The 142,197-nt window shown below is 42.8% G+C and overlaps 1 protein-coding gene, 2 long non-coding RNA genes and 1 other non-coding gene across 5 annotated transcripts in view; 1 reads left to right on the top strand and 3 right to left on the bottom strand.

Annotated features, from left to right (window-relative positions):
* LOC143439752 (uncharacterized) overlaps positions 1-5,033 on the bottom strand; it is a 15,736-nt gene extending 10,703 nt beyond the window's left edge. The window contains exon 1 of the long non-coding RNA XR_013107790.1: positions 4,564-5,033. This is a non-coding gene — a long non-coding RNA (uncharacterized LOC143439752). The remainder of the gene's footprint in view (positions 1-4,563) is intronic.
* LOC143439753 (uncharacterized) lies at positions 1,473-18,835 on the top strand. Its single transcript, XR_013107791.1, has 4 exons — positions 1,473-1,574; positions 5,495-5,542; positions 7,760-10,834; positions 14,789-18,835. It is a non-coding gene; the product is annotated as an uncharacterized LOC143439753 (long non-coding RNA).
* Positions 18,836-22,993: 4,158 nt separating this feature from the next.
* Nedd4 (NEDD4 E3 ubiquitin protein ligase) lies at positions 22,994-107,898 on the bottom strand. 2 transcript variants are annotated; one of them, XM_076926276.1, is made up of 29 exons: positions 107,732-107,898; positions 101,258-101,423; positions 100,328-100,401; positions 93,812-93,890; positions 93,679-93,717; positions 82,529-82,582; positions 61,033-61,083; positions 59,612-59,673; positions 57,657-57,756; positions 52,965-53,131; positions 49,762-49,879; positions 49,515-49,679; positions 46,134-46,199; positions 44,313-44,432; positions 40,108-40,188; positions 39,808-39,862; positions 39,645-39,703; positions 39,212-39,277; positions 36,823-37,052; positions 35,274-35,395; positions 35,116-35,186; positions 32,810-32,905; positions 32,417-32,490; positions 32,016-32,076; positions 30,572-30,631; positions 29,727-29,834; positions 28,848-28,944; positions 26,313-26,385; positions 22,994-25,715 (listed from the first exon to the last, which is right to left on the bottom strand). In XM_076926276.1, exons 1-29 carry the CDS (start codon positions 107,785-107,787, stop codon positions 25,613-25,615), a joined length of 2,673 nt encoding a protein of 890 aa, XP_076782391.1. In that variant the 5' UTR covers positions 107,788-107,898; the 3' UTR covers positions 22,994-25,612. The 2 variants fall into 2 exon arrangements, with proteins under 2 accessions (XP_076782391.1, XP_076782390.1); XM_076926275.1 differs by having other exon boundaries at positions 101,258-101,413; positions 107,731-107,894.
* A 19,052-nt stretch (positions 107,899-126,950) lies between these two features.
* On the bottom strand, positions 126,951-127,057 carry LOC143439873 (U6 spliceosomal RNA). The gene has a single exon (XR_013107880.1). It is a non-coding gene; the product is annotated as a U6 spliceosomal RNA (small nuclear RNA).
* Between the last annotated feature and the right edge of the window lie 15,140 nt (positions 127,058-142,197).

Raw genomic sequence — 142,197 nt, 5'->3', positions numbered from 1 at the left:
GAATACTGTAAACATCTGCAGGTATTGGGTAACTCTGCATTGGTCACTGCAACTGCCTCATCTCCCATCTCATCCATAAAACAAGGGATGTGGGCCCGTTTACCTCAGTGGTCCTTTGAGGCTTTGATGCAAGCCCTCTTAGTTCTGAGCGCCCACGCTGGCGTCTCCGAGGAGAGCAGAGGCATTTCCAGTCACATCTGCATCTCGTTTGCATGCTAATCGTTTCCTTTCTGAAATTTTCATAATGGCTACAGATTACTATTTGGCTGAATCTTTCTGGCTGAGTTGAAGAATCCTTTATATGTCTTTTCTTTCTCATCTCCCCCTCACCTTTCCTCAGGCCTCCCAGCACATCCCAGGCCACCTCCTCACCTCAGGACCCCTCTAAGGCTCTGTGTGGTCATCTGTGGTGGTAATGCCTGCCCTGCACTATGACAGCCCTGAGAAGAAACCATGGGGATTTTCTTTTGCTGTTCATGTCTGCTCGGGTGCGTTTGAGTGTGGTGAGGTAGTATTCGGAGCTCAAACGTCAGCCTCGGCTGTTGTTCCTCAGGTGACAGCCATCTTTTGAGATAAGGCTTTTGGGACATAAACTAGACTGTGTGATCTGTGAGCCCCCAGGATCTGGTCATCTCTTCCTCCCCCAACATTGGTTTACAAGTGAGTGTTACCATGATTGTTTTTTTAATGTGGGTTCTGGGGGTTGAAATCTGGGACCTCATACTTGCAAAGCTATGAGCCATCCCCTCAGACCTCACCTAAGGGGGCGTTTTGAACACTGAAGAGGATACTGTACACATGGAGATTAATGTAAAGATTATGATAGCCCCTCTTTCCACATAGTGGTCAGGATTAACATTATTTACTACAATCTAGAGGTAGATTATGTAAGACACTGGTTTTCTCTAATCGCTTTCACATGGCGAGGGTATATATTTATTTATGCAAACCACTTCATTTATCACAAGAGGGAATGCATAAAAATTTTGAGCATATATTTTATTTTCCCAAGAAGTGTTTGTCTTCCTGAAGGGAAGATGCTCCCCAGTGAAGTGACTAACAGCTGCCTACCTGTGTGTTCAGACCAAACTATTCCTGATTCTTCTTCTCAACCTGTAAAGAATAACCAGTTATGGCTCAAACTCTGAGTCTAGGCTAGTGTGCCCTGATGCTTGTCCCCAGAGTCCAAGGTGCCTGGTGCCTGGTAGCTAGTCGGAACAGCAAGTGCTTTGCTGTAGCTACCACAGAGGAATAATCATAAAAGAGAAAAGACAAAAATGTTTTAATTGCCTTGTAACTCTCCTTAGCTGTGAAATGAAGTGGCCTTTACAGCTGCCCCCCAGAGAGACTAAACACCGGCCAGACCTATTTTGAATGGAGAGCCATAAAGTGCCATCGGTTAACAAGAGGCAAATCTGTAATCAGGGCTATTTTTAGCACTGGCCCCACAGGCACAAGGCCCAGAGCTCCTAACTGCCCAGCTGTCAGCAGCTGGCTCTGTCTGCAGCTGATGGCCCAGCAGAAGCTTGGGGTTGAGGAAGCCTCGGTCTGTGGAACTACAGTCAAACACACAGGTGTGTTTAGAGGGGGTGGGGAGTGGGCAGAGCCAGAAGCCAGAGCCTCCCCTGAGCTAGGCTATGAGGAAGGTAGCTGACTGACAGGGGAGCCACCGTTACTTTTATCTCTTACCCACAAATGCTTGGAAGCTAGGATCTGTACCATTGGGAAAATTTAAACATTTAAACATTATTTTTTTTTTGGAAGCTTCTGCCATAATTAAGTATCTGTAGAACTAGTACTGCCCAGGATGGCTGTGACTGACAGACCTACACACCTTGCTCTCCATCCTCCCTGCTTCCTTACCCCTCCCTTCCTTCTTTTCTTCTGCTGTTTTGAGACAGGGTCTCATCATGTAGCCCTGGCTGGTCTGGGACTCACTATGCAGATCACCTGTGGTGATCCTGCTGACTCTGGATGCTGGGATTACACATGTGCACTGCTCTGCTTGGCTCTTCCTCTAAAGGCAGACTGAAACCTAAGCAGCACCCACAGGCCAGCTAGAAAGAACGAGCAAGCGAGTGAGACAGACAGAGAAACTCGTTCCCGGAGGAAGCAAAACAAAGTCAGGGAACAAAAGACTTAGAACCAGAGTCTGTGGACAGTGTCTTCAGAGGGCATCTTGTCCATTAAACAAGACAGGGTGCTGTCACATGGAGTTGGCCAGACGGCTCGGTGGGTGAGGGAGCTTGCTATCAACGCTGACAACCTGGGTTTAATCCTTGGAATCCACAGAGTGGAAAGAGAAAAGTTGTCCTCTGATCTACACACACACACACACACACACACACCTTCTGAGAACATAAAAATAAAAATTAAAAAAGGAGCTGGACATTAAAACAATTGCTGAAAGAAAAATTTAAAGAGAAAGGAAATCTCCCAGATGTTAAAATTAAAAAAAAAAAAAAAAAACAAAAACAAGAATCACATAAGCGGAGCTTGGTGGTGCATGCCTTCAGTCCCAGCATTCAAAGGGGAAGGCAGAGGCAGGAAGATCTCTGCAAGTTTGAGGCCAGCCTGGCCTACATAACAAGTTCCTGGATAGCCAGGACTAGAGACCCTATCTCAAAAAACTAAAGTTAAATAAAGAAATAAATACCACACAAAAATGAAGAGAGATAGAAGACTAACAGAGAGAGTCAGAATGTTCCTGAAAGAACCAGAACCAGGCAGATGAGAAAACTCTGAGAGGAAAAACGTCTACTGTTGAACAGCATACCTCGATGAGCAGCACCACAGGTACCAAAATCTACTTGTGCTGTGAGGGCGGTTGACTTGCCTGGCTCATGAGAGGCTCTGGGTTCGGTCCCTAGCAACTCACACTTATACACAGAATGCTTGCACAATACATCTAGAAAATGGACCGGGTATCGAGGCGTTCACCTTTAATTCCAGAGCTTGGGAGGCAGAGGCAGGCAGATCTCTGGTTTCGAGGTCAGCCTGGTTTATAGAGCGAGTTCCAGGACAGCCAGGGCTACATAGAGAAACCCAGTCTTAAAAAACCAATAAATAAATAATTTTTAAAATGTGTGTGCCTGTGTCTGCACAAATGAGCGCAGGCTCACGGAGGCCAGAAGGGTGCACCCAGTGCTCTGGAGCTGGAGCACTGGGGATTGTGTAATGTGGAATCATGCCCTGCAAGAAAAGCACGTGTGCTCAAACGAGTGAGTATAAATGTCCACGCACTTCTTTCAGGAGTGCTACTGTGTTTTTCAGGAGTGTCAAGTTATACTTTAAAATATACTCATTCTGAACTAATTTCAAGGCTGTGTTGAGTTTTTAGGATGTGATATCTAATGAGTTGGAGACAACATATGTCACACTCTCTGGAAAAAAAAAAAAAAAAGACCCCGATCTGCATCTTAAATGTGATTCTGCCTCCCACACTAAGTGATGTTTTCAAAACCCACAGAGAGCATGGCCGCTTCCTTTGATGAGCTTTTTATCAATGTCAGCTGCAGAGGGGGGTTGTGGGCAACCAGGAAATGCCAGGGGCACAGGGTTGCTTTCTTTTCTGGATCTGCCTCTCGGTGCTCTGCAGGAAGCCAGATCTTACCACATAACCCAGAAAATGTCTTGAGAAACATAAGCAGCTTCTCCCTTCCTGAGGAGAGCAGGGTGATGTAACCCACAGTCGATAATCGGAGACAGACTCACTGAGAACAGCATTCAGGAGAAAAAGAGTGTGTAGGCAGGCCAGTACTTGTAATAATGAGACAGCAGCTATTCTGCAGAGAACTGTGTACACATGTATACACACAGACATGAACACACAGAGCACATGCACACATGTGAAAACACACATGTAGATGCACAAAACATGGACAAATGCATGCCCACAATGCACACACCTATATAATGTAGGCAAACATACACATATATATACAAACAGAACACACATGCATACTGCACAAAGTGCATGGACATATGTATTCACTCATTTGAGTACACGTGCACACACCACACACACACACACACACTAGAAATGGCAGAAAAAAAAATTGATGTGTGCACAGATAATGAAGAACCAAGAGGGTCAGAGCAAAGTTGTCCTCCCCTGGCCCCCAGCAACCTGAATAAGACAACCATCATCAAACTAAGTTACATCTGGGGATCCAAAGCCACACAGCACCCTGGCACACTAGATTTCTGATGGGTTGTATTGGTGTTGAACTATGGCGCCTGTCATAGCTTCACGTTTCATTAAGGCTATATAAAAACTGCAAATCCCATGCGGTCTAGCTGTCCTGAGTTTATTTGTACTCCTGCCATAAGGAGGAGAGAAGGGGACCTGACTGAAACTTCAGATAGAAGGGTAGTCTCCAGCCTCACCTACAGATCAGACATGGGGAGATTTAGGTGCATGCATTAGGCTTCTTCAGAGCTGGGAAACTATAGAAAGCCTGAGTCCAGAGACCACCCAAAGAGACTGACCTCATCCCCAGACCTGCTTCTCATTTACTCAGTGGGTGAGCAACGGTGAGCCCTTGATGGCTCCTGGCTTACCTTTTTAACTCTCAGATGAGAACCAGGATGTGTGCTTTTTACCAGCTTCCCCGGCATTCACCCAAATGAGACAGTAAAAGGAAAAATATGTTAAAGAGAATTAGAAGCTCGTCCGAAGGTCAGAGTGATTCTCAAGCCTGTGTCCTAGCTCTCTGGGCTGCACACACCACCAGGAAGAACAACCTACAGTTAGATGGCTCACAGATGAGCGCCATGGGTTTGAAACTCACTCAGGGGTTGAGTCACCCTTCCATACTTGAGAGTATGTATGAGGTCTCTGTGTGCATGTATTTGGCCAACTTAAAGGGCTAGGGGACCTGGATTCCACCAGCCGAAAACATTACCAAGCCATCTCCGCAGAGCTGGCAGGGCCCGCGGAGGCTGAGTCAAAGGAAAGTAGTTACTGTTACCCTGGCAGAGACTCTGTAGCCTCCAAACAGCAACATCTCTTATATTCAATTAGGGAACAAATATCATTTCAAACCTCACATTTCTAGCTGTTCCTTATGGTGTCAGCCCATTTGCTCTCCTCATCCGTGCCCTCAAAGACTAAGCATCTTTTAGGTAATTCAGTACTCGGGAGTATTTTGTGGTGTCGAGTTGTGAAATACTTCTCCACCTCAGAAGCCCTAGGGGAAGAGATCTCAAGCAGATGACGCAGTCCAGAGGCTTGTGCTGTGTGGAGAACACACTGGAGACCTCAACCTCTGCCTGGCTGTCTCTCCTGGCCCAAGGCTGGCTCCTGGAGCCAAGACACAGCGGGCAGGCTACAGTATGGCTCCCACAGGCCTTGGGGGCTCTCTTCCAACTCAGAGCGAAAGTCTCTTTCCTAAGTAACCCGCTCTGGAACACCAGTTGACTATGGGTATATCTGAGGCCGGGAATCTTTTTTTCTTTGGCTTCCAGTTTCTTTTCTTTCCCTTTCTGACAGTGTCTCATGTAGTCCGAGCTGAAAGGAATTCAACATGTGGCGTGCAAGGTGAGCGCTCTGCCAACTGAGTTACATTTCCATTCCTGCTGCATGATTTCAGCATGAAAATAAAAGGCCTTTTCTATTCAGGTCAGCCATCAGCAAACAGGTGGGAGCATATACCCTAACTCCCATATCTTACCCATCTGAGGCATTTACGTTTACATGGTTACCCTAACTCATTTCTGGGTTCCACGTCAAGGTTTTCAGGGCACCTCATAGTGCTCCCTGCGTGGGCCACTTGGCCTGGTTAATTCCTCTGTCTACGTAGTCACCTCACGGAAGTACCGAGGCTGTGTCCAAGTACCCATCCCCAGGCCAGGCCTGTCACGGCAGCAGCCCTCTAGCCTTATGTGTTAACATGAGGAAGAAAAAGATTGCCTTGACCTGGGAGGCTCAGGCCCAGGGGATGGGGGTGCCAGGGTGGGGTTCAGGCCTCGAATAGAGAGCTCAGACACCCTCAGAGGGAGTGCTGGAGCACAGTTGAGACTGTGAGCCCCAGCCATCCGTAGACACCAGGCTGTCCAAGTGTATACACATGTGTACAGAGGAGGTCTATTGTTACAGATCCTAGAACACCCAACAAAGGGGAGACAACCTAAAATCTGGTCAGCTGCTTTAATTCCGGTCAGGTGTGAATGTACTTCTCACTCCCTGCCCCTTCCACTCTCTGAGGCAAGGTCTCATTATGTAGCCCTAGCTGGTCTGGAACTCACAGAGTTCTGCCAGCCTCTGCCATTCTAAGTGCTGGGATTAAAGGCTTACGCCATTATGCCTGGCCCATTGACCTTTTTTTTTTTTTTTTTTTTTTCTTTTGGTTTTTTTAAAAACAGGGTTTTCCTGTGTCACCTTGGCTGTCCTGGAACTCACTCTGTAGACCAGGCTGGCCTTGATCAGAGATCTGCCTGCTTCTGTCTCTGGAGTGCTGGGATTAAAGCACTCCACTGCCACCACCGGCTTTTTTGTTTGTTTGTTTTCTTAAGAAATGGTCTCATTTAGCTGTTGAGTTAGAGGCCAGTCTTACAGAGCAAGTTCTAGGAGAGAAGAGAAAACATGTCTTTAAAAGGAAAAAAAGAAGAGAAAAGAAAGAATAAGACAAGAAAAGAAAGATGATTTCATTCAGCCCAGGCTAGCCTCAAATTTGTTGTATAGCACAGGATGGCTCAACCTGTGATCCTCCTGTGTCTATATCTTAAGTACTGAGATTTTGGGTGTGAGTCACTATACCTGGTTTATGGGGTGGGGAGATAACTCAGGGTCTCATGAATGCTACCAGTTTAAAGAATTAATTTTTTAAATACAAAACCAGCTACATTTAGAATCTTCCCCAATCAACACTTAGGTTATCCTACTGAATATAAGATATCTGCAGAAGTTGCCCCCATCAGGGTTGGAGACACAGATCATTTGGGTGACTGCGTGCCTATCATGCTCAAAGCCCTGGGCTAGAACCCAGTACTCCATAAATAAAGTGTGGTGATAGACCCTTGTAATCCCAGCACTTGGAAGGTAGAGGCAGGAGGATCAAAATTTAAGGTCATCCTTGGCTATATAAGGAATTTGAGACCAGTCTGGATTATGTGAGCATGAGATGTTCTTATTAAGAAAGAAAACCCGGTGTGTGTGTGTGTGTGTGTGTGTGTGTGTGTGTGTGTGTGTGTGTGTAGAGATGGCTCAGCTGACTGCTCTGCCAGAGGTCCTGAGTTCAGTTCCCAGTAAACACATGGTGGCTCACAACCATCTGTAATGGGACCTGATGTCCTCTTCTGGTGTGTCTGAAGAGAGTGACGGTGTACTCACATATATAAAATAAATAAATAAATCTTGAATGAAAGAAAGAGAGAGAGAAAGAAGGAAAGAAGGAAGGAAGGAAAGAAAAAGGGGTAGTGGTAGCACATGCCTTTAATCCCAGCATTCAGGAGACAGAAGCAGGTGGATCTCTGTGAGTTTGAGGCCACCCTGGTCTACAGAGTGACTTCCAGGATAGCCAGAGCCACACAGAGAAACCTTGTCTCAAAAAAGGAAACAAAACAGAATATAAAATTATTTAGAGCAAGGTTTAAAAAAAAAAAAAGGGAAAAAGAGAGCAGGAGAGAGAGAAGAACACAGACAAGCTAAGGTGCAGCTTGGGCCCCGTCTCCTAGTGGTTCCTTCTGTCTAACTTGGGATATCTGCACATCTCACCTGCCTAACAGGAAGTTCCGACTCTATACCTGCTGCCCTTAGGTACTGAGCATCTCCTACACGCTGAACCGGCGGCTCAGGCACCAGCTCTCACCGCAGCAGTTGCCCTTGGGGCACAAATGATGTTGTTTCCACAATCGTCTGCTTCTATTTTTCCACACCAAGATAATCCCTGATCCTCCCCCCACCGGGAGTAACTCATAATTATCTACGAGGAACCCCTTGTTTTACTTCACAGGCCACACGCATGGCTGAAAATGAGCGAGCTGGTTCCAGTTCAAAGTCTCCAGCTGGACCCACTTCCCAGCCAGTGCTCCATCTGCAGTCCATTAGCTCTCCTGGTCTGGTCGCATCTTGTTATTATCCTCATAGCCAAAAAAACAAATAGATGTCTCTCCCACAGCCTGTGCCTGGCCCCACATGTCAGAGGTTTGCTCCCAGTGACCCCTGCTACCCCAGTCCCCAGGAACTCCTGCTTCAAACAGTGGCGTTCTCCAGTCTTTCCATTTTGTCTCTGCCCTCGATTACTTGCTCTTTCAGATATACAGCTTCACTCCTGTTCATCTCCCAACTGTGCTGAGCGTGCCACCAGCATAGCTACTGGGGACAAGCTCAGTGTCTCCCCCCCCCCCCTCAGAATGCATCACCATACTTAGCTGATATGGTGGCTGGAAGCCAGGATTCCCTGTATGACAAGCTAGCACTTCATCAACTGAGCCCCATCCCCCAGCCCTAGAGGGCTGCTCCTCACCAAGCATGCACTCTGACAGATGCTGGCATAAGTTGAGCATTCAAACTCTTCCCCCACCGTGGTGGCTTCAATAAGAATGGCCACTATAGACTCATATATTTGAATCAGGGAGTGAAAACATTTGAAAAGATTAGATTAGGAGGGTGGTATGGCTTTGTTAGAGGAAGTGTGACATGGGGTGGACTTTGAGGTTCCAAAAGCCCATGTCAGGTCCAGCTCCCCCACCCCCACCCCCAGCTTGCAGATCAGGCTGTAGTTCTCAGCTACTTCTCCAGCACGTCTCCTGCCTGCCATCATGCTCTCTGACTTGATGATAATGGACTAAGCCCCTGAAACTGTAAGCAGCCCCTAATTAAATGCTTTCTTTTTAAGAGGTGCTGTGGTCATGGTGTCTCGCCACAGCCGTATCAGTCAGTCACCCAAGTTTTCAATAGTAAAAGTAATATCAGGGAAGTGAAACTGCTTCTGGGGATACATAACTTCCTCTTTAACCAGATAGTCATTCTGAACCTTCTGAGTGTAAACTCCGAAATTGCAGAACATGGCAGTCGACAAGGTGTAGCTTAGTTCTCAGCATTTGGCTTTCCTGGAGTTCAAGGGAGAAAGTGAATCCAGTATATCAGAGTTTCTGGCTGCCTCTCCCGTATACTGCTCCAGTCTTGCTGAGCGATGCCAAGGCTGTTGATACACACAGGTACCAACTACACACGACTATTTGGAATGTGACCAGTCAGAACTGAGACGTGTAAGACAATACTGGATTTTGATGACTTAATACTCCCAGGTGAAAAGTCAGTTCATTATTAATAGTATGTGGATTATTATGGAAATGGTTTATTGCATACATCGAGTTCTATAAACATTATAAATGGCTTCGCTCGTTCTGGTTTTTGCTTGCTTGGTTGTGGTTATCAGGAGGAAGACATCGCATACATGTCTATTGGTTACGGCTGCGGTTTGGGGGTAAGCCCTCACCCAGGTCTCAGTACAGCTGAGACAACTCTGATTATTTCTCCTTTCTCCCTAAGGCCACCTACTTCAGCAATGCCTAAACAAGTCATTAGACGTCTCTTTCTATTGGTTTTGAGACAGGCTCTTCTGACGTAGCTCAGGCTGCCCCAGAACTCCCTATGTAGTTGAAGGTAAACTTGCGTTCCTGATCTTCCAAGCATCCACATCCAGAGATGTGCACAGTCGCACCAGCTCTCTGACTAGAGGTTTTGACGCTAACCCCCCAAGTTCCTTTCCATACTGTCCCTGGCTTGCAATGGAGCACACAAACAAACCAAGCTCCTGGACAACCACAGATTATTCCCGAGTCCTGGAAGTGACTATCTCCCTAGAACTTTCTTTTTTCTCTTCTCACAATTCTTTTGAAGAGGTAGATTGACCTCTTCAAATATCACTGCATCCTCCAAGCTGAAAAACCAAATACTGCCGACACAGACTCACAAGCATGTCTTCATTACAAGCAACAGGAATACTGAGAAAGCAAACCCAGCTGGTAGTCAGCCACTCATCACAAAGGATGTGGTTACCCCATCAGAGGCTGAACATGAGATAGCTCACTGTCATTGTCCTGGAAGAATAATTATGCTGCTCTTGGACTGGTGCCCAGGGACAGAATACTAACAAAGTTGTTTGTCTGGACTGTGCTTTCAAGTCTAGCATCAGCGAAAACCCTGTTTGTTTAAACAAAGATTAGCTATAGTTTGGGGTGCCCATTGCCTCTTAATAGTTTGAGTGACTATTTCTCCCATGTAAAGTGTACTTGTTTTAGGTCTGGAGACATGGCTTTAGCAGTTAAGAGTATTTACTGCTCTTGTAGAGGACTCAGGTTTGGCTCTCAGAACCCACATAAAACAAGTCATAGCCACCTACAACTTCAATCCCAGGAGATCTGATGCCCCCTCCCCCACCCCAGCCTCTGTGGGCACCGCACATAAATAGACTCATGCACATATATTTTAAAAATAGTCTTGTTAAACTACTTTCAGGAATGCCTATGATTTGCCTTGATAATTGTTTTCCCACAGAAGTTAAATTACGGTCCAAATAAGGGACTGAAGAGCGCTGCTGTACCTACAGTTCTGATTTAGTCTCTGGTTAACTGGGCTAGGAAGAGAATGACTACCCCAGAGCCACTTGACTGCAGAGGATGGTCCAGCCATGCCAGAGCGGGAGCCTGCCACTGCCCTTCTTCTGGGTGATGAGACAGAGATAAACAAATGCAGGGTAAATGGCCAGCAACCCTGGGCTGGGAGTGGCTCTCCACTGTTCTTGACTGACTCAGACTCACCAACTAAACCTTTAAAGAAAACCAGCCTTCATCGAGTAAAAGTGACAACTGCACAACAAGGAAACACGTAAGGATTAGTGAAGTTTCCCTTCTGGCCAATTTTTGGCCAATCCTTCATGCTATTGAGACTAAACATCAGAGGCCTTACCTGAAAGGAACATGTAGTGTTAGCAACCCACTAGTTGCTGTTCCAGAAGGTTTACACAGCCTTGGGTTGACAAAGAATGGAAAACCATACTGTGTGATCCCCCTTAGGGTTTCTTTTGCTATTGTGAAGCACAACAAGCCACACCACCGGGAACCCAAGAAGGAAACTTCTTGAGGTGGACGAAGGGCGTCAGTCCAGTGGAGCAGGTCCACCCACCACCCATTCTCAGGCAGGACTATGTAAGAAGTAGTTAAGGGAGAGGGAATAGGTCTCCTTACAGAGAAACTGATGTGTAGAAGGGACTTGACCAAGGCAGAGTCCCATACCTTTTACTTCTTGTAGGGTTACTCCTACTCCTGAATTTTGGACCCAATGGCAGAACGAGGATTTATTAGATAAACTAACAGTGGGGGAGGTAAAAGCAAGCCCCTCGTAATAGGAGGGAGCTACATCATAGCAGAGCCAGCAGAATAGAGTCTTTTCAGGTCTAGACTCATTGAATGTTGAGGCCCACACTGCCCTGCTTGGGAGCCACTGTGTCCCAGCCTGAGCTGCTGTTCCGGTCTGTGGGTCAGGGTCTAGCAAGAGAGAGGGTAGGGATGCAGGGGAAGAGACATGAAGAATGGAGACAAGACAGAAGGTCTGATCAAGTCTCATTTATTGAAAGGAATTCCGGGGTATTTATATGCTCTGCCAAGTGCCTTGTAGGTATGGATACCACATGTGTCTTGCAGGTGTGGATATCACCTGCCTTGCAGGCATGGATACCATGTGCGCATTGCAGCTGGGGGCACTAAACAGCAAAACAAGATATGTGGGATAAACAAGATATTTATCAGAGTGTGCTCAGATGTTGTAGGCTGTTGAAAACAAGTCTCTTGTCAGGGTATATGGCCCGAGATGACTGCAAAGATGATAGCCGCTTTCTGCTAGGAGTCGGCTCCTAACAGGTCCCCCCTTTTAAATTTTTTTTCAAAAGGGAAGGCTGGGAAAACTTACGGAAACTGTGCCTGTCTTAGGTTAGAACAAAGGACCCCAGCTTCCCTTTTTCATCTTTGGATACTCAACAGCCATTGGTTGAGCTCCTGTCTTAGGATGGTGAGGCCTCCCAGTTAGGGGCAAGGGTCTTTAAGTGTTCTCTTACCCGTCATTGACTATCCAGCTTAGTGCATAAGTTAGGGGTTAATCCTCATCAGTCTTGATGACAGAGGTTTTGGAGTCCCCTACTTCCAGCCTGTAATAACAGACCTGTATGGGTTTCATTTGAATAGCATTTATCTGTTGTCGTACAAAAGCTATCAATCTGTTGAACATCATGAACCCAAGAGACAAGAGACTTAACAATGCCTGAATAGTCAGTATAAAAGCAGCATCCTTTTTTAAGGGTACCCCATGAAATCATAAGTTGGGGGACCAAGAGTCCAATAGAGCTACCCTGGCTGCATTGAGAACTTCCCAAGTCAGATTTGCTGGTTGATCTGTTCCAGTTTGAAAGCCTTCATGTTTTCTGCAAAGAAAAAAAAATATGCTTCTCAAGGGGTTTCTCCTCCCTGGATTTGTTATTGTTGTCTATTTGTTTAATCAGTCTCTCTGGCAGCCAGTGTGAGGCATCTGCCATTTGGGAATATATGCAGACAGAACCTCTTCCCCAGATAAACACTGGATCTGGTCCATTCCAGGTTCCAGTTAATGGGTCTTTCCAGAGGTCTGTTGCAAAATTCTTTTTGGTATCAGGATGCCAAAATCTATCTGGAGCAGATTTTCCTTCATAGTTCATTAGGGCTGCACATAATCAATCCTAACTGGGATAACAAATCTCAGCCCCAGAGATTAATGGGAAGGCCCAGGATGACATAGAGTTGTATATTTCCTGTATTTCCTTCTTTATCTTTCCACATTAGCACCTTAGAGCTTTGTTATGGGTTTTGACTTTAGCCAATACCCCTTAGATTGGTTAAGGTTGGAGTAAGAGGCCAGGTGGCGGGCTAATCACTCTGTTTTATGATTGTCACATCAGCTCCTGTATCAACCAAGCCTTGGAATGTCTTTCCATCCAGCCATAGTGACATCATAGTGTCATCATTTGTTTAACTATAGATTGTACCCAGTATGCATCAGAGGAACCAAAGCCTTGATCCCCTCTCTTAGGACTCTTATATTTGTGATTAATAGGAAACAGTGGAAGTAACAATAGTTGAGCTATCTTCCTTCTTGTACTAATGGTGACTATATTCTGTATTGCCTTGGCCATTATCTTAATCTCACCTTGATAATCATTGTCTATAACTCCAGGAAAAATTTGTAGTCCCTGCATAGTAGCACTGCTTCTTCCCACTACCAGGCCAAACATGTTTGGATAGAGCAGTCCAAACACTCCAGTGGGTAAAGCCTGAGGTCGCATTTCTGGGGTTAATACTGTATGAGTGGCAGAACTGAGGTCCAGTCCTGCACTTCCTGGTGTTGCTCAACTAAGTTCTGAAAGGGGTTGTTGTTTGCTGGTATGAAACTGACTGCCCTATAAGCCTGTTTTGGTTTGTGTTGGTTCAGGGCCTGGGGATAGCCCATGTTCCGTTTCCCTGATTATGAGAAAGGGTGTTTCCTTGTGCATCTGTCTTGGACCTACATTCATTAGCCTAATGCCTTCCATGTTTGCAATGTGGGCATAGCCCAGGCTATTTTCTGGGCTGTCTCTGGGTTAACTCATTATTTGCTTTGCAATATTTTGCAAAGTATCTAGGCTTGCCACACTTAAAAGAAGCCTTTTTGTCTCTACTTGCCAAAAAATCTCTTGATTGTTCTTGCATGGCAGCCACCATAGCTAAACCCTGTTGGTAGGAGGGCCCTATGTCAGAACAGACTCTGATATACACAGTAAGGTCTGTCTTTTTCCTGTAGGGTCTAATGGCCGCTTGGCAGGCAGAATTGGCATTTTCATATGCAAGTTGTTTCACATAATCTACACCTGCCTCTGCATTACCAAAAATCCTCCCTGCTGTTGTCATTAATCGATGAACAAAATCAGAAAATCGTTCATCAGGCCCTTGTCTGACTGCTATCAAAGATGCACCAGGGTCTCCCTTTGCTGGAAGTTTACGCCAAGCCTTCATGGCTGCATTTTGAATTTGAGTGAATAAACCTGGGTCATATTGCATCTGGTTATCACTAGAAGCAAATTGCCCTTCTCCTACTAAGGCATCAAAGGACCAACCATTGCCTGCCTGAATGTTTCTCCTAGCTGTCTCTTTACAATTCTCATGATACTCTGATTTTCAAATAAGATGGTCACCACCGCTAAGAACTGCTCTCACTAAAGTATTACAATCACCAGGGGTCAGCCACTCTGTGGCAGACTCTAAGATCACAAGAGTAAAGGGAGCAGTGGCACCATATTGTGATACTGCATTTTTTAATTCTTTAATGATTTGAAAATTAAACCCTGTATGATGTCTCCAAGCAACCCCTTGGGTGTCTCTGGTCTCTGATACAGGGCAAGCCTCAGCATCTCCCTCCTCTGGCTGATCTGTGGCTGAACTAAAGCTAGAGGGCAGGGACTGTCTTTGGACTCCAGGTTGAGGAACGTGAGAATCCGGGGGATTTTCTCGGGTGGCCTTGCCCTCTCGAGACCTCTTCCCTGTCTTTAATTTTTGTAGCTGATTAATTAAGTCCTGATACTCTTTTTCTAACTCTATTTGTTGTTTAAGGAGAGAAATTTGTTGTTCAAGGAGAGAAATTTTGTCCTGTAACTCCTTTCTGAGATCTACAACCACCATCTCCATAGGAGGAGCATCTGGAGGCGGAGGCACATAGGAAGGGGGTCTTTGGGAAGAGGGCCATTCATTCAGGATCATAATATTTGACTGCCTCTTCTCCTAGGTCGGCACAATCTGGCTCTGACAAATCGTCATCAACCTTTGGTCATATGGATTTCTTTTTCTTTTGAACATGAAACACAGCATTCAAACAATGAAACAAAAGCAGACAATTGATGCATGTAAACAGCAAACAACAAAACAAAAACAGAGCTGAGTTCAGGCTGACATATTTCTTGCCCCATTTTCATTACTATGACTTGCCTTTCTCGATGCAGCAGATTCCCACGGCAATCACCTTTGTTTCACTTCTGACTTTTCGGCAGATCCTTCTTCTAGTAACATCCTTCACTGGGTCTCTTATTCTTGCTGCCCCACGCTGAGTGCCACTATGTTGAGGAACACACTGCCAGGCTTGGGGGCCACTGTGTCCCACCCGAACTGCTGCTCCAGTCTGTGGGTCAGGGTCTAGCAAGAGAGAGAGTAGGGATGGAGGGGAAAAGACATGAAGAATGGAGACAGCACAGAGGGTCTGATCAAGTCTCATTTATTGAAAGGAAATTTGGGGGGTATTTATATGCTTTGCCATGTGCCTTGTAGGCGTGGATACCACATGTGTCTTGCAGGTGTGGATATCACCTGCCTTTCAGGCATGGATACCACATGCCTTGCATCTGGGGGCACTAAACAGCAAAACAAGATATCTGGAAAAAACAAGATGTTTATCAGAGTGTGCTCAGCTGGTGTAGGCTGTTGAAAACAAGTCTCTTGTCAGGGTATATGGCTCGAGATGACTGCAAAGATGATAGCTGCTTTCTGCTAAGAGTCAGCTCCCAACAATTGAGCACTAAAAAGTTTTTGTTAATGAGTCCTGTCAGTGGGGCTAGTTTGGAGGGTAAGCTTGACTGTAAAAAGGAGTCCCTTATCATGTCCAGATATGTATATCCAGAGTCCCCATGTCTTTCCTTTTAACCAGTCTTCTCTGACCTTTTTTTCCTTTTTGTACTGAACCCGTACAGGGTCACAGGCTCCTGAGCTCTCACAGGGGGATGCTTGTGTTTATAACCTGTTTGTAACTAGCACAATTGGGGAAAATAGAAGTTTCTAGTGACAGTAATTAAGTCCTAGGAAGAGGACAGTTTCCAATGGGCCTGTCCAGTGGTCTCACATTCTCAAGCCTTGCAATAGAATTGGTCTGCTCCCCCACATCTAAACTTTTCTGACCTACTGAGGGGGTTCCTGGGGCAGACATAGAAATCATGTCAGTAGGGCACAGCAGAAAAACTTGTTACCACACCCCACCACAGTATCCTGAGCCCATTGTGAGTTATCGTGTAAGGGGAGGTTAGATGCATGGTAAGTAGGGATATCTCCAAGAGTCCAGTCCAGCATCCAGCTGGCAAAGGTCAAACACTAGATCTGGCCACCAAGTATAAGGGGTATGACTTTGAGACACTCTGGCTACTTCATCACCAGTCAGGGTTGACAATACAAGCCAAGTTAGTTTAGTGGGTTGGTGTGGGCTGGGCCTGGCAGCCAGTCTTGACTGGTATAGTAGGATTGGGGCTTCTACAAGGTTTAGGAGGATCTTCATTCTTGCTGGCCTGTTTAGTGATCTTGAGCTTTAAGGGATGGTCTGTTTTCTTTATACTCCAAGATGGGTGATCTGCAAGGGGTGGACAGGTCACTGGTTTCATGTGGGAAGCATGTATCCAGGCAGCTATGCCGCCTATCCTGACGGCCATGGGAGTCATCAGCAGCACCAGGTAGGGGCCCTTCCAGTGAGGTTCCAGGGATTGGGTCTTATGTTGGCAGACATAGACGGTGTCACTGATCTAGAACCAGTGTGGTACTTCAGTTGTTCCTGGGGCATAAAGGGCAGATAGCTGGAACCATATTTCCCTCTGGACTGTCTGGAGTGCCACCAGTCTCTTTAGAAGCTCATGGTCACCTCTGAGGTCAGGACCTGAGGCCACAAGAGTAGTGGGTCCTCCATAGAGATTTCAAAAGGGGTCAAATTCATCTGGTAGCGGGTGTTTCTAGCTTTGAACAAAGCCAGGGGAGGGAGCACGACCCAGTTACTGCCATTCTCTAAGGTTAATTTAGTTAAGGTCTCTTTTAAGGTTCTATTTATTCTTTCTACCTGTCCTGAGCTCTGGGGATGATATGCACAATGAAGTTTCCAATTGGACCCCAATACCTTTGCAAGACCCTGACTTACCTGGAACACAAAGGCAGGCCCATTATCTGAACCTATTACCTTGGGTGCTCCAAATCTGGGGAAGATTTCTTCCAGGATCTTCTTGGCTACAACCGAAGCTGTCTCTTGTTTGGTGGGGAAGGCCTCTAGCCATCCTGAGAAGGTATGTGCAAAAACTAGCAAATACTGATACCCATATTTTCCAGGTTTGATTTCTGTAAAGTCTACTTCCCAAAACACGCCTGGTCTATTTTCCCTAGGTCTCATTCCTGCACCAACCTTGGTGTGATAGGCACTCACCTGTTGACAGACTGCCGTTCTTTACTATCTCCTCTGTTAGGTATCTTAAGTCCTTGATAAACATTTTAGATCTCTTAATGGCTTCAACCAATTTTTTGTTACCCAGGTGAGTCCATTTATGCATTTGTCATAGGAGGTCTCGGGCCTGGTCCCAACGTAGTGTAACTTTTCCCTCTTGGGTTTTCCATTGGCCCTCACTCTCAAGATAGTAATTGGTATGGTAACCAGGTATCTGGGCCTCCTCCTCCCTGGTGTAGTCCAAGTGAGGCCAACCCTTAGTCCAATGCCACTCTTTGGCTTCTTAGACTAACACGGGCACAGGGTCTCCATGGCCACCTCTTTGGAAGTCTTATCTGCCAAGTTATTTCCCTTGGCTATGAAGCTTTATCCTTTTTGGTGGCCTGGGCAGAGAATAATGATTACCTTGGCCGGTCTGAGGAGGGCACTTAAGAGGGCCTGAATTTCAGCTTTACTCTTGATCTCTTTTCCAGGTGATGTCAGAAGTCCTCTTTGTTGGTAAATTGCTCCATGTACATGGGAGGGGCATTCTAGGATGAGCATGAATGAGTGGGATACCTGGCTCACCCCTAGACCAACTGATCTTCAGGTAGCCCATGAATATTGTTTGGATCCTGTGGCCCCTTGGACCCAGGACTTTTTCTTAGACAATGGTCCCTCTGTGTAGAGGAGGACAGAGTGCTGAGCCCCCATGTCTACCAAAAATTGAGTAGTTTTCCCCTCCACTTTTAAGGTTACCCTGGGTTCGGGGAAGGGCTCCAAACCCCATCTCCCTTATTTACTTTCACCTCCCAAGGCCAGGATCTTCTGGGTGGGGGCACCAGTCACCTTTTGTCTGGCCTCCTCCCCTGGTTTCCTTTGATTAGGACCTTCTCCATTCTTTTTTTTTTTTTTTTTTTTTTTTTGGTTTTTCAAGACAGGGTTTCTCTGTATAGCCTTTGGCTGTCCTGAAACTCACTCGGTAGACCAGGCTGGCCTCGAAGGCTGGCCTCGAACTCAGAAATCCGCCTGCCTCTGCCTCCCAAGTGCTGGGATTAAAGGTGCGTGCCCCACCACCGCCCGGCTCTTTACAATATGCACATTGGTCTTTCTCCAGAGGGGGCCGTTGTCTCCTAGTGAGTGGTTGAGGCTCACAACCCCACCCTACTCTCCCTTACTGCTGTAGCTAGGATCGTCTCTAGTTTTCTATCCTGGCGTTTTCATTCTGTAGTTGCCTAGCCTCTGCTTCTTTCTGTTTTCTTCTTTTCCTTCCTGTTTCCCTATTATGGAATACTTTCTCCCCTGCTAGCACTAAGTCCTTCAGGGACTTATCTTGCAATCCCTCTGTTTTCTGTAGTTTTCTTCTGATATCCCTAGCAGCTTGGTCTATGAAGGCCATGGTTACTGTGGCCTTGTGCTCCTCCACAGAAGGGTCATATGGGTGTACTGTCTGAATGCCTCCATGAGTCCTTCTAGAAAGACTGAGGGCAACTCATCAGGGGCCTGCCTGACTTCTCTTGGTCAATTTAGTGGGTTGCTTGGCAGCGCCTTGAGACCTGCTAACAGAGCCTAGCAATAGACCTTAAGGTTTTCTTTACCTCCTGCCGAGTTGTAATCCCAATCAGGTCTCAGGAGGGCTGGGAGCTAAGGCTGGGGGGGGGGGGGAGGGAGGGTGATAGTGGGGAGGAGGTTCTAAGAGAAGGAGATCTGCTATCCCTTCGTCCTGATGAACTTCCATCTTTTTGGCTGAAGCAACTGATGGCTCTGGCTGAGTTTTCAGAGCAAGGACCCTACTAGGAAGGAAAGGACGCACCCAAGGGGGTGGATCAGTAGCTAAGTTTTCCCAAATGACTATGTAAGGCACCTAGTCAGGAATTTAAGAAACTCTCTTCTTGACGGCCACCACAAGGGGGAGATCGAAAGTCCCCTCTGGGGGCCAACTGGCATTAATAGGGGGCCACTCAGAACACAGGGTCCGAAACTTCTTTTTTCGGACATCCATGGATAAATTGTGAGCCTTCCCCTTTACTTCAGCCCAATGTTCTATCATAATTCCTAAAGGAGTGGTGGATAATTTCTGTTCCATGTCTAAGAGTCTCATCAGTGTAAGTCCAAGTTCAAAATCACAGAAGGCAAAAAGGACACTTAGTAGTTTAAAAAAAAAAAAAAAAAAAAAAAGAGCCTGATAACTAAATGCCTCAGTCGACTCACGGCAGACATGAGGTTCCTGTTATTCCCTGGGAAGACCAAAGTGTCCTCTGGCCTCTGGTCTACTAGCATGTCTGCTCGCAGCTGAGACCGGGTTTGCAGTTCCTTTAACTGCAGCTTCCTCTACGAGCAAGTGCTCACACAAAGGTCAGTTGAGATAGAGAAAGACAAACCACAGGCATCAGAAACACAAAGAACAACACAGAAAACACAAAGTGGTACCTGGTAAAATCAGACCTCCGATTTGCCGATCCGCGGAGTCCCACAAGGGGCAAAATTCCCAGTCAGGGAACCAAAATATGTAGCCCAAAGGCTACACTACCAGGACCCCAAGAAGGAAACTCTCGGAGAGCAACCGCTGAGATCACAAGAGGATTTAATTAGTCCAATGCGTTGCTCATTCAGGAGAAGCGGCCAAGAATCCACTCCGGCAGAAGCATATATAGTTTAAACAGGTCAGGTGTTTTTGGTGATAAATTGGTCAGTTGGCATTGACTGGCTGTGGGGGACCCTCTAATGGAGAACTATCTGTTGTCAGATGGCTCCATATGTCTGATAACCCAAGGTTTTTCTTGGAACCACGTGTCTTCACCCTTTTTGGAAAGGGAGGGATCTTGAGGTTTTTCTTGAGACTGTGTGGCCTCACCCTTCTGGGAAGGGAAGGGGTCAGAGGGTAATTTTTCATGGACTTTACACTATGATGAAACACTATGACCAAAAGCAACATAGTGAGTGTTTGCTTGGTTTACTCTTCCATATGACTGTTCATCCCTGAAGGAAGTCAGGTCAGGAACTCAAATGGCAGGAACCTGGAGCCAGGAGCTGATGCAGAGGCCATGGAAGATGGACACTTACTGGCTTGTTCCTCATGGCTCGGTCAGCCTACTTTCTCATAGAACCCAGGAACACCAGTCCAGGGATGGCTCCACCCACAAGGGTTGTGCCCTTGGGCTCTTCCCCCATCAATCAGTAATTAAGAAAATGCCCTTCAGGTTTGTCTACACCTGATCTTTTTTTTGGGGGTGGGGGTGGGGGGAAGTTCGAGATAGGGTTTCTCTGTGTAGCCCTGGCTGTCCTGGAACTCACTCGGTAGACCAGGCTGGCCTTGAACTCAGAAATCTATCTGCCTCTGCCTCCGTCTACACCGGATCTTATGGAGTCATTTTCTCATCTGAGGCTCCCTCCACTAGATTCCAGCTTGTGCCAAGTTGACATAAAACTAAGCAGCACCCAGCATATGACAGAGTTAGACACCTTGGTGTTTTCAAAATAGAATCTTCAGTCTTCCTTTCATATCCTTTAAATTGCGGGGAGGCAGATTTTCCTAGGAGCAATCTAGAAAAGGCACTTCTGTGATTTGTGATGAAGAATTTTGCTCCCGTGACTAAGCTCAGAAGATGGCTCAGCTGATCTGCAGAGGGAGGGTACCCATGTGGACTACATCTTCCCAAGTAAGCCCTGACCGAGGGGAACTTTTTCCACCAGGGGCAAAGAGCAAACCAGAGACTATAAACTTGAGATGCATTCTCTGCCTGAATAGAATTGGACTAGTGAGAAGGGATGCAGTATCCTACCCCAGCTAACTCCAGCAGTAAGAGAAGGAATTCAGACCTGACGCTATTAAGAACTGGGTTCCAGTAGCGCCTGGAGGGACCCTGGAGAAGGTGAAGCCTGACTAGTTGGCACCTGAAGTTTTGACACTAGCAGAATCCATGGAGACTTCTGACCTATAGAGCCTTGAGGTTGGAAATTGGTCTTGTTTTTAGATGCTACGTTTGCAGCAACTTCTGCAGCAAAAGAAGAGCAGCATACCTGGGCAGTATGTTTAGCTTCACTTTTCTTTCATTTCTCTCCTCCTCTTCCTCCTCCTCCTCCTTCCTCTTCTTCCTCCTCCTTCCTCTCCCTCTCTTTTCTAGAACTCATTTTGTAGACCGGGCTGGCCTGGAACTCACAGAAATCCTCCTGCCTCTACCTCCCCAGTGCTGAGATCAGAGATGTGTGCCACCACCTTCCAACTGGTTTTCTTCAAAGAGTATTTGTGAGAAGGGATGTTCATAAGTATGAGTTAATTATTGGTACTGATATTGATGGCTGAGTTATTTAATCAATGCCAATAGCATCAGGTACAACCAGCAGGAAACGTAAGCACTAAGCACTACTTTTTGTGGTCGGGTAGAGGGTGAGGGCTGATAACATTTTAAAATGTTTTACCGATGTGTTGTGAATTTCCATCATGTTCCCATTCCCACTCATCTCCCCTTCCCTTCTTATCCATCCTCAACCCTTGCACCCCACCCCACCCCCAAATCTCATTGTGGAAGCTGTAGTATGTCAGTGTGCCCCACAGTATATCCCTCTGTTCCACACTTCACTTGGAAATATTAATTGCAGTGAGTTACTGGTCTGGTTTAAGGCCTCTGGCTTCTGCTACACTATCAATACTGGACCCTCACTTGGATATCCTGTTGTTGCCTTGTGTCCTGGAGATCCTATAGCTTTGGGTCTTCAGGACAGGCTCCTTCACGTGCTCCAGCAGTTTACAGTTGGGTAGACCAACACAAAGCCCTGGACTGGGGGCGGGGCAGTAGCTGAGATGTTCAGCTTGCCAGCTCAGTTGCACCAGGACCACCAGTGTGAGCTCTTCAGCACTGGCCCAGCTAGGCTAGATCAAGCTCTCCAGTTCTCCCACCCTAAAGGTTGGCTTTTAAGAGATTTTTTTTTATTTTTTATTTTTTTTATGAGCAGAGATAGTATCAACAGGAGTATACATGAGTGAGAACATTCAAGGACCCAGGCTATAGAGATCACTTGTTATCAGGTCTAAACAAAGGAGTAGCTGTAGTTTGTGTAACCCCCTATTTTGATTGACAGGTTAGGTAATATATTCAATTTCCCACCTCATAATGCAGTGGTTCTCAACTTTCCTAAAGCTGTGACCCTTTAATACAGTTTCTCATGTGGTGGCTCCCAACCACAAAATTTTCATTGCTACTTCATAACTGTAATTTTGCTGTTATGAGCCATAACATGTGACCCCTATGAAAGGACTGGGGGTTGTGACTGCCATAATACATCTGATTCTAGTTATATACAGACAATTCTATGCATAGGCATAAAGGTAAATGGGATTTTCCCCAGAGTTTATTAGAAAACAGTTTTGCCTTACTGCAAAAGCACCCTAAAATCGGTTCAAGTCAAACCAGCCCTTCCAATCATACTGTGGTATATGCTTAGATATTGTCTAAATCTGATTGCTACCACGAGTGGAGAAACACACTTTTGTGTAGCCCAGGGGTTTCTGAAGTTCCTGGTGCACTGTTCGGAGAGGGGTGTGCGCATAGCATATGCAGGAACTAGGCTGCATTATTATTCATTATTATAGGGAGACCTGTGTAACCCAAAACCAAACGGGAAGTCCTGAGCGCAAGCACTTTCAGTGCTTGCTAGCCTAGAGGCCAGAGGGCAGCTGTCTGTCGGAGTTAATAGTCATGGAGGGCGGGAATTCACACATGTCAAGTCTGTCTTAAGAATCTGAAAACATTTCTAGGTAAATGGAGTCACAGCTTTGTTTTTAAAATTAGAATAGAACTTTATTTGTGGAATTGAGATTTTGAAAACGATTTTATAGTTTATGCAATAAATTTCGATACATTAATCTGGATATACATTTACCATATAAGAAGAAATTTAAAAACAATGTCAAATAGCTTATCATTAAAACCAATTGTGTTTAACTTGATACTTGTAAGGAATAACTTGCGGTATAAATAAAATCGAAAACAAATACCATTTGGGTTTGCTTTTGTAATGCAATTTTGTGTTTCATTTGTTTGGGGTGGGGATTAGAAAAAAAGAAGGCTAGAATACTTTTCTAGAGAAGTACAAAGCCTTTGTGTTTCATGGAAGTGACTCCACAATGCCCCAGTGGTAGAATGTCAACGAGACGTTCTCATGCACTGGCATGAGGGGCTGTGGTGTTCCGCCCAGGGCTCCTCTGGACCATCGCCACTACACACCTGGGGTTGCGGTGAGGACAAGCTTGGCCTCCTTAACACCAGGTTCTAGTGAAGTCACTGAATCATCCAAAGGGAGATGGGTGTGAGGAAGAGGAAGCTCGTGTTTTCTAAGCTCTGCTGTGGATGAGCTCTCAGAGGCAACACTGAACAACCGTGTACAATTCTGTTTTACGAGGGTTTCATCCTTAGTTCCATACAACGGGGACATTCCAGATAACACATCGGCCCATATTAGTGTTACTTTGCCACTATGGAGAAAGAGAACTTTGACGCTGAGATCCATGCATGAACACACACACAAGCCAGAACATACTAGGGATCATCTGCCTACTGTAAATCACTTTATTTTGGGTGAACATGCTCACTGGGAGGGGAGGCAGCTGACTCAAGACTCTGGTGGCAGAAAAGTACCTCTTTAAGAATTCACCATAGCCTCAAGAGACAGAAAGGGTGGGTACAGCTATTCACACCTGCCAGATGGGGAAACTGGATCCCCCATGCTGCAGGCTCAGCTGGCCATGCCTGGCTGACTCTGATCCAGACATTCTGGAAGCATGCACTGGCCTGGGGGTATCTTTCCCTGACCAACATGATGGTATGGCCTATGGAAATCATTTTTGCTACGGTCACTGAAATCCCTACCATGGGGAATAGTCATGTTAGAGCCAACAAGCTTAAAGCAATGGCCCCAAGTATTTCTTAGAGCTCCCACAGGCCACTTATAAACATTCCAGAAAGTTCAAAAACACAAGCTTACAATAACTCATTACATACCAAATGGCTTTTCTCATACAGAAGAGTGTTTCTGTATAATCACCAGTATAAGATGAAAAGGAGTCTTAGCAGATATCACCTTGCAGCTGGACCAGGACCTCGCTTTCCTGTCCTTCTGCCTTACTCTGCCAACTCCTACTTTCCAATGTTAGTAAAGTCACCTACACATTTCTAAGCTTGAGGGTGAAGATGGAGCTGGACTTCACTGCTGACAATTTTATCTCATGGGCCTGGTACACAGCCAGCCAGCACTGTTTACGTGTGCAGATTCACGCATGGGATCTCTTCCTGTACTTACATGTGGTGATGGTGGGATTCCACCTGTAGCATTTTGCCAAGGGTTTTTGACATTTAATAAAACAAAATTGTCATAGGAAATAGTATTTTTTAGAAAGCATAAGAAACCTGGTAACAAATTCATACAAATTATGCATTGAACTACTCTTTGGTTATTTTAAACAAATTTTTATACTAATGTGATACTAAAAATATAAAAATGCAACTACAGAAATTTGCTTAATCTGTAAACATAATGAACTCCGTAAACACGTATGTACTACGTGACTGCAAGCGTGAAGAGTGGCTGGTAAGGGCAAGTCATACATGTAACTCGGTTCTTCACGGCATGCTTAGAAACACTGCGTTGTGGAGCTTGTTTCATGTTTGAAGGAATTCTAACGTGCTAACACACAATGACTCTAGCCTTGAGGATGCACAGGCAAAAAGGAGGCCTAATACTTACTACACATTGCAAAAAAAAAAAGCTTGCTCCGCGTCTCCAGAGTCGCCTGTAGGCTCAAGCTGCATGCTAACAAACGTGAAATACTTCCCAAGTGAAGAGTAACTTTTTTTTTAAACAAGTGACTTAAGTGACTAAAAACACGTGATACATTTTCCAAAGCGGCTTCAAGGGTCTAGGCGATAAGGTACACTAGGCAGGTCTACAGAATAAGGAGCGACATGTGGTACTAAGTATGTCGCGTGCTAAGTAGGTCGCAGCTTACTAATAATTAAAGATTTTCTTTGTCCAAATTTCATCTTAAAAAAAAAATCCAATTTTTCCCACCAGCTACTCATAACAGATATTTCACAGTTGGAATCTCAGTAGTTTCAGAAGATGTGCCTAACAAGATGAGATACAGTCAGAACTCAGGCATACAGGACTCACACCCTGTCATACACATGAACCCCAACAACTGGACAAAGTAACTGGACAAGTGACTAGGTCAGCATGGTGGTGGCTGAAATCATGGATAAACTGTCCTCTGGTCTTGGTGGGAAAAGCCAGTGACCATCTTTTAGAAATTATCTGGAAAATGTTAAAATGTGATTTTGTTTTTGCCTTTGCTTGGAAACTATGGTGTTTAAGACACCATAGCTTTTTCCTTGTAATCTAATCAACCCCATCAAAGCCCTGCGTGTTCTCAATCGCCATCTGAAGTTTATCCCAGAGTTCTTCAAACGATTCATAGGGCGGCAGGTCCAGGCGATTGAAGCTGAAAAGATTGAGAAGCTCTGGTTAGGGTTGACAGGGATGGGGGAAATGTCACCATGGTAACCACAGTACCACTGACACTAGTCAAGAGCAAGTTCCATCATTGCTATCAGAGGTCATAACAGCCAGGGAGGCTCTCGTGACCCCTGTGCAGTCTTGTCCACACACCCCTCTCCAGATAATTGGGCTCCTTGACCTTGTTAGCCTTCAAGATGCAATGTTCTAGGACTTTGGGGGCAAAAGGCCATTACTCGTGCTTCCCCCCAAGGATTTATTTATTTTATTATGAATACACTGTTGCTGTCTTGAGACACACCAGAAGAAGGTGTCGGATCCCATTACAGATGGTTGTGAGCCACCATGTGGTTGCTGGGAATTGAACTCAGGACCTCTGGAAGAGCAGTCAGTGCTCTTAACTACTGAACAAGTTCTCTAGCCTAGGGCCTGTCTATCTTGAGCTGCCTGGATTTTGAGCCCAAGCAGCATGGGTTTCTGGATCTGTGTTCCTGTCCCTGTCTTCTAAGGCTGCCACACACCTATTACAAGAGGGCACATCAGGGAGGGGCTATGCCCTGTCTAGGGTAAAACAGCTACTCACCAGGTATGTGCTCTTGGCAGCTTATCACGGGTGCCCCACTGTTCAACTGTGAACAACTGTGGTCCATTCGAGCCTGTGGGGAAGATGAGTTTCTGTGGTTTAATTTGCTTTACCCACAAGTCCCTAGACATTTTGAAAAACACTTTTTCATATATAGAACTTGTACACACAGAAAACGAGAAGAGAAAATGAAGCCTCCCTGTGCTAGGATTCACTATTGAGTTGTAAAACACATTGGCTGTCACTTCACCTGAGGGTGCTGTGCCTGTGCCCTCTGCCCCGCTGTGGCGCACCTGGCGACACGTGGCTGTTTGTGGTACCTGACCCAGCTGAATGTTGAATTAGGAATTTCTTCACAGGCACAAGGAGGAGGCAAGAGCCTCCTTTCTTTTACATTCCCATTGGAGCAGTTTTAATTTTTCCCTGATAATGTAATGTCACTGTAAAGACTGAAAATAACAGGATAAAACACAGCGGAAGGATGTAAAAGGCATTACAATCCTAGCTCATGAGGTAGCCACGAGGAGGGTTTTGTGTGGTTTCTTTGTTGGTTTTCTACGTTGAATTTAGAGCCTCCCACATGCCATGAAAGCATTTACTAGTAAGTCTTAGCTTTTAAAACATTTATAATTATTCATTATTATTGTCTCTGTACTTTAGAACAACTTGTGGGAGTTCTCTTCACCTGTGGGTTCTGGGGATTTAACCAAAGTCATTGAGCTTGGAGGCAAGGGCCTTGACCTGCTGAGTTATGAGGCAGGGGGTTGTCTGTCGTTCAAGACTTGGTTGTACTCTTTGAGGCTGTGCTGACCTCAAACTTCTGTCAATCTTTATACTTCAGATTCCCAAGTACTGGGACTCAGGAGTCGTTCTGAGCAGTTTTCACCCTTTCTTCCTAATGCCTCGGCCCTTTAATACAGCCTCCCATGCTGTGCTGACCCCCAACCATACAATTATTTCATTGACACTTCATAACTGTAATTTTGCTAGTGGTTTAGACTGTAATGTAAATATCCAATGTGAGCCCCCAAAGGGGTCGCAGCCTGCAGGTTAAGACCCGCCAGCATTTACTTATGTACACGTGACCCTGTTACACGGTCTACAATTTTTCTCATTATGGATAGATATTTTAGAAACTGCCTTTCTTTTTCTTTCAGAGTTTCCACTTAGCTCTCTGCAATCCTCAACATCCTAAGAGCCAGATAACCAAGCTCACATCCTGATCTGTAACTTTCCATTCTTCTTAAATCCCATAATCACTTCCAAATGTGCATGTACCACTGGCAGGTTTCTCAGAGGCATAACTTTCTATATTTTGTCCTCCATGATCAGATCACAGCTACAACTTTCAGTACCGGGGCTGGAGAGAGCTCAGCTGTTAAAGAGTCCACACTGTTCTTGCAGAGAACCCGAGTTAGGCTCACAGCACCCACACTGGCGGCTCATGACTTCCCGTTAACTGTAGCACTTGGGGATCTGACATGCTTTTCTGGCCTCCACAGGCAAGCACATGGTGTGCAGACATATATGAAGGAAAACACCATTACAGATAAAATAAAACAAAAAACTAAGAGTAGAGGGGGAGTTATATGTGATCTTATCTGGGGTCCCACCATCTTCCACAAGAATGAAGAACCTTCTCAGAGTCTCTACCCCATGGCTCACACCAAACCACAAAAGCATTCTCTGATCAAGAAAGCTTGGAAAAACTTACTTTTAATTTAACTTTATTTTTTACAAGTTCCTAAGAAATCGTTGAGTTGACAACGTTTCAAATCCCCTGTGGACGCCTAAATAGTGACTCGTGTTGAACCCTGTGTGTGTGCACATCCCATATGTATGCACGTGAGCATGCTCTGCTCTGTATGGAACTGCCCTTTAACATTTCTGGACTGAGTGACTGTGGGAGCTGAAGCAGCAAAGGTAAATCCTTGGGTGGGAGTGGCAGTTTAACTTTCCTTATGTAGTCCGCATATCCTCCAAGGTCACTATTTATCCAGAGATAACAGAGTGTCAGCCAACACTATTTCACTGCTGTCTCCACCCAGGATGCAAGAGCAATGGTTCTCAACCTGTGGCTTGTGACCCCTTTGGGGGTTGAACAACCCCATTATAGGGGTCACCTAAGACTACCAGAAAACATAGGTATTTATATTATGATTCATAACAGTAGCAAAATTACAGTTACGAAGTAGCAAGAGAAGGGTCTGCACAACAAAGGAACTGTATTAAAGGGTTACAGCATTAGGAAGAGTGGGAAAGCAGAGGGAACAGGGCCAGAGGTGCTGCTGCTCTGGGACCACAGAGAGAACACAGCTTAATGCTCCAGGACGGAAAGTACCTCAACCATTTGCCAGTTTCTCTGTCACTGTCCGATTAGAAGGTAGTGGCACCATCCACTAACCTGGCACTTTACCAATCAAGTTGTCTCCCAAGCCCTCAACTGAGTTTTAAAAAACTGAACTTGAAATGGTAGAAGCTTGAAGACTCAGCTATGAAAATGACACTTCTGAAAGAGCTGTACATGACCCTTACCATAGAGTTCAGCAAATCCATTCATAGGCACACGGGAGGTGCCAGTAACAAACTGAAGTAAGCGTATTCTTTTTTCTGAATCCATCATCAAAACAGCCTGAAAAACAGAAAGACTTCTGCTAGAGAAGAGCACTGAAAATAACTGACAACCAGTCCTGGAAAAGCCAATAAAGACCCTGGAGGCAGTGGTGGCAGCAGGCAGATCTCTCTGAGTTCAAAGCCAGTCTGGTCTACAGAATATGTTCCAGGATACCCAGGGCTACACAGAGAACCCTTATCTTGAAAAACAAAAACAAACAAACAAAAGTCACTAGAATTTTTGTTCACTGAAGTTTTGTTCTTGTTCTTAAAAAAACTTATTTCTAAGACGTTTCTCTCAGAAATGGATAGATGGCTCAGCAGTTAAGAATGTTCCTGCAGATGGCCTGATTCAGTTCCCAGCATCCACAAGCTGGTTCACAGTTGTCTATAACTGTAACTCCAGGGGAATCTTGCACTCTCTTTTGTTTCTATAATTATTGCACACATGTGATACAAACTCATGCAAGAACACAGACACACACACAATTAAAATTAAAACCTTTAGCGATGACATGTATTGCAATGACAGAAAAGCATCCCTTTAAGAACGTAGAGGAGCAATGTCACAGGTCATTACAAGCTCCTGAGAGCATGCCCCCGCAGTGGGGAGAGCACCCCCCCCGCCCCCCGCCGCCGCCCAGAGTGGGCAAGCTCCGTGCCTACTGAGGTTGTTTCCTACAATCCCGAGCACTTCCTACTTCCCTCTGGACACTGGGGAGGGTGGACTGCCTGCTTTGCTGGTGCACCTTTCAGAGTCACCGAGGAGGTGGTATAGTATGGCTGTGAGTTTCAGATTACCTTCCAGAACCAGTGGATGACCTGATGGTTTAAGCTGTAGCCATTTTTGTATTTTGTATGTTCCCTCCAGTCGTTCACGTCCACATCTCCCAGACCGCACATGAGAAGCTGCAGACAGATAAGCAGACAGACAGAACTGTGAGCAGGAAAAGCCAGTGCAAAGCTCTGTTGGTCCCCCTCCCTCCCCCCCAGCAGGGCTCATTATGTAGCTCTGGACATTCTAGGAACTCATTATATAGATCAGGCTGGCCTCAAATTCACAGAGGTTCACCTGCCTCTGTCCCTCAGTGCTGGGATTAGAGCACCACTACATCCAGCCAACGCTGTTTTAACATAAAGTATTTCTCTTTCGTGATCTATGTTATTGCATGTATATATGTGGCAGCAGGTCTGTGTCATGTTGTGAGTGACAGAGCTAGAGACAACTCGTGGAGTCCACCTCCACTCCAGGGGTCAAACTCAGGCTGGCAGGCTTGGTGGTAAGTGCTTTTCCCACTGAGCCTCCTTGTCGGCCATCCAGTTCTCTTTTTAAAGACAGAGCCCCTGTAGCCCAGGTTAGCTTCAAACAATGTAGCTGTGGATGACATAAACTACTGGTCTTCTTGCTTCCACCTCCCAAGTGCTGGATGACAGGTGTGCAGCACCACAACCGTTCTACAGAGTGCTTAGGATGGCTCCCAGGGCTTCACACACACCAAAGAAGCACCGTCCCTCCTCCCTCCTTCCTCTCCCTTCTGCACTCCTCCATCCCCTCTACTGCACAGCAGCAGTGCTGAGGATCGAACTCGGGCCTGGGGTTCTCACCAATAACTCCATTTCTGAGCACACGGACAAACAGCTCTTACCTCCAGCTCATTTTCATCAAAGATCTTGATGAGATCCTGTGGTATCAGTTCAAAAAATCCCTAGGAGGAAAAGAGTGTGTCAGAAGCTGGCTAGCAGGCATGGCTATGCTCAAGCAGATTTTGTCACTACACATTCACAGACTCTTCACTGTGATCTCAATATGCTGTTCTGTCCTTAACTCTCAAAGTGGCTGTGTTAAAAGCCTCCTTCTTCCCTCCTTATACTTGTTAATAGTACTGAGAAGACTGGGGCAAACAGAAGCCTATCCCTCATCTTGGCCACACTCACTGCAGGAGGGAGGCCCCTCAGGAGGCCTCATCACCCGCAGCTTCCTCAGCTCCCTCCTCCTCTCCTTCATTCACTGAAGCCTGCCCAAGCCTCATCTACCTTAAAGTCACCTCTTACTTCTTCCTTTCCCAGCCAAGTCCTTAGAGTACATAAAGCTAAATCCAGTCCTTTGTACTCTGATTGCCACTCCACCACACTGCCACCCACCCTGCTGCAGTCAGAGCCAAGGTCAGCATTGTAGCGGTCTGGTAAATACTTCCTATCCTATTTGATTTTTGTCTAAAACATTACATTTGTGCCTGTGTGTCTGTGCAAATGTATGGGTATAAATATCCCAGAGGACTTCTGTGGAGGGCAGAGGAGCGCTTGCAGGAGTCAGCTCTCTCCTTCCACTATGTGACTGTGTGTGCCCAGGGTTCAGGTTTGGCAGTACACACCTTAACTCACTGAGCCATCTCGGCCTGCTCGTAACATTACTTACCTTTCTCCCCACCCTTTTCTGATAGGTTCTTACTATGCAGCCTAGGCTGGCCTTGGACTTGCATTAACCTGGCTCAGCCTCCAACCGTTGCACATCTGTGCCTTTGTTAATTCCCTCCAATTTTTCCTTTTCAGTCACCACAGAGGACTGAAGACACTTGTTCTCGCTGGCACAGCAGCTCACTCACGTCTCTCCTTCTGAGTTCCTCCAGTCCCCAGCTTAATCCCCACCTGCCCTCCCTCCATACTTCTCACTAAGAGTCTAAGAATTCTGGAGGACAGCAGAAAGATTTGCTCAGGAAGATATGGTGAGATTGACATATAGCACCTGAGTAGAGGTGATCAGCCATGGGGCAGAATAAAGATTGAAATAAATGGGTTATCTTAAGTTATGATTCTACTCAGAGAAGAACTGAGCGATATGGCCAGGGTACTTGTAAATATATTTAGTCTGAGTCTTATTTCTGGGAGCATGGGGCTGGAAGGAAGAACCAGGACCCAACTTGCGCACTCCAGGGGGTCCTTTACTAGTCTCCATGGGCATGCATACGCATATTATTTTAAAAACATAAAACATACTGAGAAAGGTTTTACAGAGCCTGTCACAAATTATCCCTCTCAGAGGGGTGAATCTCTGAAGTTTGTGTGGTGAGGAAAGGAGTGCTATGTACTTACCTCCTTAAAAGCAGCCATTTGCTTCTGAATTCGGTTCACAAATCGCCATTGTATTACAAGGCTAAAAGGAGGAAAAGAAAAACCAAAACGTTTCTTTCTGCACCCCCCCCCCCCAATAAACCAAGAAACAATTTTAGGGCGTGTTTATTCCACTCAGAAACAGACAGACTAGAGCTGGGCCCAAGGCAAAAGCCAAACAAAAGCAGGAGAACTAGGGTGTGGATGTGCTCTTCCTAGGAAAACTGAGATTCTGGCATGGAGTAAGGAAGAGTGAGTAAAGAAAAAACCTTAAAGAAGGAGAAGGAAGAGGAGGAGAAAAAGGGGAAGAGGAAGAGGAGGAAGAAACAGAAAAAACAGCATGGAATTATGTCTAGGAAAATATTTAGAAGTAAGGTACTCACTAGATATACTCCTTTTTGTTCTTATTGGTGACAACAATCTCTGATCCACCGGTTTTCAGTTCATGTTGATGTGTCTAAATTAAACATAAATGTTGTTTTTGTAAGGAAAATGGGGAGAAAAAGTGAACTTGAGTTACACCAGAAGCCTGGTGTTTTAAATTAAATCCATTCAAAAGATAAAAGCTAAGAAGACTTACAGTACTAGTTCTAAAGTAAATACGAACTCAGTCACGTGTCAGTGTGAGTACAAATGCTGGCTGAGGGGCAGCTTTTGTTTCCAGAGAATGAACGTACATGCTGAGCACAGAAGGGTCCTAAGTACATACTGATGCCTACACTTAGGTGACAACATTGGTCTTGCAAAAGATGTTTAGTATTTCAAAGTCCACAGACCTGTCCAAAAAGTTCTTCATCTATGATAAATCTCAGGTCCAGCTCCGTCGGGTCATTTTCAAGAATCCATCGCAGAGAACTGTAATATTCACTATCCTGGAAGGAAAATTACACTCAAATTAATTAATTAATCAGTTTATTATGCAATGCTAGGAATTAAACTCAGCTTAGAATTGTATATTCTAGGCCCATGCTCTACCACTGAGCTACACCCCTAAGGAAAAACTGCACTTTAAAAAAAAATCTGTGTATAGAAAGACAAGAAAGACACCGGAACAACCATGACAACAACACTGGTGGGCTGGGGAGATGCTCAGTCAATAAAGCGACTGCCTCACAAGTATGACGATCTGAGTTTGGATCCCACCATAACATAGGAAAGAAAGCTGGGGCACAGGGCACACACCTGTCTGAGTTCATTGCTGGGTGGTACTAAAAAGTTTCAAGTTAAATATGACATCTTACCCAACCCACACAATAACCATGTGCTCTTACAGTTTCCAAAGATTCCTGCTGGAGCTGGGAATGTAGCTCACTAAACTGGTGTAGTACTTACTAGCAAGTGTAAAGCCCTGGGTTTGACTCCTAGAAGAGCATAGACCAGCTGTGGTGGCATATACCTGTAATCACAGCACCCAGAAGAGGCAAAAGGCTCAGAAGTCATGGCTGGCTATACAGTGTGTTTGAGGCCAGTCAGTCTGTGCTCCATTAAGACACTGTCTCAAACAACAAGAAAAAGCACAGCACAGAATCCACAGGGCCTGGAAGAGATAGCTCAGTGCTTAAAGCTCAGGCTGCCATTACAGAAGAACGAGATTTATTTTCCAGTAGCCAAGTCACAGTTCCCATCATTTGTCACTCCAGCTTCAGGGGGCACAGCATCCCATTCTGGCCTCTGAAGGATATATATGGTGCAGATACATACATGCTGGCAAAACACTCATACACATAAAATAAAACTTATACTATTTGTAACTGTCCACGGAAGCCATGTGTATCCACACTGCACAGGGACACACACAAGACTTGGTCCTTGGGCTTTTGTTTCCTTACAGGAGCCCCTAATTCCCTGCCTTTGGAGTGCCAGCTTTAAATATTTGCCATCCAATATAAACAATTGTAACTTAAAACGTGATGCAAAAGATATCTATGATGCAGCGTAAAGAAACTATCAGAGGTCTGGTAAGACTCCTCAGTGGGTAAAACAAACTGTCACCGAGCATGATGACCTGAGTTCAATCACTGGGACCCACATGACAGAAGGAGGGAAGCAACTATGGCCAACTGTCCCGTGACACCCCACAGGTATGCCATGTGCAAGCAACACTCCCCTCCCACAAATAAACAATTATAATAATTAAGCATAAACTTAAAACATTAGCAGAAAGTTGTCTACAGAGAGGCTCAGTGGGTAAAGGCAGGTGGCACTATACTAAATGAGCAGAATCAATCCCTGGAATCCACATGGTGGGGAGAGAATTGATTCCCTTTATATGTGGGTGCCTACACGCATACACAAACAAAATATGTTAATGTAAAAGAATTCAGCAGAAGATGTAACTAATAGTTGTAGTGCATGAAAAACAGATGTACTGATGGACAGAGGCATAGGAAAAGTCAGCACAGTGGACACAGGCATGAGATAGGAAAAAGGGCCACCACAAAAAATGTGGGCAGTGGATATGCAAGTATTCACTGAAAAGTTGCTTTTAGTATATTCTATGACAGAAGTGTTCGCCTGCCTATTTTTGTGTGTAGATGACTCCGTATGGGGTGTGTATGTGTGTGTGTGTGTGTGTGTGTGTGTGTGTGTGTGTGTGTGTAGGATGGCATATGCACCCACGGAGCACACGGGCTCTGCTCACTCATTCTCTGCTTTGTCTCATTGAGACGGCTTCTTTGCTGACCCTGGAACTGAGTTCATGGGTTGCAAAGCCCAGAAATCCTCCAGCCTCTGCCCCCAACAGTGCTGAGGTTTCAGATACTCACACAGACACAACCAACTTTTTAATCTGTGCAAGGATGTAAACTCAGGTCCTTGTGCTTTTTTTTTTTTTTTTTTTTTTTTTGGGGGGGGGGGTGCCCAGCAAATGCTCCTACCCACTGGGCCATCTCCTTAGCCCCATCTTATTTTAACACATTAAAATTTATCAATTTCTGTTTTTAATATAAAGCACCTGGGCTGTGTATGCAACCAAGTGGCACAGCACTCACTCAGCATATACAACCACCATTAACCAATAACCAGCCAATTCTGCAACCTGCCTATCAAATCCCCCATATTCTAGTGTGTAACAGAGACCTACCACAGACTCCATGTCGTGCAGTGTTATCAGTTTCTGAAGCATCATCTTGTAAAACGGGCGAATAAAAAACCCTTGTAAGAAACAAAGTATTTTTAAGATGACTATTAATCAAAAAACAACAACAAAAAATACATGAAAGTTTGGTACTTGATGCTAACCATCCAACAGCTTGCCATGATAAACCGCCATCCCAGCCACACGGCCAATGAACTTGAAGTATGAGAGATGCTCTTCATTACACAAGCCCGAGTTAGGATTTATCTGTAGGGTGTAATTATCCCTGTAAAGACAAACCACGCTCATGTGATCCTCTCAGTATTTCATACAACAAAACATTTATATAGACAGAGAAGGAGAATTCCCCCTTTGTTATTGTCCTGTGCTAAAATCACTCCATCTGATAATGGTTTTAAATAACCACCTCTGTCAAAAGGTGGCAATAGTCCCAAAGAACACGTAAACAGACAGAAAAAAACCTTGGTGCTTGGTATAACATGGCTAGGCTTTGAAGACAGGTTATTGGATGACAATTTCCTCTGAACTTCAAATACTACCCCTTGGAAAGACAGAGAGGCTCATAAGACTCAAGAAAAGCACCTGCTGCTTTTCCAGAAGACCTGCAGTTGAATTCCCAACACCTACATGGCAATTAACAACCATCTGGAACATCAGTTCAGGTGCCCTCTTCTGGCTTAGGAGGGCGCTGAATGCATGTGGTGCACAGGAACACATGCGGGTGAAAACCTATTCACATTAAATGAAACTTAAAACAAAGACCCAGTAAGTTATCACAACTTACAATATTGACAAAGTTCCTCCCCTGGGTTAGGCAAAGCAGCAGCAGGGGTGAAGAGACTCTGACCAGCAGAGCTCCTGAAGTCACCCAGGGAGCTCCAGGGACACAGCCTTTGAAGGGCCTCACCCATGCAAGGAAGGGGTTCTCTGTTACCCTTATGAGTCATAAGAATCCTTCACCCAAACTTCTGAAAGTCAAGTAAGCCCACTGGTTTGCCACGTTGGGCTTTGGTAAGAATACGAAGTTGGTCTGTTCTTGGCACCTTATCTGGGGTGAAGAGAGGTTTGTTCATGTTTTCCAAGGAAATGTCACTTGACATATGCTAAGTGAAATAAATAATCCATATACTTCAGCTAAGTGCTGTATGGTCCCATGTATCTAATATAAGTATGTAGTCAGATTCACAGAGAATATAGTAGATTGGTGGCTGCCAGTATATAGAGGGAAAATTGTTTAATGAATGCAGAATTATTTCAGGAGGATGGGAAAGGTACAGAGATCAATAATATAGAATGTACTTGAAATGCCAGCCAAGTGTGTGCTTACAGAGGGCTGGGGTGGGCACTCTGTAGAGGAGGGCCTATCTACCATGTGCAATCCACAGCACAAACAACACACACACATAAGGTTAAAATGGTAATTTTTATGTTCTATACATTATATACAATTCTTATATTCTATAACACAATTTTTAAAAAGCCATTCCTGAAATATCTCCTTGTGGCACCAATCATGTTGCCATGCTTTCTAACATGAAACCTAATTTTGGAGACTGTAATTAGAACACAGCCATTTAAAGAATTTATGAAAGCCGTGAGGACGTGTGGCTGTAGTCTTAGCTAATCAGGAGGCTGAGGCAGCAGGACGGCTGAAGTCCACTCAACTTGGACCTGGTGAGAAGAGGAACTTACGTAGCAGAATACTCGAACAGGCCGTAATAAGGATTAAACATTTCCTTTGAGATGAGGAAGAACCATTCTCTGGCAACTCCTCCATAGTCAAGGCCCTTTTCACCATCAAACTCGATCCAGAGGCGTGCCTTGAGGAAGTCAGCTCTTTTCACACCCATAATTCTCCGGTAAGAATCCTCCAGAATGTTTGCGCGGCGAAGTTTCATTTCAAATTTGTTTGGAATGTCAGTCTGCAGAGTCAGGGAGAGAGACATGTTTTAATCAGCCCAGCGTGTTTCCCACACTGTCCTAGGTAACCACAGCCCTCTTCCCCTGGGTCAGACCTTGTGTGCAGGAGGGATATGAAAAGGGACTAAACTCTAGGTGTGGTCTGTAGGGATAGAGTAGTGTAGGGATAGAGGTGAAGTGTCAGATGTGGCTGTGTCCTTGAGGAATGTGCAGTACAGTATGGGAGTGCACATTAACTTCAGGCCTGTCAAGTCCAAACTGACAGGAGCCATGGGAACCAAGACTGAGATCTTCACAGACCAGAGGAAGGAAGACTGCTGTAAGCTGGAGGCTCACATCATGGACTCCAGGCCAGACTGTTTCAAAACACCAATGATCTCTTTATTTATATTTAAAAACTGAGTACTGTGTGTGTGCACATGCACATGTGTGTAGATAGGCACATGCATGCCACAAGGTCATAAGCAGGTCAGAGGACAAATATGCGTGCCTATGAATGTGCAAACCTGAGGTCAATATTCATTGTCTTCCTCAATTTCTCAATACTGTATCTTCCTTTTTTCCCCCTTTAAGATATGTTCTATGTAGCCCTGGCTGGCCTGGAATTCTCTATGTAGACAAAGCTGGATCAAACCCATAGAAATCTGCCTGCTTCTGCTTCCCAAGTCCTGGGATAAAAGGTGTGCACCACCAGACCAAAGCTCACATCTTTTAATACTTTGTTTTGTTTTGGGGACAAAGTTTCTCTGTGTAATCCTTCTTGTCCTGAACTCTCTATGAAGACCACCAGGATTGCCTCAAACTCAAGAGATCAATCTACCCATATCCCTCATCAAATGCTTTAATATCAGAATGCCTAAAAGTAGAAATTTATACACAAAGCTATTGTTTAAAATCTGACCAAAGTTCCGAAGAATTTAAAAGACATTTCTACATAAAAATTTTATTGGGGGAATATAATATGTACACTAAAAATAAAAAGTACTACTTTATTTTGCTAAATTTATGTATGAAAAACTCTCATATCCAACCCACCATTTTGAATTCCTGGAAAAGTAACTCAAAAAACACACAACCTAGTAATGCCACCTAGTGGCCTTGGCCCTAAACTGCAGGGAAAGGGGAAGAGACCAGTCTATGAAGAAGGCATTTAAAATGTTGGTTATACCAAGGGATGGATGGTCATTTAATTTTAATAATTAAATATAATTATTTATTTATAAATGGAGTTTGGTCATGGGAAAAAGTAACAAACATATCTGCCAAGCATAAGGACATGAGCAACACCACCACCCATCTGCGCTGGTGTTCACTGTTAACTCTTAAATTGTGCAGAGATGTGTTTAAAGCTGAGAATGGATGGCTATTAACACTTAAGGGTAGTAAAGGGTCCAGAAGTCTGGAACACAAACACAAAGAAAAAAAATCTTCTAAGCACCAAGTTAAAAAGACCAAACACCAGGAGGGCAGAGACTAAAGAAACTGTCTTATGATCTTTTTCTAAATTACAAAGACTCCTGAAAAATACACATGAATGTAAGCACGCTATTTATTGAGTTATCAAAAATATGCGCAACCCAGGACTGGAGAGATGGCTCAGCAGTTAAGAGCATATACTGCTCATGCAAAGGAACTGAGCTCAGCTCACAGGATTCACAGTGGGCAGTTCACAACCACCTATAGGTACGGGTTATATGATTGATGCCTTGGCAACTCTATTACCTGCACACACAATTAAAATTGTAATTTAGTTTAGTTTTGGTTTTTGAAAGAAGGTATCACTATATATCCTTGGTTGTCCTTGAACACTGGAAAGGCACCTGCTTCTGCCTCCTGAGTGCTGGGATTAATGGCATGCACCACTACGTCCAGCTTTTGAAAGTAATAATCTTTTAAAAATCATGGAGCTGAAGAGACGGCTCAGTGGCTAAGAGAACTTGCTACTCCTGTAGGGGACCCAGCTTCAGGCCCGTGGGCAGCGTAGCCATCCTTAAGTGCAGCTGCAGAGACCCAGCACTCTTCTGCCTTCCACAGGCACCAGGTCAGGTATGCACAAGGAAAACACTCATACATGCTGAATAAATGAATTTTTGAAAAATGATTTAAAACGCACATACACACAATGACATCTTCTATGTGCGGCTGCTATGACGTCACCCACCTGCTTTTTCAGCTTCCGACGGAAGAACTCATACTTTCTCTTGTAATCTCTGGAGTAGGGCACTGCCTATAGTTGAAAACATTTGAAAACATGAAGAAGTTTAGGTTGTTTTTATTCCAAACAACATTATATGCTCCCCCTGGATATTTTAATGAATATACATAAAAGTAAAGAATTATTTAGACATTAAAGTTTCATATGAAGAAAAGCAAGCAGAAAACTTTTTTTTTTAAAAAATTTCTCTTTAAGATAAAACTGCATTCAGCAGTCTCTGTGGCTGCAATTTTCTTCATGTAATTTCTGAGGAGCAGGATAAAAATGGCTTCACACTATCTTTTCAAAGAGAAGAGTAGGCAGTGTGAGGAGGCCAGAGAAGGCTGTTCCTCTACAGTTCCACCCCTGACCCAGAGCACCAGAATGCAGGAAGACTCACTGGTCCAGTTATTCCCACGTTCTGCATCCGAGGATCTTCCCACTGTGTCTTTTTTATATCTAAGAGGGTGGAAAAAGTAAAAGAAAGGAAAGAGATGATCCTTTTCCTCGTGTCCACAACTGAGTACCACAAATAACTGCAAGAGAAGTCATACGGTACATACTGTGATTTATGAAGAAGACTCTTCCATCCGTGTGGGTCCTCTCTTCCCAGCCTGGCTGTAAGGAAACATTTATTGCAATTATTTTACTACCAGGTCTTAGATGTACATGTTATTTAAAAAATAACAAAAAGACAAGAACAAAAAAAGAGAAAAGACTATCACATTAGGTACATGCTTAAAGGTGTATGCAAAATACATTAATAATTTAATAACAACGTTAGTTGTAGTTGTTAAATAACTCCTACATCCCAAGGTACAAAATTTCTGAGTTACTCAAGTAAGCTCAGTAGCAGAACTTACAGGTAAAGGTCCCAGGTCATTGGACGAGTCAACTGGTGTCTTTCCTCTCAGATGAGCAGGAATTTTTGATCTTGGATCATCCTTTGTTTTAGTCATAAATAAAACAACACAGATTTTAAAATAATGATAGTCATTGTACTATAGGTGGTTTGTAATGCCAATAGATTCTTAAAATATTCTTTTGAGTTGGAGAGACAGCTCAGTAGTTAAAGCATTTGCCATGAAAGAGTGAGGACAGGAGTTTGAATTCTAAAAACCCAAGGAAATGCCAGGCAGGCACCATGGTCCACTCTTAATTCTAGCCTTGGATGGATGGCAGAGAGGGGATGCCCACAGCAAACTGTGTAGGTGGACTAGCTGCAAAGATAAGTGGTGGGCTTGAGTGACAGCTGCCTCACTGAACTATTAGCAGAGCAGTGGACAATGATTTCTGGCATCAACCTCAGGCCTCCACACCTACTTACATGCACACAAATTACACACACACACACACACACACACACACACAAACATACACACAAACGAATGCACAAAGAAAATACATACAAATATACATGAAAATGGAAAACTATTTGAGAAAATAAAATTTTCTTTTATATTTCATTTACAACCTTTTGTCCTTTTGACACAAGGGCTCGAAGCCCAGACTGGCACTGGAGTCCTGGTTTTCCTATCACACAGCCTGTTGAGTGCCAGGGTTACAAGCCTGTGCAACCTCACTGTACTTAATCTTTAATTGCTCCCCTTGTGATTTACTTCTGCTTCTAGAAGATATTACTAGGAGGTCCTACTGATGAAGAGAATGTCACTTCCCACTGGGATCAGGACTGATGTTTTCCATTAGAGCTGTTTCACCCGACTGTGAAGCCACTGAGAACATTTTATAGTTGCTGGAACCAGAACTATATCAAGTTTTTCTCTGCATAGAAACTAGTGTACTAGTGTAAGATGGTGGCATTAGACTGCACCACATCGGGGCTGGTAAGATGGCTCAGGGGGCTAAGGTGCCTGCTGCCAGGCCTGACAACTTGGGATTCACAAGACAGAACAGGAAGAACACAACAGGCTCCTGCAAGTTAACTGCCCTCTGACCTCCAAACAGATGTTGTGGCACACATGAATGTACACACACAGGATAAATAACTGCACGGGGATTAACAAATAAATGAACAAATAGAATAGAATCACATGTTGTGGTCCTATCTGTTTGAGTATTTATTTTCTTTCTTTGAAAGACAGAGGTGTAAACTAAAAAGAAGTTACTGAGATCAATTCAAATCTTAAAAAAAGAGAAAAGTTCAGTTTATTTGGATTACTATATAATTACTTTAATATTATTATATTAAGTCGAATTATTAAACTCTTTTAGATTTGTTTTAACTATGTTGACCTTTTAAAATAGTTCTTAAGTCTTAGGTGTTACAAGTTTGGAGAACTTTTTTATTGTAATGAGCTAAACACCACCTAAATTTAACAATTAAAATATCAAGAACACTGACTGTTCCTTCGGGGGACCAGGGTTTGTCTCCAAGTACCATGTAGTAGTTCACAACCGTCTATAACTAATTCCACAGCATCTGCACCTCTTCTGCCCTCCACTAGTACAAAAAGGCATATATGCAGGCACACATACACATAAAATAATATAAATAAACTTCAACAACAACAATAACAATAGTAACAATAAATATCTGTCCTGCTTAGCTTCAGAGTCTTCCTGGTACTATTAATAAATGAGACAAAGTCTACTTAAGCCTTTATTACTAGTGAACCAAAAACTGGAACCAGGAAATAAGTATGAACACCTTCATAAAATATAATATAAATCAAAAAGAAGCATAAATGTACATTGAATACAAATAATAAAAACTTCCTAGAGCTGGGGATATGGCTCAGTTGGAAAGTACTTGCCTAGGGAGAATAAAAGCCCTGGATCCCAGGCCTAGAGAGATGGCTCAGTAGTTACGAGCAGTGTCTGCTCTTCCAGAGGACCAGAATTCCATCCCCAACACCCAAATATCAGCTCACAACTGCCTATGATCCAGCTCCAGATGATTTCACATCCTCACAGACATACATGCAGGCAAAACACCAATGCATGTAAAATAAAAATAAAAAAATCCTGCCACCACAGAAACGGGGCCTCATGTGTCGAACCTAGGAGGGGGAGGCAGGCAAATCAGGAATCCAGGTTTAGCTTCAGTTATACAGCAAGTTCTAGAACAGCCTGGGCCACATAAGACTTTCTTTACCTCAACTAACAAAAACAAAATACCTAATCTAAACCCCAAGATTTTTACATGTAATTCACTGACTATTATGAAAAGTAGATTATATATGTGACTAGATACAGAAGCAATTGATGCTATAAATTTGAAGTGAGGAGCGTGGAAGTTACCCAGCTGCTAGTCTGAATGCTGTAGTCAACAAATAAAGGCCTCCTGTTTGATGCATGCCATATTTCCCAACCTTTAGGAAGGGATCTTTGCTCAGTGTTGAATGGCGAGCCTGCCTGTTGATAGCAACTGACTGGTCTCCATTGTGGCCCGGCATATTAATTAAGTCATACTTTACAACTATAGAGAACTCACAAATAAGTAATATAATTAAAATAGCTAGCTTAACCTGTAAACAGAAGGTGCACTTGTAAGTCACTCTTGAACACTGGAGGCTAATTCCTAACGATTTATTTATATTATGTGTGTCTGCATATAGGTATGAGCGCAGAGGCTCATGGAGAGAGAGATTAGAGGTGTCGGGTCCCTAGAATTGTAATTACAGATGATTTTGAAGTCCTGATGTGGGCGCTGGAACTAAACTTTAGTCCTCTGGAAGACCACAAAGTGCTCCTAAATCAGTGAGCCTCATCTTTCCAACGTTTTAGTATTTTTTCCTGAATTTTAAATAAAAATTTTTATCAAGCTAATTTATAACAATTTTCTCAGCTAATGAACACACAGTAAGATGACTGTTGACTGATGTGAACACATCTGTCCTAGAAGCCAGAGCTGCCAGCCCATGTAGCCAAGCTGTAAGGGGGTTACAGTGCTTAGAGCAGAATCACAATGGCAACAACCACAGCACAGAGTGGCTTTGGGGCCAGTGAGACAGCTGAGTGGGCAAAGGTGCTAGCTGCTAAGCCTAAGGACCTAGGTCTGATTCCTGAGAACCCACAAGACAGAGGGAGAGGACCAACTCCTGTAAGTTGTCCTCGAATCCCATTCGGGGACCCCCCCACATACACACCCTATGGTGTCCACCCCCATTAAAAAAAAAACAATGTAAAAAGAAAAAAATTCAGTGAAAGAAATGGTGGTAAGATAAAATAAACACGAAGACATCACAACTATAAACGTCTTTTAAAATCTTATTTTTTGCCTCCATGTATGGCTGCACCAAATATATGCAATACCCATAAGGGCTGAAAGAGCATCACATCCTTTAAAACTGCAGTTACACATGAGCCACCATGTGCAAGCTGGGTACTGAACCTGGGTTCTCTGCAAGAGTAGCAAACGCTCTTAAACCACTAAGCCAACTCTTTAGCCCCATATCTATAAACTTCTTTCACAGATACTAATCACCAAGATAACCCTTTAGCAAAATATTTGAACAAGTACCCAGAGAGATAGCTCAGTGGATACAATGCTTGCCATTAGTGTGAAGAGCAGAGTTCAGATCTACAGCACACACACAAGAGCTAGGTGGGCAAAGTCTATGTTCCCACTGTTTGAGAGTCAGAGACCAAATCTCAGACAAAACTCCAAATTTATCAAAAGTCCCTGACTAAGTAAATAATATTAAAAGCAACTGAGGAATAAACATAATATGAAATCGAGGCCTCCATATGAGTATTCTCTCATTCAGGTGCCCCCACACATACATACATACCTATATACATACACATGCACACATAAACACACATATCCATGTACATGTATGTACGTACACAAGCACACACACATAACGATGTACAAACACAAACACACTCACACAGACACACAGAAGTAAACAACATAACCATCGAAGGTGCGGCCATCCAAAGGACCCGATCACTACTCTGTTCTCGTTCTGACCAGACTTGCTTCAGACAATACCGCAGGTAAGCAGCGCGCACTGGAGGCCCACAGGACACAGAACACACAGAAGTGTGAGGTGCAAGCTTACCCAGGGCCGTCAGAAAACAGGCGAAAAGTGCACAGTACCTGCATGGTGGGCTTGGCCCAGGTGGTGGTTTTCGAGTTGTGGTCTACGTAGTATGATCTTCCTTTATCATCTTGTTTTTCTTCCCAGCCTGGTGGCAATCCAGATGAAGTGGGCAAAAGCTAATACCACAACAACAAAAAATAAAACCCTCCATGTTATCTAGGAAGAATTCCAGACAGAAGCCTCTTGCCTTTTTCTCTGCTAGTGCTGTAAAACAACCATTGTTTTTATTCTTAATGAAAACCACTCATCAGAAAACAGGCAGAAGATACATTTTAAATTTAGAACCATGAACCACATTTTAAATCATATTTTAAAATATATTTAAAAAACATAGCAACTTACTTGGGAAGAAAGAAAAACAATTAGCATGCTAAAACATGTCAATACTAGGAGCTATATAATTAGGGGAGGACACACACATGCTTGCATACAAACTGATGGGATTATTAACAACACTGGCCCACTTTGCTGATGACAAGTTGAGCCTTTGGACAACAACTCCTACGCCAATGCATCACGGAGCTAAGGTCCAAACAGAAGCATGTTTCAGAAACCACATTTAGGTGCTGGCAGCAGAGGCAGGTGGAGCTCTTTGAGTCTGGGGCCAGCCTGATCTACCATGTTACAGGACTGCCTGGGGTTACATAGTAAGTGAGATTTTGCTTCTGCTTACACATGCTGTGGTTTAAAAGAGGAGACAAGTTGTGGACCCCAAGACAGGATAACAGGGTAGTCCCTCATGGCCTCTACAATTTGCTATCACTTTGACTAGGCCGGGGGTCTTCAAGGTCAGGTGGACCCTCATCCTCAACACAGGACTGGAAAGAATCCTTCTCTAAGACAGATAAGCCACTCTCCTGAGGTGATAGTTCTCGAGCCTCGGCACTGCATGCTATAATCCCGTAGAAGGATAAATCTCATTTCTCAAAACTGATATATATATATAGAATATCAGTCAAAGGCTCACTGACTGGTAGGAAAGTGAGGGACTTCCAAGAGGAAAAATGGGATGTGCACACATCAGATGAATGAGTACAGAAATTAGGATTTGAGGATATTCAGGTGCTGAGAATACAGCAGGCAAGAAAGAGCAAGGGTAGGCTGAACAGGCAGGATCCTCAGATTTTAATTTTATTTGAAAAAACATGTGGGACTGGGGATAGAGCTCAATGGGTGGAATGCTTGTCTACGTTTCCTAAAGCCACAGGTTTGAGCCCCAGCTCTGTGTAAATCAAGCACAGTGGAATATGCCTGTAATTCTAGCAGGAGGAGCAAACAGGCATCCAAGGCTTGGGATATACGGGGTCCAATCACAAAAAAAATAAAGTGATACATAAGGCAGTGAGAACTTGGTGTAATGAGAGGTGAGAACCGCCATGGAGCTGGCAGGTCTTGCTGACTAAGACTGGGAAGGGAGGCAGCAGGAGACTAGGAGGCCTATCTGGCTGCCACATACAATAGACCGAGCAGTGAGGTCCCTAGCTAGACAGCCCAGACAAAGGGCAGATACGGCTGTTGGGTGCATGTCAGTACACAGCTGCATGTTGTGCATCACACATGAGGTAGTAGTGGCTCATCACCTCTAAGCAGCAGGGATCACCTGAGAAGCCACATCCCACCTGCCACCATTATCAGCATGGGACTTGCTTTGTAAGACAAACAGTTCTCTGAGATTCGTCTACCAGGTTGTGCCTCATATCTCCTTGGTGCCCTGCTCAGCAGGCACTCACACACAGTGTTGTAATGTGGAAGAATTTAAAAATTAGCTTAATTTCTTTATCTTTCATTCTTGGCCGAGGGGGCTGGAGAAAACTCACCACAGGAAGTGTAGGCTGTTCCTCAAAGATACAGGTTTGTGAGCTGCCTCCTCTGCTGGAATGATTCTTGAGGGGAGGAAACAAGTAATACTTTTAACGTTTGCCCTCAGAGAACAGGCAATGTACTGAGGTACAGGTGATACAGGAGGAGACAGCATGCCGGGAGGGTGTGGTTACTAAGACCCACAGGGGATGCCTTCTCTCCCGCCCTTCCACTTTCTGGTCCTCCAATGTCCACAACTGGACTTGGATTTTCCCTGTGCACACCCACTCTCACCTATTCATTCATCCTGTCATTCCTAGTGACTTAAATATGACCTTTTTTTTGCTAGACCCAAATAAAAAACTTCACCATCTGTCACCTTAATTACTCTAAAAGTGACAAGGGCTTCCTGCCTCAAGACTTGTTTCTGCACGTCCAGACTGCCTGCTGTAGCCACTGGGCTGGTTCTAGGTCCTTGTTTTCTAGCTACAGCCCTCAACTGAATTTCAGCTAATACTTGGATGTCCAACACCAAACACCATGCTTCCGCCCGGAACTGGGCACTTCCTCTTCTCCAGCCACTTCCTGACTCACAGACCACCACTGGGCATTCCACTCTGATGGCTTCTTTCCTGGAAATCTATAGTCTATCTTCTCCTTCACCTTGATATACAAGCTCTAACCACTAACTGAAATATCTTTATTATTTAAAGGTATTATTATTTAAAGAAATATTATTTTGTTATTAAATGACAGTAAAACTTATAAACACACATAAAATCAGAATATCTCAATTTATACAGTTTATGATAACACAAATGGTTACACAATCTAAGTTACTCACAACAGAAAATGGGGGATTCTTTCAGGACAATTTGTTTTTAGTGATTTTAAAAGAAGTACATTGATATCCACGGAAACAGAAGAATAAGTGAAAAAATTAACCAAAAGGCATGTGTAAGATAATCTCAAGGAAATGAGAAGGTGGCTTGAAGACGAGACACATGCTTTGTACACATAAGGCTATTCCTTATGTGTACAAAGCATGTGTCGAACACATAAGGTTCATACTCCAAACAAACCAACCCAAAAAAACACAGCACACCAACACACACATGCACACTCTTAAAATTACATACAGGGGTTGGAGAGATGGCTCAGCAGTTAAGAGTGCTTGCTGCTCTTCTAGAGGAACAGATTTTGGAATCAGCACCTATCAGGTGGCCCACAACTACCTGTAACTCCAGCTTCAAGGGATCTGATGTTCTCTCTTCTGGCTCCCATGGGTACTACACTCGTGTGCCCATATGCACAAAACCATATACAGATACATACAGATATACGTACAAACACATTAAAAGTAAATCTTCGTAAAAAACTTTAAAGGTAGGTAAGTATATGCATATACATGTATATTTATGAATATGTATATGTTTAAGATACTATATCAAGCCATGTCATTGAGGCAACATAATTTGGAGCTAAGAAGGAAGAACCATTTTTTTATTTTGTAGATCTCAATACTGCCTCAGGTTTCAACACATTCATGAAACAGTTGAAGAATATTCTTAACAGGTGATGATAACTCATACAAGGCCTAAGTACGACAAGGGCACATCGATGCATCTGGTTTTTATTTTACACGGGTTGTGGGCATCATACTCAGGGACTCCTATTTGTTGCATGGCAAACACTTTTCTGAGTCATCTCCCCATACTTATTCTGTAAACCCGATGAATCCTTCCCCCAGCCCCCTGACAAATTAATTAATTAATTAAGCAAATGGGAAACAGAATAGGCTGTGGAAGAAAGAATGGGAAAGAGGCAGGTGTGGAGAGGACACGTGGAGGTGATCTGATAGATACTCATATTAGTAGAGGCATATAATTGTGTAGGTGAAGCTTCTTGAGGAAGGGGCTAGAAGTTAGCAAATGATTGCCCACTGAGGTCCAACACTGAATGCTAGTTCTTTTAACTGCTAAAGTATGAGATGTGGTTTGAACGTGGCTATGAACAAGTAGGAATGGCTGGATTCCATTGACACCTTATTTATGGCAACAGGCAGCTGCAGATTTGGCCCTGCACTGGAATGAAGTCCTGAGAGATAGATCAAGGTGTTCTGTCCTCTTTAGGACAGATGAACTCTCAGTGAGTGAGTGGTTATGGCACCTTGTACCTGGCCAGCCAGAGGAAGCATTCACCAAATGAATAATGCAGTGAAAGATCAGAGTCAGACAGTCTTCTACTGACTTCTAATGAATCTGCCTTGATGATACAGATTATAAAAAGCCAGCCAGAGTCTCCCATAGGGGTGGTATATGCTGGGAGGCTTAATTCTGGACCCTGCAAACAGTGAATGAAACCATTACCTCTCTCCTCATTTAATCAACATGCCTCTAATCTACACATGTGTACTGGTGATATCTGTAATTTTGTTAAAATCTCATAGAGGGAATAGAGATATGGTTAAAGTAGTTAAAAGCATGTCCTGCTCTTCTACAGGACCAGGGTTCAATTCCCAGCACCCACATGTTAGTTCACAACTGTCTATAGCTCCAGTTTCTGGGGATCTATCATTGACATTGGGTCTTTGAGGACATCAAGCATACACATGGTACACATGTATACAGTCAAAACACACAAACACACACAGACACACAATATTTAAAAACAAAACATCTCTCCCTTCCCCCAAAAAACAATCTCAACTCATACAATCAAGATAGGCAAGTAGCCTCCACCACTAGAAACTGACCTGGCACACAAAGGCAGGGTCATGGCAAATCCAAGTTGCCTTCTAAATTGTGTCTGAACAGAGGAAAAACAACAACAGCAGCAGCAACAACAACAAAAAAACACCAAACAAAAAACAAAACTCATAAAACAAAATGAAACAAGCCTAAGCTGCATAACATCAAACAGCTGTCATGTCCGCTCTTCTCTTGTCTCTGTTACTCATCGAGTTGTGTGCTCGCAAGAGATCTGAGGTACACAGGTACACAATTCCCTCTACTTATTGACAACATCCAGAGTACTCTCTTATCTCCCCAACCTCCTTTAAAATTACCCAAAGAATCAAAGTCCACTGTTCTCCCTGACACCCTCTCACGGACCATGTGTCCCTTCCTGCTGAAATGACCAAGAACCTCAGCGTCTGTTTTCAGTTCTTTCTGGTGAGTTTGCCTGGAGGGTAGTGAGTAAAGGACCCAAGACCACAGTGCACACTCGGACTACCCACATTCTGCTTCCCAGTGTTAGTGAAGGGTAAGTCAAAGAACCATACTGTAAAGTTCCAACATATCATCATCACATGCCATTGAAGTGTACATAAAACATAGCTGTTAAATCTATTTATGACAAGAAATCACACAGCCATGACAAAATCTAAAACATCTTACTGAGCTGGTGACTGGCTGGCTGGTGGCCGGATTTCCATACACGGAGAGTCTGGCATCGAACTCTTCTGCAAGGCGAGCCTGCACATCTACTTGACTCGATGGAGGTGACTGGGCAGCCTGATCACTATACTCGGTATTTTCATCTTCGCGTACAATTTCCCAATTCTAAAGAGAGCAGAATCCACACTCTAACATCCACTGCCTAACATGTGCTGGAATTGGGGACAAGAGGAGGAAGGGTTCATACCTCGGGGGACTCCCGGTTGTCAGCGCTGTCCACATCCTCCGATATCTGCCGCCTGGTGGTAAATGCTCGCTGTGCCTGCAGCTGAATATCATCGTTGTCATCATCTGTGAGGTCATCCCTAGGGCAGAAGTATAAGAAGGTATCATCCTGCTTTGTTACAGTTAGAATCATAAACAAAGAGTCTGTGGTTAGTAAATACTTAGGCTGAATTCACGGTTTTGGTCAAAAGCTGTTTCACTATGCTGATCATACTGTTAGCACGTTAGTAGCTGGTCTGGGGGACTAGAACAGAAAAGAATGTACATGGGAAGTAGAAATCTCATGCAAATGAGTAATAGCTGATATTTAGTTCATCACTGTGCCTAGTTTGATTCATATGCTATGATAAAACACTGACCAAAACCAACTCAGGGAAGAAAAGGCTTATGTTATTTTACAGGTTACAGTCATCAGAAAGGGAAAGAATCTGGAGGCAGAAGCAGAGACCATAAAGAGGTGCTAATGGCTGGCTTCCCAATGGCCTACTTAGCCTGCTTCCTCATACAACCCAGGACCACCTGCCAGGGGTGCCACTGCCCACAGTGAGTTGTTTATAAAGATCAATCCAGAAAATGGCCCTCAGACATGCCCACAGACTCATCTGAAGACAATTCCTCAGCCGGGGTTTCTCTTCACAGCTGAGAAAACTAACCTGCACAAATAATGCTTGATATTGTACCACGCCGGCTTGAGATGGAAACCCAAGGCAGTTCTACAGTCAGACTATACCTCGTGAGTGGATTAACTGGTTGGCTTGGTCTTAGCAGGGAGCCATGGTCCCCATACAGACATGCAGAAGGGGGAATGGCAGGCAGCACACACACCCTACCACTCAAAGTTTAATACATTAGGGAATCTGAGTTCAGGAAAAGTACAAACCTCAGCCATGTCTGAGTTACATTATCCCAGTTATTTGTTTAATATAAAGAGGATATTGAATCGGAAATCTTATTCACATGTTTGGTAACAAAAATGTTAACTAAGAATTTTATTAATATTTACGTATTATGTGTGTATACATGTATGTGGATGTCAGAAATCTTCTTGCAAGGATTAGGTCTCCCTTTTTATCTTGTTGGTTTGGGGAACTTGAGCTCAAGTTATCATGTTTGGCAGCAACTACAGGTACTCAGTGAGCCATCTTACAGGCCCCAAAAACATTAATTTGATGACATACCAGACCAAGATAGTTTAGAAAAATAGTTCTTTTAAAATATAGTTTTTGCCATAGTGGTGACATACAACCTTAATTACACCAATTAGAAGGCAGAGACAGGTGGGTCTCTTCGAGTCTGAGGCCAGGCTGGTCTACAGAGCTAGTTCCAGAACAACCAGGGCTACACAGAGAATCCCTGTGTTCAAAAAACAAAAACCAAAACAAACACACACATAAAAATTATTTTTAAGGTAACACATGAAAAACTGCAATATTCTGAGCTGAAGAGATGTTTCAGCAGTTAAGAGTACAGGCTCCTCTCCAGGACAGACTTCAGGTTCCTAGTGCCCAAAGGGTGGCTCACAACCATATACAATATCAGTTCCAGGAGTTACACTTACTTCTGAACAGACATACATGTAGGCAACAGCCATACACACAAATAAAGTAAAAATTAAGAACAAAAAAAAAGGGTACTTGACAGTTTCCATGGGTGGACACACTATTGATGACTATGTATAAGCAGACTGAAGTACTTGACGTATGTATCACTCATCCATGTCACTTCTGGGTGATAGCAACACTCAGCATCCTCATTTGCTTTTACAAATATTCAATACAGCATTACTAACCACGGACACCTTACTGGTCCAGAGCATGAGAACTGTATCTAACTGTCTGTCTGTCCACAGGCATCACCTCCCTAACCCCCAGCTATTAGAAGATCATTCTCTATTGTGGCATGTAAAATATAAATTGTGAATAATGGTTATAAGGAATGTTTAAATTTTTTTCTTCCACCTGCATACTGCCACCTGAAATCGACACCAGCCAGTAAAACACGATTCTGTGTGGCAGGACTGCCTGTCTGTCAAAGACAACAGGGTGGCTTTACATAATGTCCTCCCCACCCCCACTTTGTACTTGGTGTGTGATTGTGCAGATCCTAATGCACATGTGCTGGAGTGTGACTACTGGTCTATTTTGGAGAACGTGAAAACAGAACAAAAGTTTTCAGAAGTATCAGATGTATCAGGGATGAATGGACTGGTAAGACAAACGACAAGGATGTGTCAAGCACATCCTTGTGACAAGCCACACGAGGCCACAAGAGGAGAACAGGAGGGTATCTGAAACTGAAAATTGGAAGATCCTGGAAATAACATACACAATTGTCTGTTTTCGTCCTGGTCATTGAACCCAGGGCCTTAATCTTGAGATCATAGTGCAGTTTTAGACTAAAAAAGGCACCAAGGAGATATGAACGTGAATCTATCAAAGATCACTTCATGCTTGTCCTCTGTAGGTGGGAAGGTCCTTGTCTTCCATCTGAATTAGAGAAGGGCATTAGGAAAGAACCCTTATCAGTGGCTCATCTATGAGTTAAAAATAATTGATACTTTAAAGATGAAGTAGCAGGGTTGTGGTTCGGTGACAGAGTTTGCTTAGCAGGAATGAAACACTGGCTCCAAACTCTAGCAGCACAAAAACACTGCACAAAGTTAAGAATGAACTTGAACTTCTGATCCTCCTGCATCCACCTACCAAGTGCAGGGAGTACAGGAGTGCACCATCATATGCCACTGTATGTGGTGCTGGGGATGGAACTCAGGGTCTCCTGTAGGCAAGTTCTCTACCAAGTGAGCCACAGCTCTAACCTCAAAGAATTTTCCAAAATGATTTGTTTATTATATTTTCTTTATTTACTTGTTTAGTGTGTGTGTAGGTGTAAGGATGGCACGGCACACGTGGTGGTTAGAAGATTGTTTTTTGGTAATCGGTTCTCTTCTTCCATGATGTGGGATTTGGGGATCAGGCTGGGTGGCAAGGGTCCTTCAGACACTGGCATCCAAATATTTTTAATTTAAAAAATCTCAACTAAGATAGAAGTTTTTCAGTGGTGGTTAGTTAGCCTATAATTTAGGAATCCCTATACCACTATAAGCCTACTAGAGACACAGAATCAACATGCCAAGTAGCAGCAAAATCTATCCATATTGGGACATACTCAGGGCTTGGTCTTTTCCACTGTGTTCTTCTAGACTCATGGTTTACGTAGTAGGTCCTTCCAAGGACATCCTGCCTCTCTTCCCATCCCGGAGGTAGAGGAGAAGGTTCTGGTGGATGCTGCAAATGGGTGGCAGCATCTGGTTGGTCCAAAACAACCCAGCCAGGCTGAAAAACAGAATGAAAACAATTAATTTGATGCTTGACTTAAAAAAAAATCTTTATAAATTACAAATTATGTTCGATTCCAGAAACTGTGCATAAACAGATTTAGTCCATGATCAATTCTCACGGCCAGAATATGAAGGCTAACCAAGGCTTTCCTGCAAATGAGGAAACATTTAAGAGCTGTCTGAGAATGCCTCAAAATTTTTCAAAAAGCTTAAAATACAAAACAAAACATACAAAACAAAAAAGAAAACAACGACCCCCTGCAAAAAACGACGGACAACAAAAAGCAAATCTTTAAATCACTCCACCAAGATGTGACAATGGAAGGTGCTCAGGAGATGAGAAACACAACGGAAGCCAGTCTGAGCCTGGCCACTCAGGCACAAGCAGCTGAAGACAGCAGTGGAGCAGCCTTGCTGGCCATCACTCCTCTCACTGAGAAAGCACATCGCTTATGGTAGAAATCAACAAACAGTCGAGGCATGAAGAGTTTTCCAGTGAGGTCAAGCCCTGAGAAGCCCAACAGAGACAGCAGAGTGACTGAGAAAAAGTCACTACTTGGGGATGTGTGGTGATAGACATACTTCTAATATTAGCGTCTGTCTGCATTTTCTATTTCTCCCCTAGACCCAGGACAAGCATTATGGCCAGGCTGTAAGAATCAAACAAGGAATATTTAAAAAAGAAACGCACAGAAATTTGTGTCTTTAAAGAGATAAAATACATAAAGCCCTACGGTAGTTAAAGTAAGAAATTAAGTGGAAAGGTATTAAGTATGAACATGCTTTCATATTAAAAACCCTGTAATGGGGGTTTGAGAGTCTGCGCACTGATTAAGTACATACTGTTCTTGCTGAGGGCCTGAGTTTGGGTCCCAGATCACTATCAGGTGGCTAACAACTGCCTGTAATTCGGCTCCAGGGGATCTGATATCTTTGGGCTTTGCAGGCACATGCACTCAAGTACGTACGTATGTACACGTACACGCACACACGCACGCAAACACGAAAATAAAAATTAAAAAGTCTTCTAACGGGGTTGGGAGTATAGCTTATTTGGTAAAATCTGGGCCTAGCATGCATAAAGTCCTGCATTCCATCCTGGACACCATGTACACCAGGCATGACGGAACATCTTCCCACACCAAAACTCTCAAAATTCTGATAAAATTATTATGCTATAGATTTTTTTTAAATAATGAGAGCCAATTCTCAAGTTCAAGTAGAAACACAAATCATAACCAACATCATTTTAAGAGAGAAGAGATGTGTGAAGAAGAATATGTCAGAGAAAACAGTCTAGGTCTAAGCTCTACACACACAGCTCAGAAGAACAGACTGGGAAACAGAAAAAGAAGAAAACTCAGAGGAACTTCGCATTCAACAAACACATTTTAAATCTGTGGGGAAATGGGAAGATAATTTAGGCAGGGGAAAAATATTAGAGAATAGGTTGGGAAAAAAATTAATACACATCCCTACCTAGTAACTTATACCAAGATATACAACAAATTGAGTAACAGAAATAATAGAAAGCAAACCAAAAGAACGTTAGATCAAAATTGGAGAAATTGGAAGCAGTATGTTCCAAGAGCAGGAAGCTGTTAAACATGACAGGAAAATGCAGAAAGCACAAGAGAATTGTGCACTTGAATTGGAAACTCATAAACAATATATATGCCCTACCCCTGATAAATCAAAGTAAAAGCAGACAAACTGGAAAGGTCCTCGGTACTGTGACAGTTAAACACCTGTATACAGGACTTCTATTACCTGTGCTGGCAATGAGTGTGCAGGGGCATGCAGGCTGGAAAAGCAGCTCAATCCTTGGAGGCTGCACCTGACATCAGGGGGTCAAGAAGAGTGGCAACAGGTAGAGAGGAGGAGCTGCTGGGGGAATGGAGGGAGACTGGAGAGTTCCCTGGGAGGGGTTCCACATGGGAAGCTACAGTCACTCCCTCCCGTAGTCTTTTTTTCTCTTTTCATTTCTATAGGAGCTGATATTCAAATTCCGTTCTCTACTTTTCCTCTTTTACTTCATCTCCATTTTCTGTTTTCCTTTCCTATACACCAACACAATGTGCCACATTATAAAAGAAACTCTAATCCTGAATCAGAGTCAAACTGTATCTCCCAGGACTTGGTCTCAGAAGGTGTGATCTGAGTTTGTTACAGTCCTCAGATAGACTGTTCAGCTCAAGATTTCCATTCTCAATTATTCATTTATATATTTTTATGTGTTTAGGTGTTATGCATGTATGTATGTATACCACCTGTGCATAACATGCAATGCAGTGCCAACAGATGGCAGAAGGCATTGTGTCCCAGGAAACTGAAGTTGGTTGAAGATGGTTGTAAGCCACCATGAGTGTTGGGAATTGAATCTGAGATCTCTCGAAAAGCATCCAGTGCTCTTAACCAATGAGCCATCTCTCCAGCCCCAAGATTTCGTTATTGAATGTGGCCAATGGATATTTTGCTCTCAGATTATTAAAGTCTATCAGTAAAAAAGAATTTACTAAGCAGAATAAAAGAAAAAAGACACAAAGGGGGACTACAGAGAAAAAGGTGATGGGGAGGAGGAGGGAGCTAAAGAAGACGGGGCAGTGACTATGATAAAGGTACATTATATGCATGCAGGGACATGTCAGAAAGAAACCAGACTTCTAGGATTCTGCGACATGAACAAGCAAGGGTGTTTAAAAAGGGATCCCACTGCTGAACATGAAAACAAGACACTGGAGTGACAGTTCAGCAGTTAGGAGAGCCTGTTCTGCCATTTCCAGCACTCACACCTCCAAGGCCAGTGCTAGGAGGGCTGATGCCCTCTGGCTCCACAGGTACCTGCACACTCATAGTGTGTGTAAGGCTGATGCCCTCTGGCCTCCAGAGGCACCTGTGCACTCAGTGTGTGTAAGGCTGATGCCCTCTGACCTCCACAGGCACCTGCACACTCATAGTGTGTGTAAGGCTGATGCCCTCTGGCCTCCAGAGATACCTGCCCACTCATAGTGTGTGTAAGGCTGATGCCCTCTAGCCTCCACAGGCACCTGCCCACTCATAGTGTGTGTAAGGCTGATGCCCTCTGGCCTCCACAGGCACCTGTGCACTCAGTGTGTATAAGGCTGATGCCCTCTGGCCTCCAGAGGTACCTGCTCACTCATAGTGTGTGTAAGGGTGCAAGCATGCATGCCATGTATGTGGAGGTCAGAGGACATATTTTTGGAGTTAGTCCTTTCTGTCCCCTTCCCTATGCAGGGTTCCTTCTCACTACCTCTGGCACAGAGGTGTACACACTGGGCTGGATGGCCCTTAGACTTCCAGCGGATTCATCTTGCTGAGGAATACGAACAAGTGGGTTGAGGACAGAGCTCAAACTTGGGGCCTCAGGTTTTGCCCACTAAGCCATCTCCCTGGCCCAAGAATATTTCTTTCAAAGTGTATATTTCTTTTTTAAACATCTGCTTTAGTGTTGTCCATGTAAATTCAGTAAGAAAAATGAAAAAATAAATAAAAAGTAACTTAATTTAGGGCTTTAGAAAATGAAATGGTTTCAAGTTTGAGAAAGTACAACTATACCCCAAACACTACTGGGAAAGATAACATTTTCAGTCTTCCCCAAGAAATATGGATTATCTATTTTCCTCATGAAGTAATTTTCTACAAGACAAGGAATCTTAATTACTAGTCTCAAAGCCAAGATACAAATACCTACAATTTAATGGAGTCAGAGGGGCCAGAAAGCAAGTACAAAGTGCTTAGACAAGCATTTTACCCTCATCTTGCAGAATTTATACAGCTCATCTGAGGATGGCAAACAACATAAAATGAAACATTACACGAAGCTACTCAGAGCCACACCATACTCAGAAATGCAAGCAGCCCAGAACGCCTCCCAACTGTTTTTTTTTCCAAATAGCAGAATTTTAAATATTTAGTCACAAACTAGATGTTAAAGGACCAGGCAAGACTTCTCTGGTCTCTGGCTGCCCAGAAGATAAATAAGCACATTCATGTGTCTAAATTCCTCGGCCTTTTCATAAATAAACGACACACTTACATCTCTTGAAATTATAAGGTGGCCTCTGAAGGAATTCAAACATTGGGATGGGAGGCCACAGCATAAAGCAAGGCCAGTCTACACCACAGAGGCTAACCATGAATGAGGTGCCTGTGATCCATGTGCAAGCAAAGCCTGGAGCAGGTTTCCATGGCATGAAATGCTGCTACACTAGAAGAGGCTTCTTTCCTCATTGCAAAGAGACTTCATTTCACACAGAAGTTCAAATGTAAGATACCCTCCACGGCACAATGCCATGTACGGACATTTGTACATTTCTCTTTCTACCTTTAAGTCTACCAATAACCACTCTACAGAAATATTGTCAGAGGAAAGAGCCACTTAAGGAACATTCTGTCAAACCAACATCCTGCTAATTCTCATTGCATGCATTAGTTTCCCTGAACACCAGAGTTTTCTACCAAGTATGTAGAAAGATATCAGACAGTCCCGTTTCTCTCACCTCTAATTCCTCAACCTGGTCTCCGTTATCATCTTCTGAGCCGTTTTTAGGTAAATAAGTCATTTTTAATCTCAGATAACCTTTAACTCTCGATTTGTGACTGTGGAAAAAAAAAAACAACAACAACAATTATTCATGAAACTTAAACACCAAAAAGAAAACATTTATTTGCTGAGTTTACAGAATGCCTGCTGACTCTGAGGGGATCTACTTGGAGCGGGGTATCAAAGTAAAATTTCTGTAAAAATAGAAATATTTATCAAAGAGAACAGAGGTGAGAAAGGAGACGAATGGAGGAAAAGGAGAGAAAGGGGAGGGGAAGAAGACAGGAGGGAGAAAGGGAGGCAATAACCCGACAGGACAAGCGAGAAGGGAACAACTGAGTGAAGAATCAGGGGAAGGCAGCTAGCTGTTCAACTGGGCTCCAAGCTCCTTTAGAGTCTGCAGCACAGACAATGCAGAGATGTCTTTACAGAGTTTCTAGCAATTGGAGGGACGGCTAGCAGGGCAAGCAAAAAAAGAGGAAAAATATTTGCTTAGCTATTCTTGGTATGCACACATTGAAATCAGTCCAAAACTAGAGGAAGAAAAGAGATTCTAGAGGAATTAAATACAGGACTTCTCTCACAGATAGAATAAATAGCAACAAACAACCACAAAGCCATGGCTTCTTTATGTTGTTTTAATATGTATATTATTACAAAGACTAGATTAAAACTACCATTTTAAATGGAAAAGACTTAAGTGTCCATAATACACTGTTCAAATGCATTTCTTTGTTTGAAAAAATAAAGTAAATGTTATGTGGTTCTCCCAGAAGCGTTACTTTGACTTGTGTGGCACAAAAGACCAATAGGACTTTCATTTAGAACCTAAAATTTTAAATTTGGACTGGAGAAATGTCTCAGTGGTTAAGAGCACTTTCTGTTCTTGCATAAGATCCGAGTTCAGTTCCCAGCACCCACAGGGCAGCTCACATATGGCTGTAACTCCAGTTGCAGTGTATCTGATGCACTCTTCTGGCTTCCTCTAGAACCGAATGGATGCATTACATAGACAGTAAAACACTCATATACATTAAATGAAGTGAGTAGGTCCTTTTAAAAAATTAAATATTTTATTAGAAAAAAGGAACCAATAATTCAGATCAAGAAAGTGGAATCGCAAGTGGGTTTAAGTTTTATTCTCTTTTCATGCTATTTTTTCTATGTGAATCTTCTAAAAGTATATCTGAAATTAAATTTGGCAAAACATAGTTCAATATTTTCTGAATTTGTTTTTGTGCATATCAAGCTGGACATTTGTTTTATGTGAAATATAGCTAGCTATTGGATAAATCTAAGGGGGACAAATCATTCCTAATTTTTGTGTCTATTTCTGAATTTTATTTGCAATGTGAACAAAGTACACTGTTTAAAGTATGTTAAAGTATGTGTATCTGTGTGTGTGTTTTATGTATGTGTGCATGTGTGTCCACAGACACCGGAGAGCAAAAGAACCCCAAGACTGCAGTTGTGAGCCACACAACATGGGTATTGGGTCCACTGAAAGAGTACCAAGCACATTTAACCACTGAGTCATGTCTTCCAGCTACACAAGTGTATTTAAAAACCTGAAATAACTAAAGCTTTTAAAAGAAAAACTACAATATATTTAAATAGCTTATTTATAGGGTGTTCAAATCTTGGATTTTTAAAAAGTAATGGTTTAATGAAGACACAATGTATAGTATATGAACTGTATGTGTACTGTATGGTTTAGGAGCACTGGCTGCTCTTGCAGAGGACCGACATACAATTCCAGCAGCCACATGGCAGTCCCAAGGAATCTGGCATCCTCTTTTGGCCTCCTTGGAAACTGCATATACGTGGTACATATTCAGGCAGATACTAATATACATAAAAATAAAATCACAAAAAATTAAGTTTAAAACATAATCTTACGTATTTACTGACCTTCTTGGATGAAGAACAAAATCCTTAAATGTATATGGTCTCTCCATTCTTGGGTTTTCAGTCTAAAAAGAGAAAGGGGGTTAAGTACTTTGGAGAGTATTTATGAACTATAATGGAAGGCATAATGAAGAATGAGCAAAGGAGAGTTTAACTTGTTAAAAGGATCAGCTGGTAACAACATGGCTGCTACTTCCTCCACAGGAGGAACTCCAGCAAGCACCAGAACTAAGGGAAACCAGCAGAGCAGATGGGTTATGAGGGAGTAGGCTGAAGTGTGGGAGCAGTCAGGAGCTAGTCAGTAGAGGACAGTACATTATGGGCAGAACGCTGCCCCAAAAGAACATGGGATATGTACAATATCAGCAGCTCGACTCAGACTATAGGGAGAATTCTAGAACAAAAACATCGACAGCCTGGAAAGTAAGAGTAGGTCAAATATTCACAAAAGTCAAAGCTCACTAAACACTGCCCAGAGCCAGAAGCCTTGAATGGTGAGAGCATTGGGGGAGGCTATCTTCCCTCATCAACCCTCTGCTTTGTGTTACTTCTCTACTTCTTTGCATTAGCTACCTTCTGTGACTTGAAACTTTATTTATATGTAAGTTCTCACTATAAAGCCAGGCTGGCCTCAATATAATCTTCCTGCCTTAGCCTCTCAAGTATCAGGATTACATGAAAGAATATACACAAGAAGCTATTTCCTTAAAACTTATTGAAATTATTTCCTTTGGTTCTTTTCCCCTCTGTCTTCTGACTTTCTTTTGACCCACCCACATTGACTAAGGTTTTCCGCCTTATTTGGACATAAAGAAACCTCAAACCCTTCTATTTATTATCCCTACACAATTTACTTAAACGGTGCTACTAACTGCCCACTTTCAAATTTCTCCAATTTTATATCAGAATTGAATATGGCCTAACTGTGCACTGCATGTGTATAGGACCCATGAGAAGACAGAGAGAAGAGGGCACTGGATCCCATTAATGGTTTCTGGTGGCCTGAGCTGTCCGGTGAGTGCTAAGAACTGAGTCCTCTGAAGAGTACTCTGAAGCACTGCAAGACCCCAGTGACATTTGATTCTGAAGGCTACTGAAGCCCTTCCCTCTGCTGTATTCCCAACTCCATTCTCATGAGTTTACTCCCTAACAGTCTCTTAGGTCCCATCCAGTATGTGAGCCAGGCTCTTGCTCTCCTTATGGGGATAATTTCAAACCCTTAAAATCCAGTTTCCATCTTGCCTACCAATCCCTGTAGTTCAGTTTCTTGTTGTAGCTCATGTAAGGAAATCTTAAGAGACAAATGAAAGGGAAAATTAAGATGAATTTCAAGAAACAGTTGATATACTAAAGATTAATGTTAGCAGTTATTAAAAAAATAAATCACAAATACAAAATCCAAAATTATGGACACCTGTACTAACCGGTAAAGGATAGAGAGGAACATCCACCTGACCCAGGAAATCATCTCTCGTCTGTAAAGGAAAGGAGAAACAGAATTACAAATATATTCAGCGTCATTATTATGCTCGGATGAGACTCATCACTCATACACACAAAGTCATTGTTTAACCCACTGCAGCATCGATGGAAACTCAATGAAAAAACAAAAGCGATGTAGTCCACTCTGAGTCATCTGCTCAGCCTGAAATGAGGTTTTAAAATTTTTAAATTATAATTTCATGTGCATGTATGCATATGTGTATATGCACACAAGTACATGTGCATATGACTGGAGAGGAGTGGGCACTTGCAGGTACATGCATGCCACAGCACACATGATTCCAGGGGTTGAACTGGCTGTGCTGCAAGTGCCATTACCCTGAGCCATCTCACTCGCCTCTGAATTGAGTTTCTGAACTTCTATATGAAGTGAAACAATCCCAAAGAACTGTATTTCCACTATCAGAACAATGAACAATTTTCTCAGGCTAATAACCTGTTTGGTGGTCTCAGAGTATGAGCCAGGGGCTTCCTCTGGAAAGTCCAGGCACAGGGCTGCTGTAAGTACAAGGCAATCAAGGAGCTTTTACCATTTACAATGGAAAAAATAATCACTCTAAACTCATTCCTATTAGGGCAAGCACGTCTGTGATCTTCATGACTATGTCCCTGGCCAACCAATTGTTCTACACTCTGAGTACCAAGTATTTCTCTGTGGCAGTTATTTCCAACATTTGAAGGGCAAGCAGCTTGCTTCAGAAGCAAACCCACACTTGAGAAAATGTAAGTTATTTAAGAAGGCCTGCAAATATGAAAAAGAATTGGGGATGGCAGGTGACTCTGAATAGCACTGTTAGTAGTGGACAATTTGATCACCAAACAATTCTAAGATGTTAATGATACAAATTTTAGGTTTCTAAAAATAAATTTTAGAACATAAAGAGTAAAAAACAAAATTCATTCTTTAAAAACAAATTTCTAATAAAATTATAAATGTGTTTTTCTTTGTGTGTGTATGTGTGCAGTATATGTGTACATGATTTGTGCATGTGTGTCTGTGTGCAGACGCAAGGACGATGCTGGCATCCTGTTACATGTATCACTGGTGCCATTCTCTCCAAGTCTTACTTGCCTAGTTAAAATGTCCAATGGAGGTGGATCAATTACCATGATTCACCTTACACAAACTGCTAGCGTCCCTGTGACTTGCAAGGTCTCCTCCATCCTGAACTCAGTGAGGACCCATGAGGCTCAGAGTAACTACCAAGCTTCATCTTCCTTCATCTTCGGGGTTCTGACAAGGGGTCATGCTTTGGGATCATTTCCTGATCTTCCCACCTCAGGGTCTAAACGGAGTTTCATCTTAACAAAAAGTGGCCCATGGTTTTCATGGACATGCCTGTTTGTCCCCTGATCTCTAGTGCCATGAGCCACACTCCCATCCTAACAGATGGAATCCACCACAGCGAAGCTGCATATTGTTGGTAAAGTTGAACAGATTAGAAGGCTATACATGAAACTATACATGAAGCTCACTTACAGCAAGCATCAAGTTCACTGAAATTATGACCCTGACCTCCAAATAAAAAATGCATCACTGACAGGTAAAATTTAGAACTCAAGATAAAACATTTAACACTTTCTTCAACTAAGAAAATTTAAATAATATTTAAAAGGAAGGCTAAAAATAACAACTTGGGACAGAGACACTGAGTTGTAGTTGCTGTCACTCAACAACTACAGTAAGAATGGACTTGACCTGTGTGCCACATGCAACCCACCTGGGACATTATTCATCAGGTTGGAGTCATCTCAATGAAATTTTTTCTCCAGACACTTGTTTTTTTCCTTCTGGTGTTATTTTTACCAAAATAACCTTTTCTAAGCAGCTTTTCTCAGTTGGGTTTTCCTACTGCAAGGTTAAAGCGCTGTAAGCCTGTGTCTGTGACATTATTAGACGATGACAGTGCTGAGTGTCAGTCCAAGGGGCCCAAGTCAGGCAAGTGAACATCTACCGCTTCATTTCTTATGCAGAAGTAGTAACTATTTGGCAGTTTTTGGAACACAGAATATGAAATACAAGCACTCTTTTTGGAACAATATGTCAAGCTCCTTTGAGATAAAAATCCTAGCTAAAGCTTTTTGACATAATGATAGGAAACATCCCAAACCAAACTCCACCAGCAGGCCACTATGGTTATCTTCTGCCACCTAGTCCTACTCAAGGGAATGTATATGTGTGCATAAATATGTGAAGACCACAGGACAATCTCAGATGTCATTCATTCCCAAGGCATCACCCATCTTTTTCTGTTTTTGTTTTTTCCAGACAAGGTCTCCCACTGGAATCTGGTGTAATCGTTTGAGTAGGATAGCTGACCTGCAGGCCCTATCTCTGTTTCCCATCATAGGCCACCATGGGCAGTCTAATCTATGTGAGGTGGAACCTGAACTCAGGTAGGCCCTCATGTTTGCTCAACAAACACTTTACTGACTGAGCCATTTTGTCCTATTACATTCATCTGTTTGGTTGGTTGATTGGTTCGTTTTAAATTTTTTCCAAACAAGGTTTCTTTGTGTAGAATGGTTCTATGGCTGAGAGTGGCAGGAATGTATACTTATACTGAGTATATTGTCAAGAATGCAAAAGGTCACAGTGTATGTTAAGAAAACACATTTTAAAATTATGAGGCATGTTTGAATTAGTCACTCCAGGACTAGATATGCTCCCAGAATATACACAGGTATATTAGAAAATAAACGTAAAGGTCACACTTTATGTATTGCAAATTAATTCCCATAAGCACCTAGAGAATCAAGTTAAGTAAATATTACTTTTAAGATATGTCTTACCCTGAGTTAATCCAGTTATATCCCACAGAAAGAAAACATTTTCCTGTGTCCATCACTGTGTCTAAAAATGGGCAATAATATGAGGTGTCTTCTCTGAAAAGAGGAACTGACCAGAGACAGAGCTGCAGAGATTACTTCCTGTAAAGAAACACCCTAGTCCAATTTGAAAAGCCCTACATTACAGAACCTACAAACACTGCACACTGATTCTCTTTAAACAACAAGAAACAGCCTGGCCTGGTGGCATGGGCTTTTAATCCAGCACTGAGGAGCTAGAGGCAGGCAGATTTCAGTTCTAGGCCAGCCTGGTCTACACATAGTTCCAGTATGGCCAGGAGTGCATAAAGAAACCCTGTATCAAACAATAACAACAAAGAAACAAAGAGAAACAATCACATGGTGATCAAGCTCAACAAAGAATTAACTGCAAGGAGAGTAAAAAAAACAATGTAACAACCCAAACAAACCAAAACAAAGATGTTTGAAGTGAATACCTCTCAGCAATAGCAGAGACGGTATCTTACTAATAAAACAAGTAGTACCTTAAGTATCAGAAAATGAGTATGGTACCTCATACCTGTAACCCTGGTACTTGAGATGCAGAGGCAGGGGGATTACTCTAAGCTTGCAGCTAACCCTGGGTACATAGTGAAGTCTCTAAGCCAGCCTGAGCTACAGTGAGATCCTGTCTCTAGAATAAGGACTGAGGACCTAGTTCAGTTGGTACAGTGTTAGACTAGTGAGCAGGGAGCCTAACTAAGTGTGAATGCCCAGTACAGCACAAACCTGGTGTGGTTTAAACCATCACTCAAGAGGTAGAGGCAGGAGAATCCCAAGTTCAAGGGCATTCTTTGTTGCACAGTGACTTCCAGGCCATCTTGGAATATGAGACCCTATTTCAAAACAAACAAAAGGACACACACACACACACACACACACACACACACACACACGGAAAAACTTTAGAAATCATTTTAAAACTTTAAAAAATTAAAAATTAAAAATTTTAAATTAAAGGGAAACCTGGGGAGTAATTTTCTGGAAACTAGAATAAGAAAGAAATAAAATGAAATTTAAAAATGAGAGGAAAGCCAATTATATGATAAATCTAAAAAGTCCAACCCTGGTCAGTAGGAATTCTAGAAAGAAAATCCTTAATGAAGTGACATTTCACTCTTCAATTAGGTATGTTGTTCCTGTGATAAAAAATTAGAGTATCTGGGTTATCACACACCTTGAAATTTGGATGGTCAGCTGTTTGAATGAAACATCTGGAGACTATTCTATATTATAGCAATTTTTCTCTATAAACTGTGTTGTCCTCCCATCTCAGTTAAAAGCTCTTCAAATTCCGTAATAATTTTTGCTACTGACTTCAGGCTCATATTCTGTTTCTGGTACATACTTTAGTTAAATTCACTTGCTTTGAAGATGACTTGAGTGCCCATGAGGAAAGGTCATTCTTAGCTAAAATAATCATTTGAAACCAGCAACTACTCAGGATCCCAACCTCAGGCTTGGAGGAACTCAAGCAATGGTAACTTTAAGCTAGCCTGACCGCCTTTGTTGGATCATCCTTTAAAGTCTTTCTCCATTCAATTTTCCTTGCAGAACACTAGATCTGGGTCTCTTACTCAGACATGGAGTTCTAGGGTACAAGTTAGCGGAATGTGCAGGCTATGAATCAGAGTCTACTGTGGAAACTAATCCTTGAGACAGGATCACAATATTCCATTGGCATTCACCCCAGGGACACGATATTCATTTAGGAGAACTGTTCAGCCATCACTTAAATAGCCTAGATTGGTTTTCTGTCCCTGCCAGGCTGTCAGCTTACCCTTACCCAGCAAGATCCTCTCTACCTCATCCAAAGGGGCCATGACTTTATTCATTCATCGACACTTTCAATGTGAACTACTGGATGTGAGCTGCCTGATGTGGGTGTTGGGAACCCAGCTCAGGACCTCTGCAAGGGCAGCAAGCACTCTCTCCCCACAATCCATTTCTCCAAGCCCTGAATAAAGGCATATAAGCTGCTCTAAAGAAAGGGCAATTGCTAAGATTTTTTTAATGTTGATTTATAACTGAAAAGTAATATATGACTTTTATTAGTGTTATGAAAGTATAAAAATGATTTTCCAACTTTCTCCTTTAAAGTAGCAAAAGGAAAAGTCACAACTATACAGGTGATGTATACAATGTCTCAATTATTACATAGTGCATTTTAAGAGTAAACAATCTCAGTATTGTCTTGACTGGCAAGCCTGAAGAAAGTATGCTTAGAGGATTCAAACATTGCTTAAATAAGCCAGAAGAGTTAAGAAAAACAGAACATGTCAACAGTCCTCATGTTAAAAAGGGAAAATTTAACATAAGAACCATTTTTAAAGGAACACGCAAAGGGGCTAGAGAGATGGTTCAGCAGACACCAAGCATGTACATGGTGCACTTACATACATGCCAGGAAATCACTCATACATATAAAATAAAAACAAATGAATTAAAAAATAAAATAGCACAGTTTTTTCCAAATGGCAGATTTTGGTTAGTGCCCAACTATTTCCACGAGCAAAAGATGTGTATATAAATACTCTAATATCGAATGAAATGCCACCACATAAAGCTGTAAAGTCTGGATAGCATTATTTTCATTAAGATTGACAGCATAGCAAACACAAAGGCGGCCACTCTGCTGTGTGTCCACTTTCAATGGCTGAACTCTGGGTCTAAACATCTTAATATAAACTGAGTGTTGATTATTTTACACACAATATCAGGAAACTAATCTAAATCATTCCTGGTGTCTTATTCCATACCAAAAAAAATAAAATAAATCAAATCCAGCCAGTTACAAAGGTTCCATTTTTTTTTCCAATTCTACCCCTCAAGTCACCATTGACTTATGTCTAACAGATCTGAAGATTAATATACACATTCTTTAAATATCATATTTTCTCTATTCTGTGAAACTGTTTTGTATTCAATAATGAATTCCAGCCATCCACTTTGTAAATTCTTGAGCGTGGATGTAGGCAGTACTAAGGGTTGACAGAAACGGCAGATTCACTCCATCCTGGTGCACTGGAGAAGCTAAACACTGAGGAACAATGTTTTGTTTTGCTGTTTTTGAGACAGGGTGTCTACACAGCCCTGGCATCTAGAACTCAGTTATTCCCACACTCAGGCAAAGGCAGACAGATCCTTTCTTGGTCTGCTTCCATCCCCTTTCTCTTCCTCTCCCCAATGTTTTTATGACTCAGTTCATTCTGGACCCTCTAGATGCCTTTGGCTATACTTTCCCTCATACCTACAATACAACCCTATCCTCAACCATACCTGGGAATGGTCATGTCCTCATTTTCATTCACTATTAATGTTCTTAGTGCAAATTCTTTGCTTGGCAACATACTTTTTTTCTAGAAAGCACCATGGCTCATGGCTCTGAAATATCTCTAAGTCCCAAAAAGGTCTGATCCTTTCTTCCTCCCATAGGTGTCCAAGACCCTATCTAGAAATTTGTGGGCTGACTACTAAGTGTTTTCTAAGTTGGTTGAGTACTACATGTTAACGACAAGGTGTTTCCTATAGCTAGTGAGCTGAGCTAAAGGATGCAAAACCATGCCAGATGCTTCTCTTTCCACATTCAGACATGCTGCTGGGTGGGATTATATCCCAGTAGCCATTTAAATCTTAGCAAAGCTGAGACTGCTTTCAGCAACCACCTTCACGTTGATAGCCCCCAGATCAGTTCACAGACGAGGACAAATCTACTCTACTGTTTTCAACATTTTTCTTTGATCTTGTCATCATCTGACTACAACCTTCCAGCCTCCCAGGCAAGCACTGGAGCCTGAAGCAGACACCAGCAAGGATTTGGATGCTCCGGGGATACGTTGACAGATAACTGCTTCACCTTCTCCCAGTCCTCCCTTCTACTAATCTCCTCAACTTTAGCACAAGGCCTGGCCACACCCAGCAACACAAGGCTGCCAAGCCTCCTGCTTGGCCATGCTCCCAGGCCCAGGTCTAATCTTGTCTTGTTGGCCATCACAGTCCAGAAAACTTTACAACAGCTAGCACAAGCAGGCAGCATATCTTACAAGAAACTGACACAGCTGTCAATTTCCCAAAGTTTCTAGGAAGTAGCCTTAAAAACCTTGGCTCATTTCTACACAGAGGCTCTACTTCGTTTTATTTTCTCTAAATGTTTTATTAATCAATCTGCGTATGGGCACACAGAGTGCTCAAGTGGAGGTCAGAGCACACTTGTGGTAGTTGATTCTCTCCTTCTACCACGTGGATGCCAGAGATTAAACTCAGGTCAGCAGCAAGTGCCTCTACCTGCTGAGCCATCTTGTCAGCTCTATTTTATTTTTGGTGTCAGATGAGAGGCTGAGAGAAGCAAAGCAATGTTGTTCACATGCTCCAGTGGACGGCCCCCACCCATGTAATCAGTGGACTATAAAAAGGGAGTGGGGTACAGAGTTGGGAAGGGGAGGGTAAAAGTGGATTTGCACAGAGTTAGAGGGGGGAGTAACGGGTGATTATGATCAAAGCATATTATATGTGTGCATGAAATTCTCAAAATAGTAATAAAATATGATATTCTTAAAGAGGACTTAGGGCTATGCATGGCAGTCCTACATAGCAGGACATGTAGTTTCCACCTACAGTTTTCGGTTCCCTCACCCAACACTGACAGAACCCAGTCTGGGTTTTAACCACCCACAGTTTCCTGTCTAAGGTGCCAAGGTAAAGAGCATAGAGCCCCAGACTCCTGTTCCTGTGGAAAACAGCATTTTCTTTGTAGAGATAGAGTTTGTCTTATTCACAAAATATCACGTCTTCTCTGTAACACTTAGTAACAATAACTGTCTATATTGAACTCACTGTAGGAGGGCATCTATATTTGTTGTTTTTATCTATTTTCTTATTTCAACTTAGGCTCTAACCCTGGGGTTTTCCTAGTTGACTTTTGTTGGAGTCACCAACGAGCTCCTAACTACTGCATGCAATGGAAAATTGAGTTCTCTGTAGAAGCGCATGCTTTCTTCTGGCCCTTCCCTGACTGCATGTCACCAAGCTCTCCTGGCCAATCTACTAGCTCACTGGGTCTCCCTTTTATCTTCTTCTACCCTGTCTTCATAATCAGTAGTCCCCGTTGTGTTTCGTGTAATGCATGGCCCAGCTGAGTAGATCCTTACCTGAGGCTTTGCGCACACTCCTCCTCTCTGGGCTCAGCTCCCATCCCTCCAGCAGCACTAACAAGGCCTCTTTGTACCTGCACCACTCATATTCAGGCTGGTCCCACCTCCTGTACTCCCTACCTAACTTCATGACATCAGTGTTTAACCAATCACAAAAAGTTAAGAAAAGTTAGAGCCACTTAAAACCCATAGTGCCACAAATAATTATCTTAAAAAACACAAAAGTGATGGGGCTGGAAAGATGGCTCAGTAGTTAAGAGTATATACTGCTCCTATAGAAGGTCTAACTAAGATGGTTCCCAGCTTGCAACAACCTGGAAGTCCAGCTCCTTGGGATTCAAGATTATCTGGTATCCGAACACTTAAACTCGAATACACATACCTACCACAGGCAGTCAGGCAGGCACGCACACACATATACAAACACACTCTTATTTAAATAACATAAAGATGTCTATTTCCTAAGTGCTGTGTGTTAACGAGACATAAATGACTTTCTTTGCCAACCTATGGCAACTCCAACCCAAGTATCATGTCTTCCCTTCCATGCCTTCTGTACCTCTCACTTGATTCACACTGAGTGACTTAAAGCATAAGGCTCTTGCACATTTCTGGCCTTCATATACCAAGACTTCTGGCTAAAGCAGTAATTCTTACCAGGAGGCAACTTGCCCAAGAGGATATGTGGCAATGCCTGGAGCCATTTTTGAATGGCACTCTGGTGGCGAGGAAACTAGCATCTAGTGTGTGATGGACAGGCTCCCTGCTTACCATCCTAGAGTGCACAAGACAGCCCCACCCCACAAAAAATTACCTGGCCCCAAATATAAACAGTGTTGAGGAGAATTCCTGCCCTGAAATATCCATCTGGACTTTTCTGGGAAACTTCAATTCACTTATCAAGACGCAACTTTAGTGTCACCTGCCACCTCTGTGAAGGCTTCGAACAGGTCCCTCAATGCCACGCTTCTTTCTCACACAACTGTCCACCTCAGCCTATCACACACTCATGGTTGACATATAATATTCTTTTACTGTCTCTGTTACTAGAATGACGCTGTTCCTTTAAACAAAGATTGTATGTTATCCATCTTTTAGTCTCAGTGCCCAATATTGAAATGTATACTAAATGAATTAGAAATGACATACTGACAGAGAATATATAATATCTACAAGCAAATAAGCCAGGCCACAAATACCTCTGAAGTCATTACAATTATTCACTTCTTCGTCTTCCTTTTTTTTTTTTTTTGTTTCCGAGACAGGGTTTCTCTGTGTAGTCCTGACTGTCCTGGAACTCACTCTGTAGACCAGGCTAACCTCAAACTCAGAAATTCGCCTGCCTCTGCCTCCCAAGTGCTGGGATTAAAGGCATGCGCCACCCCTGCCTGGCAATTATTCAATTCTTTAAAAAAAAAAAAAAATACACACACACATTTTGGGGGCAGGGCAAATTTCTAAAACAGGTCACTTATATCACTGGATCATAGTTCCAGTGTTGACATTTATTTGTGCATTTTTTTTAAATAGGAAAGATTAAATGTCATTCAAGATAGAATTAATGTCTTAGATAATGTCCATTAAATTACATAAAATAAAAAATAGAGAATGCTAAAAAATGCAAATATTAAAATCACTGATCTTAGGAAGAATTATTTAAAAAGCTGCTGAATTATGTCATTTTGAGATTAATGGTGATTTTAATAATTAAGACAAAAATATTTTGGGATCTACTCCTTTAGGCTTCAGCAATATGCTTCTTTATGGTTAATATGCTTCTCTAGGGTTAGTATGCTTCTCTAGGGTTAGTATGCTTCTCTAGGGTTAATATGCTTCTCTAGGGTTAGCATGTTTCTCTAGGGTTAGTATGCTTCTCTAGGGTTAATACGCTTCTCTAGGGTTAGTATGTTTCTCTAGGGTTAGTATGCTTCTCTAGGGTTAATACGCTTCTCTAGACAGGGAAAAGGAACCCTTTCTTAACAAAAAGCAGAACATGACTGGATGATGGAAGGAAGGCACAGCACAGCCAAGCCAAGGTGGAGCTCGAAGGTTACTAAAGAAGGCAATGGAACCTCTCAGCACCACAACAAGCTAACAGATGAGACTCAGAACATACCACACAGGGAAAAGTGAACTACACACTTAAGAAAGTTCAGTACTTCTAAAATTTTCAGAACTGTGTATGTCCCCTTTGCTCCTTAAACTGACAATCTACCATACTTATCAACGAAACACTAAACTTCTCCAGCAGACCAAAGGCCACCATATTACCTTTACTTACAAAGACAGTATTGCATTTGAAATGCAAAAGAACAAAAACCAAACAAACAAACAAAAAAAAAGATAGCCACAAAAAATCCCCAAAAGATTCTTTTTTGCTACACCTGAAATAGACACCAAGAGGCAGGTTTTAGGAGTTCATTTTCAGTCTCAGCTGTAAGCACAGAGGACAACCTGTGTCTTAGATACAGGTTAAAAAGTCTTCACTAGACATTAGTCATTTACAAGCAGGGATTGTAAGAGAGCTGTAACCTGGACACTGCTACTGGGAGCTTGTAGCCAAACACACAAGAGACTTGAGACTCCTCTGCCTCAACAGGGTCTCTGACCAAAGCTGTTATCTGATTTCACTGCTACTCAGTACAGAGAGCTGACATTACCAAGAACGACTCCAGTATCAACTTGTTAAATATGAAAGCAGACTCAGCATATCTGAACATGAACCCAGACTAACTGGAGACATGGGAAATATCTGGGAAGCTGTTTATTTATAAGCTAGTTACAATAAAGCACTATAATTAGATTAATATATTATTGATAAACACGGCACTACTTCTGAAACGTCATTACTGTGGTCACTCCGTGTTTAGAAAAGGAACTCCCACAAGCACTCAGTTTGCCATTTATAAGTGAATTTAGACACAGTGGACAGTAAATATAACTTCTATCACTTATACTCCTTTTATAAGGTAATTGTTTAATACATGTTGAAGAACAATTTAAAGTTCTCAGACAAATAGCACCTTCTGTATTCTTTCACAACCAAGAAAGTTTAGGCGTAAAACTAGGCATTAGGTTGTTACGAAGCAGTATTTATAAGTTTGCAAAAAGTTTAAAGGCCTGTGAAAACATACATTCTTAGCAATGTAAACAACATTTAGTTTATATTTCACTGAATACATTTAAAGCACCCCTTTGGAACATATCAATGACAAATGATAATGTTACCACAATAACAACTGTCTCAGGGCCATTTCTATAATTCTTTTCAGGTTAATACCTTCTTAGGTTTTTCTGAATATAGAGTCAGTGAGTAACACTGACTGAATTACCAATTACTAATGTTGCTTCAAGACCCTAGCACTCTCCACTTTTTGGTTTGGAGGTTTTGGGGGAAAAGAATTAAGCCGATTATAAAACTGTTTCAGAAAAATTTTGCAAGTAGAATGAATTAACTCTAAAACACAGATCAGAATTTGAAATCTGATATCGACTTTTCTCCAGTGAAGTAGCTGCACAGATTAACCTCGAACACAATGATTATATTTTGCCAGATTTCAAAAGAGAGGAAAAAAGCCCAATTACCTAATTTTCTAACTCCATCTGTCTAGACATTATCTGGATTTTCCCCTACAATATTTAATACAGACATTGGGTGTCATGAAGAAAGGTAAGGTCCCTCCACTAGAAGAAAAGAGAGAAAGAAAGAAAGGATGAAAGAAAGAAAAAAAGAAGCAAGCAAGCTAGTCAGTCTATGTGGTGTCAATCTAGAGTTAATGCCATCAGAAAAACAATTAAATTACCTGGAATTTAGCAAATTCCTTCCAAATACAGACATTTTAAAGGCTACTTTAGTTTTAAAGATTTTTAAATGCTTTGAAAAGGCCAAATTACATAAAAAGCAAATCTGGCTAAGATCTGTTAGAGCTAAATGACTAATAAAATAAAACAACCTTGTCAAAACAAACTAATGTAGTAAATAGAAAATTGTAGGAACTATCTAGTAAGTTAAAGCCAATTCAAACAAATAAAACTTAGAAATCAATACTGCTGAAAACGTAAGTTACATTTTGGGAGGCAGCATTCACTGGTAACTCAAGAAAACTAGGGTGGAAACAGCATTCCTGTGGCTAGGGTGTATATAAATGCAAAACCCAATAATTTTTCCTCTGCTTAAAACATTCAATATAATAGTCTTTTTGATCAGCGATCTTACAAATGCATGCGTTTTAAGGATAAGAAAATACCATTTCTGAAGCTAAGAAGAACAAATGGAGCTGTTCGAGAAAACAAATACCCCAGGATCGAGTGTTATAAAACCCAGCCAGTTCTGGAAGAATTTTAGGATTTAAATCACTAAGGAAAAGTGGGGTTTTTTGTTGTTGTTGTTGGTTTTTTTTTTGGTAGTGTTGTTTTTTTAAAAGTATTATATCCACTGGTAAAATAAGGAGTTTTACAAATAAAAAAAGGATGCTTTCTAAATACTTCCTCACTAAGAGCCACAGAAAGGAGCAGATAATAATTATAATCAATTATAATCCGTATAACTAAGAGTTCCAGGAAGTATTTGTCAAGACCAGAGGACTCTTACCTTACAGACACCGGACAGTTCATTTGTTAAGTTTCTCTCTCTCCAGAAACTATCAACTTTATCGTCATTCCCAGATGCAAACTTTATGAGCAACTGAGATGGTCCCCCCTTTGAACAACTGTGCTTCAGGCTGGATAAACAGGAAATATTTGGGTACACCCCACCCAGCGAAACACTTCTTTGCAAAGCAGCATGGCCTTTGCTTATCTGTGAATTTGGTCTTTCCAACTCTCCACGGATGTTTAAAGGGTAATCCACGTTTGGTGTGGTTGGTGAGCAAGGGGATGCCCTCTGTTTGAGCACGCCATGGTCCGAATCAGACTGCAGCTGAAGTTCTAACCTCTCTGATGTGCAGCCATCATGTGTGTTTGCACAATCTGATGTTGTTGGTTTTTGTTGAGTCAAGTGTACCGAAACACAGGAAAATCCTTCTGTCAACCTCTCACACACAGTTTGTTTGGGCCTATTATTTGAAATGACAATTTTCTTTTGCAATGAGCCCTTGGTGTGGAGCGGCCGTACATCTCTGACTTCTACAGGAGTACAAACCATTTTAGATAATCGAAGCCCATTGACAGCTGTCGACAGAAAGCCTTTGGTGCCAGTGCCAGTTCCATCTTCATGATGTGCAATTTCAGTAGGAGATACAACCAACTGGTGTGAGGTCTGGTAGGCACCTCTACTTGTCGGGGATGCTGGTGGAGTGTTTGAAGGACTCCTGGGGAAAATGACCAAAGATGTGCAGCGCTTCAGTGGAACCTTCGCATTCCTGCTCACTGGCAGTTTCTTAATCTCCACTCCATGATCCAGGTCCTCCTGAGCAAAGTGAAGCCTACTGGGACTTCTGCACATAACTTCAGGGGAAGCAGTGTTGACTGGCACGCTTCTGTTGGAGGCGTTGTCAGAAGGTAAATTTCCACTGAAAAAGGTCTCATAACCACTACTGTCGCTGACAACACTGCTGGTGTAGGAGCCTCCACTTGCAAGGCTTGCACAAGACCCACAGTCACTGCCATTGCTGCTGTAAGACCCATTGTCACTGGCTGAGAAGTTACTGAGGTTGCCATTGTACATGGCAGAAATACCTAAGAGGCTGCCATCGCTGGCATTAGGCAGCTCACTGTCAACTCCACTGCTACTGCAAACACCGTCCTTTAAGGCAAGGGTAAAGGAAGTATCATCCCTGTCAGCCACGACAGAGCTGGCTGGAAGGCACCCTTCGTACCTGGGCTGCAGTGAGATCTGCAGGCAGCTGCTCTTTTTGTCAGTACTCTCAGAGGATCTATGCTCTACCCACGGAGGCAGTGGCGTCTGTCTGGGGAGCAGCCTCATTTGAACCACACTTGCCACTGAGATCCGGGGTGGCCTCTTGCCGTGTGTGTGTACGTGGCTATCCAAGTCATCTCCAGAGGGTTCCGACAGAGGGTAAGTCTTGCTTCTTCTGGCTGCGAAGTGCAATCGTAAACTCTGTGCCATTTGTTCTCATTTCCAAGCATGTTCAGGGCTGAGAGTCAAAACAAAGAGCTCTGTCTGTAGACAGGCTAGGAGCAGCTGTGCTGCATCCAGAGGGAAAAAACCATCGGCGGTATTAAAAAAAGTTAGTCAGGAGGCGTCTTTAACCTCAGGACAACGTGAGATACCAGGTTTCATAAAAAAGGACGACCCATCCCCGAGACTGACATTTCCCAAGTGTCTAGAATCGCTGGTAGTCAGAACGCCTTCACTGACAAAGCACTTGATTTCCAGCGACCTTTAAGCTGAGCTCAGCTGCAGCCCTGACTCAAAACACAGCCAACCTTGTTTCAATTATACCTTCGCCAATTTGCATGAATGAGTAACACAAGAACAACAAGCTTCTTGCCTTTCAACGGAAACCAGTTTTTCACCCCAGCCTTACAAAATGAACATTTAACTCCCAAAATCTCAGTGCCTACAACTTTCCACAGTGATCCTCACCACTAATATTTTCACCGAATGCTATAGGATTACAGGAAGTGGGTACAAATAAAACCCATGAGATTGAGTATCAAATTGAAGATTGAATTTCCAAACAGTGGCCATACTGAGGGATTTGTCAGGTTAGTTAATGCAGGGAACATGGACTGTAATATTTTTTTAAGGAATGAGTGAATGGGAACAGCTGAATACACTTGGAAATACGAAAAAGTGGGGTGAGGAGCCTTACCGTTAAATTAAACGGCCTTACCATTGAATTAAACAGATAAATATTTTAACATAACACAATTATGAAAGTGAAAGTTGACAGACTAAACTACAAAATGAGGCCAGTAACACTGTTGTAAACACCGAATAACCTCCTCAAGGGGAAATTTTTAAAAAAGGCTGAGGAGAAGCTGTCACCAACCATTTTGTCCTGTAATTTTAAGGTTTTTTTGCAGCCAACTACTACAGTCTTTAAATGATGCCATTTATATTTTGACTATTAAAATCCTGCCAAGAAATAGCCTAGGCAAACATTCCATTAAAAATATATGCAGATTAGACAGAAAAGCTACACCCCAATATAGTTTGAACACATTGGATATTTTATTCCACTGTGTGTAATTCATTCACTTAAAGAGAGTGTTGTGGTAAGTAAAATTTGATTTAACACATCAAATAAACGTATCTCAATGGCAATTCTGTTCTCAAAGAGTCCTCTGCTGGCCCCTACTGGTGCTTTAAAACAACCCATGCAGCTGTTAGATACGTATAAAGAAATACAAACCACACCACATATTTCATAATATAAACAAAGCAGGCCCTTGTTTACATTTTTGCCCACTAGTACGGCCTTTGAGGTAGAATTACAAGTGCTGATAAAACACTCACAGCAGAGAACAGTAAACGGCCTGTCCTACAGTGGTGGTGATTCTGTGTGTGTGTGTGTGTGTGTGTGTGTGTGTGTGTGTGTGTATTTCTGATTTGTGTTTACAAAACCTTTACTGTATTTTCAGCTTATGCGGCAATAAAAGCTTAATATTTTTCTCCCAAATGTCACAGACCAAGGTTGGTATTCTATTTGAAAGAAACAAATTTATTTTTAAATAATACTCTAGGGTATATTTAAACCCCTTACCTGAATTTTATAGCAAGAACTCCAGCAATAAGTATATACTGGCCCATTCATAGGAAAAGTAAAAAGCAAAATAGTTCAGTTATTTACACTACATGGCACTACACCCAAGTTGTATTTTTTCTAAGTTAAGGTTTTTTCTAAGTAAAAGTAAATATGTAGAAGATATACTCATACTTTGTTTAAAAAAGAAAGCTACCTAAGTCAGATCTGTTTTTAATTCCAATTTTCTAACAGTATTTTTAACCAGTTAATCATAACAAACTAGAATCTGTTAGATTTTGTTTGACTGAAAGTAGACATTACACTTCAGAAGCATAACCCATTATGCCTTTGCAGACTTCAGTCAACACTCCCACAGTGTTACTCTTTTTCTATAAGGAAGAAAAGTCCTCACCTTGTACTTTCTTCTACCTTTCTTTTTGAATTAAGTTAGGAGTTTGCCATATTAACTAGGTCACTTGTAATCAGATAATCAGCACCGTCTAAGTACACAGGCCTTGGGATAAAACTTAGTGAGAAAATTTCTGATTATCAATATAAAACAATGATGAGTATCTGACATGTTTTCTCCTCGACAAACAGCTTTGCAGTAAGATTTTTTAAACTTTCCGAGTGTGAGGACCACAACTAGGCTTTTCTGTTTTTTTCCTTTTCCCTTCTCTCCTGATCCTAGTGAACAGCTGGGAGGGGGGTGGGAAGGATGGATAGATACTATCATTGCTTCCACCTTGAGTACCTAATTTGTTTCTTTTAGTACAGTGGGACTTTTTGTTTTACTTTTAAAAGTTGATCCATGGCTGAAGATGTAGCTCAGCTGGTAAAGTGCTTACCTAAAATTCACAAAACCCTGTGTAAGACTCCCAGCACACTATAAACCTGGTATGGTGGTAACACATACCTATAATCCCAGCATTTGGGAGGTGGAAACAGGAGAATCAGAAATTCAACATATGATAAGTTTGAGGACAGCCTAGGCTACATAAGACATTGTCTCAATACAACCAAAAATATAATCCAGTTGCTACTTCTGAAAGAATATTAAGTTTTACAGATACATGAGAAGCAATGATAACTGAAGATGCGGAGGAATCAGGCTAGACAATCATGTTCAATTCCCCAAATACTGAACAGCCTGAATTGTAGGCTCAGATCTCAGGCAATGCAGAAGCACACACCACAGTTACCAGGGGCCAGTGTCAACTCCAACCTCAAGCCAGAGGCATACGATATGCTGGCAGCCCTCATCTGGGAGGACTCTACTGTCCTGTTGAAATCCAGAGTCTGGAGAGAAATGAACAAGGCCCCAGGATGGAAGCTTGGGTCCTCTGAACTGTCAGGTCACTGGTTATGTCCCACATAAGATAAAGTGGTCATCTATGCTATGTGGGCAGCTCTAGGTGCCACTGATTGCAGATGAACCTTGAACACTGACATCCACTGTGATAAGTAACTGTATTTATCAACTTCGACTACTACATTAGGGCACGAGGCTATCTGAACAAATTCCAATCTACACATTGCTGAAGGTATTTCTAAAGAGGTGAAGAAGGCGAAAGCCTGTCAGTAAAAGCAGATGGCCTTCCACAGTGTGAGTACTCCTCATCCATTCAGCTGAAGGTCTCAAGAGAGAAGGTGTGACTCTCAAAGAGGCAATTTTATTTGTTTTTAAGACTTATTTTTAATATTTTTAATTAGGCAGGTGTGTTTGTGCATATGCAAATAGGTGCTGTGTCATTAGATGCCAGAGGCCTAAGAACCCTCTGGCACTAAAGTTAAGGGCAGTTGTTGGCTGCTTGACATGGGTGCCGAGGGCCAAACTCATATCCTCTGTACCCAAGCTTAGCCACAGAGCCATCTCTCCACCTCTAAAAAAACCTGCCTCTGCCTCCAGTAGAGAAATCTTGCTTGCATTCATTCAGCTTCCTCGTAGATTCCAGACCCTCTTTCAGACCTCCTGAGAACAATCACTAAGAGATGACTAACACACGGACCACCACTAGAACCATAACCTCAAGCCTTAAAACCAGCTAAGAAAAAAAAAGCGCAAACAATACATGATTCGGGAAAAATTTTCCAGACACTCAGAGATTATTTCTACTTAAAATTATACTTGTGCTTTTCGCCTCACTTTTCCCAAAGAGGTCTGCTAGGACACAGTTTCAAGGACAGTTGTTTATAGTGTAGAGAGTCTGCTGTGGGCTGACCAGCCCAGTGGCTATAAACGTGACTTCTGAACTTCAGTTATGTGCTGAAGTGTGGGTGACGTGGGCTAGTGTTTTCTGGCCCCTGCTAGCTGCTAACATTCACTTCCTGAGAAAGCTCTACTCCAGGACACATGAAAATTGTCACCCAACACACCCAACACAAGAGAAGAGATACACCCAACACAAAGAAAGTTACCATGCTACATGTTAAAACAACAGATTAAATCTGATGGTGGTAATGAGGCTAAGTTGCCAGACTGCTGTGTAATATGCAGGAAGCCCAAAGTCTGACCTCTAACTGCACATGTGTCACCAGATGTCGAGGTGTACATGTGTAAGCACAGCACTGGAGACATGGAGGCAGGAAGATCCATGTTTAATGTCATCATCAGCTATCCTAGAGAGTTTGAAGTCAAGTTGGGACAGATACATGAAACCCTGCCTCAATAAATAAATAAAATAAATAGAAACAGCCAGGTGTAGTATTACAAGCCTTTAATCCCAACATTTGTTTGGGAGGCAAAGACAGACATCTGTGAGTTCAAGGCCAATCTGGTCTACACAATTAGTTTCCAGCCAAAGCTATATACATAGTGAGATCTTGGGGAAGAAAAATATTTTTCCTAGAGTTGTTTTCCCAGCCCTTGTCTCCTATGAGACTGACATGTTCATTTTTATTTTAAATAATTAATTTTGTAATTTTAGTTTTTGGAGGCAGGATCTCCTATAGGCCTAAGCTGGTACCATGGCTCCTTGCATGGCTGATAATGACCTTAAAATGGATCTTCTTGCCTGTTTCCCAAGCACTGAATGATAGGCACAAAGTTCCATGTCCTGTTTTCTGATTTCTAATACACAGCTTTGGATTTACCTTAAATCGTTAAGTTTTGGCACTGGAGAGATGGAGTGGCAGCTAGGACTGCACATGTTCTAGCAGAGAACCAGAGTTCAATTCAGAGCACCCATGCTGGGCAGCTCACAGCTGCCCTAGGAAGATCTGATACCTTCTTCTTTTTTTTTTTTTTAAATATTTGTTTATTTTATGAATGTGAGTACGCTGTCACTCTCTTCAGACACACCAGAAGAGGGCACTGGATCCCATTACAGATGGTTGTGAGCCACTGTATGGTTGCTAGGAATTGAACTCAGACCTCTAGAAGAGCAGTCAGTGAGTACTCTTAACCACTGAGCCGTCTCTCCTGTCCCCTGATACCTTCTTCTAACTTCTTTGGGCACTGCACACAGCTACACTTGAGTGCTACACAACCATACACACACACACACACACACACAGAGTAAATTAAAAAGAAAACACCTTTTTTATGAGTTTTAAAGTTTGAAGTGCCACATTATCATCTAGCAGTGTTTAGCCACTAATGCCAAAGGCATTTTCCCCTCCCAGTTCATGACACACAGTACAGCACCCCCCACACACCCATCAATTTTCAAGAAATGTCAATGAAACAAAGTGTTTGACAAACACTGATGTTGGCAGTGAAGAAACAGTAACATCCCATGGCAGTCACTGGAAGGAAGGACTAAACAGCCTTCAGGATTACATTTAAATAACTTGAATAACGTAGTTCATACCCAAGGATCAAGAAGAAAGTCACTTCAGCATGAACATTGGCAGGGAACGTTGCACAAGGAGTGAAGTCAAAGCAACCATAAATCTAGCCCGCCCTGTCCCCGGTCTAGAAATGCCCTTAGACATAGTGCAGCAAGACACAGCAAAGATATCTATAAATAGAGAAAAGCAATTAGAAATCCACTACGGTTAATGCATGAATTACGTATATGGTATTATGACCTACAAGTGATAGAAAACTCCACCTCAGTAAAAATGTGTCAATGTGGCTCAATCTCACAAATATAACACTTAGGAAATAGCCTGCCAGAAACACATTTAGAGGTGCTGCATGTTTAAGTTTAAACATATACAAATGGGAACTAGAGAGATGGCTCAGCTAGTAAGAGCTCTTGCTGTTCTTGCAGAGGGCCAGAGTTCAGTTCCCAGCAGCCATGTCAGGCAGCTCAAACACCTACAACTCTACACCCAGGGGATCTGACACCATCTTCTGGCTGCCATGGGAACTGTATCTTGTGTACAAACATAGAAATATGTAAATAAGTAAAATTTAAAAATATAAATCAAATCTTCCAAAGATATGCAAAAGGAAACAATATATTCTTAGGGATATGTATATATATATGCACTTTTAAATTCATATGCGTGGGTACACACACAAACACACAAAGTAAAAACATTTTACAAAGCAAAGAAATATTAAATAGAAAAATTATATCATATATAATATACTATATATAGTAATATAGTATATATAATAGAGTGCTACTATAATAGTAACACTACAATGGGCAGGAAAAGGAACACTACTGGAAAAAGTACAAGAGGTCTTCAGAGGCTACAGATGTCCTGGTACCTCAGCTGAGGCATTTGTATACAGACATTTGTCTTGCTACTAAATGTAAGGATTTGCACCATGTATTTTATGTGTATGTACATTTCATGATTTAAAAGTAAATCACCAGGGCTGGAGAGATGGCTCATTGGTTAGGATTGCTTGTTTGAACATTATGAAAAAACAGAGCTCAGAAGTCAACAAACACATCATCAGTCAGGTATCTTACAAATGCCTGTGACTCTAGTGCAAAAGGTCAGATGCCTTCTCACCTCCATACTCAAGGGCATGAACACACACACAGACACACACAGACACACACAGACACACACAGACACACACACACACACACAGAGATATAAATAAGAAGTCTTAACATATAGTCTTAAAGGCTGAGACTGCCTGTTGGTAATGAAGAGTATCCTTTGGTAAAAAGATTGCTTTGATTATTAGAATTTTTCAATGGAGTATCTTCAGTCAGTAGTACAACTTATCATTTCCTGTATGTAACTATTTTTGAGGCAGAGCCTCCTAATATTAGTACAAGCTTTCCTGGAACTCTCTAGACCAGGCTGGCCTAGAATTATTTCATGCATGCAAGGGCTCACGCTCACTCCACCCATGCCCCGCCCCGCCGTGTGTGTGTGTGTGGGGGGGGGGTGTTTTGTTTTGAGACAGGGTTTTGCTATATAGCCTTGGCTGTCCTGGAACTCAATCTGTAAACCAGGGTGGCAGATATACAGACACACCCACACCCACACCCACACCCACACACAGAGTAGGTGCAGCACTGTGGTACACACACAATACACACAACTGCGGATATTCTAGGATTCAGAGCACACAGCATGGAAAACAATGGAAAGAAAGGCTTCCCTCCCCCACCTCCTGTCCCACAGGCATTGTTTACAATTGTGACAACCAGGACAGGCCCTTCAGAATAGAATGAAATGAAGGGTTAACTCCAAGAAAGGAGAAAGAAAAATACTGCAGCCCCATCAGTAGCTCAAAAGTGTCTTGGATCTGTCTCAGATCACAGGCTCCTGACCCATCCCCCACCACTCTCCTCAGGTTCACCATCAATGCAACCTTCACACTCATGCAATGTAACGGAACTTACCAACCGATTTTCATCAAACACTTCAAAAAGAATCCGGTGCTGCTGTGGAAGGACCTAAGTAAAAGAAACAACCTTTCTTTAAAAACAGGAATATTCACCTGTAGATGCCAAGAAACATCTTCAAAATGAACAATGTATTGACCCAGTTATGCACTTCAATTGCACAAATAGGCCAGACTCATGTCACCCATAGTTACCCTCATTCAAACACTTTTTGTTGTTGCAACAATATGTAGTACTTTTCAAAGCTAATGTCTCCCATTTTTGCAGAAATATTTCAATAGTTAAAATCTACTTAATACCAAACATAAAGGCAGCTACTTTTTTTAATATACCAGAGGTAGAAGATGTTACAAAGAAATATATTTAGGCATGGAGTGGTGGCACACGCCTCTAATGCCTTCTGGAGTCAGAGGCAGGCAGATCTTCCTGAGTTCCAGGCCAGCCTGGTATACACAGTGAGTCCTAAGCCAGTCAGGGCTACACAAAGCAGACAAAAAATATCTTTATTATACTTAAAAAATCTAGGCTCTCCTTCATAGAAGATAATGCCACCCACAGAGGTCTGAATCTTCTTACATCAATTAATAACCAAGATAATCCCCCATAGGCATGCCAACAAGACAGCACAATTCAGATAACCCCTCACTGAGATCTCCTCCCAAGTGACTTTAGACCACATGAAACAATTAAAATAAATAATTAAAAATAACCATCAGCCAAAGAACACAATATTGAATGAAGGGGCACCTTCAGCAAATGAGAGTGCTTCATGTACCATCCTAGCCTCTGGACGGTCACAAATCTGCACACACACATGTATACATACACACACGTACACACATACACACACACACACACACACACACACACACACGAGCGCGTGCGCACACGCACGCACCATTATTTGGGATTTTCTCTTTGTATCTGATTTCAGAAAGGTACTGACCTCAGAATGCAGTTTCAGTGCACAAAATATCAACAGCAATAAAAAGCTATAAAATAGAATCTCTGAATGTTTATATATTTTATATACAGAAGCAATGCAAAGTTTTTTTTTTCATTTTATAACTTAAATATGACTAGATCATCAGAAATCATAGCTAAAGGGTGGTTCAGTGGCTAAGAATACTTGATGCTCTACCAGAGGGCCCCAGTTCAGTTTCCCAACACACAATTGACAACTTACAGGTAACTGTAACTGCAGTTCCATGGATGCAACACCCTCATCTGGCCTCTGCATGGTACATACAAATTCACACAGGTTCACACACATACACATAAGTAAAAAATTTAAAGTAAAATTAAACCATAGATGCTCCCAAAAGAGAACAAAGTAGCTAAGGAAACAATAGCAACAAGTTATCATAACAAAAAAAAAAAACAATCAACAACAACAACAACAAACAAAAAAACAAAAAAACTCACAGGCACAAAACAAACACACAGTTACACTGAGAGCTACTGGAGATCAAAGGCTGTTGAATTCAAATAGAATCAGATTAAGGTGAATTCGTGGTAGGCTCTCAAGATATAGAAGGAAATACAAAGCTGAAGCAAAAATATAAAAAATATTAAAATGTTCTAAACAAATTCTAATCAAAGAAGCCTCTCTGCTCTAAAAAAAAGGATGGGCAATATATGATTAGCAGGTCAAACTGAGCTTGGCACTTATGTTTTTCTTACGAACCCATTAGATAAGAATTATTACATTTTGCATGCATAGGTACCTATGTGGTGTATGCATGTGTGCATATGTGTATTCAAGAGTGCTCACCTGTGCCACATCTGTTGAAGTCAGAAGTGCATGTTGGGTGTATTATTCAACCACTTATTTTTTGAGAAAAGATCTCTCGCAGAACTGGGAGTCTCCCATTTTGACTAGGCTGATTGACTACTGAGCAGTTTCTGCCCCTAGTACTGGGGATACAGGTGTTTGTCATTGTACCTATCAAGAATTAATACATTTTTTAAAAGGGTCTTACTGTGTCTGTCTCTATGTTTGATCTGGGGCCCTGCTATCTTGGGCCTGCTAATCTCAAAATTCTAGATTCAAGAGATCCTTCTACCTCAGCTCCTAGAAAACTGATTACAGGTATACCAAAACAGTCCAGTCTTATAGAAAGAATGAGTAGCCCAGGCTGGTCTCAAAGCCACTGAATAGTAGAGGCTGATCTTGAACTTCTGGTCCTCCTGCATCTACTTTACAGGTATGTACCATCTCACCAGACTTACACTCACAGTGTGTGTCTATATATATACACAGACTTACACTCACAGTGTGTGTGTATATATATACACAGACTTACACTCACAGTGTGTGTGTGTGTATATATATATTACACTAAAGCCCTGACTTTCTCTCCTGACCTTTGGTTTCCAAACACAGGATATGTGCACAGTACTCATACACACAGAAATGGTGTGGTAAGCAAAATCTATTGCTTTCCTTCAAGGATCTACTAAGTTCTCTCCTACCTACTTAAAAGGTACTGAAATCCATAAGAGATAGGAGAAATCACATTAAGTGCTATTTTCTGATACTGTGGTTACACAAAGATGTCTGACTTAAAGAACAGAAATGAAGCTAGAACACCAATGATGTCCACTTCTATTCTTCTATGGTCTTCATCTGGTTTGGTAAGAGAGTACTACTGGTTTCATAAATAAATTGCAACATACTCCCTCATCTTCAAATTTTACATACAACACTGTGTAGACTGTATGACAGAATTCAACAGTGGAACTACTGGGATCAAACTATTCTTAGCTAAATGCTTTTAACTTAAATAGTCAATTACTTTAAGAGACTATTTGGACAACCTATTTCTACTTAAGTGAGTTTTGATAGTATGTATCATTAAAGTCACTGGCTCACTTTATGCACATAGACAAATTTATGAGAACTGCCAATTGCATCCCACATATTATCTATTTCAACAAAAGAGAAATCCAGCAATGTGGGTGAAATAGATGTGGAAGAATCATTTAGCAAGAAAATTCAGATTTTGAGGGGAAAAAGAGAGAAATGTTGGAAATTAAAAACTCAACAGATCAGAACAGGAGAGATCGCTCACCGGTTAAAAGCACTGAATGCCCTTCCAGGAGAGAGGTCCAGAGGACCTGGGTTAAATTCCTAGCAACCACATGGCAGCTCACAACTGTTTATAACTCCGAGATCTGACACTCTCACACAGAGGTACATGCAAGCAAAAACACCAAATGCACATTTAAAAAAAAAATCAATCAATCAATCAGAGGCTAGAGGGGCCCTCAGCATCAAAGAGCACTGACCACTGCTCTTCTAGGGCTAGGGTTCAATGCCCAGAACCACATGGCAGCTTATGACCATCTTACTCCAATTCTAAGAGGATCTAAGGCATCTTTAGAAACATACACTCACATGCACATACTTACACAGACACAAATTCATACACATAAATAAAAATAAAATCAATCCCAGAATCTCCATAAAAAGTTGGATATGTAGCAGACACCTGTAATCCAAGCAGAGGTGAAACAATGACAGATTGACTGTCTACCTAGGACATCCAAATCAAAGAGAACCGGTGTCAGTAAGTAAGCCACCCATACACACAAATACAAAGAATCAGTATGAAAAGTAGTGAGAAAAAAGGCTCACCTAATAACATCAGGTCTCTCACCAGCAAGCCTTAGAACCAGGAAAGCGGGGAATGATACATTTTAAGGCCTGAACATACGTGCTGTACCCACAAAACTGTCTTTTTACATTGATTGGTAGAGAAATAAGGACAATTCCATACAAGCAATTTATGATCTCATCAAGGCAGCATTACAGGAAATGATGACTTCATGAGAGGACAGGTGAACAACAAAAAGCTAGGAAGGAATGCACAGGTAACAAGCAAACCCAATACTAACAGGAAGTAAAAAAAGAGTAATCCAACCAACCAAAAAACAACCATAAAACTACAAGTATCTGTACATGTAACCTTATAAGTAAATGGCTTCAACTCATCAATAGAGTCACAGACTGCCTAACTGGTTTTAAAAACAAAATGTAATTATCTGTTTTCTAAAACAAAACAAACAAAAAGCCCACATCCTTCATGCAACAAAGAATGAGCCAGTCTATCCAGGGAATTGAAACCCAAAAGTAAGCTGGCACCAGTTTATCTTACAAAGGAGGCTTCACTCAAAATCAGTCAGAAGATCTGGGGTGTTTATTTTGGTTTTTTTAATGACTGCATTAATATGGAAACAATCCATCAAGAGGATGTTGATACTTATAATTATATTTACAGCAAATACTGAGGCTATCAATTTCACAGAACAAACATGAAAGGGTATCTCAGACAGGACTCAGTGACAGTGGGTGGCTTGGTCAGTCCCCACTCTCATCCCTAGATAAGTCATCCAAACTAAAAGTCAACACAGAAAGGTCAAGAGTTACACTACACAGCTGATCAAACTGACTTACAGCTGATGGCTACAGAACACTCCACATAAAAGATATAGAACACGCAGTATGTCTTGTCAGCAGCCCATAGAGCCATCTCTAATACAGATCACATTCTAGGCCATGAATGAAGTTGAACTAAATACAAAAGAATCAACATAACCTCTTATATCTCATCAGATTCTAGTAGAAATTAAAAAGAAATCAAGAAAAAGAACACCCAGAGAAATTACACAAATACACTGAGACTGACAAGTTATTGAATAACCTGTATATCATTAAAGAAATCGGGGAGGAAACTGAAAGTTTCTTGAGATAAATGAAAATGGGAGCACACCTTATCAAAACCTTGGGGGCACAACCAGGGCAGGTATACAAGGAAGTCTACAGGAATGGGTGTTTATACTAAGAGGAGGAGTGGGCTTCAGATGGCTCAATGTTAAAGCATTTGCTGCTCGTCCAGGCTCACATAAGGTGGCTCACAACTGGTTGTAACTGCCACTCCAGGGGATCCTACACTCTGGCCTCTGTAGAGGCTGCATTCAATTCCACATACACCTACCCATAATTAAAAATAAAAATAAATTTTTTTTTTGAACTCAGAAAAGTGCTGATGAGATATAAAGGTTGGCAGGTAAAAAAACATGTAGGCCTAATGATCTGAGTTTGGTCTCTGGAGTAAACATGGTAGCAGAAAAAAACTGGCTCTCTTAAGCTGTCCTCTGACCAGCAGTATACATGAGTGTACACACATGCATACACATACACTAAAATAAATATTTTTTAAATGAGAAATATCTGAAATAAACTTACAATCCAACAAAAATTTGATATGGAATGGATAAATTTCTAAATATATCTGACCTACTAAAATTAAATCAAGATTAGTACCTTAAGCTCCATGATCAAGACGGAAGCTGTAATAAAAAGTCACCTGACAAAGAAGGCCCAGGACAGACCCAGTGATGAATTCAGATAAACCTTGAAGGAAAGTGAGTTATCAATGATCCTTAATCTGTTCTATTCAGTAGAAAGGGAAGGAACACTACTAACCTCATTCTACAATACCAAAAACCAAATCCAAACAAGAAAAAAACAAAGAAAGCTAAAGACCAAATACCCTGATGTACACACACACACAACTCACTAAAATTCCTGGAAACCAAAAAGTATATAAACAGTGTGCACCACAACCAAGCTAGTTTCATTCCAGAGATGCAAGGTTGGCTCAAGCTGTGCAAATCAATGAGAGCTTAATCAGAACATAAATAGACCTCAACCAATAAATCACTCAATCAATGCAGAAAGGCCTTTGGAAAAGTTCCCTGAAGAAACTAGGAGTAGGAAGAACATACCCTAACATGATAAAGGCTGTCACAACAAATGTTAGCTAACATTATGTTCAACTGGGAGAAACCAATAGCATAATCTCTAAAATCTCTCGGGAGACAAATGTTCCCACTTTCCCACATGCTTATTCAATTCAGGGCTAGAAGTCTCGGCAGTAAGAGGAAGAAAGAAAAGGTCGCAAACAAAAGAAGTCCAATTATGGCTATTGCCAATAACTCATCCTTTACTTAAAAGGCCCTTAAGACTCCACCAGAAGATTCTTAAAATCTGATAACCACTTTCAGCAAAGCAGCACCTACAACAGTAACACTCGCTGGGAAAAATTAAAAAAAAACAGAAACCTGTGGGGCTAGAGAGAGGGCTCAGCGGTTACACCTACACACACGGTGGCTCACCATCAGTCCCAGGAGATCCAAGGCCTTCTTTCTACCTCTACGGGCACCAAGCACACGTGTGCTTTAAATGCATACATGCAAGAAAAACACTCATACACCTAAAATAAAATAAATAATCTAACTAAAAATTTTAAATACATATGAGGTGAAAGCCCCTCCAATGAAAAGTTCAAGACACTGAAGAGACTGAAGACATTACAGAATACAATACAGGAAAAAAAAATCTCCCACTGAGACTAGATTTAATATTGTAAAAATGGCTATTACCAAAAGCAAACTTCAAAATCAATCCCTATCAAAACTCCAATGAAATTCTTCAAAGAACTAGAAAAAAAATCCTAAAACTCACTTGGAAATAAAGACTTCAAACAGCTATATCAATGGTTAGTAGAACAATGTAACATCCTTAGCAGAAGAACAATACTACACAGTAAGAAAACAACAACAACAACAACAAAAAAACCCCACCATACTAGTAACACCAAAGCCGGCATGCAGGTAAAGGACCCACAAATAAACCCAAATAACACAGCCAGCCAATTTTTGACTAAACTATAGAAAACTGTGGAGAAGACATGGCTGCTTTAATCCTGGTGGACTTCCAAAGTAGGAGAATGAAGCCAGATCCTTATCCCCTATCTTACACAAAAATCAATTCAAAAATCCAAAGACCTTAAATGTAAACTCTGAAATGTTAAAACTGCCTGGGAACATACTATAGGCAAAGAAAAAAAAATCAACAAATGGGATATGAAATTTAAAACCTTCTGTACAGCAAAAAAAAAAAAAAAAAAAATTGACGAGAACCTGCAGAGTGGTAATGTATGCCAGCTGCATGTCAAATGGACACTAATACCTCACACATAAAAAGAGCCCCAAAATTAAACTCTAAAAGAATCAACTTCTTCAATCAGTAAGAAGAAACACAATGGCCAATACATACATTCTTAGCCAGCAGGGAATGCAAATGAGAACTGCTTGGGGATTCTATCCCACCCCAGGCTAAGGACTGATGTCAAGAAACAAAGGCCAGAGAGGATAAAAGAAAAAAGATCCCTTGTTCACTGAGGGTGGGAGTGTAAACTTGTGAGGACACAAACAGGAAGCAGTATGGAGATCCATCACGGGGACTAAGAGAGATGTCTCAGTGGCTAAGAGTACTTGCAGCTTTGCAGAGGATCAGGTTTGGCAGCACGCAATGGTTCACAACCATCTGTAACTCCAGTTCCAAGGAACCCATCACCTTCTTCTAGCAAGCAAAACACTCATACAAATATAATAAAATAAATGAATCTAAAAACTTTTTTTAAAACCTGAAAACAGAAAAAATTTTAATTGAAAATAGACCTACCATTTGATCCAGCTGTAACACTCTTGGGTAAATGAAAAACAGAAATAAAAAGGAAAGGTCAGAACATGATCGCTCCTGGGAATGGTGGAAGGGAAAGTTTATTATAGATAAAAGGGAGGCATAGCTGAGGCAGAAACATATGGGAGATCCAAGAGTGGTCACAACTCTAAAACATATGGAAAGAGGGAGAGAAAAAGAAATAGAAAAGAATCAAGTATAGCAGCCAGGGGGCCAAAGGTCCCAGGAGGCAGAAAACAAAAATGTCTGGATTATATAGGAAAGGAAGTCTGGGGAAAGCACAGCACAACACTGAGAGAGATGCAGGGAGAAGCTGAATAAGAGGTCCACTTTGGTATGTTCAATAGGTATCTCAGCTGGTCCCCAGTTTGAAATTTAATACTGAGTACATACCCAATAAGTTAATGTACAACAGAGATGCCTGCACATCCACATTTACTGCTGTCTCAGTCAACAGCGACATCAACAGATGAGTGGACATCTGTTGAAAATGTGGTTCATACACACAGTGGAATCTTATGCAATCAGTAAGAAAATTGAAAACATGGCATTTGCAAGAAAATGTATACAACTAGAAGTATGTGAAAAAAGCCACTGAGAAAGACACAAATACTGTATGTTTTCTCTTCTATGCAAAACTTGCATGTGTATATTTATTTATATGTCTAGGTCACAAAATTAGTCGTGGGACCACGACAGGAAAGGAAGAGAGCCTAAGCTGGGCAGGGAATGGAGAGGGCAACAGAAGCTCTGCAGCAAGAAAGCAGAGCAGAAGATGGGGGAGGAACTGGGGGAGGAAGGGAGCACTGCAGAGGCCAGTGGACAGGATAACCCAGAACAAAGAATGATGACAAATACTTGAATACGCCATTATGGAACAATGTATTTTATACGTCAACCTGAAAAATTAATTGAAAGAAAACATTGTTTTATACTCTGAAGTCATCAAGGATATTTTTAGTCAATGCTCACATTTTCTTATAGTTAAAAAGCAAGAACAAAGAAGTAATCTCAAAACAAGAAGAGATGGTGAATTCTAGTTTTTAGTTCATTCATCTCTGTAGCATCCTTATGTTAATAGTTTCATTAACAAGGAAATATTATCAAAAGTAAAGTAAATATAATAAATACAATGAATAACAGTTAATTATATAAATTAAAAAAAATAAGTAAATAAACAGCCAGGTGGTAGTGCTGCATGGATTTAATCCCAGCACTTAGGAGATAGAGACTGGCAGGTCTCTAAGTTTGAGGTCAGCCTGGTCTACATAGCAAGTCCCAAGACAGCCAGGGCTACACAGAGAAACTCTGTCCCGAAATAAAACAAAACAAGAACAGGTGTGCAAAAAATGTTGGTTTGCTGAAAAATGCACATATTTCTAAGCAAAATACAGTAAGCTAAGTAATAATACATTTTAAATAAGCAACTGAGCCCCTTGGGATGACTCTGAAAATTCTCCTAAGCAACACACATGCACGGAAACCAGCCAAGACCGACAGCAGCCTCAGGCTCAAAGAGCAAAACCAATAGTTAGTTTCACTTTTCTTGGAATGAATCTAACCAGTTCTGAGACATTTCTGGTTTCAAAAGCTAGTTCTGATATCTTGAACAGAAGACCAAGCTCTTCCTCTGAACACAAACACCAGAAGCACCTTGCTGGCACTGCACTGGAACTCAGAGACCCATGTGTCTACTGCAGCAACTCCTCCTTCTCTTTTCCCGGACTAAAACCACAGGGTTTCACAGAAGCCTACAGATGCAGTTGCAGCCACAGACAAACAATTTTTTTTTTTTCCAGACAGGGTTTCTCTGTATAGCCCTGGCTGTCCTGGAGCTCACTCTGTAGACCAGGCTGGCCTCGAACTCAGAAATCCAACTGCCTCTGCCTCCCAAGTGCTGGGATTAAAGGCGTGTGCCACCACCGCCCGGCGACAAACAATTTTTTAAATGATCTATTTATTTTAATTTTATGCACTATGGTATTGTCTGCATGTATATCTATGTGAGGTTTCAGATACCCTGGAACCAGCAGTTTGGTTCACAACAGCTGAGAGCTGCCTTGTGGATGCTGGGAACTAAACCCAGATCCTTTGGAAGAACAGTCAGTGCTCTTAACTGCTGAACCATCTTCCTAGCACCCACCCACTTTTTTAAATAAAGATTTACTCAGAAGCACATTGCATCAAAGGTAGGAGAGCAGACAGGCCTGGCAGCTGAGTTGTGAGCTGGGGTGTGAGCAAGACCAGAGCTGTGGAAAGTATATTGAAAAAGCAGAAACAAAATGAAAAGATCTATTTTTAAAACACTGGCCATGTGTGTGCCCATAGACAAAGGGGAAACGGAGGCACCAAAAACCTATTTTAAGGAATATATAAGCAGAAATGAACAAGGCAAGAGACTGTGGAAATGGACATTCACCCTGCAGGGAACAGAAAGGGCTGGAGAATCTCTGTCCCTCAGAATCTCCTGGGAGCTAGAAGAGCAGGGCTGGTACCTGAGGTAGGGTGAGTTAACAAGGCTGGAAGGTCAAGAAAGGGTGTGCAAGAGCCACACTTACTTAGCCACTGAAGTCTTTCCACTAAAGTACGCCAAGAGCACACCAAGTGTCTTTCTCAATGGCCTTTAACCACTCGACCACACTGTATTTATCTTTCACAATAAGATTAATGGTTCCTACTATCATCAGGTTTCCTAATTTTAACTCTCTTTGAAGATTTGGTTTTCCTGTATGTATACAGGTGCATGTGTGCTGGTATACTCACAGGTAAGAACGGGCACTGGATCCCCTGGAACTGTAGTAACAGATGGTTGTAAGCTATCATTTGGGTGCTAGGAATTTAACTCTGGTCCTCTGTGGGAACAACAAGTGCCTTTAATCTCTGAGCCATCTCTCCAACCCATGATTTTAGATCTTAAAATTTTTCTCTGGGTGCCTGGGCGTGGTGGTACACATCTTTAATCCCAGCACTCATAGAGCAGAGACAGGTGAATCTCTTGAGTTCAAGGCCAGTCTAGTGTATAGAATTAGTCCCAGAACAACCAAGATTCACAATGAGACTGTCTCAGAAAAAAATTTTAAATTTTCGTTCAAAAATTTTGTATCCAGGGTGGAGAGATGGCTCAGTGATTAAAAGCACTGACTGCTCTTCCAGAGGTCCTGATTCTAATTCCCACCAACCACCATGGTGGCTCACAACCATCTGTAATGGGATCCAGTTCACTCTTCTGGTATATCTGAAGAGAACGACAATATATTCATATACATAAAAAAATAAAATCTCAAGAAAATATATATTTAAAAAAAATTGAATCCAGTGAATCCATGTCTCAGCTGATGAAAGAGTTTGTTATGTAAACCTAGAGCCTGAGTTTCAGTCCCAGGACCCAAAAGTGGAAGGAGAGGCAAGTCCACAGAGATGGCCTCTGACCGCACAGTGTCCGATGCATTTCCACACACACACACACACACACACACACACACACTTAGACAACTGTGAATGCGCACTTACATGAGCACTCATTTACACATGAGTACTTGCAAATGGTACCTACAAAGGAAAAATATCTTTCTTAATAAAATAAAATGATACTTACTCTGAACAGTATTTCTTCATTCCATTTTGGATTCAAAGACTAAAAGACAATAAACATAATTTATTTCTTAAAATAGCCTGCCATAGAAAATACAAAGTTTATTAAAAATATTTGGAAGCTGGCTAAATCTAACCTTTTTGATAGTTTTTGTCTGCACGCTGGTAAGGACTCCACTCATTGGGTCATACAATGTCACTCTTACATAAGGATCACTGTTAAAAGTTAAAAACAAAGTTGTTTTAGTAGTAGTTTAGTCCAACTGTTCAAATTTATCAATTTTCAGTTCTATTATTTCTATTATTTTGTACCCTGAAAAACCATGGATCTGTACACACCATAAGCATTTATAAAAACTTACACTTTGTTTAAAACTTTAATTACCACATCAGTACAATGGACAAAGACTTAGAGTGCAGCATTTGGGAGAGGGCCCCATGCCTGGACTGGGAAGCAGTAGAGCCAGCCCTGGGACCCTGCATTGAGTGGCCATTGAGAGCAGTGCTAAAAACCTTGCCTTGGTGTGCAGACAAGGGAGAAGCTGGTGGGCTGACCAACTCAGCTACCACCCAGGCCCAGATCCAGGGCTCTGAATTGGTCCACCCCAAAATCTGTCATCTGAGACTGGCTGAGACACGTGAAAAGGCCAGCCCTGCTGTTCCAAAGCTGCAGGATCTTCATGACACACAGCAAGAACTGGGAGGAGTCCTGATGAGGATCCAATATTGACAGCATCCTGAACAGGCCAATGACTCACTGCAATGAACATTTGCAGTGAAGACATGTGGACAAAAGGGTGTACTGTGGGACACAGCACAGCTTCCATGATGAGATGGTGTCCATGATATTTGTTGTTGTTTGCTTGCATGTTTTTTATTTTGGGGAGAAGAATGAATATGAGGGAATCCCCATTCCCTCATATGACAGATGACAGACTGGGATGCACAATATGGAACTCACAAAGAAATCAATAAGACAAAAAACAATGATAGTAAATAGTGAAAAAAAGATTTAGAGTACAGACTTCTTAATCATTCTTACAAATGTTTTAGATATTTTGAAAAATTGCAGTTAAAAATAATTACATCTTACTCAGCACAGTGAGGCACACCTTTTAATCCAAGCAATCAGAAGGCAGAGGAAAGCAGCTCACTATGAATGAGGCCGGCCAGAGCTACATGGTTAAATCCATGTCTCAAACCAATCAAACAAAAGAGATGTTAAAGAAGCCCTTCCATTTTTTGAGACTTTTTTTTTTTCATGTTTATAAGTGTGTGTGTATGCATGCAGATGCCCATGTAGGTCAGTGAGGTGTCAGATTCTCTGGAGCTACAGTTACAGAGCCATCTAACTAACAAAGATAGACACTGAGAACAGAACTCAAGTTCTCTGCATCTCTCCAGCCCCAGAAACCCTACTGAAGGGAGACAGGGAGAGGACAACCTAGGGACACAGGGCTTTGAAGCACAGAGACTGAGGCTCTCCTGTCCAGCATGACCCACCTCAGACAGCCCCATTAAGCCCATTTCACCAACTCCTCTGTCCTCCTAGCCTTCCTAGGTCTAGCAGTACATTTTGAAACTCCTCTATTCCTGACTCATTAAGTCCTTCCTCTAACAAAGCAGAACATGTCTTTTATTCCTTTCTCAGTTAAAGTTACAAGAGAACAGTTGGTAATAACTTACAACAGCAATTACTCCACATCAAACAGTGCTCAAAACAGCTTTTGTGGATCAGGGTCAGCTATTATCCTTTTCTCCAAGTTGTACAGACTACACAGTAGTGAGAGGGTGGGGGCTGAGGCTACAGCACTCAACACAGCGACAGCAACTCCCTTTTGCCTCTCACAGCTCTTGAGAACCATGGTCTGTCTCTGTTCTCAGATCTATTCTGAAAATGCCTTGAAATACTCATGTCTGGTTTCTTACACCATTCTAAATTTCTTCTTTCTCTTCCTGTCCCCCGACAGGCCATCCTGTAGGCCACACTGGCCTTAAACTCTCTACGTAGCTAAGGGCCTTGACCTTCTGATTTTCCTGCCTCCCTCCAACACGGTTGGATTACAGACTTGCATCACAACCCATTTTTGTGGTTCACAGCCAGGACCTTGTACATCCTAGGCAAGCCAAGCTACAGCCCAGCTCCACCCTCAGTCTTTCTTAAGCCCCTTTACTGTTATCTGCAAATTTCAAACTGATTTCCCTAAGGTAGTCTCTCCTGGCCTCCTGTTCATCTACATTCCCCTTTCTAATCTCATCCATATTTCTACAATTATATAATATCAATACAAACTGTAAAAATCACTGGTTACAGTGGTACATGCCTCTAACCCCAGCACTTAGGAGACAGAGGCAGACAGAGATCTCTGTGAGTTCCAAGCCACCAATGCTACATGAGACCCTGTCTCAGAAAAAAAAAAAAAAAAAAAAAAAGATAATAACTCCACTAACTCTAACGCAGATAGCTTGCCATCTAGACACTTATATTTTGTCCCATTCAGTGGTTCTGCTCATTTTTAATTCAATTTTTTATTATATTACTATAGGATAATTATACTATATTACTGTAAGTTATAAGATAAATAAGATAGTTAAAACTACAGATCTCAACAGGTATATGACTGTTTCTTTACTGTGGTACAAATCTTGAATCTGAGATTTCTGTTAGGTCTTTAAGTGTACAGTACATTATGGTCACATTCTTGGGTCGGTGAGCTGGATCAGACTGAACTGACAACTTGAGTTTAATATCCCCCAGAACCCTCAAGTGGAAGGAGAAAACTGACAAAGTCGATCTACATGTCATGTGCACGTTTATACACAGAGAGAGAGAGAGAGTGAGTGTGTTTTCTATTTCTTTTCCTCAGTATTTATGTATTTACCTCCTGGGATCACAAATCACAGTAGATACTTGAGCACCCACTGAAGCCACACTCGCTGTGGACTATGCAGCTATATCACGGTGACTACTTCTCTGACGGCACAAAACTCATGGCAGCTTGCTCTAAACTCATCAGTTAGAAATTCACACGGGCAATACCTGAATGTTCTCACCAACATATGCTAAAACATTCCTGGGGCTCCCCAGATGCCACGTCCCTACTGAGGCACATTTTCTCCTGAGGTCTATTCAGTTACGGTTTCTGTGATTTTGTTGAGTTGCCCACTCTGTGTTCACCTGAATGACTTCTGAACCCAACTTCTGTCCTGGAAATGGGTTTCCTTCATGGAAACTTGCCTGGACCCAGATCAGATCAAAGTCACAGGCCATTGGCCAAGACATACAAATCTCCTGAGGCACATGTGATGACTTGAGGTTCTACCACCGGATGAAGAACCACAAAAAGGATCTGAAAATGCAATGAAATCTCTGGAGCATTATGAGGACGGTTCTAGAGTTTACAGACATCCCCTTGAGACCTCATAACCAAATTAGAAACAAATATTGAAGAATTACTTCGTGAGACCTGTAACAGTGGATAAAGGTAAAGATTCCAGGGGCTTCTGAATCATACAGACTGTGAACAACAAACGAGTTTGGTTGACACACTGAGCCATAATATTATCAGGCAGCAAGGTATATAATCCTCCTCACAAGGCCCATGAATGTCAATGTACTGTGTACATTTGAACATCTATTTTGCAGTCAAAAATGTATTCCCAGTGATTTTATTATCGTTGTGAAACATTTGATAATACTTTTGTGTTATTTTACCCGTATTATATCAGATTTTACTTTTGTTTGTTGGTTTTGTTTTGTCGAGACAGGGTTACTCTTGTGTAGCCCTAGACATCCTAGAATGCTCTGTACAGACCAGGCTGGCCTTGAACTCAGAAACCCACTAGTCTCTGCCTCCTGATAGCTGGAATTAAAGATGTGAGCCACCACTGCCTGGCTCATATTCACTGTAATCTTTATCAAACAATTTTTGCATTCATTTCCCCCAATTTAGCTGTATCACTGTACTTAAATATATGTTTTTTAAAGAGCTGCTTCATTACTTATGTGCATACAATATATGCCTCTGTTACGTGTACATGTAGTGCCTGCCAAAGCCACAAGAGGTTGGATCTCTGGAAGCTGAATTTACAGTTATAAGCCAGCTGACGTAGGTGCTCGCAAATCTAGTCCTCTAGAATGAAGCAAGCATGCCTCACCCTGAGGGAAGAACACCTATAGCACAGCTGTCTCTTCATCCCTTTCAATGTTGCCAACACACCCTCTACTTCACTCTGTTCTCCCTGCCCCATGGCCCCCCTATCCCTCACCACCAGGGACTCAACACAGACCACTTCAGCTCTTGATTCTTGAAGGTATCACTATGTAGCTAAGCCAGCCCTAAAATTCAAAATCCTCCCGAATGCTAGAATTACAGACAAGAGTCACCAGGTTTAGTGATTTTCTAATTTCCACCTGGCGTTTACTTCTCTCCATTAACGTTTCACGTTCATGACTGTAATTGTTATATGACTGGATACAAGTATATTAGCTCATGTTTTCCTTCCCTTGTCCTGTCCCTTTAAAAAAAATTTTTGTGCTGGCCTTTTAATTGTTTCATGAATTTCATTTTAAAATTTCTGCCTTTACAGCTATGGTGTAAAATTATGCTTGCATTGCTACAGTGGTGGTGGCACATGCCCTTAATTCCAGCACTTGAGGGAGAGGCAGGTAGATTGCTGAGTTCAAGGTCAGCCTAGTCTACAGAACAAGCTCCAAGATAGCCAGGGCTGTAGTCAAACTGTCAACAAACAAACAAACAAAACAACAAAAACCCTCCAAATTTCTACTCTTACAAAACTTAAATTCTTTCCATCACTGTAGATGGGTGGCTGGTGTGTGTTTTCTACTTTGTACCCTTACTGGTTCATTTGCCTATGCTTTCCACTATACCATTCTTTCACACAGGTTCACAGCAGACACACACACCCCGTCCTTTATGCTGTAATTCCCATGGGTATTCTTTTAATCTATAATATGAATCCGTTAAGACAAGGTTCTGAGTTCTGATTCCAATGGGCCCTGTATAAGGTCAAGAACTTAACTGCTCTTGCAAGGGACCCAAGTTTGAGTCCCAGCACAAACATGGCAGATCACAGCCATCTATAACTCCAGTTCTAGGAGACTCAGTACCCTCTTCTGACCTCTATGGACATAAAGCATACATACACATACATGAAGACAAAACACCCACACACAAAAATAAAACTTTTAATTAAAAAAAAAGTATCTGTAGATTCCAGGCATTTATTGCTTCTGATGCTCTTTTCCTTTCTCGTCACCAGGAGCTTTAACCTGCTTTAACATTTCTTCTTTAAAAAGATTTAAGTTGTGTGTGTACATGTGAGTGCAGTGTCTGTGGAGGCCACATGAGGGCGCCAGATCCCCTGGAGTTGGTCACAGGCAGTTTCCTGGGAATCTTGCTCAGTAAGAGGGATACAGGATCGCTGAGCCAACTCTCCAGCCCAGTTGTATATTTCACTGATTGTTTTCCAAACTTAAGACACTTATTCTTTAAAAATATTTTATTTCATTATTTAGCTCTCTGCTTTTTCTAGAATGTAGTTAAAACAGACCTTTCTTCTTTATCATCTTCTAATTGGTAAATGATACCCATTAATCTATGTTCAGTTCATCTTTGATCTATGTATCCATTTAGCTACCACAGCCAACCAAAGCACTTTAATGTCAAATATTATATTTTAGTTGTAGAATTTTCCCCTTATTTTATTATTTATTTTTCTATCTATTTATTTAGATCTCTATTTCATTCCTGAGACCTCCAATGTTTTGACTGACCACGAACATTTCTCTTCCTTCCTTCCTCCCTTCCTTTCTTTCTCTCTCTTCTTTCTTTTCCACCCAGTTTTTATTTCCTGGACAGTGTCTTGCTGTGTAGCCCTGGCATCCCTGGAACTCACTAAGTAGACCAGACTGGCCTTGAATCCAGAGATCTTCCTGCCTGCCTCCCATCACATTCTGCTCACATATTCTTTACTCACTGACAGTATGTTCCACTTCCCTGGCTCTTTACAGGCCAGGTGACTACATTTTGTACCATGGACAAGTTCTGTTATTTTCCTGTGTTTATCTATGTTGTTTGGACAAGGGTCCAAACTCTGTTGGGCAATAACTCTCTACTCAGATCTTCGGACACCAGCTGAGAGTCCAACTCTTTTTCTTCCAGAATCCTCATCATTGCCACGCTTCCTTCCAATCTGTTCTTCTCACTTCTCCACCACAGTCCAGACGGTGATTCTCCCTGGCTGCAGACTGAGACCTCTAAGGGATCCACACCACAGCTTCCCTCCCATGTGGCTCCAGCCCAGCACTCCCCTGCTCTGCTCATTTGGTGCTCAGAGCTATTTTTTCTATTGTACCCAGAGCTTATAGTGGTAATTATCTGCTAAAGAATTTAGAAAATTAAAATTTTATGAATTTCTCGGGGCAGAACTCAATAATAAATCTGTAACTATTTAATTTTTGAAATTCAGTGATTCAGAAACCAAGAAAAAAATCAACCACCTAACCTGTAAGGATCTCACTGTGCCCAAAAATTTGCTATTATCACTCAGATTTTCATTTTAATCAAAGTTCAAGAAAGAAACTAAGCAATACTATTTCTTTAAACCCCAAGCCCATACATTATATTTACCTGGCTCCCAAGATGTCTTTCTTGGCCAGGCCTATGCCAGCAATAACCTTCACTCTCACAACTCGTGTGTCATCCTAAAATACAAAAGTTGTTTTATTTTCATATAATTACAAGTTATCTAATAATAGTAACTAGAATACTAAAATCAATGAAATATTTAAAAATAAGTAATCTTATTGAAAGCTATATAAAAAATAAAAACAAAATTTACTATTTTTAGATACATTTGATCATACACACAAAAGAGCAAAGAACTAAAGTCAAGTTATTACACACAGAATTTAGCCTTTTTATAAGAAAAATTTAATGACAAATTGTAACTAAGGAAGGTACCATTGTTGCACGTTCATAACATAAAATCAAAAGCTCATAATCATTGTAATAACTAAGAAAAGGTAATTTTTTAAGTCTCATTAAATAGTTCATAACAGTGAACACACTATGATATGTTAAATACCACTGATCTTGCATGTCACAGTGGAATGAGGTCTTATGGGAGAAACTCCTTGTCTTAAAAGAGATGTATAATCTGAGGGGAGATGGGGGAGGAGTCAGTGGGGTGAGTATCATCAAATTACATTGTATATGGCTAGGTGTGGGGATAAACCACTGTAATCCTTTGGAGCCAGCACTAAAAGATTTCAGGACCAGCTTGGTTTACACAGTAAGTTCCAGGCTAGTCAGCACTAGATAACGACTCCCTGCCTCAGCTGAGACACGGCTCAGCAGTTAAAAGCATTAGCTACTCTTCCAGAGGACCTGGATTCAATTCCCAGCACCTATATGGTGGCTCACAACCATCTATCTATAAATCCAGTTCCAAGGTCTGAAGAAGCCCTCTTCTGATCTCCATGGACACCAGGAACACACACCATATACAGACATACATACAAACAAAACATACACATAAATAAAAATTTTAAAACATACATTGTGGAGCTCGAGATATGGATCTGCAGTGAAGAGCACATGCTCCTCTTCCAGGGAATTCGGATTCAACTCCCAGCATCCACATGGCGGCTCACAAGTGTCTGTGACATCACTTCCAGGGGATCCGCCACCCTCTTCTGTCTTATCCACGCAAAACTCCCATACCCATAAAAAAAAAAAAAAAACATTATTATAAAATTCTCAACAAATTAATAAAAATATTATACTATCTAAAGCGATACATAACAAAACACTCGGGAAAAGGGCACAAATTCTGTAACTTATTCTCAAGTGGCTCAGCAAATGTGTGTCTGTCTGTGCATTTGCAAACAAAAGGAAGTGAAGGAAATGTTTCCAAGCTGTGGACTGTATTGTTATACCCTCTCTAACTATCCTACAGATTATAAATAGTTAAAATCAAAAAAGGGTAGGTATTCTGGATTCATTTCAGCTCCTGGGAAAAAATATCCCAACAAAAAGCAACTTCAGTTATTTATTTGGCTTACAAGTTCTTCAGTCCATCATGAAGGGGAAACAGAGGCAAGAATTCAAGCAGCTCTCACATCACACCCAGTCAAGAATAGAGACCGGCTGACCATTAGTCAGCTTCTCTAACACTGCTTGTGACCCCCGCCTCCAAAGTCTGTAGGACAGTTCAGTATAATGCAAACTTCCACACACTCGGTGCACAGCCTGGTAATGCTGTGTTCATTCTCTTTTATTTAGACTCATGCTAACTGTGCTAATTTCATGTCAACTCGACACAGCTATTGTCATGAGAGAAGGAACCTCAATACAGAAAATGTCCTAAGACTGGACTATAAGCAAGTATTTTTAATTAGTGATTTATGTGAGAGGGCCCAGCCCATTGTGGGCCAGGCAACCCCTTAAGGTAGGCTGAGCAAGCAATGAAAAACAAGCCAGTAGGTGGCCTCTCCATTAGCTTCTGCCTACAGGTTCCTGCCCTGTTTTGAGTTCCTATTCTAATTCCTTCTATGATAGACTATGATGTGGCCGGTGTAAAGTAAAGCCTTTTCTACCCCCAACTTGCAGTTGGTCATGGTATCTCTTCAGACAATAACTAAGACACTAAGACAGGTGAGAATAAGTTATTAGAGCTGTGTGCCACTCACAACAGACTGCAGTCTTCTTACATGAAGTACAACCATCAAGACCACCTGTTCACAGTCCAACCTGCTTCAGATAACTCATTAAGAGCCTTCCCCTTCCTGTCTGTACATGGCTTTAATGCCAGCACTCAAGAGGTGTATATCATGAGTTCCAAGGCAGCCAGTGCTACACAGTAAGACCCAGTCTCAATATATATATTTTTTCATATACATAGGTTTAAAATTGTACAAGATACAGAAAGAAAATTAATAAGAATGCACAAACCAATGGGTAATTTTAAAAATACTGTTAAAGGACATGAGAACTAATAAATGGAGATATTCTCTGAGCTTGTGGATGAAAATATTTAATAAGTTGTCTATTTTCTCCAAAGTAATATATAAATCCAATATAATTCCAATCTCCAATCCGTTGAATTTTGTGATCTTAATGACTTGAGAGCCCATATTGAAATGTGAAAACAAGACATTACCAATATCACCCAATTACTATCTTACACAACATGCATAAGAAAAAAAATTCACAGCATGGTAGTAGCCCACGCCTCTAATCCCAGCACTCAGGAGGCAGGGGCAGGCAGGTCTCTGTGAATTCCAGTCCAGCCTGGTCCACAGAGTGAATTCCAGGACAGCCAGAGTTACACAGAGAAACCCTGTCTTGAAAAACCGAAATTTTAAAAAGTTCACAACAGAGTGTCAGCAAAATGGCTCCAGGGCCCCTGGCAAATGCTGCCAAACCTGGTGACTCAGGTTCAATTCCTGAGAGCCACATGATAGAGCTGGTTCCCATAAGTTGTCCTCTAACTTCCATTCATGTACCATGGCACAAATACACACAATAAATCTCACAAAATAAATTCACAATATTTTATGAATTTAAGTAGGAAAGATTCAGGGCTGGGGACATAGCTAAGTTAGTAGAGTGTGTGCCCACACGCAGGATGTTCTGCATATATACATATAGTCAGGAGCATTTTGAACCTTAATCCCCCTGCCTCCATTTCCACATATGGGATTATAGGTATGCACCACCACACCCATAAACCCAGTGCTTTTGCTAAACAAGCACTTACCCAACCAAGCTACAAGTCCAGCCCTCAGACACTGGCATTCTTTTTGTTAGGGTTTACTTTTATTACTTTTAATTAGATGTGTGTGTGTGTGTGTGTGTGTGTGCATCTGTGTATGGGTCCCTGTGGAGGCCAGTAGAGTGTGAGGAGATCCTCTGGAGCTCAAATAACAGGCTTGTATGTGAGCTGCCTAATGAGTGTTAGGAACTGAACTCGGGTCTTCTACACGGGCAGTAAGTGCTCCTAACTACTGAGCCTTCACTCCAGCCCTCAACACTGTAAGTCTATTATAGAGAAATTCCTTCTGCATACATGTATGCTTGTCAGCAGAGAAAGCCAGTGATACCATTCTGTTTTAACCCCGCCCACATCTTCACTGAGGACATCTGATTAGGAAGCCTACTTCTCACAGACGCTAACTGGGAAAGTTCCCAGCCTCTAAAAAGTTGCCAGTCCCATAAGAGGACATCTGGTAATAATCCCCAGGCCCACATTCTTTCTCTCCCACCAAAGACTGGGGAGAAATGCCTGGCACCTCTGATCCCACCTCTAACCTCACAGGAAGCAGGCAGGCAGATCTGAGTCAGCCTGACCTAGAATTCTCCAGGTTATATAGTGAGACCCTGTTTCAAAAAAGAAAAGGGTGATGAGTCATTTTCCATGGTTAATCCTAGGTGGTCCTCAGAGCAAACCATGTAAACTATATTGCATCTTCATTTAGGTAATGCTTTAACAGTAAAATTTCTGCAAACAGAACCTCTTTCCACAGGCTATGCATAAAAGAACTAAAACTCAACCAAAAGTGGGAGGTAGTAGAGCCAATTTAAGCATGCTTTAATACCCTCCATCATCCAGTGAGTCTGTGCCTAATCACTCTGTAAGATTAAGCTACAATTATCTACATTCCATGCCATTTCTTTTTTTGGGGGGTGGGGGTGGGGTGGGAGGGGTATTCAGGACAGTGTTTTTCTGTGTAGCCATGGCTGTCCTGGAACTCACTCTGTAGACCAGGCCTGCCTCTGTCTCCCAAGTGCTGGAATTAAAGGCGTGCGCCACCACTGCCTGGCTCCACGCCATTTCTATTCATCTTTCTCCCTGTTTTTTTCAGATTTGTCTGAGTCCGCTACCTACTTTTGGGTATGGGAGCTCACACCATAGCTCCGGTGGTCTCAGTCAAGTGATCCTCTGGCCCTGTTTCCACCTGGCATGACAGGTGTGCGCTCTGATGCGCTGCTACATGACCTTTGACTTTTTTTTTTCCTGAGAGGTGTCATTATGTAGCCTGGCTGTTCAGGACCTTGATATATAAACCATACTTGCCTGTCTCCCAGATGCTGGTATTAAAAGCATGGGCTAATACATCGGGTGTATGCATTGCAGGATAGCCAATCCATGCCTTCAGACACACTAGGCAAGCACTCCATCAACTAAACCACACCCCAGCCCAACCACTTTTAATCACCAGCAACAGGCTGCCTACTCTGACTAGTCTGAGCTCAAGAGATGACACAGCTGCCATGTTTCCGTCATTAAATAAAGAATAAAATGTGTATGGGAGGGGGGATGTTGGTGTTCTCTGTGTGTGTGGTATGTGTGTGATGTGTGGTTAGATGGTATGTGTATATGTGGTGTGTACGTATGTGGTGTGTGTGTGGCATGTGGTATTTGGTGTGTGTGTGTGTGTGTGTTCCAAGCTCTCATTTGGTTTTGTGATGAAACAGAAAATAAATGCCAAATGACAGTAATGAGCTTCCAACTACAACCACAAAACAAGCAATTTCTATCTTTTTCACCAGTGAACTCCTTGGAGGCTGGCAGTCTTTTATCCTCTGTATCCCTGGTACTTGGCACAAGGTGCAGAGAACAGTTAATGAACGTCTGCTGAGTAAATATTAATAACCCAATTAGCACCATAGTGGAAGATGCTCATAACCATGTCTGTCTTCCTACCTCACTTCCTTAATGAGCACAAAGTAGACACAGAAAGATGGGAGAAAATTTGAGTCACTGAACCCACATCTAGACCTTTATCATGGGAATATAACAGACCCTGGGTCATAAATTCTTCAGAAGTACATCTAGATCCCTCAGTAAGTTCAGGAAGTCCTTACTACAAAGGTGGAGCTCCTAGCCCCAGGTGCTGCTGAGCACCCACTAGCAGCTGCCACACAGATCTTTATTTCATCTGGGCAGATGAAAAAGACAATCTGGAATACAAATACTGGTGGGCCAAGAGGGAGAAAGAGACAGAGAAAGGTAACTTTAGCAATATTTAGTCTGTGACTAGCTAACTCTGCTGGAAGGAGAGTTAAGAAATCTGGGAGCGACAGTCAGAAAGCCCAAGGCCAGAGTAGGACACCAACTTGAGAGCCTCCGCACTGAGTAAGTATGCAGCAGGCAGGGATAGGAAAGGCATCCTAGCCCCAGGACAGCACTATGCTCAGACTGGCTGCTTCTGAGTAGCTAGAACCATCTGTCTGCCTGTCACCACATTCTAAATGTTACCCAAGAACTGGACTTTTTTCCAAAGGCTTATTTATTTTTTGTGTAAGTATCTTGCCTGCATGTTCTGTGCACCGTGTCTACGGCTGATTTCCACAGAGGTCAGACGAGGGCATCATTTCTGATGATTGTAAACCACCACATGAGTGCTGGGAACCAAACCTAGGTCCTCTGTAAGACCAGCAAGTGCTCTTAACTAAGTCCCCTCTACAGTCCATCTTGTAACATTCCAAAGTATATAAGCATTGAGCCCACCATGCATTTAATAGCCCAACAGAACTTACTGCTTCTGTGACTCAGGACCCACTCACTGGCCTTTGTTTTGGCTCTCATCCCCCAACTGATCTTCCCAGCTCCGGGAATCACCAACCTACTCTCAACTTTTAAAATAAAAATGTAGTCTTTGTGTGTGTGTGTGTGTGTGTGGCGCGATGCTGCCACAGAGGCCAGAGAAGGACATCAGATCTGGAGCTGGAATTACTGGTTCTGAGCTGTCCTACACCACAGTGCTGTACTCTGGTCCTTTACAAGTGCTCTCAACCACTGAGCCAGCTCTCCAGCCCCGTAACTAACAACTTTCTAGATTTCCCAAGAGTAAAACCTCAAGTACCCTCTCTCTAGGCCTGGCTTAGTTCATTTAATACGTCCTCCATCACATCCATGTTAAAAAAAAAAAAAAAAAAAAAAAAAAAAAAAACAGGATTGCCTAAGAAATTAAATTCTAACCACAACACACACGCACTCGCACACGCACACACGTTTTCAAAATATGTTGCAATAATTACCTTACGTTAGTTAATAAAGTGCCCACTGTGTATAAACAAAAAGCTCTTAGGGGAAATGGGGAAAAAAAATGGAGGGCGCCATTACAATAGTGTTTGGAGGTACCTGAGAAAAGGACAGAAATTGGGGGTGGGGGTTTGGAAATTTCCAGCTAATTGAGTCCAATCTTGATAAAAAGGTAGGGTAGATTAAGTAACGGGCACCCGCAGATTGGATTCACACACACACACACACATGCACACACACACACACACACACGCACACGCGCACACGCGCACTCTGAAAGGGCCACTGTTAAACACTTCGAAGTCTCTGACGCCCCACCCATTTGAGACGACCGCCAGCTCCATGGACGCCCTCCTCAAGAGGGCCTCACTTCTAGCGAGCGCGAGGCGAAGTCGCGATCAACTTGTCCGACTGCAGCAGCAGACGGTTTCGCCCGCCGCAAGTCCTCGGGCTGCCGTTTTCAAAGCCAACAGCTGCGGGGGCGGCGGGGCTCTTTGAAGTATTTATACCTCGTTTGCCTTCGTTCTTGGAAAATACTAACAAAGGCCTTGAGACAAAAGTGTGAACTTCCCTCCCACGTCCGACACTAGCCGCGGGAGCGAAGGACTCCCATCCCCCACCCCCTCGCTCCCACCCTGGCCTTCGGGAAGCCATAGTAGGGAAATCGCTAAGTCCCGTCTGCTCCCGCTGCGGCAGGGGCTGGATGCTGAGTCTCCGGAGGCCGCCCCACCCAAGCCATCGCCCTCCCAGAGAGGGTGAGCGCGCCCAGGCGGCAGCCAGGGACCCCGGGGGCCGCCTGGGAGGCCCAAGGCCCCGAGCAGCGAGGCGAGCAGGCGGGGGGGATCGGCTCCCGCAGCGGCCTCGTGCGCGCCTCTCCCTCACCGCCTGCCCCGCTACGGAGCGCGCGGCCAAGCCCGGGCCCCCCCATCGCCCGCCACCCCCGCCACGAGGAGCCCCCGCGCGGCCCGCAGCCGCCCTGCACCTCGTCCTCCGAGAGCACTGGGGCCTCCGTATCGTCGGCTGCCATGTCCGAGCTCATGCTGGACGAACCACCCCTCCCGGGCTGCAGCGGCGAGAGAGGAAAGGAGAGGAGGAGGCGTCGCTGCGGCGGAGGAGGCCCACTCCGGGAGCGCGCGGGGGGTTCAGGGGCGCGCGGCGGGAAGGGGCGGGACACGCTCTGCGGCTGCGCGCGAGGCTGGGGGCTGGGATGGAGCAAGCGTGGCGGGACTCCAGAAACAAGGAGCTGCTCGGGAGCGCGCGGAGCGAGGCCCGCGCCGGGGACGCGCGCGCGGGGGGAGGGCTGGGGTGGTTGGCGGCTGAGGCCCGCAGCCCCCGGAGCCGGCGGGGGTGGGGTGGAGCGGGGGTGGGGGAAGGGCCGGGAAACGTGGCTCTTCCGCAAAGAAACCACCTTGCGGTTTTGCTCAACAACAAGTCTTCCCCCCGGAGCCCGCCACGCTGGTGCGTCGCCTGCAGATGAGACGTTTTAGCTGCAACCTAAAGCCACGTTGGAAAGCGTGCTCTTGCGGATCGAAAGCCGCCTTGGGGCCCGGGAAGGAATGCGCAGGCCTAAATCTGGTGGGGTGTCGGCTTCAAGGCCAGCCACCGGGCGTAGTCAGCCATCCAAACCTGCATAGCTGAGCCTCCACCAGCAGAAAGGCCCCGAGGAGAGGGTGGGGGTGGGAAGATAACCGCTGCTCCTGTGTTTTGAGACGCGGCTTGTTGTGGCTCCCAGGCTAGCCTCCAACTCTGCATCCTTCTGACTCACCGTCCTAAGCATACAATACAGGCCAGGATGCTAGCGTGTTTTTCTAGAGTGGCAAAATAGTGCGCAAATTCGACTCTCAAAATCTGATTGCAGGGACCGCGAGATAGCTAAGGAGGTAAAGGCCCTCTCTCGGCACCAAGCCTGACGACCCCAAAGCCCCATGGAGGAAAAACACAACTGACTCCAGCAAATTGTTCTTTGACCTCCACACGTACCTACAAAATAAATAAATATATAGATAGATATAGATCTTATTTTAATTTTCCCCAAGAGAATTAAATTAATTCTGAATTACTAGTCACTGTCTAAAATGTTGATAGGTGTTATCAAATGCAGTTGGTTGTTTACATGATATTTTATTGAACTTTGGCAGAATCCATTTCATTCATATTAGCTGTCAGAAGTCTGTTAATATGTAATCCACATTTTATCATTTGTGTTAGGACAGATGTAACAAGTAATTATGGATAGAGTATTCCTGAATAGTCAGGTTTGTTAGCTTACTTAAGTCTAAACACTATCGTGCTTAGCAGTGTCAATTAGTAGTAGAGTGATTTCTAGCTTGTACAGGCCTAGGTTGGAGGCCCAGTCTCACAAATAAGTAGACAAGCAGTTGTAAAATTAACTCCTTTGCTTTATAACTCACACGTCTGTGTCCTTAGATGTTAAGAATAAAGCCAATCGTAGTGGCCCACATTTTAGTAATAACACTCAAAAGGCGGAGAGGGGGGAAGATCTCTGAGTTAAAGGCCCCTTGATCTACATAGTGAGTTCCAGGACAGCAAGAGGTACATAGTGAGACCTGTCTCAAAAAACGGGGAGGAAGAAGAAAAAGAAAATCTGAATATATTCAACGTGTCTCTTATTTTTTAGGATAATAATTTCTCCTGATACCTCATTGCATTTTTTAAAATAAGACAGGGACTCACTATGTAGCATTAATTGGCCTGGAATTCACTATGTAGAACTAAGAATGTCCTCGAACTCACAGAGATCTGCCTGTTACTGCTCTCTGAGAGCCAGGATTAAAAAATGTGCCACCACACCTGGCTCTGTGTATATTTTTTACATTTAATCTTAAGTAGGCCATTCATGTTATTTCAAACAAGATCAAAAGTCAATTCCATTATTGGTATTAATATTTAATGATGGAAGAAATTGAAATTGGCAATAGGATCGTTGAGAAATCCCCATGAGATTATTATGAGCTGAAGCATTTGATAACAATAATTCCAAATCCCAGTATTTGAATCACAGTTCTTTTCTTTCCAGCAAATGAGACTCATAAGGAACAGTTAACCAGGCAGGTGCTTACGTACATTGAACAGGAGTGCAGGAGTGCTTACTCTCTCCCAGCAGAAAGCTGGGGGAGCCTTGTGAAACTGGCTTCCAAAGTTAAAAGGAACTTAAAAGACAGAAGTGGTTAACGGGTGGTCCAATAACTAACCTCAAGTTGAGGAAGCTATTTAAAAAGGAAAACCCCTTTCCTCTATGTATTCGTAAGCTCTGTGGGATTTTCACAGAGGGTGTGTGTGTGTGTGTGTGTGTGTGTGTGTGTGTGTGTGTTGATGCTTGGGTGCCACAGTGAGCATTTGGAAGTCAGATTCAACTTTGTGGAATGGTTCTCTCCTGCCATCTTTATATGAGTTCTAGGGACTGAACGTAGTACCTCATAATACTTCCTTTCACGTACCCGCGTGTTCTGTCGACTCTGTTCTTCTGAAGTACACTAATTAATGTGATGATTGCTTATGGTAACCTTTAAGTATAGTGATGTAGGTATTCCAGACCTCGTGTTGGTTCCGATTTTTAACTCATTCTTTTTGTATTCTCTTATAAGTATGTTGAAATAAGTCCTTGAAAAGCCATAGAAGGCTCCAGCCACCTTGCCTTCTTAGGAAGCAGACTGAAGCCCACTGGAAACTGGGGGGTAAAACCTCAGCTTACCCAATCAGAAACTCAAAGGATCTCCACAGAGGTACTTTGATCCAGTCAGTAGCCTCAGGGAGGAAGACGTGTTTTACATTGTCACCTACATCAGCCTGAGGTCTGCAGAGACCTATCCTGGGGCAAAATTAGATCCTTGGCCACAGATGAGAATCTCAGGACTAACCTGTATGACACAGAGTTGGAGTTTACTAAACTAGAAAGAAAAAGCTAGGCAGAGGTGGCTCACACCTCTGATCCCAGCACTTGGGAGGCAGAGACAGGCAGATCTTTTGTTAGTTCAAGGCCAGTCTGGTCTATAAATCAATTTCCAGGATAGCCAGGGCTACACAGAGAAACCCTGTCTTGGGAGAGAAAAAAATAAAAAGAAGAGAGAATAAAGCATATAGAGGATCATGGGTGTGGGTGTCTCAAAAAAAAAGTATGTAAGCTATAAACATATCATTCTGGTGGTCTCAGGTTACATCTCAAAGGGTTGCTAAGAAACCCTTTTTCCTCTCTTGTTAAGTGACATTCTAGGGTGGCTCCAGAGGTTCCCTAAATGGTATTACAGTATTACAGTCAGGTAAGATAAAATCAGGAGCCACTAGGCTTACGTGAGGAGTTGGGACACATTCTTCTACTGTAACTGAGGTTTCCGATGGGAATCATAATAAGCTGCAGCTTTATAGCTGGGCAGTGGGGAAAATCCTCACGCAAATATTAATTGTGTTGGATTTCTTTTGTGCATGTGTGTGCGTGCCATGTGAGTACTGGTGTACATGGTTGCATGGAGACCATAGGTTCACCTTAGAAGTACCATCTGACAACTTCTCCTTCTTCGATTCTCCACCCTATTATCTTATTTTTATTCTTTCTAACCTGCAATTCTGTGGGTAGGTAAGGCTGATCGGCCAACAACCCCCAGAATTCATCTGTTTTCTCCCTGGTGCCTAGGAGTAAAAGCATATGCTGCCAAAGCCAACATGGGTTATGAGAATAAAACCGAGGTCCTCATGTCTGCAAGGCAGACGCTTTACCCACTGAGCCGTTCTCTTGTGATGGAATTCTCCATTCTCATCTGGTAAGTGGCTTCAGTATTCCCCTGTCCATCATCTTCCTTGTGATTCTGTCTTGTTCCAGTGTAATACAGACACCCAGCTGAAGCCAACCAAATCATTTTTTTTGGCATGGATTGACTAAGAGGATATGTGAGTGCACAGGCATGTGGTGGTCAGAAGACAACTTGCAGGAGTCAGCTCTCTCCTGCCACAGTACGGGTTCCAGGGATCAAACTCAGAACATCAGGCTCAGCTGCAAGAGCTGCCTGCTAAGCCATCTTGCTGGCCTCAAGTAATTCCTTTTTTTTTCCTTTCTTTTCTTTTCTTTTTTCTTCAAGATAGGGTTTCTCTGTGTAGCCCTGGTTATCCTGGAACTCATTCTGTAGACCAGGATATCCCTCAAGTAATTTCTTTACTTTTTTATTCAGTTTTTAAAATGCTGTCAGTTGGACATGGTAGCCCATGCCTTTAATCCCAGCACTCAGGAGGCAGAGGCAAGCAGATCTCCGTGAGTTCGAGGCCAACCAGGTCTTGAAAGCAAATACCAAGCCAAACCAAATTAGAACAGAACAGAGAAACAAAAATTTTCATTGTCTACTCTGCTCCCTCCCCCAGGTGGTGTTATCTGAACCTTTGCAGATTCTGTCACCCAATTTATAAACCAATCTTTGCTCAAATGAACCCTGAAATGTTAATGTGCCTGTTGTTTATTTTCTAATGGTTCAAATCTCAGCACAGGAAAGCTATGTATTCTTCTGGGATGTTTTTGTGCACTGTGTGTTCATATGCTGATTTCTGTATCCAAAGATCTGGTTGAAGTCCAAACTTTGGCAATGTCAAGCAACTCCTGTTTCAAAGTTGTGTTTTCCATCACCTCTGATTGGTTAATAAAAAGCTTATCAGCTAATAGCTGGGCAGGAGAGGATGCCAGGCTCCCAATCCAGGGAAGAGGGTCTCTGATGGGAACTAGGAAGACAGAGAGAGAAAGACAAAGAAAGAGAGCGGGGGAGAGAGATTGATTTACCAGGAGATTGGCCATGAGCAGGTCGCTAGGGGAGTTGCCGTGAGGACACTGATGGACCAGGAGCAGCAAGACTAAGTTGACAAATAATGGGGCATGTGACTGGGTAGCAGGCAGTCATAGACAGGTTAGAATAGGATTAAAATAGATAAGTATCTGCCCAGCTATAGTGCAAAAAGCTTTTTAATATAATGTCTATGTGTCTTTGTGAAGACACAGAGTGGGCATAGAAAAGCCCAGATTACTTTTCCACTGTGTGGCCATGGCTGTGGAGATAAGAGCCTGGCATCTCACTCTGCTCACTCTATTGAATTTACATACCTGCTGTTGGCTTTTCTATCACCCTCTAGTTGGCAACCCATCTCTAAGGGCTCCTGTCAGCCTTTCCCTCCACCTCTAGGGATGGTAGAAACTTCCCTAGAGACAGAACTATGAACACCACACAGTCACCTTGTGGACAACTACTATGCAGGAGTAAGCCAGCCAAAGAGCTGTGTAAAGCACACACAGGAAGTGGCAGAGCTCCTTGTCTTCTAGGCCTCCAACACTGACACTCAGCAGTAAGGACACGGGCTGGGAAGGGGACCCTCCTCAGCAACACTCATCCATCTGGCTTCTTATGGGGGCAGGGAAGCTACTTCTTTTATTGGTCCCCTACCCAAATCTGCCTCCTGCTGGTGCCATCTTTGACTCTTAGTCCTCAAAATCCAGGCTATGAAAGCCTTCTCCTGAACTTACTTTTCTCACACTAGGATGATCAAAGGGTCTGTATTGAAACTGGAAGCCCTGCCACCGCTTGGCTTGGCTGGAGGGGAAGATGGCAGGATATTCCCAGAACACTAAATCATTTTTGAGAAATTTCACAGCAGGACTGAAGAGATAGCTTGTTGTTCAAGCATAGAGACCTGAGTTCAGACACACTCCCTGAACACAAACAGGTTAGGGATTGTAACCCTGTGGTAGGGAGGTGGAGCCTGGTGGATTCCTGGGGCTTGCTGGCCAGCGACCTCAGCCTACTCAGTGGGCAAATAAAAAACCCAGCCTCAGAAAACAAGGTGAATGGCCTGGGACTATCTCCTGGCCCCTGTATGTGCACACGAACACACACAAATATGTTTTTACAGTGATATGAAACAGCACAGCCTCTCTGTTTTCTATGTATTTCCTAAGCTTCAGGCCTGTGTTTCACACTAGCTAGTTCTATTGGGATATCATGAAGAACACTCAAATCCAGTACATTGGACTATGCCATCATCCTTACTCCCTGTCTCTGGAGATGATATCATTACCTATTTATACTTCCTGCCTTCCTCTCTTCTGTCCTCTACCGGTTTACTATATAATAAAAATTGTACCCAATTATTGTATATCTCTCCTCTCCCTCTCCCTCTCCCTCTCCCTCTCCCTCTCCCTCTCCCTCTCCCTCTCCCTCTCCCTCTCCCTCTCCCTCTCCCTCTCCCTCTCCCCCCTCATATCTTGTCCTAACCACATCTTACTGATTTCCATAGCATGTCATGTTGTTCCTGCTTCTATTTTGTTTTTATATAGTTTAAAAATATGTGTGTGTGCAGTTGGGGTGAGGGGGAGGGGGAAAACTCCCAAGAGACCTGACTGCTGCCACACTGCACAAGCAGGCCAAAGACACACAAAGGCCCTCTTGTAGCCACGCCACATGGCAAGGGCTGACAGAGAAAACCCAGAGGCCCACCTGTTGACATATAACACTAGGGAGGAGGAAGACACCCAGAGACTGGCTCACCACTATGCCCTGCTGTGCCGGAGAGGGAAGATATTCGCCTACCACTATGCCACATGGGCAGGCATTAGACACCTACAGGCCCACTTGCTGCCACACCACATGGCGCAGGCAGAGGAGGCTACCCAGAGGCCTGCCAGCTATGTGGCCTGCCTTCAGTGGGAGCCACCAGAATGTGCAAGTGTGTAGTGACAGATGGGAGAGAAAAAAGCAGAACAGTTTGAGCATTATGAAAAGAGCTGTCACTGGAGACACTAGGGCACAGAGGAATAGCCTGTTGGGAGTAGCCAGCCAGGCTGCTTGGGCCTCTGGTGAAGTCCTAGACTGTGCTATAGCTGAGGCCATGTCTGGGTGCATGATCATGCAACAGCAGGGGTCAGTGTCAATGTCCCTGGTTCATATTACCACTAAAGACCATGAAAACTTCCTTGGTCTAGGACCATGTTGATGTCCAAGGGCTGTGCAGAGTTGTCCCCACCCCTTGCCATCTGCAGCAGTCCGAAGAGCTGGTTCAGGATCCTGAGAGTTGGGAGAGTTGTCCCTGCCCTTTAGCAGCAGCAACACTGTCTTGGGCAACACAGTGGAAATGGCCCTGATGGGGAAGACATGGATGAGCCAGCCCTGAAGTCATGAGAGCTGGAGAGCTGGCCCAGCTCATCTGCTGCAACACTTGGGAGAGCGGGCCCGGCACGCTGACTGGGAAGCACAGTGGAGTTGCCTCTGGTGCCATGAGTACCAGTGAGCCATGTGAGCTGACCCTGCCCCCTGCTGGCAGCAGTGGCATTGAGTGACTAAGCTGGGGCAGTGCTTTAGGGTTGGCAGGGTGACCAACACAGCTACCACCCAGGCCCAGATCCAGGGCTTTGAGTTGACCCACCCCCAAATCTACCTTAACTACGAACTGTGGAGAGTGTGAAAGGGCCAGTCATGTGATCCAGAGGTACAGAATCTCTATGACACAAGGCAACAACAGGATTACTGAGAGGAGGCCCACTGAGGATCCAATATTGATGATGTAGCAGATGCTGGAGGCCTTGAGCCAGACCAATGACTCATTGCAATGAAGATTTGCAAGTGAAAATGTGTGGACAGAAGGGTGGACTGTGGGACACACTGTGACACACTACAGCTTCCACGACAAAATGTTTTCTATGCTTTGTTTTGTTTATGTTTTTTATTTTATTTTTATTTTGGCATGGGTGGTTGCAAGGGCAGAAGGTGGATATGAAGGGATGGGGTGATGAGTAGAACTGGGGTACAGGCTGTGAAACTCACAAAGAATCAATAAAAAGTTTTAAAAAGTTGTCTGTGCTGTGTGCACGCACACCTGTGTACTGGTGCCTCCAGAGGCTAGAAGGGGGTGTCACAGCCCCTTGGCTGTGAGCCAAGCAACATGGCTGGTAGAAAACAACCAAGAAAACTTGGGGCTTCTGCAAGAGTGGCAAGGACTCTTAGCCAGTGAACCATCACCCCAGCTTCCTAATGTTTGCTTGCTTTTCTTTCTTTCTTTCTTTCTTTCTTTCTTTCTTTCTTTCTTTCTTTCTTTCTTTTTCTTTCTTTCTCTCTTTTTCTTTCTTTCTTTCTCTTCTTTCTTTCTTTTTCTTCTTTCTTTCTTTCTTTCTTTCTTTCTTTCTTTCTTTCTTTCTTTCTTTCTTATCCAGCTACTATCTATCTATCTAACTATGACCTTGGCTGGCAAGTCCTGAGTCGTTTTGGTCTTGTCTTCTAACACAAATGTTACAAGGTCTCAGTTTTCCCTGAAGCACCTTCCCTACTGGCAAAGATACTGGATCTGCTTCACGCTGACTTCCAAGGGCCAGCTGGGCACATCTGCTCTCCAGTTGCAAATGTGGGGAAAGCCTGTAATCAGAACTTCACGCAGCATTAGTGTTTACAGTAACGGGCAAACCCTATAAAGTATGAGAATGTCCCTGCAGAGTACCACTAACTAAACAATTATCATCATGTGTTTGGTACAAGAAAGTGCCAGTAGGGGATCGGGAAGAGTAAGGAGGGGCAGAGAACAATATTAGTGCAAAGGTTCTGGGACCTGGAGCTTGCCTTGTATTCTTGAGCAGAGTTTGGACTCTTGGAAGAGGCATCTAGACCCTATCTCAGAATTGACCTTTCCAGGAGGAATGTTTGCCGGCTAGTTTCTATCCTCTCTAGAGTAGGGTATTAACTCTCTAAATTTTGTCTGTGTGTAGAATGGCAGAGTAGGCAGCTGCAGGCATCTTGAATAGCAGAGGCACTGAGGCCCAAGGGCAAAGAGAAAGCAAAGCGTTGTGCAGTGGAAGCAAATGGCTTCCAGACTAATCCTCCATGTAGCTGATGGCTACAGCAAGGACCTCAGGGAGTTTACTGAAAGAATGTGCAGAGTGGAAGAGAAATCTGATACACCCAGTTCTGCCCCCTATTTAGTCCAGTCAATCACAAAGCCTGTGAGGTAATGGTCAGTTTTTTAACTGTTTCATACATAACTCAATAGGTGAGGGATCAGACGATGCACTAGTGTATCCCCCATAGAAACTGGTCTCAGGGCAGTTTGGATATGTTTCGTCTCCAGTCTATCCCACCCATTCCAAGTGTTCCCACCCCTGACCAGCATTCAGCAGATCTGGGTTGTTGCCCATTGGTGACTCAGGTTTTCATCCCCAGGGGTATGAATCATTAATTGTGCTTGCTTGCCATGCGCGTTCGTGTAAAGTTAGCACTGGACCTGCAGGTACTGAGATATGCTCCCAGGGTAGCCCTTCACCACGGCCAAGTTGAGCACCAGTGCTGCCGGTCTTTGTTGGTGGCCCAACCATCACCCCTCATGGTAGCCAGCATCAGTTCTTCATCTATGTAGCAAATGTTTGCAATAACTGTGAAGAGAAAAGCTGTGCTTTGATTCACAGTGTTGTTGTTGCTGCCCGTGAGTGGATGGCTCCATTGTTTAGGCAAAGGTCAAAAATGTGCATGTGTGGAAAAGCATGGTAGAGCTAATCCAGTCAGCTCATAGTTAGAAAAAGAGAAAAGAGAGGGGTGTTCCACAGGCTCCATCAGGGGCTCATCAAAAAGACCTGAAGACCACCACTAAATACCAGAAGCTTCTCCATATCCCAGAAGTGCCATGCTTCCAACCAAGCCTGTACAATGACACAGCACTGGGGACTCAGTCTTTACAGTGGAGTTCATAGAGATCCAGTTTTCCCAAATGGACCTGTGGGAGACACTTAAGGCCCAAGTCACAGTATAGCACTGGCAACATGGTCACTTTTTGTTTTTTGTTTTTTCCCCTTGAGATAAGGTGTCATGTTTCTCAGGATGGCCCACAATTCACTGTGTGGTGGAAGATAACTTTAAACTTCTAATCTCCCTGTCTCCACCACTGACTGCTAAGATTACAAGCATGTACCACTATACCCAGTTTATGCCATTTGAGGAACTGAACCTAAGGCTTCATGAATGCTAGGAAAGCATCTTACCAATTGAGCTACAGCCTTCAGTTCAGTAACTCTTTGTGTGTTAGCGCACAGCATGGAAGCTCAAGTGATTATTGGGTGGATAGTCATAGACTCCAGGGTAATAGAAGCCCCTCACTGCATCTCTTGGAAGACATACCGTCTGTGCTACACACCAGGAGCTAGAATTACTAACTCAGCAGTACCTGACAGTGTGAGGACAGGAAACAAAGTCCATGAGTGAATCACCAGCTTATCACGACAAGTCCAGCCCACTGTCACCCTTTGGGTGATGGATCTCCCTGTTAGAAACACCATCCCATTGTTCAGCCACCTTACCACTTGGTACGTTTTCCCTCAGATCTCTGCTCCTCCACAATCCATGATTTTTTTAATCTTTTAGGGGATGGGGATGCTCAAGACAGAGTTTCTCTGTGTATCCCTGGTGGTCTTGAACTTTGCTCTATAGACCAGGCTGCCTTTGAACTGAGAGATTCTCCTGCCTCTGCCTTCTGAGTCCTGGCATTAAAGTTGTGTGCCTCCACTGCCTGGTATTTTTTGTAATCTTTAAAAAATGCATATATTGGGCTAGAGAGATGGCTCAGCAGTTAAGAGCACTGACTGCTCTTCCAGAGGTCCTGAGTTCAATTCCCAGCAATAACATGGCCACTCACAACTATCTGTAATGGGATCTGACGCCCTCTTCTGGTGTGTCTGAAGACAGTGATAGTATATTCACATATATAAAGTAAATAAATCTTTTAAAATGAATTTATTATTATGGGAAGGTACTCACCTGCCATGGTACATCTATGCAGACCAGAGGACAACTTAGTAGAGCCAGTTCTTTCCTACCATGTAGATGTGAGTCCCAGGGTTCAAACTCATGTGATCAGACAAGAGCCTTTACTAAGATGAGCCATCTCGGTGGTCAGAATCCTACCTTTCTAAATACAATTTCATGAAAATATTTACTATTGCTGTCCTTACCCTACAGAGGACAGTCAAGGAGCTGCTCTGGGATGCCACGTCCTTATGCTTTACCTATTGACTTTGTAAAGTGACTGTTACCTGTGCCTCTTTAGTGAATAGAACTGAGTGGTTAGTTCTACGCCCCATTTATCAAATCAATTCCAATACCCCAGTCCTGTTATTGTTCCCTCCTCCTACTCTTCAACTTCTTCTCTTCCTCCTCCTCCTCCTGTCCTTTTTCCTCCTCTTTTTCCTCCTTCTTCTTTTTCTTTGACTACTGAAACAATTCAGAGACTTCTGTCTTGTTTGCTTTATGCCATACTTATGCCCAAACTTTGAAGAACCACTTAGCAGAGCATTACAACTGGATCTATGGTTTGCCTGGTGTGCATGGGTATTGGCTTCATTTCCCATCCCTACCAAAACCAAAGAGCAGAGCTAGGTATTCTTACAGGATATTAAACCAAGTCAAAGAAAACATTCCTCTCAGTGCATTCCCCTTATTTTACTGGGGTGGTTGGTTGATGTCAATTTGACATAACTCTAGATGTGTCTGAGAAGACCATAAATGAGAAAATGCCTCCATAAAATCAGCCAATTGAAGCAGGGCGGTGGCAGCATAGTCCTTTAATCCCAGCACTCAGGTGGCAGAGCAGGTCTCTCTCTGAGTTCGAGGCCAGTCTGGTCTACAGAATGAGTTCCAGGACAACCAGAGCTGCACATAGAAACTCTCTTTTGAAAAAGAAACAAACAAAAAGATAAATTGGCCAGTAGGCAAGGCTACGGGATATTTTCTTTATTAGTGATTGACATGGATCAACCTAGACACTGCTAGATCAACCTGGACACTGCTGCCCTGGTCCAGGATTGTATAAGAAAGAAGTCTGAGCAAGCCAGCCACAGAGAGCAAGCCAGGAAACATTTCATGGCTTCTGCTTCAGTTCCTGTCTCAGGATTTCTGCCCTGCTTGAGTTCCTGCTCTTACTTCTCTCTGAGATGGAGTGTGACCCCAGAGTTGTAAGCTAAAACAAACTCTTTCCTCCCCCCCCCCAAGTTACTTCTGGTCATGCTGCTTACCACAGAAATGGACTCCCTAACTCATAGGCTGGTGCCCAATACTTTTGAGATCTATAAATGACAGCATAACATAACTGGGTTTCTATTGGAACAGTTTTGGTGTTTTTACAATATTGCTCCAAGAACTGGAACTGAATTTCCAGGATCAGGCTGGTTTTGAACTCACAGACATCTGCCTTCGGAGTACTGGAATTAATAGCATTTGCTGTCATGCTCAGCAGCTTTCATTCTTAAAAGGAAATTCGAGCTGGCAAGATAAAGAGCTGGTAAAGTTGCTCACTGCACAAGCTTGGAAACCAGAGTTCAATTCCCAGGATCCACATAAAGGTGAAAAAAGAGAACTAACTCCACACATTCCTTAATATGAATTCCTGCAATAACACAAGACTTCAAAAATTATCTATGCAGGGATGTGAATGTGACTCAGTTGATAGAGCACTTGCAGAATGGGTGCGCATGAAACCCTGGGTTCAATCCCCAGCACTGCATAATGGAGGTGTGGTGGCCTGCACCTCTAATCTCAGCACCAGGGAAGAGCAGGCAGGATAATCAGGAGTTCAGGAGTTCAAAGTCATCTTCAGCTATACAGTAAATCTAAGGCCAGCCCCCATCTTCTACTGTCCAAACCTAAAACATTACCCATAGCACTCTCACAGCACCTAATACTGTGTCTTATGAATTGTACTCCCTGAATTAGTCTGGGAGTTCCTTGAAAGTGGGAATCTCTGTGTCACGATCAACTGGGCATGTATTGCCATCGACAGGGGAGAGCATTTGTGAGATACTGACATCGCTCCAGTGGTCTTTATGCTTGTGGGTTCTTGGCTCTTTTCTTACTGTATATGACTTGGCTCTATAGTGGCTAAGTCTCAGGTTTAGCAACACCCTGGAATTCAGAACTTTCTTTTGTTGTTATTTGTGTGTGTGCGCGTGTGTGCGCGCGTGGCGTGTTCTTATCCATTCATCTGTTGATGGACATCTAAGTTATTCAGTTGTCTAGCTATCGTGAATAGAATGGCAATAAACATCTGCTGTAGGATGTAGAGTCCTTTGGGTATATGCCCAGGAGTGGTAAACTGAGTCATAAAATGTAGTTCTACCTCTAGTTGCTGCTCATTTTAATGAAAATCTCATAAACTGAGCCTGGAGAGGTTCCTCCATAACTAGGAGCACTGGCTGAGCTTACAAAGGATCCAGGTTGGAGTCCTGACACCCACAAGGTGGCTCATACTATCTGTATCTACAATTTCAGGAGATCTGATGGCCTCTTCTGGTCTCTCTGGACACATTTCTCTCATGGTGCAGAGAAATACAACCTGGAACACAGTCATACACATAAAATAAAAAATTTTAAAGTATGCTGCGCAGTGGTGGCACACACCTTTAATCCAAACACTTGAGAAGCAGAGGCAGGTGGATCTCTGAGATGGAGGCCAGCCTGGTCTACAGAGGAAGTTCTAGGACAGCCAGGGTTACATAGAGAATCCCTGTCTTGAACCCCACCCCCAAATAAAATTATCACCAGATAAGGCCTTTACCATTATTCTACAAGAAATATCTTATGGGGTGTGTGCATGTAGTTCTTTTGACCTCTCTGTCTCTTTTGGTGGAGAGAGGTTGAGACCCTGGCTGGCCTAGAACTTATTAGGTAGATCAGGCTGGCCTTGGAATTGGACCTCCTGAATCAACTTCCTGGGTGCTGGGATGACAAGTGCTGGGAGGACACATGACATCTTTCTGTATCTGTAGCCATTAGCTAAGGTGAAGAAGACATTTAAAAGACATGCAAGCCTCAACCATCTAAAGACATTAGAAAACTGTCTTCTTCAAGTTTTACTAAATATAGATTAACATTCCAGTCTGGTTCCTAAGAGGTACTTTGTGATAGAATGGCTTTAGTGTTTTACAGGAAACCACAAACTCAGCTAAACACCCAATCTACTTGCTCAAACTTGTTTAACATTTGGTGGGAGAGACAGAAACAAACACTTCACAGTCCACTTGTTCAGTTTGTTATATGTGAATTCTTATTCCTCTGGATTCATTTCTGAGACCCAAAATAAGGTTACTTCTAAGTAGAAGCGGGTACTATACCGTACCTGCCTTGCATCTAACGAGAAATCAGAGTTTCGAAGGAGAAAGCTGTCCCTTGTATGTGTCTGTGGTGGGATTGCTCAGAAGAGAACACAATTGCCTTCAGTCTTCTTAATAAAAACTCTTCTAAAAATTATACACTATTTTGTACATATGTATGTGGTGTGTGCCTGTGTGTGCTATGGTGAGTTTGGAAGGTCACTACACAACTTGTGAGAATATACACTCTCCTCCTCAATGTAGCCCAGGAAGCCAAACCCAGGTCATCAGGGTTGCCAGGAAGCACCTTTACCTGCTGAGCCATCTTACTGGCCCTTCTTACTGAAATAAGCAAAGACCAAATGTATCATTAAGAAGGACAAGTCAGGCCGGGCAGGTGCCATTAACTCCAGCACTCAGGAAGCAGAGACAGGCAGATCTATGTTCGAGGCCATAGTGAGCTCCATGCCAGCAGGGCTACATAAGACCATCCCATAAAATAAAACAAAACAAAATAAAATATTATGAACAAATGGATGAATAAGAAGAGAGGTGGGGAGGGAGACAAAGAGGGACGAGTCTGGGCTGGAGAGAAGGCTTGCTTCCTGTTCTTTCAAAGAACCCGGTTCAGTTCCCAACACCCACATGGTTCACAAGTGCCTCTAACTCCAGCTCCAAGTGTTCTCTTCTGGCTTCCAGGGACACCACACACACATAGTAGACACACACACACACACACACACACACACAGTAGACACACACACATATATTAAGTAAATAGAGGAGGGAGAGGGGGGAGGGGCAGAGAAAGCGAGACAAGCCAGTCAGTCCCCAGCACAAGCTCTTCACTATTCTACTTTGGTTTCATTCCGTATTCCAAGGGAGATTATTTATAAACCACTGTCTGTTCCATGAGCTAGACAGACTTTTTAGATGGATGTTCTCCAAGGTGCCTGCATTCCTCTGTAAAAAACCTCATTGCCTCGCCCCCTAAAAATTGCCTATGCTGGGGAAGAAAAGGAGTAAGAAGACAGAAAATGCAGCCACCCGTTCTAAATGAGCACATGCATTCTATTTTTTATATTCTCTCTATCGGAAACATCTATGCCTGCTTGTAGAAAAATCTTAAACATGTAATTGTTTCATACTCTAAAAGGCTACTACTTTCCCAGGGAATGTGGTTTTGCAGGACTTGGGCAGTTTGGGTGAGGTTCACCAAACATCTCCAAAGGCCTGACTGCACTCTTGAAGGAGAATAAAGAACAAAACAAAATTAAAGTATCAGCAATTAAGCCGGGCGGTGGTGGTGCACGCCTTTAATCCCAGCACTTGGGAGGCAGAGGCAGGCGGATTTCTGAGTTCGAGGCCAGCCTGGGCTACAGAGTGAGTTCCAGGACAGCCAGGGCTACACAGAAACCCTATCTCGAAACTCCCCCCCCCCCAAAAAAAAAGTATCAGCAATTATTTCAAAGCTAGCCCACAGCATCTCTAAAGCTATTCCAGGATAGTGTTTGGAGACGTCAGCACTTTCCATTTAAATCTGTTTTTATTACTAGCGTATGTGTGTCCACACGTACTCACCACAGCATGCACGTGAAGGCCGGGACTAACTCATGGCTAAGTTCCCTCCTTCCATTGTTAGGATCCCATTCAAGCTGTCAGCCTTGCTTGGCAAGTGCTGTATCAGCTAATCCCTCTCAAGGCCCCTTAAAGAGGGCTTTTTGTTTTTTGTTTTGTTTTTCTCCTAAAGTCATTGTACACTTTCCCCTCTATCCAGTAACTACATTCACTGTTTGGTGAGAGCAGACACTGTCTACAAAGAAACAGTGGAAAAAAGGTCCCAGTGGATTTTTATATTTACACCTGCCTAAAGAATCTGAAACCACGGGACTCTGGATCTGCAGGAGCCAGGCCTCTGAAAGAAGAAATGGTTTCCTTTATAAATTCAAAGAAGGCTTGGTTACAACACTTAAATCATATGGGAGGATTGAAGTTTTAGGCTTGAGGAAATTTTGCCAAAGAGTAAGGACAATGAAGTGACTCACAGACAGCTCCCCATCCCCCCCCCCCCCCAAGGAAAACCAAAGCAATATTTCCTGGGCTGAGAGGGAGGAATGAGAACGGGAGAGTAAACAGAGCTGAAGTGCCCAAGAGGGGCCCACTCCTAAGGCCCTGCTAGTCAAACCTTCAGTGATGGGATGGGCTGAAGGTTTGGCCATCAGAGCAAGAATGTTTTGCTTGCTCCATGTGGCAACTGAACAGCACACCACTGCCACCGGGATCAGCCTCAAAGGGTTAGGAATAGCATCTGGTGGACCTTATATTTCAAGAGCCTGAGTGAGTGTCCTTGGTCTGTGTGACCCAGATGGTTGAGACCTGAGGCCCCTGGAGCAGCCTGGGGTGGAACAGAGCAGAGGATGCACACATATACACAAAAGATGTGCTAAGAGGGGACAGACACCAGAAATCTTTCAGAAGAAGTACTTGTATTCCAAAGAGTTGAAAGAGTTGGATCTTTCCAGAGAAAGTCATGGGAAAGTCCTAAAGTAAGATGGGCCACAAATGCAGACTCAAGGGAGCCTGAAAGACTGAGTTTGGAGAGAGAATGGTACAAGGTTTGAAGGAGCATCATCATTGTCGATGTTGCAGTGAAGGGCAGCTTGGAAGCTTTGGCCTGTGAGGAGAGAAGGCTGGCCACACAGGTCTGGGAGAAGTGGGCTTAGCTGCCCATATCCTTTTTTGAGCCAGCCAAGGATTCTGTCTTTAGAAGGGAGGAGATGCAAGTTGAAGAATCAGCTGTGCTTTCTGTTGCTGTTAAGGAAAGACAGGGGCCGGGGTGCCGGCTTCATGGGTAATGTGATCTCCCTGAAAGCATGAGGACCTCCGTTTGGATCCCCAGCATCCACAGAAAAATCCAAGCAGGGTAGTGTAAGCCTGCAATTCTTATCACAGAAAGGTAGTGATGGGGGGGGGGGCAGTTAGGAGGGAGGCTCTGGAGTTTGCCAGATAGCTAGCCTAGTCGGATGATGAGTTCCAGTCACAGTGAGAGACACTGCCTCAGAATAATAATGTGGAAAGCAATTGAGGAGAACACCAATGTCCACCTCTGGCCTTCACATACATGCACAGATGCGTGTGCCTATGCACATATACACATAGTTACACAAGGGGAAAAATAGCTGCTTCTCCCTGTAGATATAATGTGAGGACTGCGTCTCCCAGGACCAGGCTTTGAAGGAGCTACGTAAATGGAGTAAGAAACAAAGCAAGGGCTGGAGAGATGGCTTAGTGGTTAAGAGAGGTTAAGACAGCTCTTCCAGAGGTCCTGAGTTCAATTCCCAGCAGCCACATGGTGGGCTCACAAACATCTGTAATGGGATCCGATGCCCTCTTCTGGTGTGTCTGAAGACAGCAACAGTGTACTCATATACATAAAAAAAAAAAAAAAAAAAAAAAAGAGTAAATCTTAAAAACAAAAACAGAAAAACAAAGCAAGACCCTGGTACCATATGGTAGCATTCAGCTCACATCTGCCTGGGGTCCTCTAAAAGTTATATGGAGCCCCCCTCCCCCATCAACAGAGGTCTTTCTGTTTTGTAGTTGAACTTCCCAAGGGCTGGTGGCAGCCAGAGAAGGAGAGTGAGCCACCAAGGAGGTGTTGTGATAATTTCACTTGAAACCAAGGTCTCCTCAGTGAACCTGCAGGGCTTGGGAAAAGAGACCTTAGCTGGGTAGTGGTGGTGCATGCCTTTAATCCCAGCACTTGGGAGGCAGAGGCAGGTGGATTTCTGAGTTTGAGGCCAGCCTGGTCTACAGAGTGAGTTCCAAGACAGCCAGGGCTACACAGAGAAACCCTGTCTCAACCCCACCCCCAAAAAGACATCAAACATTCCACACAGAGGCCTCCAGGGAAGTAGTCTAGAACAAATGTTTTTGTGGGGCTCACACAATGTATTAGGAGAAGTGAATCTGCAATTTGGGATTGATGCTTGAAAATTTTAATCCAAGATTTGTTTTCTTTCCCAAAATGATTGCTGGCTGACCCATTAGAATGTCATGCATTGTTTAAGGAAATGGCTGGTCTAACCTAGTACAAAAAAAGGAGATGGAAACTGTGTGTGTGCACGCACGCGTGCGTGCATATGTGTGTGTGTGTGTGTGTGTTTTCCCTGTGTAGATTTATTTTTATTGGATATTTTCTTTTTTTAAATATTGGATGTTTTATTTATTTACATTTCAGATGTCATTCCCTTTCCCCATTTCCCTTCCCTAGAAACCCCCTATCCCATTCTCCCTCCTCCTTTTTGCTTTTATACCATTTTAATTACATGCATGTATTAAGGTCAGTTCTAGGTTGAAGAACTAGCAATACAATAGATGCAAATAGTCAAGGAACAAGCAAGCCAATAAATACAAATAGTCAAAGAACAAGTAAGGCAATAAACAAAGTTCCGTGAACACTCCTGTGATCATTGTTTCTAAGGGCTTATCAGGATGATCAAAATATCTGAGCCAACTTCCTTGTCCTAGCCCAAAGTCATTTTCATGTCTGAAGCCTACTTCCTTGTTCTAGCCTAAGATTTAGATTCCTGCCTGAAATTACTTCTTTGTCCTTGGCCAATGTCGTATTCCTGCCAAGCAGCCCATTTCCTTCTCCTTGACCCATGTCAGATTCTAGCAGCCCTAAAAGCTCTCTGCCTCTTCTCCCTTTTTATTTCATAAACAAGACTGAGCCTGTCTTAGGTCATTCTGCCAAGAATGCCTTCCTTACCTGTTGTGGAATATGCATTATCAAAAGCAATGCACTTCAGTCTTAGGTTGGTAAGTCCCTTGGCTTGCCAGCCTGTTAATTTAATAACTCTGTCTGGGGGTTCATTTTCAGTTTCAAGCCATGTACTTTGGCTGCCAACATGTTGATGTTGTTAAAGACCACGATGGGTAGGAATAAAAGTATTCCTGGGACAAAAAGGGCTAGCATAATCAAGCTATATATGCCATTCTTGAAGCTTGACCACAATAGAAATACTGACCTCAGGCCATGGGTAATTGTATTAGCTGTATCTGCCACATCAACACGCAGCAGAGCAGCATTCTTTAAATTCATAAAAAATATGGAACGCGTCACGAATTTGTGTGTCATCCTTGCACAGGGGCCATGCCGATCTTCTCTGTATTATTCCAATTTTAGTATATGTGCTACCGGAGCAAGCATGAATATTTTCTTTATTTACATTTCAAATGCTATCCCCCTTCCAGGTCTGCCCTTCCCCAAACCTCCTATCCCATCCCCCTTCCCCTGCTTCTATGAAGGTGTTCCCCGACCACCCACCCACTCCCACCTACCCTAGATTTATTATGTGTGTCTGTGTATGTTCTCTAGGGTTTGTGTTTCAGATGGTGTCTCACCATGTTGAACAGGCTGGCTTTAAAAGAACCTCATAAATATTTGGGACTAGATGTGTGAGCCTTGACACAGCTGTGTGTGTTTAATTAAATTCAGGGCGGGCACACTTGCCTGAAAGTATACACATGTATCAGGATTGAAGTTTATGGTTAAAATGACTCAAGGGCAAAGATATTCAACTCTGTTAATACGTCGGTGAAAAACAGAAAGCCCCCCGGTTCTACAAGTCGCGGAATTTTTTACCCTGCCCCTTTAAGAAAACGCAGCCACCTCTAGTTTAGACCTTTTCTTTTGGATTAATTTAGAGTCTATCTTTAGCCACTCCTCAGTCATTCTTTCCCTTTATACCGCAGGCTGAGTTCAGGTGGCAGGCAGCAGGGGTATGTGACACCACTCAGTTCTGCACTGAGGAGGGAGGTCTGGTTTACTTTCTGCCCTCTGCAGCTTGCTGGCCTCTGCTAAGGTATTTTCTCTACTGTGGGTACCATTTGCTGCTGGGATTGCTATCTTCTGCCCTGGATGCCTCTCAGACTTGCCTTGGCCTCTGGCTTGGGGTATATATAGGCCCTCCCAGACTAAGTCCAATCTTTTGGGACCCACAGGTCTTTACAGTAGTTGTGGACCCCACCCAAAGGCAGGAAACCTACTGTAACCAGCCAAGGAGAGATGACTGGTATTCTAAAGAAACACTGAGTTCTTCCCTCTGGTCCTCAGACTATTGAAACAGTGGGCCCCAATAAACTGGAATCCCCCTAGAACCTCATGCTGGGAGAAGAGAAAATCTAAAGCCTGAGCCAGCCAGAGAAAAAAAAATTCAAGAAAGAGATTCACAATTTGTCAGACTGCTTTCTGGGAGAGGTGAGGAGGGACAGTGGTAAGTGGGACCACAGCCTGCCCCAGACCGCTTGCTAAGCCTGGCCCCTACTTAAAACTGAACCTGACGTCAGGACCCCGAGATAAATGTGGGGGGGGGGCTCACTATATTTCTTTGTCCTTCTCGATGTAAGCATACTGAATAAAAATCTCTTCTTTATGTTTTCACTATTAATTGGACTGCTTTTCTTGGCTTATTCAGGGTGGTTGGCGAAACATAGTTTGTTGAGGCGCAGGCTGGGGCCTCAAATCCAGTAACATTTATCTGGGATACTTAGGACCCTTGAAAGCTCACAAGCTCCATCTACACTTCTCTCTGCTCGCCCACCCTCCTCCAGCCCTGCTGTTCTGCTTGCAAACCTCCTTCGGTGTGGGGTGTTTTTCCAAGTCCCCAGACAGAAAGAATGCCTGAGCTGCCTCTCCTCTAAGATTCCCTTTCACCCAGCTGGAGAATTCCACCCTCCTGGCTTTCTCTCTAGGCTCCTCCCCCCCTAACCAGGAAGGGCTTTTATTGCCTTTTTGTGTGACAGGAAATTGCAATGACCTCATGTCGTATGGTTTATATTAAGAACTATACTATACCATGCCTCAGATCGAAATATTTGAGGATATTTCGTAAGTCTGAGACAGAACAAACGGGCCCTTCTTATCAACCAGTAGGCCCTGAGCCTGTTTGTGCAGCGTGGTATTCTTGCCCTCGCCCCATCCCCCTCTCAGCTCCAGAGCTTGCCGCTTGCAGGTCACATGATCTGTAAACCCTAGCTAGGTCCAGCCCCTTGAGACACCAGTGTGAGCTGGGCCTGGAGAAGTCTGCATATTTTCTGAGCTAGAGGGGAAAGGGGTAGACGCCGCCGCCTTCCATGGCGGAACCAGCTTCCTCCTAGGATCAGCTCCCAACCTCTATGGTCTTGTTGTGATCCGTTTCTGAGAGAATTTCAGCATCCAGTCTGCTTTCTCGCTGCCTCCATTTCTTGTGCATCTAATTATCTGTTCAGTATTGCCCCCCTCTGTAAGGTTTTTGTTGTTGCTGTTTTGAGACAATCAACTGGATCCCGGGTTGGCCTCAAATTCACTTAGTAGCAGAGAATGTCTTGTGAGCTCCTGATCTCCTCCACCTCCTGAGTGCCGAGGTTACGGCTGTGCATCGCCATGCCTGGTTTATGTGGTGCTGGGGATTGAAAAGAGCTTTGTGCATACCAGGCGAGCACTCTAACAACTAAGCTCCTCCTCCTGCTGCTGCTGCTGCTGGTCCTCCATTTTCTTCTCTCTCTCTCTCTCTCTCTCTCTCTCTCTCTCTCTCTCTCTCTCTCTGTCTTCTTGTGGTTGTTTTTTTTTTTTTTAGACAGAGTTTCTCTACGTAGCCCTGGCTATCCTGGAACTTGCTCTGTAGACCCGGCTGTCCTCAAATTCAGGGACACACCTATCTCTGCCACCTGAGTGCTGGGATTAAAGGTGTGTGCCACCACTGCCTGGCTCACTGAGGGTTCTTGAAGTGTTTTCTTGGTTAGAATATAATGGAGATCTGGCTTTGAAGACTTTTACTTCTGAAATGAGGTTCAAGAGAAAAGGAGCAATTCTTTGCATTCCTGTTATTAAAAACCCCAGAACTTTTGAAAGCAGTGGTGTTTAAATTAGAGGAAAAGTCATGAGCAAGAAATAAAAATAAAAAGCACATAAACATATTTCAAAACCTCTCACTACCAAGCCCCAAAGGCACTGTGTCATATCACCTTACAAGCAGCCATTTTGCTGATCTATCCGCCCACGTGCAGAGTTCTCAGCTGTTAGAGTCTTGTGACTATTTTGGTCCTCTGCAGCTACATCAGATCCCAAGTAACCAGTTTTTAAGCCTGTCCTAACTGGACATTTTATATTGGAACAATATACATTAGATGCTCAAGTAACAGCCTCTTAATAAAACTTAGTCTTTGAATATCCTCATTTTATGTATCCTATATCCCTTCATTTATAGCAATTTAATTTACATTATTGCTATTATAATTATAATAATTATAATTATTTTGGTCTTTTGAGACAGGGTCTCACTACATAGCCAAGCCTAGCTCAGCACTTGTGATTTCTTAAACTCAGTCTTCTGAGTATCCAGAGTACAGGCAGATGGTGCCATGTTTGCCCCCCCCCATCTCTCTCTCTCTCTCTCTCTTTATTTTTCAATATAGGGTTTCTCCATGTAGCCCTAGCTGTCTTGGAACTCACTATTTAGACCAGGCTGGAGAGTGCTGGGATTAAAGGCATGTGCTACCAACTTCCGGCTCTCTTGTATTTTAAGCATCTCAAATTAATAGTATGAATAACTTTTATAGTGGAAAAAGGTAGGAAAAATAAGTTTGGGTTTACATTTCCTCCTACTTTACCATTTTATACATATTTATTGTGACACATCTAAGCTGCCTCTAAAATGTCTCGGCATCATCCTCACTGCCTACTTCCGTCATTACATGTCACCCTATACTAAACTGGTCCACTGCTTTCTCTCTTCTCCAGGCTCCCAGGGTCTGCATCTTCCTCTGGAGCAGCTACTATAACAGGCCCCTAGACCTTAGCACATCTGACTTCATGATGGAAGTACCATTCATGCCATAAAACTCAGCAATAGGCAACACCACCTGCCAAGATGAGAACAAAGACCTACTTCGTCAAAGTCCATAGCTCTGGGAAAGTCTCTAAATGTACTGACCTGGCTTTTTGGCTTCTGTAGTTTTACTTCTGGGTAACTGTTCTTGTTAGCTGAAGTAGGTCAAAACTAAGATATGTTTTTTTCTTCTTCTTCTTAAAAGCTCATTCTGGGAAAGGCTCAGGCTATACTGAAAACCTGAACATCCAGTATAGTTGCTGGCAGGTTAATTAAAATTTTCTATTGACTTAAACCCATGGCCAAATAGTCTTCTCTGGTGGATACCCCCAAATGCTGCCATGCATCAAGCACAGTCCCAAGGATTCCCTGCCCTCAGGGAATTCACATTCTAGTCACTCCAGTGGGGAGTGTCTGATGCTGTGTGGAAAAGGGGGCTCCGAGTCATCCCAAGGATGGAACATGGAGGAGCAGGGCCAGACTAATCAACTGGTACCTCAAAGAAGCCCCCAGCAGCAGTTCCATGGCTGACTAAGTGAGTTATATTCTCCACATCTCCAAATGTAAGCAATATGGGCTCTACTATTTCTCAGATCTTCCCCAGCCCTCAAAATGTATATTCATGCTCTCTCTAATGGCTAATCTTGGTTGTCAATTTACAAAACTGGGAATTAATTAAAACCTAAGTAGCTGGCCTTTCCTGTGAGGGATTTTCTTGATGGGATCATTTGAGGTAGGAAGACCCACCCTTGTGGGTATCAGGGTCATACCTTCTTGTGGCAGCCAACATGAAAGGACATCAAAGAAGGAAACTTTGTTTTTTGCCTGCTTTCCCTTACCCTGGCTAGCAAGTTCATATGCCCTGCTGCTCAGGTGTTCCTGCAGACGTATTAAAACCTACTTCTTTGGGATTTCCACACAGACTGAACAGCAGCTGAGACACCCAACCTTGAGGACTGAACAACTACCAGGTTCTTAGCCTTTCTGTAAAGACACAGGCATTGCTGCTCTACTTAGACCATAGCCTGTAAGCCACTTTAATAAAATTCTAATAATTCCCTTCTGATATATATGTGTATGTACACACATATATTTCTTTTTTTAATCAAATTATTTTATCTCAAATGTTGACCTCCTTCCCAGTCCCCTCTCCCAGAGTTCTTCACACCATCCCCCTTCCCCTTTGCCTCTGAGAGGGTGCTCTCCAACTCCTCACCCCCTCACATATATATAATACACATATATATGCAGGTATATGCATATGTGTGTGTGTGTGTGTGTGTGTGTGTGTGTAGTGGGAGATCTTTAAATCTCCAACCCAAATAGGACTGGTAATGAAATGAATAGGACTGGTAAATGAAAATACAACTCAGTAATTATGAATATATTCTGTAAGCCTAGATTGGGCAGATACCCCTACACTACTCTGTTCCCCAGCTATGAGACCCTTATAACTTGAGGATTTTCCAGACCCTGCATTTGTCCTTCTACCTCCTGCTTCCCAGTCATCCTCTGTCATCTTCTCTCTCTTCTCTTCTCCCCAGTTGTCTTCTCTCTCTTCTCTCCCCAGTGGTCATGTCTCCCTTGTCTCCCTCTTCCATTGTCTTCCTCCAGTCATCCTCTCCCCTGCTCTCTTCCCACCAACCTTTATTTCTCCGCCTCCCCTTCCTCTGCCCAATCACTGGCTCCAGCCTTTATTTTATAAATTAAGATGGGCAAAAGGTTCACTAGAAATCACTCACAACTCCTCTGCAATCCTTCACAGGAGAGGGAAATTAGTATCAAAACACAAGACCAGGGCTATCCACAATGTGTGTGTGTGTGTGTGTGTGTGTGTGTGTGTGTGTGTGTGTGTGTGTGTGTATTCTACCAGTTCTGATCCCTGATGTTCTCCTCTTATGGTAACTTTCACTTTAACCTACCGGGATACTTCTTGACAGTCAAAATCAGGTATGATATCATCCAAAAGTCTCTTAATATTCTGGAATTGTTCTTTTCTATATAGGATACCTTATTTACATTTTTAATTTATAGCATACACTGAAGCTGACTGTGCAGGTACACAACTGTCCCCCCAGCTATCCAGGAAGCTGAAGCAGGAGGGTTATTTGAGTTCAGTTCCAAATCTGCCTGGACAGCATAGGAAGAAAACTATCAATGTTTGAAATTTAGAAATAGATTTCTGTAAGTCAGGAGTAATAACATATAACTTTAATTACATTCAGGAGTCAGAAGCAGGTGAGTTTGAGGCCAGCCTGATCTATATAGTAAGTTCCAGGACAGCCAGAGATATCAGTGAGACTTTGTCTTGAAACAAACAAACAAACAAACAAGATTTATGCAAATAAAATAGAAATAGAAATATTGCTAAACGGTAGTGGTGCACACGTTTAATCCAAACACTGGGGAGGTAGAGGCAGCTAGACCTCTGTGAGTTTGAAGCCAGCCTGGTTTACAGAGCAAGTTCCATGACAGCCAAAACAAAACAAAACAAAACGCCCCAAAACAAACAATAAAACACAAAATGAGAATTTTAAAGCCCTATGTTGCTTTGAAATACAGATTCTTGACTTCCTATTGTTCTCTGCTAGACTATAAAGTCACTCCTGCATTGTCTGCATGTCGTATTTGGTCATAAATGCTGCACTTAGAACAAACACTATTCAAGATTTGAGCTGGTGAGAAGATAGACTCTCCATCTAGTGGCCAAACTGAAAAACAGCCTTCCACTTTGTGCTTACTCAACACAATTGTGAAACAAACCTGGTAATGGCAGCAAAACTTAACAAAAACTAAAGGGCACCTACCGGACACCATGGGTTCCTTCACTCCTGGTCTATACCTTGAACTTCTGATCCTGCTGCCTCTACCTCCCACTTAATACAGTGTCTGACTCTAGGGCTTTGTGGACGCTCCACAAGCAGTCTACCAATTGAGTAGCATCCCCAACCCCTAGGTTTACTTAAAGAAAAAAATCAAGTGTAGATAAGTGTCTGTTACTGGTTTCTGAACCGTGGCTAGAGACAGATGATCTCAGACTCCCTATCAGTCTTTGTGCAATTTGCAAACTAACGGTTTCTCTGTGATAGTCGATTTTCCTTGCTACTCTATGAAGCATTCAAGGGCAAATCCAGGAAGTCAAAGCTAACCCCATGAATGCACAGAAGCTTTTAGACTTACCAGCAGTGGCTTTCTGTTTGCTCAGAGAAGCAGGGAGGCTAAAGGCCAGAGTTGAGGAAAGGCGCGGCACAGCATGAAGTATGTGGAGAGCACTGTTACAGTGCTTGGTGTTCTTTTTCTCAAATTGGTTTCAAAAGATATGGGGTGGGAGGGATGGAGGAAGAAAGAGAAGAAAGGAGAAAAGCAGGAGCATGTAGAGGGAGGAAGGAGGGGAGAGGTGAACTGAGGGAGGGAAAAGGTCATTTTGATATAAAATAAAAATTAATTCTATAATGCTCTTGTGAAATAAGTTGCTTTTTAGTGCTGGGAAATGAATACAGGGCCTCATATATGCGCTATATTTCCAGCTCATAATGAAACTAATTTTTAAACTCATCTACTTGATTTAATTGGTTTTATTCTATTTAGCGCTTGCTTCTTTCCTTGCTTCTGTCCTCTTTCTTCCTTTAAATAATAGAAAGCACTTAATTGGGCTTACAGCACCCACAAGCAGTGGTGGTCCCTTATTCCTGATGAGTCATCACACACAGGTGGCTCCCGAATGCAGAGGAGCAGGAAAGCAGGTGAGTAAGGCAGGTATAGATGACCCCAGAAACTGTGTCAGAGGACAGCTCACTTATTGAAATACTAGGGTAGTTTATATAGCTTGAGTCCTCGGGGAAGGGAGGAGCTGCTACAGCAGGGGAACAGACCTTCCAAGCATATCTGCTAGATGAGCAGACTATGGCTCACACGATTTCAGAGAAGCCAGTTCTCTGCAGAGGAAACAGAGGAAACAGAAGACTAACCAGTTTTAATCACAACATGGCTTTTGCTGGCCCGAGCCTAATTTGGGTAGGGAGTGGCCCACTCCCTCTGTGTCTCTGAGAGCTGTTTGGGTATGGGCAATGCTCTATGGTCCCTTACCTGCTTTGGGAACCCAGAGGAAAACACCAGGAATAGCAGGAGTCTTTTGAAACCTCAACCCCTTGACCTGTGACTAACTTCTTCCAACATTCTCCAATACAGCCAGCCACACCTCCTAATCCTGCCCAAACAGTTCCACCAAGTGGGAGCAAGCATTCAACTATAGGAGCCTACAGAGGTTGTTATTGTTTAAATCAGCAAGGCTGTTTCTTTCTGTAGTTTGGCAGAGTGAAGATCCTCTGGTTTGGTGTGGGCAGAACCTTTGGCTGTAATTCCATTGTAGCTTTGTTCAGGTTTCCTTGGCTACTTGAAGTCTTGTGCTCCCACATGTATTTCAGGATGTTTTCTTCAGTTATGCCAAGTTATTGTTGGTATTAAAGTCACCACTGTTACACTGAGGCCTAAAGCTCCACCACCACTACTACTACTACTACTACTTCTTCTTCTTCTTCTTCTTCTTCTTCTTCTTCTTCTTCTTCTTCTTCTTCTTCTTCTTCTTCTTCTTCTTCTTCTTCTTCTTCTTCTTCTTCTTCTTCTTCTTCTTTTTGAGACAGGGTTTCTCTGCATAGCCCTGGCTGTCCTGGAACTCACTCTGTAGACCAGGCTGGCCTTGAACTCAGAAATCCGCCTGCCTCTGCCTTCCAAGTGCTGGGATTAAAGGCATGTGCCACCACTGCCTGGCACTAAAGCTCCTCCTCCTCTTCTTCTCCTTCTCCTTCTCCTTCTCCTTCTCCTTCTCCTTCTCCTCCTCTTCCTCCTCCTCCTCCTCCTCCTCCTCCTCCTCCTCCTCTTCCTCCTCCTTCTTCTCCTTCCTTATGTCTGGCAGCATTTTGTTTTTTATAAAATTAGGTGCTGTTCTAACACATGGCATACAAATTTACATCATTCTGATTTTCTTCAAGTAACTTTAAATATATTTTGCTTATTCCTTCCTATTTATCTGGTAAATCTGATAGTTTTACTATATTAGTAATAGTTCTTATTCCTCACTGGTATATCTCTTTTCTAGTGGAATTTATTCACATTCTCAATGATAGTGTTTTCTAAAGTTTTTCTCTTTTGGCAATAGGACTCTTTTAAACATTTGTTGCATTTCTGGGCCAGTGATTATGAGGTCCCTTAATTTATTCTTAAAATAGGAGCTCTTCACTTCTTCTTCAACTGTGAAGTATAGCCTTGCTGGGTACAATAATCTTGGTTGGTAGTTATTTTCTTTCGGGACCCAAAATGCATCATTCCATGCCCTCCTGGCATTTAATAGTTCTTTGTGAGAAATCTTCTGTTAATCTGATGTATTTGCCTTTGTTACTTGACATTTCTATCTTATAGATTGTATTACATTCTTTGTCCTGTATTTTTAACAACTTAACTATAATATCTCATCATGATATACTTTTTTGGTCATGTGTATTTGTAGTTCAGAATACTTCTTGTCCAAGATTTGGGGAGTTTCCTGCTGTTATTTTATGGAAGAGGTTTTCTATGCCCCCAACCTGTATTTTGTCTCCCTCAAGTACACCAATGATCTGAATATTTGAAATTTTAAAGGGTTTCTCAAAGCTCTTGTGTTTCTCCTCATTCTTTTTTTTTTTAAATCTCTTTTGTTCTTCCTGTTGGATACTAACAACTCAAAAACTATGTCTCCAAGCTCTGTGATTATTTGTAGGAGGAATGCAGGTCCTTGTGCTCACAGATAAGTACCAGGGAAACCAGGAATGTTAAACACACACAGCTGTCTCTTCAAAAAGAGAGACGTAGAACTTGTCTTCTGTCCAGAAAGCTGGAAATAGATATTAAGCCTGGTGACGTCTGCACTATCTGTATAGCCAGGCGACACCAGCTCTCCCGGACTCGTATCTCGAGCTTGTGTGATCTATAGCTATCCTCTCTAGGACCCTTATATGTGCTTGTTTATCTTGAGCCTGCTTTCTCAGTTAATTTACAGAGCCTATCTATGTGGAAGATGTCACTTGTACTTCACAAGAGTTTTGATGTAGTCATGTCTTAAGCTTCATTGTGTACACAGGATTGAGTTAATTAAAACCAGGAAACTTTCCCTCAGTTGTTCTGTGCTTCAATATGCCTAAAATTAAGTACCCAGCATCAGATTCTTCTTTTCATGAGACATGGTTCATCTTCGAAGGTAAGCAGTCTCTTAGAGCAAGACCTCTCTGCTTTGGACATGAGTTCCTAAAGCAAATCCTACAGTGGAATTCTCAACTTGACCTTAGAGTTTAAGGTCACATCTGCGGGAAGTTTTCTAAGGCCTACCCTTCCTTCCTTCCTTCCTTCCTTCCTTCCTTCCTTCCTTCCTTCCTTTCTTTCCTTTTCTTCCTTCCTTCCTTCCTTCCTTCCTTCCTTCCTTCCTTCCTTTTCTTCCTCCCTTCTTTCCTTCCTTCCTTCTCTTCCTCCCTTCTTTCCTTCCTTCCTTCCTTCTTTCCTTCCATCCTTTCTTGCTCTCTTTCTTTTTAAAATTGTGTTGCTTATGAATGAATGCAACTGTGCTACACTGTATATGTGGAAGTCATAGAACCCCTTGGGGGAGTCAGTTCTCTCCTTTTACTGTGTGGGTCAGAAGACTCAAACTCAGGTCATCAGGTTGGTGGCAGGCATCTTGCTTAACCATCTTGCCAGCCGGTAAGGCCATACACTCAGGGACAGGACAGGATGAGAAAGAGTTCTGTTTTTCAGTCCAACAAGCTCTATGTTGGAAGTATTTACTCTAAATTCTTCTTGAAAACTGCATTTCTCCTTCCTTGATTCATGTGTCCTTCCAATATTTTATCATAGACAGCTAAGAAGCAAATTAGTTATCATTCAACTCAAAAATTTCCTTTGACTAGATCCACAAGTTCATCATGTTACTGTAGGCATCAGCTTTACTCATTACTCTATTACCTTTGTTGTTGTTTGTTTGTTTTTTTGAGGCAGGGTTTCTTTGTGTAGTCCTGGCTCTCCTGGAACTTACTCTGTAGACCAGGCTGGCCTCAAACTCACAGAGATCTGTCTATTTTGCCTCCTGAGTGCTGGGATTAAAAGTGGGCGCCACTATACCTGGTTTTCATTGTACTATCTTACTTAAAGTATAGATGGACATCTTCCCTGTCTGCAAGAACAATTTCCTTACTGGATCTCTGACATGTAGGTATCAAAGCACCTGTAAACATCACACCCCACTTCAGATACCAACTTAGTTTTAGTAATCTACTAATATGTAAAGACCTACCGAAAAAGAGTTATCATTTCCTGAGTCTTGTGGGGCTATTGAAATAATAGCTGCAAACATCTAGAGGTCTAGGTGTATAAAAATGTACATTTTTTAAGGTATCAAATGAAATGTTACCCTTCCCAGTTACTGCCACATTGCTATTTTGTTGTTGTTTTGTTTTAAAACTGGGGCTTACATATCACAGACTAGCCTTATACTAGCTTTGTAGCCAAGGATGACTGAATTTCTTATCCTTTTACTTCCAACCCCCATTGTGTGCATCACCAGGACCATGCAAGAGTTATGCTGTGCTAGGGATGGAACCCATAGCCTTGTGCATATGAAGCAAGTGCTACAAAGTAAGCTAGATTTCCAGGCCACTTTTTTTTTTGACATGATAATCTGCTAATCAATTTTCTAATTAATTTTTCCTTTTCTTACAAAAATGAGTTCAGGTTTGCCTATGTTATTTATTCATAGGTATCCCCAGAACTTCAAATAAGCTCTGAATACATGTAAAGGAACTTTTTTCTTTTTTTCCTTCTTTCTTTCTTTCTTGCTCTGGCCCTGCTTGCTCTGGCCCTGCTTGTAAAGGAATTTATACATATATGTGGAGACTGTTTGGTGGATCAGAGGCTAAAGTGATTGCTATGTAAGTATGAGGACCTGAATTCAGCCCTAGCAACCATGTAATCAGTGGGTGAACACATCATACACACACACACACACACACACACACACACACTACACCAAAATAAATATTTACATTAAAATTTATAGCAGTAGCAAAATCACAGCAAACAAGACTTGTATATTGTACAAATGCATATACTACACACACACACACACACACACACACACACACACAATTTTAAAGGTAAACATTTCTATTTTTATATAACTATCTCATTGTTTAAACAACTTCTGACTACTACACGTTGAGCGTAATTAAAGTGTTAAAAGAATGGCTTTAACATTGAATAGAACTTGTGGATATATGTGAAATTTGCTTCAATAATCTGGAGAACGTGGTAGGATGTGTTAAAACGTAAGTGTAATGAGGTTATGAGTTCATAACTATTAAGGCTACATGAAGTTTCTTTGTTCTTTTAATTTTCATATTCATTTGAATTTTCCATATAAAGTTTAAAAATTACTTGCAGATTATTGAGGCTGAAGAATATTGTAAAACTGTAATGTTGCTATGAGTTAGTTTGTATATTATATATCCCTACAGCTCCTAGTTATTTTTTATTTATTTATTTATTTATTTATTTATTTATTTTTGGTTTTTCGAGACAGGGTTTCTCTGTGTAGCCCTGGTTGTCCTGGAACTCACTCTGTAGACCAGGCTGGCCTCGAACTCAGAAATCTGCCTGCCTCTGCCTCCCAAGTGCTGGGATTAAAGGCGTGTGTCACCACTGCCGGCTCCTAGTTATTTTAGAGTAGTGGTTATCAAACTGTGGTCATGACCCCTTGGGGTCAAATGACCCTTTCACATGAGTTGTTTAAGACCATCAGAAAATAGATATTTACATTACAATTTATAGCAGTAGCAAAATTACAGCAAACAAGACTTGTACAATGGTGGATAGTGATTAATTAACTAATTAATTTTTTTTTTGTTGTTTTTTTCAAGACAGGGTTTCTCTGTGCAGCCCTGGCTGTCCTGGAACTCTCTCTATAGAACAGGTGACTTCAAACTCAGAGCTCTGTCTTCTTCTGCCTTCAGAGTGTTATAATTAGACACTGCCATATGCTCAGCTAACTAATTTTCAGCTATTTCTTCCAACATGTAAACAACTCTTTCTCCTTTTCTTATTTTCTTCCTTTTCCATTAGGGAGTACATGCAATGTCTTGCATGGCCAAGGTGACCTTGGCTTCTTGCTCAAAGCTGAGAACACGAGACAGTGCATTGCATCACGTCTCTTCCCGGAGGCCCAAATTTAGGCAAAATGCCAGTGCTTACAGACATGTCTGCACTTCATATCCACTGCCCTGAGCTATAATTAGCAGTCAGAGAAATCAACAGGAGGCAGGGAGGATATGTTTTCAAAACTAAATGGAAATCAATTAGGAAACGGCTTGCTTTAAACTCAAAGTTCCATGAACGTTTCAGGTGATGTCCATTATAGTAGATGTGAGATGTAAGCAGATGTTCGCGTTTAGTAAAAGGCAATGTATAAAAGAACTTCTTAGCTGTCTTCACCTGTCTCCTTTTCATGGATGTGCTATTCTTTTACTCAGTTTACTCACCTGTCCAAACACCATTTCTCCACTAAAGACAGGAACTAGTCCATTCTTGGAGACATTACCAGGTTTCAAAGGACCAGGAAACACCAAGTACTAAGCTAAGCACTTGTAGAACATTTCGGAGAGACTCAAAGTTAGGAGTTTTATAGTCAGAGCCTCACCCTCAGAACCTGGGCTTCCTGAAGTGGGAAAGGGGTCACTAAGATTTGGAAGGAAATAGTTTCTTACTTTGTGAGTCCATCCAAAATCTCAAAAGTGACTCACCTGGATTCTGCACTCAGAAACTCTTAGTCTCATTTCCTCTGACTTTCCATCCCCAAGATGAACTATCCGGAGAAGAGAGAAGGCAGGAGCTGACCTGACTGTTAACGTCAAACATAGGCCTACATCACTTATAAAAGAAATTAACAATATATTGAAGTAGGATAAATTCACAGTTGGGACTGCATGATATGGACTCACTCTTCAAATTAAAAACACAAGATAAAACACTCAAATTTCTTTCACTTTAAAGATGGTCTCAGACTTATACCATAAAATGGTAGCTTAATCAAAGATTAGTTTAATGCAAATATTTAGCCTCCTCCCAGAAAGAACGTATGGTTATTGTCGTATCAGTTAAAAATTCTGTTAAAAGCAGTAAGGGTGACCATCTGCTGAGGCTGGCAAAGAAAGTAACATATTTCAAAATGCAAACGCATGCAAATTTCCCCTGCCGATCTGCAAGCAGGCATCCTGGCTGTGGGTGATTTGGATTAAGTATCTAGGCTGGAGATCTTAGACAATGCTCATTCTACTTACTTGATATTACAGACAGCAATTTTTTTTGTTGTTGTTGTTTTGTTTTTCGAGACAGGATTCCTCTGTGTAGCCCTGGCTGTCCTGGAACTCACTCTGTAGACCAGGCTGGCCTCGAACTCAGAAATCCGCCTGCCTCTGCCTCCCAAGTGCTGGGATTAAAGGCGTGTGCTACCACCACCCGGCCAGACAGCAATTTTTTAAAGCTTAATAGTGTTTCTACCAACTCCACAGTCTTAAGTTACTTTCCCACTGTTGTGACAAGACACTATGACCAAGGGACTTATAAAAGAAAGCATTTAATTTAGGGTTCACTGTCATGACCATCATGTTATGGAACATTGCAGAAGACAGGCATGGGTGCTGGAGAAATCTCTGAGAGGTTACATCTGATCCACAAGCACAAAGAGGAGGGAGGAGGGAGAGAGAGGGGGAGGGGAGGGGGAGGGGGAAGAAGAGGGAGAGGGAAGAGGGAGAGAGAGGGGGAGGGGGAAGGGGAGGGAGAGGGAAGAGGGAAGAGGGAGGGAGAAAAGAAGGGGAGGGGAGGGGGGAGAGTAAGGGCTAACAGGGAATAGTGTAGACTTTTGAAACCCCAAAGCCTAACTCCAGCAATGCACCTCCACCAGCAAGGCTACACCTCCTAATCCTTCCCAAACAGTTCTAACAACTGTGGATGAAAATATATGAGCTTATGGGGGACATATTAAAACCACCACTTGTCCCCCGCTTCTCCTGTGTACCTTTGCAAGTTTATGTTCATCATTTGCATTCAAGCATTCGTTCAGAGGCTAGAAAGCTATGTTGAATCCTCTCAAACTGGGGTTACAGATATTTGTAAGCCATAGTGCAGGTGCTGGGATCTATAACTAGGTAGTCTGTAAAAGCAGTAATCACTTTTAATCACTGAGTCACCTCTCCAGCCTCCTTTGTGCCTTGTTACAGGAGTTATTAGTTATTAGGCCTATGTTTTGATATGACACATGCCTTTAACCCCAGGACTTGTGAGGCAGAGGCAGGCAGATTTCTACGAGTTTGAGGCCGGTCTGGTTTACAAAGGAAGTTACACACACACGCACACACACACACACACACACACAGTTTGTCTCAACAAACAAAAAACTTTTAGTTCAGTGAGG

This window comes from Arvicanthis niloticus, chromosome 27 (genome assembly GCF_011762505.2).
Source record: "Arvicanthis niloticus isolate mArvNil1 chromosome 27, mArvNil1.pat.X, whole genome shotgun sequence".
NCBI lineage: Eukaryota > Metazoa > Chordata > Mammalia > Rodentia > Muridae > Arvicanthis > Arvicanthis niloticus.
This window is presented reverse-complemented; position numbering and strand designations above follow the sequence as displayed.

Coding starts and splice junctions, on each gene's coding strand:
- Nedd4 (XM_076926276.1), bottom strand. CDS start 107,787: ATGAGCTCGGACATGGCAGCCGACGATACGGAGGCCCCAGTGCTCTCG. Junction 101,424..107,731: donor CCAGTGCTCTCGGAGGACGA/GGTGCAGGGCGG, acceptor TTTTTTTTTATG/GGTATGGGAGTTTTGCGTGG. Junction 39,704..39,807: donor AGTCTTCTTCATAAATCACA/GTATGTACCGTA, acceptor CCACCCTCTTAG/ATATAAAAAAGACACAGTGG.